Source organism: Microtus oregoni, unplaced genomic scaffold (assembly GCF_018167655.1).
Source record: "Microtus oregoni isolate MIOR12 unplaced genomic scaffold, Mior012 000013F_ref0000133, whole genome shotgun sequence".
NCBI classification, from domain to species: Eukaryota; Metazoa; Chordata; class Mammalia; order Rodentia; family Cricetidae; genus Microtus; species Microtus oregoni.
Genome location: NW_024543072.1, coordinates 35,442,025 through 35,586,203, shown reverse-complemented (window position 1 = coordinate 35,586,203; position 144,179 = coordinate 35,442,025). Strand labels below are relative to the sequence as shown.

The 144,179-nt window shown below is 40.9% G+C and overlaps 1 protein-coding gene across 2 annotated transcripts; it reads right to left on the bottom strand.

Annotated features, from left to right (window-relative positions):
* Positions 1–33,836: 33,836 nt before the first annotated feature.
* Positions 33,837–98,989, bottom strand: Prrx1 (paired related homeobox 1). Of its 2 annotated transcripts, XM_041662288.1 has the most exons (5): positions 98,493–98,989; positions 50,879–51,054; positions 46,577–46,758; positions 42,916–42,987; positions 37,021–37,130 (listed from the first exon to the last, which is right to left on the bottom strand). In XM_041662288.1, exons 1-4 carry the CDS (start codon positions 98,731–98,733, stop codon positions 42,933–42,935), a joined length of 654 nt encoding a protein of 217 aa, XP_041518222.1. In that variant the 5' UTR covers positions 98,734–98,989; the 3' UTR covers positions 37,021–37,130; positions 42,916–42,932. The 2 variants fall into 2 exon arrangements, with proteins under 2 accessions (XP_041518221.1, XP_041518222.1); XM_041662287.1 differs by lacking the exon at positions 42,916–42,987 and having other exon boundaries at positions 33,837–37,130; positions 98,493–98,987.
* Between the last annotated feature and the right edge of the window lie 45,190 nt (positions 98,990–144,179).

The following is a 144,179-nucleotide window of genomic DNA, read 5'->3' as shown; positions in this document are numbered from 1 at the left end:
TGCTTTTACCAGGGAGGCGTTCCTGAGTTCGGCATAAGTGAGGAGAGCTGGGAGATGCACTCTGAAAAGATGAGCCAAACTCAACTAACTGGGACCAGATTTACCATCTCGCTGGAACCAATCAAAAACACATTGGACAATCTATATGGAACAATTTTCAAGGCTTTGGATAGAAGACAACAAGAGATAGTATTTCTCACAACACAGGAAATAAACAGCCTGGATTCTGTGTGCTCAGAGTTTGTTCCCTGAAGAGAGTTTCCAGACCCTGTTTCAGAAGTAGGAGTCCAGGCAGTGAAACCCCAGAGAGAACAAAGCAGACAGTGTCCAGGTCAATGGATCAGGCCACACAGTAGTGAAGCCACACTTTCCCCCTCAGGTCTGGAGCCATGTATGTATGATCACTCTCCAGTGCTGAAGCCACCATCCAGGATAACACATCGAGGGCAGAAAGGAGTGCTTCCTACCACCAGCTAAACTGGAAAATCCTAAGATGCACAGAAAAGACTGGGTCAATCCTAGGACATGTTTCTATCCCATCTAACACGTCTGACAAACAACACTCCACAAGTTGAAGCTTTTTTCCTATGATTCAACTGTATTTCAGAAGAAACTAGACTACTTATAGGGAGCAAACATTTCTAGCACCCAACAAGCTGGCATTCACAAAGTCTGGAATCTCATAATTCAAGAAACTGCCACATACACAAAGAATGAAGAACATATGACTTTTAGAAATGAGTATCTCAACCAGCTGAAAAGACACATACTAAAATTACTAACAGTTGTTATAATATTCATTTATTTAAAATGTTAACCAGAAATACAGGTGTAATATAGATGGTAAGAAAAGTTCTCAAAATGGAAACTAGTCTCCCATGAAAATACATCGAATGGAATAAGACATAGCAAAGATGAGACACAATATAAGAAAAAAAAACAGTGATCTTGAAATCATAACAATAAAAATTCCTATACGAACCACAGGGGAAATAATTACAAAATTAAAGGCCACCAGTGCATTGTGAGAAAAATATTAAGTGACCTACACATTTATAATTGAAATCCTATTTAAATGGGTCACGATAAATATACTTAAAGGAACAATTGCTAATAAGATTCTGAACTGGATAATGACTGAAGACTCACAGACAATAGAACAGCAAAATTACACAGATACACATGAGAAACCATTTGTTCAAATGTGGTGATGCAACAAAGGGCATTAAAGCATCCTAAGAAGAACAAAATATTACAAATGAGACATCAGGCAAGGGTGGCCATAGTGTTCAGGAACAGGAATGGTGGCTCAACAACACCTCCAAAGTACTGTGAGCAAACGGTGGCACACTGGACTGCTGCTTGCAGTAGAATCATTGGCTCATTCAAAATAAGAAAGAAATCCTTAGCTACGCAAAAGCTAGAGAACCTATAGAAAAGCATTGAAGGCACTCTTTCAGACAGAAGGAAAACCATACAAAATGGAAACATATATTGCCAAAAAGAAAGAAGTGCATTGGAAAGTGGTAGCTGTGTGGATAAATCTGGGATCATTTCTACTTTCCAGTTCTCTCAAAATAATTTTAATACAAAATTAAAAATAATAATATATTTCAGGGATTATGCTATCTGAGGATGTAAAATGCATTAAAATGTTAGGAAGGGAGACAGAGACCAATAAACAAAATACTAAGATAAGGACTTCATAGTATCACTATGAGGTGATTAGGACATTTCAAAGTTAGTTGTGGCCATATAAAGATGTATTCTACCATATCTATCACCGTGCACAAAACTCAAGTCCAAATGGATTAAAGACCTCAATATCAGCCCGAACACACTGAACCTGATAGAAGAGAAAGTGGGAAATACCCTACAACAGATGGGCACAGGAGATCGCTTCCTATGTATAACCCCAGAAGCACAGACATTAAGGGCAACATTGAATAAATGGGACCTACTGAAACTGAGAAGCTTCTGTAATTCAAAGGACACTGTCACTAAGACACAAAGGCAACCTACTGACTGGGAGAAGATCTTCACCAACCCCGCAACAGACAAAGGTCTGATCTCCAAAATATATAGAGAACTCAAGAAACTCGACTGTAAAATGCTAATTAACCCAATTAAAAAATGGGGCACTGAACTGAACAGAGAATTCTCAACAGAAGAAGTTCAAATGGCCAAAAGACACTTAAGGTCGTGCTCAACTTCCTTAGCAATCAGGGAAATGCAAATCAAGACAACTTTGAGATATCATCTTACACCTGTCAGAATGGCTAAAATCAAAAACACCAAGGATAGCCTTTGCTGGAAAGGCTGTGGAGGAAGGGGTACCCTCATCCATTGCTGGTGGGAATGCAATCTTGTGCAACCACTGTGGAAGTCAGTGTTTCGGTTTCTCAGGAAATTTGGGATCAACCTACCCCTGGACCCAGCAATACCACTCCTGGGAATATACCCAAGAGATGCTCTATCATATGACAAAAGCATTTGTTCAACTATGTTCATAGCAGTATTATTTGTAATAGCCAGAACCTGGAAACAACCTAGATGCCCTTCAATGGAAGAATGGATGAAGAAAGTATGGAATATATACACACTAGAGTATTACGCTGCGGTAAAAAAAATGACTTCTCGAATTTTGCATGCAAATTGATGGAAATAGAAAACACTATCCTGAGTGAGGTGTCCCAGACCCAAAAAGATGATCATGGGATGTACTCACTCATAATTGGTTTCTAGCCATAAATAAGGGTCACGGAGTCTACAATAGGTGAACCTATAGAAGCTAAGTAAGAAGGTGAACCCAAGGAAAAACATATAGTTATCCTCTTGGCTAAGGGAAGTAGACAAAATTGCCGGGGAGTAAATTGGGATCTTGGGGGTGGGGTGGGATGGGGGTAAGGGGAGATGGGGAGAGAAAAAGTAGAAGGGAAGGAGGGGGGGGACTTGGGGAAAAAGGAGGATTGGGATAAAGGAAGGTTGGATAGGGGAGCACGGAACCACAATTCTTAGTTAAGGGAGCCACTTTAGGGTGGGCAAGAGACTTGACCTTAGAGGGGCTCCCAGGTGCCCAAGCTGAGGTTCCCAGTTAGTTCCTTGGGCAGCTGAGGATAGGGAACCTGAAATGACCCTATCCTATAGCAATACTGATGAATATCTTGCATATCATCATAGAACCTTCATCTGGTGATGGATGGAGATAGAGACAGAGACCCACACTGGAGCACTGGACTGAGCTCCCAAGGTCCCAATGAGGAGCAGAAGGAGGGAGAACATGAGCAAAGAAGTCGGGACCACAAGGGGTGCACCCACCCACTGAGACAGTGGAGCTGATCTACTGGGAGCTCACCAAGGCCAGCTGGACTGTGACTGAAAAAACATGGGATAAAACCGGACTCTCTCAACATGGCGAACAATGAGGGCTGATGAGAAGCCAAGGACAAAGGCACGGGGTTTTGATCCTACTTAATGTGCTGGCTTTGTGGGAGCCTAGCCAGTTTGGATGTTCACCTTCCTAGATATGGATGGAGCGGGGAGGACCTAGGACTTACCACAGGGCAGGGAACCTGGACTGCTCTTTGGACTGGAGAGGGAGGGGGAGAGGAGTGGGGGGAGGGGGAGAAGGGTGGGAGGAGGGGGAGGGAAATGGGAGGCTGGGAGGAGGTGGAAACTTGTTTTTTTTTCTCCTTTTCTCAATAAAAAAAAATCATTCTTAAAAAAAAAAAAAAAGATGTATTCTACCAATCCCAAAGCCGCTACCAGGACAAAAAGTCAAACTGAAGCAAATAAACCAACAGAAGACAGTGCTGAAAATATCAGAGACAGTGCAAGGAGACAGAGGGCAGAGTGGACCATTGCAGATGATCCAGCAGACACCAGGAGGCTGACATCCTTTTTTCTCTGTCTTGATCATGCAGCCTTGTTTTAGGATTTCTCACTGAGGATGAGGCCTTCCAGGAAGACTTAGTGACATCATCTGTGTTCTATCCTTGCAAGGGTCTCACCATGTTATCTTCTTATCTGCCCAGATCTTTCAAGCTTCTGCATTGATCCAGAACTGATTCTTCAGCAACTGGACCATATATTCTCTTAATTTCCTTATGTATAAGTCCTTGAGCTATGATCTATGTAAATTCTCTTAAATCCCATCACTTAGTAGAATGTGCTCACAGACTCAGTTTTAGGCAGCCATGCTTATGTACAGGAGTCTTCCTGTCTTCCTTGCTCTTCCTCATTCTTCATAAATGCATGGTGACCTCCTACCTCATGGCAGCTGTCTCACCAAGAGCAGCGAACCCTTGTTGAACATTTTAGTGAGCACTGTCTCTTACCCCTTCTCTTCCTTGGCATTACTGTACATTCTAATATCTGGGGTATTCCCTGCTCCTTGTAGCCCTTTTCACCCCTCCATGCTTTGGTATAACACTCTCCTCTCTCTTTCCCATCTGTTTGCCACTGCTTGAGCCCTTTTTCTTCCACCTGCATCCAATTTAGCATCCCTTCAAATTGATGTGGGAGTGTCATATATCAATCTGTTGATTTCATTGGTTAAGCAATAAAGAAACTGCTTGGCCCTCATAGGTTAAAGCATAGGTGGGAGGAGTAAACAGAACAGAATGCTGGGAGGAAGAGGAAGTGAGCTCAGTCTCGACAACTCTGCTCTCTGAAGCAGAGACACCATGCTCCCCTCTCCCAGGCAGAAGCACACGATGAAGCAAGCCACCAGGTCAGACATGCTGAATCTTTCCCGGTAAGACCGGGGCTACACAGATTATTAGAGATGGGTTGATCAGGATATCAGAATTAGTCAGTAAGGGCTAGAGCTAAAGGGCCAAGCAGTGTTTAAATGAATACAATTTGTGTGTTGTTATTTCGGGTATAAGCCCTGCCGCTCAGCCCTGCCGCTCCTATTACAACAGAGTGGCGCCCAGCGTGGTAATGAACTCCACGTAAAACCTGAGAGAGCTTAATTTTAATCAGAGAAAAAAAAAACAGAGTTTAACACAGCTTTTGGCTGTTAGTTGGTGGCATGCTGTAGAGAGATTTCCTGATTCGGCATCAGCAGCAGAAAAAAAAACGCTGCGTCATTTTAAAGCTCGGCTTTCTGGGACTGTGCCGCCTGTGTGAACTCTGGCTTTAAAGCATTTCAATGGATTTTATGGGACTGGATGTTTGTGTTCCCGCTTGGGATCGGAAGGAGAGTGCTCTGAGACCATGCTGATGGCTCAGCGCTCCCCGCCTGCACCTGGGCAGACTGCAGAATCAGGCTTAGGCGGGCGGAAGAGCATGGTGGATTCCTGCCGCCATACAGAGAGCACTGCGTGTCAGATTTGGTTGTAACTTGGATAAAAAGAGTTTCTGTGCTGCACACTCAGTCTCAGATTTAAACTGCTGAGTGCGGCTCCAATGTGGACTTGCTGTGTGCCTGGAACTCTGCGCAGCTCAGGGACACCAAATGGATCTGAGGCAGGAGCAGCTGCTCCATGCTGTACTGTGCTGACCTCAGGCAGGAACTACTGTAATTACTGTAATAACAGCGCAGTTAAGGTTTCCACTGGGCAGGACACAGACGGTACCATATTACCTGTACATGGTGCAACTTAAGTTTTTAAGAACTGCTTAACATTTTAAGAAATGCTCCTGGATAGTAAAAATATTACAGATTCACAATAAAACAGATTCAGACATAAAAGACCACACTGTTGGATGAATGTACGTAGGCTTGAGGGAGAGAAGAAAAAGAATATAGAGAATAAAGTTAATGGTTTAAAAAAAAAAGGTAAAGTCTTTAAAGAGACAGAGTACAGATAGTTATAGATTGAGAGAAATAAAGTAAAAATAAGCCACGTAAAAATGGAAAATTCATAGAGAGTCTGGATTATGTACATTGTGTTTTCTTTAAAATTTTTGACTGTAAAGGAGCTAAGTACAGACAGACATTTCATTATATGGGCTGCCAAGTGGAACCAGAATGGATATCATGAGGGTATGACTTCAGAATTTGGGTCTAAGGATATGATGCTTTGGAAAGGGTCTTCTTTTGTTTTCACAGAGGACCAGACCCTGTGGATTGCATCTATCCCGATATGGTATGATAGACCACGACCTCCCGAAAAGTTCCTGTGAACACCCTCAAAAAATTACTTCACTCAACTGCCAACTGAGATAAACCTGGCACACAGGTTACACCCTAAATGATCTGATTAATAGCGCCCCCATTCAGCAGGAAGCAGTTTGGAGGGAAAAAACTACGCCCATGTTCCCAAAATATTGTTTATAAATGTTCTTTTACATTTAAAGGGGGAAATGATATAGGCATGAATAATTTACATTGGTATGGATTTTAAGGTCAATTTTGTTATATGTATATGTATTTCTTGATCTTGATTAAGGTATTGTGATTGTGTAATTCATTTAAAAATGTACTGTATAATTAAGAAATATAGGTTGTTAATGGATAACCATCGATAATAGTAAAGCTTGTAGTCATGTTAGTTAGATTTTCTAGATATATAGAGATATATTTCAGATAGGCATTCTTCATATCTCTCAAAGGCTGCAGAATATGGCATTTAAAATATTTTAATAACTTAGGACTTTTCATGACAATGAGACATGTCTGCTCCTGGCGGCACCAATCTACTTCGAGAGGAAGATGGGCATCAAAGAAGATCCTTATGGAGCTTGATAGCCATTTGGGCAAGAAACTGCTCTTGCCTGGACTGTTGCATAAACTGGACACAGAGAACCCACAGAGAGAGGACTGCTGAACTTGCCAAAAGGTGAGATGGTCTTTCGGGGTTCCCGATTCATGAAAGAGTCTGCAAGACATTCTTCAGGACAAACAGATAGTGACTGCCTTTGAAATTTCCTGCTTTGTGGAAATGTCTGCTGGAAACTATGGGCCTGTAGGCCGAAGATGGATGCCCTAATGGTACAGAGGAACTTTGGGTGACTGTACAGGCAGCTAGTTGTCTCTGTGATTTGTTGCATGTTTTGGAAGTTGTTTTACTGAACTTCCTAATTACTCAGGTAACATTATTTCCCTTCTCAGATCTTCGATGGGGTTGAAGACTATATAAATGTAGTTACTTTTCTCTCATGACTTGGCCAAGTTATTTATTATACAAGACCTAAGCTAGTTAGAATAGGATATTTGTACTTATTGTATATAATTTCGTAGTAGGTTTGGAACTCTCTTACTTAAACAAAAGGGGGAGGTGTTGCGGGAGGTCCTTCCGCTCCTCCAGCCTATAGTCACTGAGATACCAGCCCATTGGGGTGTGGTCTCTCTCCCTTTAAAAAAGCTGCCACTTCACTCTCCTCTTCACTTCCTGCTCCGCCGGCAACTAGACTCCCTTCCTGGTTGTGCAGAGGGCTGTTGTCTGGGACGGTGATCTGTAAGTTTTTTCCCCTTTAAATAAATACCACCCTATTAATCATAATTCCAAACTGGTGTGGCATTGTTTGTGACTTACACCTTCATCAAATGTTGATTTCTCTCTCTCAAAGTATTCCCTTCTAAATTTCTCTTTTCTAAATGTTCCCTCCTTTTTTAATTTCACTTTTCATTTATTATACCAATATTGTCAAAATATTTTCCTGAAATCTTTGTCCAGACCCTAAAGCAGACACCCAGTTGCCTATGGGGCATTCCCATCTTTTATTCCACAAATGCTTCAAAGCCATTATCTTCCAAACTTAATAATCCTATCCACCCTCATAAACATGAGTGATGATGATGGATCGCCAACCATTATGTAAATTAACCTACCCCGAAATCTCATGATAATCCCTGCTCCTTCTTTTCAGTGTCCTTATGATTTTTCTACCATGACATCTGTTGACAGTCTGTTTATTATAATTAGCATTATCATTTTCCAGTTCAAGTCTTATCATCTCTCACTCAGATTATTTGACAGTGTTCCATCTCCCTGAGCACAATTTCCTACAGCCAATCAAAAATTCATACAGCACTAAGAGTAAATATTCTGAATTGTGACTTAATTATTTCTCTCAATTCAGTTGAATGACATAGCATATACTTAGGATAAAGTTGATCCTTAACATGGTTTACGAAGTCGAAATCCATAATTTAACTCCTCTTCACTAACTCAGTGAGGCAAGAGCCTCACTCCTCTTCTACCTCATCATTCACATCCGTCCTGCTGAATTTGTGCAGTTTTTATAGCCAACCCCAGATCTTTATTCATGCTGTCCTTCTTTTCATAAAGTTAACCATGTTAATCTTGGCTCTTTCTTCTTCACCGAAGTCATCTACATTTTTTTTTTTTTTTACATTTAGGGGCATCTCCCTTTGGTTTCATGATACTTGACACTTTTCTCTCATAAGAGTTATGGAGAGATAATGATGGTAATTGTAATTTCATGTTTACAGGTCTGTATTCTATGTTTTAAAAGGCTTTGAGAGGTATGTCTTTTCTAACTTATGAGTGAGTATAAACCTGTTGTATATATATAGTACTTACTGAACAGTTAATGGACTAATAAGTCCACTAGTATAAATGTGAACAAATGCCTTATATTGTATATTCATTCACAGTACTTAAATTCGTCTATCAATAATTCTCTTTGTGGAATCAAAATATTTCTTGATTGCATGATTCTAAGGCTTATAATATCAACCAAAACCCAAAGTTATTTTTCTTATTTTAGGATGGTTTTTAAGATCTCTTAAAATAACAAATATATATTATTTCTAAATGAGGGTGGGACTTCATTGGTTCTTCTCTGGAGGGGATGATAGTTACGGTTATTAATCACTCACTCATTGCCCGTCAGTATGCTGAGAACTTTTTGGATAATGTTGTTGAGTTTTCATAGCAGCCCAGTGCGATTGCTGGTATCCCATTTTACGATGGTAACAGGCACATGAAGGTTTAGTAACTTCCTCTGAGCTACATGATTAGTAAGTGTCACTGAGCTTCAACCCCAACATTCTGTTTGTGGAATTCTAAATTGCTATGATTCACTACCACTTAGTTGTCTTAACCTGAGAGCTTTGGTCTGTAAATGTTTTTTACTACCCTCCTTTGTCTTAATTCTCATTCTTTATTGTATTTGCATGTAAACATGGATTCAGCTTCATTTATGGGTCCAATTACATTCTACAAAACCAACTCAGAATAAACTTTATCCATTGAAGCAAAACCCCAAAATGCTCTTTTCTATTCTTGTCATGAGGCAGAGTGATACCACTTAGGTGCAGTTTCTCTCTCTCTCTCTCTCTCTCTCTCTCTCTCTCTCTCTCTCTCTCTCTTTCCTTAATAAATTTGAGCAAGACTGCATGTAGTGTTGAACTCTTTCCTAAATCTCAGGACTGTCTGATTTCCAGAGTCCAGCATAAAATGGAAATGTAAGATTCTTGCTCAAAAGTTAGTGACAGTAGAACATTAGATCAAACATGAAACCACTAAGCACATATCCCTTTGCCCAGGAAGCATGTCTGTGAAGCTAGTGTGGCTGAGATCCCTCAGAAGCAGCCTTATCAGACAATGATTCCCAGCTCTCACTTTGTCTGCAGCTGATACTACCTTGAGAGCAATACTGCAAAAGTGTATAGGGTTAAAAACTGTATTTTCAATTTTAAAACAATAACTTTATTGTTTAAAAACAGAAGTCCCCACTCACATTATCCTATCACAGAATGTCCATAGTCAAAAAAGAATTTAGCAAATACAAAAGAAAATGTTTAGGGGTAAAGAGATGGCATGCTGGGTTAAATGCCTGCCCTGAAAGCATAGGACCTGGGTCCCCATCAGTTACATAAGATGTTTGATGTGGTGATATATGCCTGTAATGCAGCACTAGGGAAGCAGAAGCAGGAGTGTCCCCAGGGTTTGCTGGCTATTTTAGCTAATGTGTGGAGCTCTTGGTTTGGTGAGAGACTCTGTCTAAAAAAAATAAGGTGTAGATCAATTGAAAAAAAGACACCTATAGTTTCCCTCTGGCTTCCACATACGTATATGCATGTGTGTGTATACCTAAACATATATATGTATTAAGGCAAACACACACACACACACACACACACACACACACACACACTGTTAGTGTGTTTTAGCCACTATGATATCTATTGTTCTGTGTAATAGCAATAAGTGATTTTCTTTTACTGAGGAACAAATAGACTGAGAACTTTTAAGCAACTTCCATAAAACCACTTAGCCAGTAAATTGAGGAGCTACTAGTTAAGCTCAGAGCCACCTGCTGCCAAACACCATGGTTTTTCCATTATGCCACATCACTCCTTTTACAGCAATGGAAAAGCCACAATCAGTCACGGACCAATAAGTCGAATTGTAAGACATTTAATTTTGGCTTTAAAGAATCTAAGGCTTGCTCTCATTTCTTTTGTGCCTTCCCTGTAATCTCTGATTCTCCAAACCTGGGTCTAATCCTGGAAATACAAAGGACACTTCATGATTTCTCTTTTTAAAAGGAACGGGAGCCTCGTCCGAGGCTGGGTGAGCTCCCCAGTGGGGATGCTGTCATGGTCATTCTCAAATATCAGGGCAGATGCAGTCTATTAGGCATTACAATGCCAGCTGTTGTTTTATATCATTAGCCTTGTAACCAACTGGGAAAAAATCTCCTTCTGCCAAGAGGCGATTCTCCAGGCTCTGCAACGAATATCAACTCCAATTTGGTTGAAGTGCTGCAGGGTCATTTTCCCCCCTCTTTTTCATGGTTTCAGAAATGATTCTCTGTACGTTAGTTGGAACCCAACCTGAACTATGTCATATTTTCCATTTAGATTTAAGAAGATGTATACTTACACGGGACCTTAAAACAGAGTCAGACACACATTTTCCGTCAAGACGGAAGACTCTGGGCATCTGTCCTTGTCCTCTGATGTGAATCTGAGCATAAAACTTGCCTGGGACTTTGAGCTAAGAGCAGTACATGATTTACAGAACCAATCATCTTGCCTTGGAAAGGGACAAGAAGAACTGAAATTTTCTGCTCTCTTGGGAACAGTCCCAGTGTCCACTCAACGTTATTGCCAAGCCAGAAATTCACAAGTGGGTCTCTTTGGCAACTTGACCACGAGTCTGACAGCCGTCTGATCATTTCATAGCATTTTAGAATCATGAAGTGTTAGACTTGGAAGGGACCTTAGGTCATATCATCTCAATGCTTCATTTCATATAGACATTCAGGGATGTTCATGGTGGCAGAAGTCAGGAAGCCGGTGAACAAACTGGTTCAGGGTTTGAGTTACAAACCCTTGTCTGCCTCTCTTTCTGCGACACCATACCAGTCTTCTTCACTTGGTTCCTGCAAAATTCCATTTGTTCTTGCTTTGCATACATTTTCCATTTCAACAGGGAAGCTCATTGAATGGGAAAACTTAAATGAAAACAGTTTTAATTAGTATACATTGACCTTTAAAAAATTCAATAAAACATTCAGCATACTATTATCTGCAGAGGGACCCTTGGGTAATTCTTGCATCCATGGATTAAGTCAAGGGTTTGTTGATCATTGATAAAACTTAATGAATCTTTATTTTTAATTTAAGATTGTTTTGCTTATTTCAACTAAAACATAATTCCCCAGCCTAAATGAGATTAAAATCTACAGGAATAGATATAAAATAATAATTATAATAATTATTCAATTTACCTTTTTAAGCATATATTGTGGTAGTTGATATGGACTATCAACTTGACATGGTCTAGACTCACCTAGGAGACAGACTACTGAGTATGTCTGTGAGATAGTTTCTAGAATGGATAGCGGTGGGAAGACTTACCCTAAATGTAAGCAGATCCACCCCCGAACCAGTTGGGGTCCCAAACTGAAGAAAGATAAAGCAGGCTGAGTAGCAGCATCTATTTCTTTGTGCTTCTTCATTGTGGATGCAATGACCAGTTACCTCTCATTAGTTTTGCCATGCCCTCAATCCCATTATTCCATGCCCTCAAACTGTGAGCCAAAGTAAATGCTTCCTTCCCAAAGTTACTTTTCTCAAGTGTTTGTCACATCAATGAGAAAAGCAACTAGTACATATATACATCATAAAAACAGCACAGGAATAAAAACAAAGTTTGGCACAAGGCTTTATAAAATAGGCTACATGGCCAGTTAAGCAGTGTCACCGATTGGTTTATTTCCACAATGATTCCATTGTGAGGGACAGCATCCCAGGCTGTGGCAGGAACTGGAACTCAACAGGATGCAATGGTTGTGCTCTCATCTGAAATCCTTGAAGATGAGCTGCACAGCAGTTAAGCAGGATATAAAGGTAGGAGAACAAGACATCCAGTCTGTAGTAATATGAGCGGCAGGGCTGCATCCCCAGCACCCCGGCAGCCTGGCTAGCTTATGCTCCGAAATAACAACACACAAACTGTATTCATTTAAACACTGCTTGGCCCTTTAGCTCTAGCCCTTACAAGCTAATTCTCACATCCCGATCAACCCATCTCTAATAATCTGTGAGCACTGGTCTTACCAGGAAAGATTCAACATGTCTAACCTGGCGGCTTGCTTCATCGTGTGCGTCTGCCCGGGAGAGCGGAGCATGGCATCTCTCTGAGGTGTCTGCTCCCAAGAGGAGAGCTGTGGAGTCTGAGCTCACTTCCTCTTCCTCCCAGCATTCTGCTCTGTTTACTCCACCCACATATGTTCTAACCTATAAGATGGGCCAAGGCAGTTTCTTTATTAGCCAATGACCTTCCTCCATCACCAGTCAGATCTTAGAATGACAGCAGAGTGTCATCACGTAAATAATCAGAATGTCAGGGATGAATCAACCTGTATGATCTGAGATAGTACAACAATTGTACTGGGGAATCAAGAGAAAAATGCCAATCAGTAATAAAGTTATTTCTGGGCAGGAGAGTTGGCTCGACCATTAAGAGTACTTGTTCTTCTAGAGAACCTGGGTTTGATTCCCAGAATCCACAATGTGGCGCACAACCATGTTACCTCAATCCCAAGGAATCCAGTACCTGCCTCTGACTTCTACAGGCACCAGGTACATACATGATACATACATACATGCATGCATACATTCATGCAGAAAAAACACCCATACACAAAAAATAATAAAATAAAATTTTAAAATAAAACTGTTTCTGCCCATATAAATGAGACAATCCTGTTGTTGTAGGAGACTGCTTGTTCATTTTCTGGTCACCCATACTCTTGAAATAATCACACAGAAATCTGTATTATTTGCAAAACTGTTTGGCCAATAGCTTAAGCATATTTCTGGCTAACTCTTATTTCTTAAATTAATCCATTTCTATTCATCTGTGTACTACTATATGGCTGTGGCTTACCAGCAAGGTTCCAGTGCATCTGTCTCCAGTGGGTGGCTACATAGCTTCTTCCTGACTCTGCCTACTTTCTACCAGCATTCAGTTTAGTTTTTCTGCCTAGCTCCTAATGTGGGATTTCCATCTGTATACTGTGATTACCATTACTGAATAAAGAAACTGCTTTGGAGTTATAGCAGGGCAGAAGGAAGGTAGGCAGGGAAAACTAAACTAAATGCTGGGAGGAAAAAAAAGGCAGGATCAGAGAGAAGCCATGAAGTCCTGCCGGAGACAGATGCCGGAAATTTGCCAGTAAGCCACTGCCATGTGGCAATACACAGATTAAAGATAGAAATGGGTTAAATTAATATGTAAGAGGTAGTCAATTAACTAGAGCTAATAGGCCAAACAATTATTTAATTAATACATTTTCTGTGTGATTATTTAGGTTCTAAGTGGCCAGGAACCAACAAGCAGCCTTCTCCTATAAGCTCTATTTTGTTAAATCATTGGCCAAAAGCAGCTTCTTTATTAACTAATAACAATAAAACATATTCACAGCATGCAGAGGGAAATCCCATATCACCTCCCCTTTTCTATCTAAACAAAAGGAAGGTTTTAACTTTAACATAGTAAATTTACATATAGCAAAACAGGTATCAAGAAAGAATTACAGTTACAATATTTATATCTACTTTATCTTATATCATAACTAAGGAAAACTATAATTATAACTATCTATTCTTCAACTTCATCAAAGACTGCAGAAGGATATAATATTACCTAAATAAACAGGAAGTGCATTGTAAGCAACTTCCAAAACTCTAAAATTGACAGAGACATCTCGCTGCCTGGACAGTCACCCAAAGTTCTTCTGTAATATTGTAGGCACCCATCTTAAGCCTATTGGCCCATAGTATTCACCAGACTTTTCCAAAAAGCAGGAAATTTAAAGACAGTTCTACTTATATTGGCAGTTTGTCAGTCATTTTCCTCTGTGTCCTGCAGAGTGTCTGGCAAACTCTTTCATGAAACAGAAACCCCGAAGGATGGTCTCACCCTTAGGCAAGTTTAGCAGTCATTTTTCTGTGGGTCCTGCATGTCCCGTTCATACAGCATAACATCAAGCAGTCCAGACAAGAGCAGTTTCTTACCCAAATGGCTAGAAAACTCCATAAGGAGACTCTTTGATGTCCATCTACATCTTGAAGTAGATTAGTGCTGCCAGGAGCAGATGTGTCTCATTGTCATAAAAGTTCTAAGTTCTTAAAACATTTTAAATGCTATATTCTGTAGTCTTTGAAAGAGAAGAAGGGCAATCTATCTAACCGAAATATAGCTCTATATATCTAGAAAACCTAAGATGACTACAAGCTTGACTATTATAGATGATTATCTATTAACCTATATTTCTTACTTATATATTACATTTTTAAATGAGCTACACAATCTCTCCAGCTTTCAGATGCTAATTGTTAAATCAATTGTTACCACTAGCAGAGCCACTGAGACCTCTTGACTGAATTGTCTCAGTAGCACAGTAGCCAATAAGATATTCCGCTATTTCTGTTCTTGCCCCTGAGTAGTCTATTCCAAGGACCACCCACTGCAAAGGCATTACAGCATCACCTCCAGCCAAGATACTTAGTAATCTCCAGAGGCTCTTTATTTTCTCAAGTGGTGGAGGTGTGAAGCACAACTAATAAAAACTCAGAAGAGAAATTAAGGTTCAACCTGAAGATCTGAAAAGAAAAACAACCAGCCATTGGTTGTTAATTAGACCTCAGTCTGAAATGGCATCCTGCCTCCAGGAATCTCAGAACAAGACTGTATCTGAGAGCTCTCTCCCCTCCCCCCTCCCTGTTTTATATTCCTTTCTAGGGCTGGGATTAAAGGCATGTACCACTGGGATTAAAGGCATACACCACATGATTTCTATGGCAAATAGTGTGGCACTGCTATTAAAGGTGCATGTCATTGTGGTTACTGGAATATACGGTGTGTGTTACCATAACCTGGTCTGTAAGGCTGACCTGTGGGACTGTTTTACTCTCAGATCTTCAGGCAGTCTTTATTTATTAAAATACAATTGAAATGCCACTACATTTACCCTTTTGTCTAAAATTAAAAAAGAAGGCTCTAATTAATATAAGAAAAGTATATGCAATAAGTACAATGACTATATATAATATATACAAGCAATAAATATATCAACAATATCTAGACAAATTTAGCAAAATATTTCATCTCTATCCTATCTTGGTGAGTCTAAAGTTTTTTGTTTTCTGTTTTGTTTTCTTTTTTAATTGATTTTTATTGAGCTCTACATTTTTCTCTGCTCCCCTCCCTACCTCTCCCCTTCCCTTCAACCCTCTTCCAATGTCCCCATGCTCCCAATTTACTCAGGAGATTTTGTCTTTTTCTACTACCCATGTAGATTAGATATATGTATGACTCTCTTAGGGTCCTCATTGTTGTCTAGGTTCTCTGGGATTATGATTTGTGGGCTGGTTTTCTTTGCTTTATGTTTAAAAACCACTTATGAATCCAAAGTTTTATACCTAATTTACTTTCTATCATAACTTGCTTTCTATGATTGGTAAACTATAACTATAGCTATCTAGTCTTCAACTCCCTCAGAGACCCAAGAAGGAAATAATATGAACTGAGTAAGCAAGAAGTGCAAGCAAGCAACTTCCAAAAGAATGTGAGTAATGACAGAAACAACTGACTATCTGGACAGTCACCCAAAGTTCATCTGTAACATTGGGGCATCCATCTTCAGCCTACAGGCCTGGCATATTTGACAGATTTTTCTGTGAAGCAGGATATTTTGTGTCCTGCTTGTCTAATTTGGACAGCATAATGCCAGCAGTCAAGGCAGGGGCATTTTCTTGCCCAGTGGTTTACTTTTGCCACAAAGAAATTAAACTCTGTGAAATTTCTTTAATACTCGTTATCTTCTCTGAAGTAGATTGGTGCTGCCAGGAGTAGAGATGTCTCATTGTCATAAAAAAGATCCTAGGTTATTAAAACATCTTAAATGCCATATTCTGTAGATCTCTGAAGTATTTGAAGATGACCTATCTATCTGAATTATATCTTTGTTTGGCCTTGAAAACATACCTATAACAAGTTCAATTATACTAGGTGATTAACTACTAACCTATATTTTTTTATTATCCTAAATAGTTGGTAATAATAATTTTCAAGGACTAGAAATTCACATTACATTGTTAAATGAGCTGTATAGGTAAAATATCTTGAACAAAATTAGAAACGTATGTACAATACATTTTCACAAAATTAATCTCAAATTTGTATCAATATACAAAATTCATATACAAAAGTAAAGCCAATGTAAAACATTTAAAACTAATACTTGCTTTTAAAAAGTAGATTCAATAAATTACCTTTTTATATTATCATATCTATATCCTTTCTTTTTCTTTTCAAAGTAGATTCAATAATTTACCTTTTAGCCAGGCAGTGGTGGCCCATGGCTTTAATCTAGCACTCAGGAGGCAGAGGCAGGTGGACCTTTGTAAGTTCAGGGCTAGCCTGGTCTACAAGAGCTAGTTCCAGAACAGGCCCCCAAAGCTACAGAGAAATCCTGTCTTGAAAAACCAAAAACAAACAAACAAAAAAAAACCCACAAAGAAAAACCTAACAATAATCTACCTTTCTATCTTATCATATTTATATCCCCCTTTTCTTTTCCTTTCATTCCCCCCTATCTCTCTTTCTATCTCTAACTCTGTCTGTTTCTTCTGGGTTTTCTAGAAAGAGTTTCTCAGTACCCATGTTGCCTGTCCTGGAACTCACTCTGTAAACCAGGCTGACCTTGAACTCACAGAGATCTTCCTGCCTCTGCCTTCAAAGTGCTGGGATTAAAGGCATGCACCATCTGATTTCTATGGCAACTACTGGGACTAAAGGTGCCTGTCATTGTGGTTACTGGGATTAAAGGCGTGTGTTACCATAACCTGGTCTGTAAACCTGACCAGTGGGACTATTTTACTCTCAGATCTTCAGGCAGTCTTTATTTACTAAAGTACACTTGAAGTGGTACTACAGAGGTGCTGCTGCTAGAATCTGATAAGCAGAGGTTAGGGACAACTCCAGGAAATAGAAACTAAGCAAGCTGTACACGAAAGCAAGGAACTGTCTGCTGTGAAATACTACCAGCGCTGAGTCTGAGAAATCCTGATCTCTTGTCCTTATGATAGCTGCCAAACCTATCCATTTAGGGGAGTAGAAAGCAAAGCTAATTCTGTGTAAGACATTGTATTACATAGGTAATTTTTATACAAGTAAGTATTGTATATTAGGCATATACCCACTCGTGCCTCCCTCTCCTCTCCTTTCTCCACGTCTAGTTCTGTTGGCTACCTTTGTCAACCTAGACAGTTTCACTTCTCTTTTCATGTCATGCATACACACTTGAATGTATTTATTCATATATAATCTAGAAAACCCATGGGAGAGAAGACGTACTACTTAATTTTTCCTGAGACCGGCTTGGTTTATTTAACATGGTCACTTACAATTGCATCCACTTTGCTGCAAATCATAGAACTTCTTACATCTTCATGGCTATGTTGGATATTTAAGTCAACTTGACATAAACTAGAGAGCATTTGCCAAGAGGAAACCTTAATTGAGAAAATGCCATCTGTAGATGCCCTCTTTGCTCATGGGGAAGCCTGTGATTAATTTTCTTAGTTAGTGATTGATATGGGAAGGTCCAGCCTATTATGCATGGTTTCACCCCTGGTAGGTATAAGAAAGCAGGCCGAGCAAGCCTTGATGAACAAAACAGTAAGCAGTGTTCCTCCTTGACCTCTGCTTCAGTTCCTCCCTCCAGGTTCCTGCCCTGAATTCTATAGATGATGGACTGACTGAAAGCTGGAAGATGAAATAAACTCCTTCCTTCCCAAGTTGCTTTGGGTCATGGTATTTTATGACAGCAATAGAAACCCTAACTAAGACCATAGCTTTATATATTTCATTGTATCTGCATATCACATTTCTCTCTATTCTCTGTTGATGAACAGGTAAACTAGCTTCATGCATTCACTACTGGTAGTGTTAAAACAGATTCGATGGGCGAGTGTCTCTGCAATGTACTGACTTGAGGTCCTTTAGGCAAATAATGAGGAGCATACAGATAGGCCATATGGTAGATATACACAATGAAAATTTTTAAATGATGAAAGAAAAGAAACAAAGAGGGAAGATACTCATGAAGTAGAATCAAAGAAAAGATATTAAGAAATAGGGGAAAGAATATGTTAGAACACTTGTTTCATGAAAGCAGAGGGGTATCAAGGGACACAGGAAATGTCAGTGGGAAGAGGATAATAAAGAATAATGACACATCTGTATAAAAATGTTGTAATAAAACCAGTAAATTTGTATACTAACTTACATATTAAAAAATAATTTCAAATGGGAAAAATACCTAATTCTGGGCTTAATCCTGTTAGAGCACTTTAGACATTATCTACCACTCTCTAGTACACTCACTGTGTTCCAGACACTTGGCCTTGGCCTCCTTGCTACCCCATGGATGAGGAGACCAAGGCTGCCATTGGAGGTCTTTCCTCTAATCGGGCACTCAGGATGGGATACTCCCTTGCCAGTACCCACCTCACCAAGTCTCTTGACTGTTTGCATTCTTGTCTATTCTTTTTTTTTCAGTGAGAATTGCAAATTATTCAACCATTGTTTTGACTCTCCTTGTTCTGTTTTCCATCTTTCAGAGTCTTTATTAAATTCTACTATACTCTAAAATTCCCTGTTAGGTACATGTTTTACTGTCTCTGGAACTGGCTCCATATTGGGCTTGCATGTGCATTCGCTCATCAATTTATCTGAGTATTGTGTCCACACAGACACTGACTTAAAATATTTTGACCAAATAATGATGATTTATTGAAGACAAAAGCCTAACAGAAAAAGTAAGTATTTGAATATAAACAGATCCAGATACCATAATAAAAAGCATACCTATGTTGATCCCTGTTTGCCAGATGAGCAAGAAGTTTAAGAGCCTTGTTTAAGGTCCATAAATATAGGTACCAGAACTCACAGGTAGCAAAAATATGGATAAATAAGAATAAATAAACAAGGCTAGAAAAATTCTATTCTAAAAGAATATAGATGAGAAACAACAAAATTGGAGTAAGAGAGGAAAGACCTGATATTTGGAGAAAACCCCAAAGCTGTCAGAAAGTGAGGCCAAACTGTCCTTATTTAATAGACAAGGACATTGAAAACTAGGGGGCCAGCCCAGGTGATTGCTTTCAAAAGTGGTTTCTGGAACTGAGGCTGTTGCTTAGCAATACAGCACAGGGACTGCACACACCCACTTTGTGTGTGTGTGTGTGTGTGTGTGTGTGTGTGTGTGTGTGTGTGTGTGTGAATGGTACCAGGTCATCTTATTGTAATCTAATGCTCACTTTAACACATTCATATCTCCCTCATTTTTCTATAGAAAATGGAGAGACTCCACATATCAGGTTGATTGTTGTGAAAAAGTTAAGAAAACCTTTAGTAATTTCATTTGACTCAAGTGTGAAGTTGACTATTCACAATAATAAGTTTTAGTTAGCAGAGTACTTTTAAATTTACATGAGAAAAAATTAACTTTAAAAAGGTGTGGCTAAATCTTGATGCTTTAGAGCAATCTGCTTTAATCGGAAAACACCTTTAATATGTATTGTTAAAAGATAAATATGCAAGTCAGAAGTTGTTTGGTTAGAAATAGTCTCTTCAAAATAACTGGAAGTTATATTGGCAGTTTAATTTTTATACATTTCCATGGGCTGATTCACAGCTTTAATCTAGCAGCTGGCATTTGTTTATGTGCTTAGAAGCATTATACATGCCGTGTATACACACACTCATGCATTCATTATACATGCCGTGTATACACACACTCATGCATTCATTATACATGCTGTATACACACACTCATGCATTCATTATACATACCATATATACACACTCATGCATTCATTATACATGCTGTGTATACACACACTCATGCATTCATTATACATGCTGTATACACACACTCATGCATTCATTATACATACCATATACACACACGTATGCATTCATTTGTCCCTTGTGCCTGAGCATGCCAGAGCCAGGGCCTCAAGTCCAGGCTGTGATTCCAGTTCCCCACGCACATCGGAAATGAGTGGCCCCCCAAGCCAGAGGGAGAAACGGTTCACAGGCCCAAGACCTCATCCATTTCCCAATAGGAGCACACGTGTAGCACTTGGGATTCCTTCTGGCTGTATGACAGCCGTGACAGCTAGAAAGTGGAGTAGAGACACATTTATCTGGACTCCACAACCTCTGCCCTGAAGTTGTCCTTGAAATTAAATTATAAATGTGTAACTATGAAATCTGAGTACCATCAATTACAGTTCGATGTGATAAATCAGAAATGTTTTCTTAGAAACATCACCGCATCAGGACAAATCACGCAGTTATAAGGAATGTCCCCTGATACCAAAGCAAGGCTACTAGACTCTCTGCCTCCCTGAAACAGAACAACTGCACGTTTGTATTATGTAACAGGTCTAGTTTTAGGCCTCAGTTGGAATTATAGTGGTGTAATGATATATAGATTTTCTATATTTTGTGCCTCCATGATTATGGCTTTCATAGTGTCTCCTAATTATGGATAAAATTCTCCACGTGACAGGTATGGTGATAAACTATTTCCCCACCACAGCTACCATTGCACGGCTTCTGTGCTTTTCCTCCACACAGCTTCTTCCCACCTAGCCCCACCCCCACCTCCCACATTAGTGGATGGGGACAGTTCCTTTAGATGCTGTCACAGCTATCCGTGGTGCTGTGTCCCAAATTCCTCTGTTGTCATAGCCTCAGGATTCCAGCACTCTCTGTATTCTGTAAAAGCATTACCTGTCTTTCTTACAGTTCTGGCAGCTGGTGCCCAGCATCCTCTTACATGGAAAAGTTGTTTTGCTCAGTAAAATACTCTAATAAACAGCCTAGAGTTGGAGTAAGAATTTGCATGTGTGAATGTGACCAGGACAAACTCTTGGATAAATTCTTATGTGTGAGTTTGTTTTGCTTGGAAAAGGAGCGAAGGAGAGGCTTGTAGTTGGTTGGTTTTTATTTTTTACTCTTAGTTCTTTGGGGGCCCACCACCAAGCTCCCAGATAAACACAAGAAGACTCATTATTACGTATAAATGCCCAGTCTTAGCTTGGCTTGTTTCTAGTCAGCTTTTATTAATTAATTATCTTATCTATCTTTTGCTTCTGGGCTCCCTCCCACCCATTTCTGTATATCTTTTCAATCCTTCTTATTCTGTGTCTGGCTGTGTGGCCTGTCATTCTACTCTCCTCCTTTTCTCACTCCTGTTCTCTTTTTCTCCTTCTATTTGTTCTCTCTGCCTGCCAGCCCCACCTACCCCTCTTCTACCTAGCTATTAGCCGTTCAGATTTCCAAGAGGAAATTCACATCTCCGACCTCAAAGAATGCATTCCTCTGACTGACATAAACAGGGAGCAAGTGAGTTGGGAAATTTCCAGTACTCCAAGCTCTTGTCTGTCTGGGGGGACACTGAGAGAAAGCTTCATACAACACCGTTTCAAAGACTTGTTTGAAACACTAATTCTGATGTGCAGAAAATATTCTGTTACTGACCTCACTTGTGTGTGTGAAACTCAAACAGTGTCTTAAAGAAAGCTACAAAAAAAAAAAAAAAAGAAAGAAAGAAAGAAATGTCTCCTTAGAAATCCCAGGCTTTGTGCTCTTCTTCCCAGATCCACCTTGTGGTATTGTTGTGTGGTTAAAACAACTGCTTCCCTTAGAGATCTGGCCTTAACCAGTTCTAATCTAAAGAGGATCTCTCCTGACCCATATTGTGTCAATTCCGTAGTGTGTGCTTGCCTCTCCCTCCTTAAGTGGGTCACTTTCTACATCTCAGATTTCTCCAGCAGCTGAGTGAAACGGCTGGCCAAATACAGCCAAATACAGAAGGGTGCATTTTCCCACGTTCAAGGAAGAGGGACAATTTTGTATTGGAAGAGGGACAATTTTGTATTGGTTGACCACCGCCTGGATCACTGTACTACATGAGAGAGCCAAGTTGAGTCACAGACATCCTTCAGGAGAGTCACTGTATCCTGTGTATGGGATAATATCACCGGAGCGGGTTCTCTGATGCTCTCCAGCTCTTCCATTGTGAAGCTGCTCAGCAAGGTGCCAGGCTCCCCCTAACATACATATTGGTAATACTGAATCAAGAAGCCAAGTCTTGGAGAGTTTCCCTCATATTTCAAGGTGAGGCCTTCTGTTTCTACTGTGCCTCAGTGACCCAAGCTGAGTGTCAAAATAGCACAACTAAGTCCATGTCTGGTGAATGCAGTTTGTGATGAATGACAATGGTATGGCAGAGCAGGACACTAAGGAAAGAAATGTCTTCCATAGAGTAGGTGAAATTTCAATTATCAACATGCGGCACTTGTTTTGAACTCTCCTTAGGTAGAGTTCTTGGAAAACAGCATAACATGCAACCAAAAAGTTGATTCTGTGGCTTAAAATAAAAGCTGCTCTCATCAGCTAATGCTTGTCCTAGTGTCTCTCATTTGAAAATGTGCTTCACACATGTGAATGTCTAATAAATGCTAGTTGATAGCGCCAAGGAGGACTGATAACTGAAATCACCTTCTGCCCTGACGTTGTCAGCTTTCCCGTGAGCAGTACGTGAGGCGGAATGCTGTGTCCCATTAGCAGCTCTCTGAATACTTGAGTCCACGAAAGTCACTTTTTGAACCCACTGTGATGGGGGGTCCGAGGGTTGATAACACAAGGCCATGTACACACAATGCCAATCATTCCAATGAAAACTGAAAAATTCAGTCAATCATCTGGGGATTTATCCACATGACACCGAACATCTGGATGACTGAGTGTTTCCAGTCCTCACTGGGATGGTGTCATGCAGAGTCAGACATCTGCCATTTAAAATCAGCAATATTGCAAGGGACATACAGTTTTACATAGCAGGCTGCAAAAGGGAACACAAGAACATATTTCACTCATTTCTTCTCTGGGTGACGTTTGTAAAAGGAGGTACATGTGACTGCTCACTCTTTTTATATAAGAAACTGAACATGCACCAAGAACTCACAGCCTAGTGGGAAAAGTACAGCAGATCCTGATGGAAGCCCAAACAAGTGGACAAGGGATTCAATGCAAAGATGAACTCCAAGAGTTTTCAAAGCTTCTGAGATGAGGTAACATTTGACCAAGACTCCGTACTTAAATGGAGTAGGGTTAAATGTTCTCAGTGGAAGGGGAAGCCAGAGGGTGTGATTTCTGTAAAGACAAGAGATCCTCGGACACTCCAAAAGCAAAAGGAGTACTTGGGAGAGAACAGAGCACAGGTGCACTGCCAGTCTGTCTGCAGCCTGTATGTTGGAAGGTCGGGTTTCACTCTCCCTTAGCTGCATGCCTTCCAAGAAACAAAACCATCGTAGGCAAAAAAAACAGCAGCCTCTGCCCTGAGCCAACCCCCAGCTTTGCAGACCACAACCTGGTTCCTAGGCTCCAGCATTTCCTTCTCACCTTGCCCTCCTTGAGTATCTGCAGAGGCCGTTTCTCAAATCTCTGCTCCCAAAGGAAGAGATTGCTGCTGATATTGCTGCTGCAGCTGGGCACACCAATGGGCAGCTGTTTGTGGGCTGTGAATGAGGATGGGTGTGTGGGCTTGAGGCCCCTCTCCGCCATAGACTGAACAGGTAACAGGGAGAGAGGGCTGGCAGACCACAGGACTGGCATAAGGAACCGGACATCTCCACTCCACTCCTGGAACCCATGGTTTATAAATTGGAACATAGCCTTGCCAGTTAATCGTAGAGTTAGATATGATGCATTTATTTCAGCCTGCTCCTTTGTTTTACAGCGTACCTGTATCTAAATGAAAGTGAACAGGCCTCCGTTGATATCCTTTACCAGGTTCTGTAAATGTTAGGAGCAGTTCCAGAGGCTGGACAGAGGTGGAGTAGGAGAAACTGGGATGAGATTCTGGAGGGTCTCATATAGGCTTGGCAGATAGGTTCCTAAAGAGATACATGAGCTGTTTAATGGCTGAAGTTCTTCCTTTTCCCACCTTCCCCAGCTATTCCTGCCCTTAGAGAGATCTCCCTTTTCCAAACTGTTATTCCAGTTACTACCCACTATATGAAACTGAACTCTTACGTGTGGATTATATCTAATTATTTTATGGCTAATGCTTATATCCCTCAACTTAGTAAGCTCTAGTATCAGCTAACAAATATCTAGAACTTTCATTTGTTTGTTTGCTCTTCCATGGTTTTCTTGGATAGTGTTTGGGCAGAAGTTTCCCCCAGGGCCTTTTTAATAGCTCATTGTAAAGGAGCTCTTGAAAAAAAATCTCAGTGTCAGGAGCACACTGAGTTGTGCTCGCTGCCAGACTTTCATGTTCTTGTAGCCTCTCAGGACTGGCTGTACAGTTTGCAAAACCTGATGAAAAAGGAAAATGTGGAAACACTTGCTCAAAACTTCTTCAGAATTTCAGGAAGGTGACAGCTGAGTCTTAAGGCAAGCCTGGGCCCTCTGCGCATGGGGCCGTGTGTGGCTGCACAGGTCTGTTTGCCTTTACTCATCGGAGGCAAGATGCCTTTCCTCCAGGCTTAGTGAGTGAACTCAGTGCCAGGAGCCTTTTCACAGTTTCAAAAAGTGTGGTCCAGAAGTAAATGAGATGACGCTGGATGGCCCGCAGATGGGCGTGTGTTCAGTGTCACAGCTACGTACCAATGTGTTATGATACATGTAATAGCTATGTAAATGTGCCTTAGGGAAATATAATTTGCACATCAATCAATAATTTCATGTTTGTTATTGTTTAGGACAAGGCTAAGTTACAAAATAGGCCAAATTAAAGAAAATATTAAGTAAATAAGAGCCCAGGTGGTAGGCAGATGTTGCACAAAGTACAAAATGGTCCTTAAATGACTGAAGTTTGGAAACACTGGGAATGCTGGGTGGTTACGGTGTCCTGAGAACCTTCAGTATTTGGGAGTATCCTTGGGCACACCTGGCCTCTCCTTTTGGGTGCTAGCTGATCCCCTTTCCACCTTTTGCCATTTAGTGAGTAGGACTTTGATTTGAACAAAGAAAGGTCACCAGATCTGGAGCCCAGTTTAAAGCAGACCTGGAAAGTCTCTCAGGTCTAAAACTCTACCCTCTTGCCAGCACAGATCTTATTCTGTAGACGAGAGAGACCCCTTAGCCTAGACTGAATGCTTGTAACCAACCACAAAGATGATCACAGGCAGCCTTAGGTGCTTCCAATATTCTTTATGCTCTTTACTGTTGCAGGTATTTGACATTGATTGTTTGATAAATCTTATTTACTGTTTACCCCCATTACTATTCTTCTCAAAATTATACACAGTCACACAAAATTTGATAAATAATATTTATGATTAGTCTCTGGGTTTGTGTTCCTTATTTATTGAGAGTCTATTAAATGGTATAAATGGTTCTTCTATCATATGGTGGCATAAGTGGGGGGCAGGATGGGGAGCTGGCCCTGAAGTCATAAGGACAGGAGAGGTGTCCCTGTTTCCCACCAGCTGCTACACTTGGGCAAGCAGCCCCTGTGCCTCACTTGGGCAACTCAACAGAGCCAATCCTGTTGGAAGTGGTGTGGGTGAGCCAGCCCCATAGTTGTTAGTGTGGGAAGTCTGTCCCCATTACTCATCTGTCATGAGTTGGCATGGGCAGGGGAAAGAAGCCTGACTCCCATATCAACACCTAAGGCAGGTAGGAAAGCCAGCTCTGCCCTTCATCAGCTGCAGCACTCAGGACAGTGGCCCCTATGCTGCTCCTGGGTAACACAGTAGAGCTGCTCTTGAAGGTATAGGTGTGGGCCATCTGACCCTGAGGATATGAAAGCAGGAGAATTGGCCCAACCCATGCTCATTGATGCAAGGGTGAATTCACCAGGACAATACAGAAGAGCTCACCCTGGTGGTGAGGACAAGGGAGAGCTGGCAGGCTCACCAATCCTGCAACCACTCAGGCCCAGAACCAGGGTTTTGTGTCAGCCTACCCCAACATCCACCCCATCTGTGATTTCCTGGGACAAGTGAGGGGACTGGACTGGTGCTGCAGACCCAAAGCTGCAGGATCTCCACAACACAGGGCAATGGTAGGGTATCCAAGAGGAGTTTCAGTGAAGGGCCAGCAATGATCCTGTGGCAGAAACCAGAGGCCTCAAACCAGACCGATGACTCTCTGCAGTGAACACTTGCAAGTAAAGATGTATAAACAGAAGGGTTTACTGCGTGACTCACTGTGTGGCACAGCTTCCATGACAAGGTTAATTTTTTCTTTTCTTTTTTTTTTAAATTTTATTTTATTTGGGAGAGAGGTAGATTCCAAGGGAAGAGAGTAAGTATGAAGGGATGGGGAAATGAATGGGATGGAGAGGCATGACATGCAAGACACAAATGATTTTTAAAAGTCATGTGAATGGTATAAAGGCTAACCTTAATTTGATCTTCTCAGTAATCCTGTAAGTGTTAGCATTTCTACCTTGTGAAGGAGTCTCAAGAACCCAAGTGGCTTCTCCAGGATGACCTGGGAGGCCTGTCTCTAACTCCTCTGATTTCAAAGTTCAAGATACCTTCACACTTCTTTGCTTGTGCACTTAACATCTGGGTCCTAGCGTTCCATTCTAGAATGGTGTTTCTCTCTAAATTCACCCAGGACTACTGCTGCTTCAGATCAAAAGGTGTTAATCTTAGGGATTTAGAGAACAAGACATCAGAACTTCTGGGAACTCTTGGGAAATTTGATGTCTTAATTCTTAATTAAGTAATTCTTAATGTACTTCAGGCCTGCTTACTGTTGGCTTGTTATTATAAGTGCCTAAAATATTTAATTAATAAGCTATATTTATTATTAATATTCATTATCAATAATGTGAATATGTCTTGTGTATCATAATAAACCTGCAGTCCATAATTAATGTACAAGCACCAGAGAACATTATCGATATTTTGAAGGACTCTGAAATTCATATCATCTGACATGAATAGCAACAGTACAGATAATTATATGCTGGTATAAACAATTTAAGGATTAGTTTTACTTCCAAATTGATATTTCTTGAAACACTACTCAGAGAACATGACACAATATGTGATTAGTCTTACTAGTATTTACCTTATTCACAAGAATGACTCATGAGCCTTGCGTGGGGCCATGGACACACATTGGGACCATGGCAGCAGCTACAAACAGGGTTAACACTGATCCCTTCTTACTGTACACCCTCCAGGTCTAGTACCCCAGGGGCCAGTTCCAAACTCTCCAATGTGATCATTTCCTGACAGCCTTTAACTTAGCAACTTCTCTTTATTGAGTTTAGTTCTCTCTAAAGATTTTACTTGGGATTCAATAGAAAAAAATCAGAATAACTTTTTTTTTTTTTTAATGCTCAAAAGAAAAACCCACAGGGAAACATTCCCCAAAATGGACGGCACTGTGCGCTCATGGGCATTTGGGTGGAGCGGTTAGGTCAAATTATTTGTGTTCCAAGAAAGAGGAAAGCAACAATGAAATAAGGTTTTGAAGAGCCCTCCCTTCTTCTCAAACTGAAGAACACTTGAAAGCTTGTTCTAGATAATGAGCGTTTTATGTAGAATTAGAATTCATCCTGACCCTGGAAGGAATTATTACTAGGAGTTAATTGCAAGTTGCTTGTTTAGACTTTCTGTGGCTGTTAGGTTATTGCTGAGTGAAGGCCTCATAAACAAGAAGCTTCCTAACGTAGCCCCCTCCAGACCAAACGGACATGTGTTTCCCATTTCGATGTTTCATTGCCCCAACTGAAAACAAATCAGCTGTGTCCTTGGGATCTTAAGGAGAGAAGGTTAGGATTTATTCCTGGATGAGCCTGAGGAAAACATTACCCTAATGGATGAAATGTGTTCCCACTAAAGACTTCTTAAAAGTGTTGAACTAGCCTTTCCCAGCATAAGCTCCTCTGTCCTGAAAAGAATGGAAATGCAAGAGAGTCCATTGGTGTTAGGCTGGCTTTGTCTTTCTGTAAGGAACGACAGGTAAACCTTGCTTTGATTTAGATAAGCATCAAATGTAGTCACTGTCTCCAGGGATTACACACCCACCCACACACCTCCACCAACGTGGCCATCTAGAAATGCCATCCTTTCTTGGCTCTACACAGCGATCGAAACCCACTTCCTGTTTTTGTGGGCCAAATTCCTCAATCACTTCTATTTTATTTCCCCAAGAAAATGTTCTCTGATTTCTCAGTGCTCAGCAGGGTCACCAAAAACATCGATTCTAGAAAGATTGTTTGCTTTTCTGCACTGGAAGTAATGGTCTCCTTAGGTCTGTGAGCCTACTGTGGAGGAATTCTGGCTTCTTTCTTATGGCTTTTACCCTGACAGGGCACAGGAAATAAGAAAATAGATTTATTTTCCTTGGCAAAATCAGGGGATGCTTGTTTTATCAGTCTGAAGGTTTTTAAGAGTTCAAGTGGGGCGGCACAACATGAAGCCACTCTGATTCAGATTCAGATTCTCCAGGATAGTAAGGGAAATTCGCCTCCCTTATTTGTCTCATTCTCAGTTCTGTGTGAAAGGCTAGCCAGCGAGCAGGGCAGTTGACTTTTCCTCTTTTCTTCTCTCCTTTTTTGTCTTTTCCAAATTTGATTTCTTTATGAAAAGATTTAAAAATTTAAGGGAATTTAAAGTTCCAAAGTCCACAGTGTACCCACTCTACTAAGATGACAAAGGAGCTGGTGACCAGCTTGTGCTGGCGTGATGTCTCCCTGGTTTTGAGAAAAACAAAAGACTACCATAAAGGGAAAATTTGAAATTTCTCCTTGTATGTATGGGTGATTGGTACAAATTCAGAATGAAACGTAGAAGTCACTATTTCGTCATTCAGGTTTGTGACACTCCACCTGGAGAGAATCCAATCGCTAATTCTTATTTTTGGCCTCCAACCAATCAGACTTGGATTTTTTTAGTAAAGTCCATTTTAGTAGCATCATCTGAGGTTAGTGTGTGGTTGTATCTTCTGGCTTTCATAGTTTATAGTAAGAGGTATATCTTGACATTTTCAAATCTTCAGGTTTTCTTTATAATCACCATTTTGAAATGCAGTGTAAGGATCTTATTTGACAAGATGATTCACATACATATGAAATATAACCATATTATATCATACTGTGAAATCATACCATCTGCAATCAATACCAGCATTACTGGTATCCAGAAAGAGATTGTGTTTCACTTTCAGGAAATATCAAAATGAACATATAAGCAAATTCACCAAGATAGGCATAAATACACATCAATTACATATCCTATATTGTTTTTATATTAAAAAAAATCTAGATTCCGTATTGTGAAAGAATGGTCCTGGGATGAAGTCGTGTGAGGGGAATTCTGAGTTCTTCTGAGAGTACTCAGGAAAACAAGAGCCTTGTGACCTCAGTTTCTCCAAAACACGGAATTGTTCTTGGAATGTGTTTTCATGCTCCTCCCAGGTGAAGCAGCTAGGAGTGAGCTTACTTTAGATTACTCATTATCGCTTGCTGCTGTTACTCAATTAAATGTTGAAATGATCCTTTCTATGCCTCTATGGAAAAAAACATGATTTTACCAATTGCAGCTTGTCCTTGTGACTGTGTACAGCTTGAACTCATGAGAACTTCCCTCATATGCCCTTTCTTAACTCTCGGAGTATAACCTGTGTGGGGCTCTGAATAAAGTTGACTATTGCATGAGACTTTAGTGCACCTCATTGATTGGCTCCTTTCTCCCAGGTCCTAGGATGGTGACACATAGTATTAACACACACACACACACACACACACACACACACACACACACACACAATATTATTTTGTTTAAAATGGTCACCAGCTCCACCTCATTTCCTGCAAATAACATAATTTCACCCTTTCTTATAGAAGAGTAAACTCTAGTACACACAGATCACTTTTTGTTGTTGTTGTTGTTGTTGTTGTTGTTTTATTTTGTTTTTCGAGACAGGATTCCTCTGTGTAGCTTTGAAGCCTGTCCTGAACTTGCTTTCTAGACAAGGCTGGCCTTGAACTCACAGAGATCCGCCTGCCTCTGCCTCCCGAGTGCTGGGATTAAGGACGTGCGCCACCAGCCACATATCACATTTTTAAAATGCATTATTCTATTGGGGAGCATCCAGGCTGATTCCATATCTTGCTCACTGTAAATCACACGTTTAGAGTTGATAAAAAAGTTCTCTCTTTAGTTCTATAAGGAACCTCCATACTGACTTCCACCTCCCCACCAAGGATTCTCATCAGAAATTGTCACTTGTTTTCTTGTTGCTGAGAGGAGAGGACACCTCCACGTAGTTTTCATGTGTCTTCCTGTTTGGTCAAGGACTCAAACATGCCTTGCTTTAACTCTGAGATAATAAACAGGCTCTTGATTCTCAGAGTCTTCGAAGGAGCCCTCACCATAGCCCTTTTCCTGACTGCAGCTGTTCTTCAGGGCACAATACTTATTCCTGTGTTGAAGTTACATCCAAACGCCAGTTATTAAAGTTATTCCTGTGTTACAGGGCAGTTTTTCTTCTTGAAAAGCACAATCATATTTGCATCCCACATTGTCATCTTAAACTTTGGTCTATGCCCCTGACCTTGATACTCAGTCCTGCTTTTCATGCCCTTACTTACCAGGAGCTTCCATTTGGAGGTGGCAGCCTCCACAGTAGATCTGAGACTGCATCATCCTTCCCAGGGACTGAGTGGCTATTGATTTTGATGAGGTTATCAGTGATTTACTCTCTGAGTCACCAGGGTCCTGTCGCCTTCACCTCTCCTCCCTTCTTGCTAGGCAGTCCTATGGATTCTTTTCTTGGAAGATTCTCCTCACCCCCCATATGCCACCTCTTTCTTCCAGAACTTCTCTGCTCTAGTCCATCTTTGCCCTTTTGTAAGAAGTGTCTGCTTCCAATTTCCAGGAGGATCTATATATGTTTTTCTTTGGGTTCACCTTGTTATTTGGCTTCTCTAGACTTGTGAACTATAGGCCTAATGTCCTTGGTTTATGGCTAGAGTCCACTAATGAGTGAGTACATCCCATGTTCATCTTTTTGGGTCTGGGTTATCTCACTCAGGATAGCGTTTTCTGTTTCCATCCATTTGCATGCAAAATTCAAGATGTCATTATTTTTTACTACTGAATAGAACTCTAAAGTAAATATGTGCCACACCTTCTTTTTCCATTCTTCTATTGAGGGGCACCTAGGTTGTTTCCAGGTTCTAGCTGTTACAAATAGTGCTGCTATGAACATAGTTGTAGTATGATTGGGCATCTCTTGGGTATATTCCCAAAAGTAGTATTGCTGGATCCTGAGGTGGGTTGATTTCCAATTTCCTGAGAAACCGACACACTGATTTCCAAAGTGGTTGCACAAGTTTGCATTCCCACCAGCAATGGATGAGTGTTCCCCTTACTCCACATCCTTTCCAGCATAGGCTATCATTGGTGTTTTTGATTTTAGCCATTCTGACAGGTGTAAGATGGCATCTCAAAGTAGTTTTGATTTGCATTTCCCTGATTGCTAAGGAAATTGAACATGACCTTAAATGTCTTTTGGCCATTTGAACTTCTTCTGTTGAGGATTCTCTGTTCAGTGCCCCATTTTTTTAAATTGGGTTAATTAGAATTTTAAAGTCTAGTTTCTTGTGATCCTCCTGGAATTTTTAAGTAAACAAGTTTACCAGGCAAAAGTTGGGAGCATGAGGGTGGGGTAGGGGTGGGAGTGAGGTTGGGGGAAGGGGAGAGGAGTAGAGGGAAGGGAGAAGGGAAAGACTAGCGAGAGCTTGGGGGAGAGGGAGGGTGGAGATGGAGGAAGGGAGGATATAGGAGCAGGTAAGAAGATGTCTACATTAAGGGAGCCATTTTAGGGTTGGCAAGAGACTTGGCTCTAGAGGGGATCCCAGGTGTCCATGGGGATGTCCCCAGCTAGGTCCTTGGACAGCAGAGCAGAGGGTACTTGAATAATCCTTGCCCCACTATCACGCTGATGATTATCTCGAATATCACCATAGAATCTTCATCCGGCAATGGATGGAGATAGAGACAGAGACCCTCATCAGAGCAACGGACTGAGCTCCCAAGGTCCAGTTGAAGGGCAGAAGGAGGGAGAAGACGAGCAAGGAAGACAGGACCATGAGGGGTTGGTCCACCAAGTGAGGCAGTGTGTCTAATCAGAGCTCACCAAATCCAGTTGCACCCGGACTGAACGAGCATGTGATCAAACCTGACTCTCTGATTGTGTCTGACAATGGGGGCTGAGTGAGAAGCCATTGATAAAGGCACTGGGACTTGTTTTCACGGCATGTTCTGGCTTTTTGGGACCCTAGTCTATGTGGATGCACAGCTTCCCAGGCCTGGATGTAGCTGGGAGGGCCTTGGACTTCCCACAGGGCAGGGTTCCCTGCCATCTCTAAAGCCAGAAGAGGGAGGGAGGAGGGTGAGTGGAGGAGCAGGAGGGTATTGGGAGAAGGGGTGGAAGTGTAAATTTTTGAATGGAAAAATAAAATAATAAATAAATAAAGAAGTGTCTGCCAAAATGGCAAGTTTTGGGACTGTTTTCTTCTCTTGCTTATAAACCATCCTTGCTTAAAACCTTTTCCTGCATCTCCATGGCCTGAAAAAAAGTTCATGTCTTTGGTTTGAAAGTTAAATTTCAGTGTTTTTTTCTACTTCGTTTAAAAATAGATTCCCCATCTTCCCATTTTTCCTGGGTCCAGATTCCTCAAGGCTGCCTCCCTGTCTCGTCCCTTTTTGTCTCCCATCGCCACCTCTCCTTCCTCTCTCCTCTTGGCCCACTCTAGCTCAATGATTTCTTTCTTCTTCTTCTGAAGTTATTCTATGCACTCTGTTAACAACTGTTAACAAGTGTCTTAAATTGGGGCATAAACTTGTTTATTCTCAGTTTGCTTTTTGGCCAGATTTTAAATGGTAAGGAAAAAAAACCTATTCCTCACAATGTGTTGTTTTTTTTTTATTTCCTTATTGTCACACCCCCACACGGGACACAGCGATTGCTTAAAATGCTTCATTTTGATATTATTAAATAAAAGCTTTGCCCTGTATGAAGACTGTCGTATCGTAGGTAGTACTGTGGATGCTAAAGGCATTAATAAAACTGCTAAATTTCCAGTACCGCCCTCATCTTCCCACGGTGCTTACAGATATTCCTTCTTTCTCCCACTACTAGTTTTGCTTTTGAAGTATAATAGATTATTTTCCTTTGATAGGATATAATATCGTACTTTGATGAAAATTTCTCTGGCTTATAAACCATTCTTACCTTCACTTTTCCCAGTGTCATCTTGAGTCCAAGCGGTTGTGCAGTTTGGAAGTTCAAAGAAAAAACAATCACCAAGTCCAGTGTATTATAACAAAAGGCTTTGTAGTATCTGTCTTTCATTTTATTGAAAAGAAATCATTTCTATTCTAGCACAAACAATGTATATTTTACATCATAAAGCAAGATATAATTTACATATTACATTTCTTATGAGATCTTTATTACCATATGTCATTTAAGTAGGTCATTACTTCTGGTTTAATTTAACCTGCCAAGTACTCTACTAATTAGCCCCTTGTTTGGGAAGGGATTGTGCACAGTGATAGTTCCATGCCTTCATCTGGGTATATTGATGGAGAGCTACAGGTGTATGCCTTGAGTCTGTGGCACTGAGACACTCCTCTTGCAATTGACTTACAGGCTAGAAATCTAATCCTCCAAATCACTTGTTAAAACATATGTCTATTGAAAAAATGGATCATAAATGAACAAAACTCGTGCTGGTGTTTCAGGGATATAGCTAGGTAAGTGCTCAGATAAAAATGTTGTGGTGTGTGTCCACCAGCAACAGGCATTCCTGTGACTGACTAGCATAGATTATTCTAAGAAATTCCTAGAAACTGCTGATTTGAACCATCAGATAAAGCCTCCCTCTTTCTCCTTTGAGTTTATAGGATCAGACTCTCTTGATCGCCACGGGAAATGGAGTCAGGACAAAGGCATCGAATCACATCATTTTTCTTATATGACTCTCTGCCAAGATTCCGCCCTCCTTAGCAAAACCTTTTCGTTTCTAATTTCTGTTCCTTGCCTATAATCCAATTCTTTTAGCTTTTCTCTGCAAACTCTAAATCCCCAATGTTTATCAGTCTATTGGACTTGTACTTGCTTTTCAAATCAAAAGAGGTTTTTACAGTAAGGATGTATTGTTCCTTTGAAACTTGTTAATACACAGCAATCAATGGGATGAATACATGAATGGAAAGATTCCTTAAAAACAAGTAATGTGTGTTCAGCCAGAGCACATGAACTATTCTGAAAGAAATGTTTAATTGTAGTTATTGAAAAGGATTCACTTCATGAGATCAAAGTACACAAAATGGTCTTCCTCCTTATTATTAAACAAAGTACAAAATCACTCCAAGTATTGTTTAGAGCCGTGGTTGTTAGACTGAAAATATGTCACTATTAACTCAGATATGCCAAGGGAAACACAAACATGAGCTCAAAGTGCATCTTATGCCCCAGATACTTTGCCTGTCACTCATATTACAAAGGTGATATATTTGGCCAAAATCAATCTGAAGCATTTTATTCACTGAGAGCTATGGTTATTAGAACTAAGCTGTTGATGAGAATATAAGTTAAAAAATATTTCTATACTTTGTGCCTTAAATTATTCTTTGGTCAAATTATATGATTGTTGAGATATCTGAAAATATAAACCTATTTATCATTTCCAAATACAGGGCTATATGTATGTACAGCCAGATATCATTTCTTGCTAGAAAACAAAGCTTCCAGATACTATTTTAATCCTTGAACACTGTATGCTCGTAAAGTCCCTTTCCTCCCATGGTTACAAAGTGCTGAACAAAGAACAAGCAAGCAAGCAAGCAAGCAAGCAAGGAAGGAAGGGAGGGAGGGAGGGCAGGAGGGCGAACAAACAAACATAGTCTTGCCACATACCCATGAGGTACGTAAGAACTGGTAAACCCATTTTATAAACGGGTAAACTAGACACAGCATGGTAACATGGTTTGGTCAAGTCCTCCAGGAAAGTTGACAAAGCATAACCAGGAACAATGAGAAACAAAGAAATACCTGCCCTGCCTGCCTTTCACCCTACATACTAAACCTCATTTCAAAAATACTAAAACGTAAAAGTATAATTGTCCTTAATTTGGGGGGAGGGAATTTAGAGAAAGCTTTAAGCACTTTACTAAAACATGCTACTTGTCTTCCATGTTTCTGTGGCGAGGAGAAAGAGCAGATAGCTAACTATCCCTCCTCCTTTCTGGGTATATTTTCCATGATAAGTCAGATGATATAGAATTTCCACCTGAGCTTAGGCTCTAAACTCAAAATTATTTCTTATATCATCATATAGTTCTGAATCCCACTAAAGCCCTGATGGGAGCAAGACAGCTGTTCTCAGACACTTTCCTAGCAAACTGCTCTCTGACCTCAGTGAGAATTTTTTGTTGAGTATAGAAAAGAGCAAGAGGCCACGTTAATGTATCATTACTGTGTAGATAAGGACGGCTATGATGGTGTAAAGTTGGCTTTTGTAGTGTTTGAGAAACTGTAAACTCAAGCTTGCAATATTTTATATATATATAATATATATATAAATATACACAGAATATATATGCATCTGACCACCCCTAAGGCACCAAAGAGATAAAGGCTATGCCTTTCACAATTCAGTATTTGTTTTCCTTTAAAAAAAAAATTCTCCAAAATTTCCTACAAAAAATTTATTCCATCTCTAAAGCTAAAAAAGAGCGAGTGACAGCAATTGTTCAAAAACAACAAATATCTTTAACTTAGGATGGTTTATTGTTTGTTCAGAGGAAGGACGGTGTTGATGGTGACGCTGTAACCTAGAACTTCGTGCTTGAATCCACAGATTAGCTCTAGATCTTAGAGCTTAGCGTTCACCAGACATGGCTAACCACATCAATCAGACAGGTCAGACACAAGAACATGTGTACATTTCTTTTTCCTGAAACTGATAGAAAAACCTTACCATGACCAAGAGACATCGAGACAACAATACTGATTCTTTAGAAATACTTTGGGTTTTCAAAGTCTCCTAGAGAGACGCAGAAGGGAGCAGAGTAAGGCACCGAGGTCAAACAGGCTACTGAGAATAATCCTTCACACACATATACATAGATATGTATCTATCTTTGGCTGCTGCAGAATATTTTATTTTCATACAATTATAGGAATGGGTGGGCTGAAGAAGCCTAACTGAGGAAGCCCGGAGTATAATTAGCAAAGCACGGATAGAAGGGAAAAAAAATAAACACACACAGAAGCAAATGGTGATGGTATCCGAGAGGAAGAAGGAACCACTGTTAACTAATTCTCATTTTGTTCCTCTCCTGCTTTTCTCTGCCATGGTCCCAATATTTTAGTCCTGGCTTTGTTTGTTTGTTTGCTTTTATTTTTTCCAGCAGATGAAGAAATGACAGAACAGGATAGGTTTCTTATGGTTTTTGATTTCTTCTTAGGCCTGTTTAATATTTTTTTCCTCAGTTGACTGTTGGCACCTGGTTCCTCTGTAAACTATATTCCTTGGCCTTCAGTCTCAGGTTGGCAATGCTGTTGGCCATGTTGATACCCTGTGCAGGGCTATTGTTGGCACATGTGGCAGAATAAGTAGCCATGGCGCTGTAGGGACAAAGGAGAGAGCAGGGAGAACAACAGGCATTAGTTTCATAATTAGTTCCTTGCAGGGCTGCAAGACCATGCCCTGGGTGGATAACCTCTCAGGACAGGGGCAGGCATTAGGGCAGACAGAGGACCTCTGCGATATTTTATAGCCCCAGCTTTCAATTAGCCTACGGTCCGTGGAGAAGGGTGGCCATCTTTTACAGGGCGTTGGGAAAGCAAAGGAGAATGAGACAGGGTAGGGAGAGGTATTTGCTGCGTTGGACACAGTGAGCAATGATCTGTTTCTGAGGGAAGAGGAGATTGTGCTCAAGTCAAATAGCAGCAGTTTTATCCTCTACTTAGAATGTAAGCTTTCCTACCTATCCCAAACAGCCTGCGGGATGAGTGGAGGGAGACAGCAAGCAAGTGGCACTAGATGAAAGAATTCTGTTTCTTCACTCTAGGGAACAGACCTCCATTTCAATACATTTGGGATAATTAATAACACCATAAGAAATAATGTGCTTGTAGAATCGGTTAAACAACCCAACAACACTACTCCTCTGGCATTGTGATTCGTGATTCGCTGGACAATAGTAACAAACATGGTCTAATCAAGACTTTACTATCAATGGGTCTTTATTTTTACACCTTTGTAACCTTTGTAAAAATATTTGACTAGCACACACCACTTTTGGGGTGAGTCACTTTGGAAAAGCTTAAAACTTCAAAATAAACTTCCCAAGTTATAATTTTACCATTCTCGATCTCAGACGTCGCTATTTCTCACTGTCTTCATTGTTGAGAAAAACATGACACTGGATTTGATTGTCATAGACTATAATTAAGACCTAGGCAAGAACTCATCAGTGGTGGGTTTCTATTCATTGTGTCTGCAGATCTCTTTTAAAGGAAAAGAAAATAGTATTTTGATGTGGATGCAAATGATCTTTTCTCTGTGTGAAATAGTTAACGTGAGGCTTTCTGGATTAAGTAGAACGCTGCCAGCTGTTTCTAATATGAGTGAAATCCCTTTCAACAGAGAGCTGAGATGAGATTCACAAATGGAATGGCATGTGCTTTTCTGTCACCTGCATTCCAGGGAAATTTTGCCAGCCACACAGGACTTTGCGGTTCTGGGATGAGATGACAAGATCAGAAAGAAGGAAAACTAAAGCTAGAGGGACTCGATCGTTGGTATTTATCTGGGACAGCACAGAGTCGGGATTGAGACTCATAGAAGTCTATTTCACCTCAGATTCTAACATTCGCCAAGAAAAAAAATATTTCGCTAAAGAAATATACTGAGTTTTAGATCACTTACTCATTCTATAAAACGAATCTTTTAAAAAAAATGATTTCATGGGTATAAGTGAGAATAAAGTCTGAATCACAGCAAAGTGGAGAAGACTCAGGATTACAAAAAGAATTCTACATTCTTACATTCCATTTTTCCAGCTTTCCCTCTTACTGACATTTTCTGGGTAGATGGTCTTAAGCCTCCCTACCCAGACAAGGCTGGGCTCTCCTGTAGCACCCTGCATTTTTGTTTTACTCACTTATTTCATGCTTAATTAAATATTTATTTGGTATCTAGCCCTGTCATCTACAAGCTGCATAGACCACCCAATCTGCTTTCATCATCACTGTGTCTTCAAGCTGAGCCTGATACCACACCCAGCACGGTGCCCAATACACCCAATAAACCATTTTCCGGGGGGGGGGGAAGCCATAGCTAGATATAGAATGATTAAACAGACCTGTGCTCCGTGACCCTGACATCTATTATGCTACTGGAGTGATCTCTAAAAAACAATCCATTTATTCTTGAGAACTTGTCCTTTCTGTAAAATCTGTTTTCTTAATGGAAGCAAAGAGTCAGAAGAGTGTGGCATAAGAGGGCATCATCATTGCATAGTCTAGATCTATAAAGAGATCTTTTCATATTAAAAATACATTAATAAAAACTTAATAAAAGAGACTGTTTTATCATTGTTCGTTCAAGAGGCAGGAGAGTCCTCAGGTAAAGCAGGCTTAAATTATGAAGGCATAAAGGACAAGAACAATCCTCTGAGACAGGACAAAAGTCAAGTAGATATCATTCAGTTTCTAGATGAATTACATTCTGCTATCTAATATCCTACCAGAAATCAATGCAAACCCAAAATTTATAGTTTAAAAATTTCCAGGATATACCAAATATTCAAAGATTTAGTTGCTGCTAGATGCGGTAGCACACACATCTAATCCCAGCACTAGGAAAACAGAGGCAGGTAGATAACTGAGTTTGAGGCCAGCCTGGTCACAAAATGAGATTCAGGACAGTCAGGGCTACACAGAGAAACCCTGTCTCAACAAAAACCAAACCAAACAAAAAATAAAATAAATCAAAAATAATAATTAAGAAAAGTGATAACTGGATTTAGGGGATGTTCCTAAATTATGAATTATTCATAATACAATTAGCCTTTCTCAACCATGTTTCTGCAAAAATATCAAGTCCTAAAGACAGTCTACAGTTATTAATGTTTTAAACATATGGGGCAGAGGCTGACATTACAGGATGTCTGTTAAATACAAGTTCTCTTTTAAATACTGGGAAGAAAATTGAATGACTTCTGAATATACAAGGCTAAAACTTCATGAGAAAAAAATGACCAGTGTAAATTATAGATTGTTATGGAATGATTTTGCTTCTAGATACTTGACCCAAGTTTCTACAAGACCTGTTACCCATCCTTTGAGACTCCGGGCAACAAGATCCTACTTGTCCTTTTCTTTGGTAACTGAAAGTATTCCATTTCCTCACTGGAAGAAGGGATTAGAACTTTGGGGAGCATGTGTTAATTTTCTGAAGTTGTTGTTACTATTTTTCTGCACTGTTTACTATAGTGTTGGTATCAATCCTGCTATATCACAACATTTGGCTGCAATTATTTTATAGTCTACTATCTATATCACATCTGATGTTCTAGCCTGGGTACTCTCTATGGTAACACATCTCTGAGAAGTCCAGAGTTTCTCTCTTAGGTAGGTTGACAGTCAGTGATATGAATTGATCCACTTTTTCACAGAAACCAATGAAAAAGAGTTAGGATAGTATCTTGCACAAGAGAGTGACTTTCCCACCATGACATTCAAGCGGCAGCCTGCACTTGCACAGCAGAAACAGAGTCCTTTTGCATTCTGTAGTCCTGCAACGGTGAGAGTGACTTCTAGCAGTGATTCCGTGGCTATATTCTATGAAGTACCTCAGGTTACAGGGCCAGAAGTTGAGAAAGCATTTGATATTAGCAAATGACACTTGCATTCCCTTGGAAGTTTGGTGATAGCAGTTTCACTTGATAAATGCTTAAGAAAGTCACTAATTTTCAAAGACTGAACAAACTTAGTATTGCAGCATTTGTGAGTTGAATATGTTGACTATAAAGAACAGACACCATCTCCACTCTACCTCTTAACAAGTGCCTATGATATATAATTTCACAAATTGGAATTTCAGTCATACTTTATATATTTCACTCTGGTGCTGGACATGGGTCTATTTTTACAGCTCAAGCTAAATGTGCAGTATCGGCAAGCAATAGGTAGCGTTTTGACTTAACTCATGAAAAACAAGGCTCATTATCAGTCAGAAAAGAGAGAATTAACTACTAGTGTCCCAAGAGATGCTTAGTCATGCTTTAAACAGCATTGGAAGGTGGAAGGCTTGCTTGCTTAAGTGACTGCAGATGCAGGAGAGCCCTGAATGGCTGCCAAGCTGAGAGAGAGAGAGAGAGAGAGAGAGAGAGAGAGAGAGAGAGAGAGAGAGACCTTAAATATCTTCCCACCAGAAAGGCACTAGGATAGTTAATTGATTTCAACCAATGAATGGGACATCCAGTCCATGTAAAATTACCACCTGTTCCTACACAGAACGAAACTTCCTGGAATTAACAAAAAATAAAAGCAAAGCCGGGCGATGGTGGCGCACGCCTTTAATCCCAGCACTCGGGAGGTAGAGGCAGGCGGATCTCTGTGAGTTCGAGACCAGCCTGGTCTACAGAGCTAGTTCCAGGACGGGCTCCAAAGCCACAGAGAAACCCTGTCTCGAAAAACCAAAAAAAAAAAAAAAAAAAAAAAGCAAAAACAGAAAACAAACAAAACAAAGGACACGAACTCAGGAAGGTGTATCAGGACAACCACCAAGAGCTCTGTCAACTGACAGACATCCAAGTGCTTAGTCTCCCGCTGGGTAAAAATCCCTCATTCCTGTAAGCAGGGAGCACATAGAAGTTTAGAGTTCTGGACCGAATTTGAAAAGGTTGGCTAATGTACCATTTCTGATGAAGTTTTAACAGAGCTTCTTGTATCAGTTACCAAGAAACTGCATTGCCAAATAAAGCCCATGGAGACCTTAGGGATGAGAAAGAAATGCTTGCCTTCCATCTGCTGACTCATCGAGTCTGCAGTGGGGCTTCACAGAGCTGACACATTTTGGGATGCATGAGGCTTTCCACTTCCTTATTTGGAGATTCCAAACAGATGCGACCCAGGAGCATGCTAACCCCACTAGCAAGGTTAGATAATTGTTTCCTCTGGAGACAGTTCTCTTAGGACCATTTCTACTCGCTCTGAAAGGTGGATTTTAAAGAAGACTGAGTGGAAATAAGGGTCACTACCAAGGACATCTAGCAAATACTCTGAAGGATTTGACATCTAATCACCCAGTCCTATAAATCACAAAACAAGTGAGGAGAAACTTTAATGCTTGGCTTGATCTTTAATGCTCTCTCTGGCCAGCCTTTTTGAATAAGGGATGACAAACTGCTCAAAACATCACCCTAACAATGATTATGACAGTCGAAGAACCATGTGAATGGTCCTTAGCATCCAGGTTTCCTCCCACTCTAGACAGTCCTTCACAAGCTCCAGTTAGTAGTTTTCTGAACCCTAAAATACAGACGTTGGAGGCTCTCTCTTTGACTTGTTCTTTTGCGAAGGCAAGAACAGTATAAGTTTTTCGTATAAGACAAGTAACTTTCAGTTTCCCTAGGGAAATTCGCTTCTAAAGTAAGATCCCCTGCATCCTCTGGAGTTGCCCCTATGTAACTGAAATCACCAATCCTGCTTCTGCTTGAAATTTAGAGTTTGAGTTTTAAAATACATTCTCAGTTTCTCCAATTGGACACGAGGGACCACATTTCATCGGTAAGGCTTTAGATTCCATTGTACATTCTGTGATCCCTCTGCAATGCTCAACTTCTCTTTCTAGCAACATCTTCCTACCGCCTCCAGAACTTCTGCTCTTCCCCCTTTCAATATTGAATATGCCATATTGTGTATTCCTAGATTCTCAACTCCCTTGTGAGACATACGATTGGAAAATCCTGTCTAGTTCAAGTTTTCAATATGAAGTTACATAATAAATCAGCTACAGCACTGGCCAGAAGCAGGACAGTGTAGTCTGACCCCTGGCTCATACTCTGGGTAACTAAAGCCTCCCTCGTCAAAGTCCGTCAGATATGACCATCATGGGAATTACTTTAGAGCAGAACAACGGAGAGATGTAGCATCTCATCCCACTCTAGACTTGCTGGATTAGGGTCTTCACAGGCACTGATCCCAGAACATAACCATAGCTCTAAACTGTCATGCTCCCTTAGAGGCATGCTTTCTTATAGTTCCGTCTCCTATTTTCCCACTTGGGGAAGCTCCACTGTTCATATTTCTAAGACATCAGCCCCCAGTTTCTTAAAAAAAACCTAATTCCCCCTTAATTCCTACCCCAATAAGCCACCCTCATGCCCATCTGACAAGTTACCTTTTCAGTGTCTTCCGTTAGAATCCGTTATGAAGCCCCTCGTGTAAACAACATCTTGGGAGGGACGAGGATCTATTTTTGAAAGTGTGAAAGGGGAGAAATGAGCCAAATGCGTTGAGCAGAAGTCCGCAGCACCATGACCAAGACAACTGAGGGGAGGGGCACTGTACAAGAGTCATCGGCCTTGCTCTTCCTTGCCACTAGGTTCACATCCAACCCTCCCTCTGTAAATGGTACTGCAGACCAGTACTACAGAGCCAAGCCCTTCTCAAGCTACCTCTCAGGGGAACAAAGGTGTCTGGGGAAGGGTTTCTTGGCTACTTCGTCTCAAAGAATTGCATAGGATTTGGTTGATTTTTACTACCCAAAAGGCGTACCCAGGAGAACTGTAAGGTTAGTGAGTCTTGATGATTTTTGTGCTTGTGTGCATTCTTATAATTTGCTTAAAGAAAATAATTCTTTGCTAAGAAGTGGGTTTATGTCCCAAAGACAAGCTTGCTTCAGTGAGCTACAGGTAAATAAATGACAACTGCTACCAGGAAAGTAGTCTCCATGTTAGGAAATCCTTTGCTCCCTCTGGTACCTCGGTTGCCTGTCTGACATCATCACCTAGTGTACTCAAGAGAATGAGTGAGGTCATACTGAGCTATAATTAGAGTGGACCTCATGTCTTTGTTTGCCAGGGACAGTCCTGGTTCGTGCCCTTTGTCCTAATGTAATTATTAATATTCAAAAACCTTCCCAGTCCATATGATATGTTATATGATCTTTACACTCAACAGCAGCGATATCAGCAAAAACAGGGGGAAGGGGTTTGGTTATTTTCCAGCCTGTGATTCTGACTGTAGGCAAAAAGCTGTTTCTATGGTTTGGTTTCCTGTTCTTCTTCCAGAGATGAGCTGTGGGAGTCGAAAAACCATTCTCTCTACTCACTGTCCCCGTGTTTCATGATCTAACCACATAGGCCACCCCACTGGAATGCCCACACCCCAGATAGAGACCCCAGCTGCAGACACGCTTTGATGATCAAGAAAGAGTCATGAACCAAGAAGGACCACTGAGATGGTTTTCCAGTCTTACACTTTGTAGCACTTCCAATACAATGCATGTGAAATTTGAATAGAATAGACTGTCCAGACATCTCTATGTGCTAGACAGAAACAGGGCCGATAAGTACTGTTCTAACTCTTCTTACTTAAAACTAGCGAGGTGTTCAGTTTCCTCTTGTTTTGTACCAAGGCAAGGACAGAGCTATCACACAGGAGTGCGCTAAAGGTTAACCAAGAGAAAACGCCTTTTAATGAGGATCACATGTAAGGCAACTAGCTTGACATAAAGGTACTAATAGCAACAACAACTATCATTTCCTTTGCTTTCCATTATTTGTTTTTCTTTTATATTTCCTTAAGAACAATTACGTTTCCTAGCAAGGTTCAAAATGTAAAATCATAATATATTTGATTCTAAACATAGTCAAAAATCCCCATGTAACAGAATAGCCTTTGCTACTTCCAGAAATTAACCAAATTTTAAACACTTCAGTCAACATTAAGTCAAAGAAACATATCATTCAATAAACTGTTGCCTTAAACCTTTGCTTTCTACTTATAATGGATATTAATTTATTCTTCACACAAAATATGAACAATCAGCTTCTGCATCACTTCGCTTAGTTGTTTTTTTACAAACACTGTATGTAGAGAAATAAATGCAATACCATGAAATGAGTAAGAGGAACTAGGTTATACAGTCTTAAGTCAAAAAGAGCACAATACAAAAAATATGTACACTAAGATTATCTCTATATAAAATATTGAACTCTAGTCATAAAATGAACTGATTATGTCAAGATGTTGAAATTATGGGTTGATTTTGGAAATGTAGCTAGAATTTCTATAACTTCTCAACTAAAATAGAACATTTCCCAAAAGGCACACGCAAATTGCCATGTTACTAGCTTTGTGTTAGATACAGACACTGGGTCTTGTCTCTCTTTGGTCTAATGTGATGCTAGTTCAGGACGGATTTCATCTGTGTAGTGTGCTGCGTTCAGCTCCATGGGAAGGGACCACATGGCAGCCATGTGGATTTTTGATAGCTGGGGGTAAAAATCCCGAGGAAGACATAGGCAGAAAGAGGAACAATGCTTCCTGGTTGCAACCAAATTCAAATCAGAGATCTCAATGCAGCAGACCCCTAACTTAACCCAGATTCCAAGCCGCTTACTGAATCTGTAGACTATTGGTAGTTGTAGAGAGAATAGGCCTTTCATTTATTTAAAATATTAAAGAATATTTAAGCTATCTTAAAAATGTGTTTTTAGTAAGTTCCATGGGAGAAGCATCTAAATTTTAAGTAAAAAGCATAGACATGGCAAACCTTTCAAAGTCAGTCAGGGTGGGGGCGGGGAAGAGCCAGGACAGGAAAAGTCCCTCTTATTCTTCTGGACATGGGATATTTATCATTGAGATCAGAGCTACTTCAGGATAATAAATGTCCCAAAACTCCCAAATACTTTTATGGCATTTTTCTGAAGAAATTATTTGAACTGGAAAGACCATTTAGGTGAGGCTTTGGGATTTAAGGACATCTACCAACTGTGGGAAAGTTCTCGTGTTTGCCCAGTGTGCATTTCCCATTTTTAGCTGGGCCCCATCTCCTGTAACCAGTTTCAAACCCCTCTTTAGGTCACGAATTAGCTTGAAGAACAAAAAGATAAACAAGTGTCATTTAATAGAAAAACAAACGTGCATAGCTCCATAGACATCAGCCAGACAAAACAGATAGCCTTGGCCTGGTGGTGTCTCCCACAAGCCTGATCATATGCTAAGGATAGGAACCCTCGGTGTGACTGCATCAGCCTGTGCTTTCTGAATAGCACACTGGATGGAGGGTAGAAGTCTCCAAACAGAGATTGAAACAGCCCTCTCTTATTTTCTGCTTCAAACAAGTAATTCTTTTTTAATAAAAAAGTTTAGTGTGTTGTTTTTTTTTCTGAGAGAGAGAGAGAGAGAGAGATAGAGAGAGAGAGAGAGCCATATCATGGGGGGGAGAAAGCCAGATAAACAGTGGAATACATAAGAATAACAAATAAAATAGGAAGGTATTTGTGGATCGTAAGAAAGCCTTACCCACTAACAAAGAACTAGGGTCCCTCTCCTCTCTCTTCTCCCTCCCTCCTTCTGTTGCTCCCTCTGTCCCTCCATCCTTCCTTTCCTTTTAACTCAAAATCAGTTTTATTGTGGAGTGCCTTTAGTCCTACACTTGGAACATTAGATACTGATTCCCTGCGTGACCGTAATACGGTGAATGTGTCTTAAATGGATTCATTTTTTTCCAGAATGGTTCCAAGAGGGGCACTGGATACAGTTTACAAAGGATCTGTTCTTTAATATTCTTTCCCAGTTTTGCAACCTTGGCAAGAATTCCTGAGTCCAAGAGGAGATTGCTGATGGCCGCCCCTCTCTCTTCTGCCCCAAACCCTGCTCCTGGGGCAACTAGCAATCTCCTTTAAAAAATGTAGGGATGCCAGCAAGTTGAATGTCTCTGAAGAGGTTAACCCAGTAAGGAATGTCATCTGGCTGCCAAAGCAGCCTTGAGAGTGGTGGATGACTGAGAAGCATGTGGAATTGGAGCAAGGGAGAGTGGGCCAGTCATTCACCTGTACGGAGAGGCTGTTCCCCAGGAGAGATAATCGGTGGGTCTAGGAGCAGGACGAGGTACGATGGGCTGCTCCACCGCGGTCACATCTCCTGAGTAGGACTTGAGGAGAGAAGCGTTTTTATTGGCCAGCATGGCTCTCTCATTCCGGCGGAACTTGGCCCTTCGGTTCTGAAACCACACCTGGAAGATGGTTGGGAGGGGAGAAAGATATAAGGAGGGAGAGGAAGAACAAAGACAAATAGGTTATATGAGTGCAATTTTGGCTGATTTTTGCTATGTAATGCCATCCCAAGAAAGACACAGGATGGGTCTGGAACCTTTCCTAAAAGAACAGAAATACTGCAGTGTAATCCTCCCCATGGGTTGTGTATTCAGAGTTAAACCTCTGTCTGTGGAGCACTTCAGGGGTAGAGCTTAACATGGATAAAGCCCCATTTTAATGCCTCCCACTATAGGACCATGAAATACCTCTGATAATTAAGAATCCAGAGATGGGATCTATGAATAATAGACAAGACCACAAAATGTAGGCTCTAAACTCTGCGATAGTCATAATCAATAAAATGAGGATTTCAGTAGATGCTGGCAATGGCTACAATAGCTTTTTCTAAGGACATTTTTTAAATTCTTCAAAATAGAATTTTTCATCTGCCTCCACTGTTTTTATAATTTAAAGAAAACCATTTATCTCCCCACACCTTCTGGCAAGGATTAAGAAGGAACTCATTCATATAAGAAGTGAAGGAAAACCCATCAGAGAGTAAGGCTGCAAGAGGAGAAAAAGAACCACTAGAGAGTGCTCAGTAGATTGGTGACCTTTATGGGAGTCAAATGGTGACCCCAGAGACCAAGACTAATGGAGGACAGATGTTCTGGGGTTTCCCTCTCCCTTCAAGGGTGATTTCTACATTGACTCCTGGCTATAAGGTTCTAGCACTTCTAAAATATTGAACCAAACAGGAAAAACCTATTTACATTCTATAAGGAAATTCCCAGAAGCAAAGCACAGCCACTAGCCCTGAGGATTCAATCGGAGGACATTTATTTGTACATCTCAAGGAACGCAGGCGGCCCTGACAACTTGTGCGATAGCTAATAATAAACACATTGCTTATTAAACTGCTGCCAGAACTAGTAACTTACACTGGGCCTACTACACTGCTTCTACTTAGCATGACCGTTCTCCGTGTTGGGTTTTTATCATTGCTACTTTAAAGTTAAGGAACGTGTCCAGTGAGATTTCAATTCTGAAGGTCACGCAAATAATAACTGGCTGATCATTTTACTTAAGGATGTCTGACCTATGACCACAAAACTCTCTTATACTGCAATAGAATTTTATCCTTCGTTGATATTCATTCAAGGACTCTGTAGGGAGTGCTCACTGGAGTGCAGTCCTTGTACCCAATAATGGGAAGAAAGAGATGAAGAGGACTACTTTCAAGCAGCCCAAAATTTATTAAAGGAGGATGTGGAAGTGTATCTGAAATAATGCAAAACAAATGTTTTAGTCAAGTTATAGAAAGTGTGACAGTGTATTGGAACAAACCACTCTAGGGGGTGGCATTTACCAAAAATACCATGTGACTATTGCCCCCACAATGGAAGTGTGTAGCATGTGGGACCTGAGTGGAAATCAGCGAAGGTGAGATTAGGCATCTTCTCCATACCTTCCCAGTCCTCGGATCTTTCATTTTAATATGAGTAACACATCGCTGTCAGAGTTAGCACTCTAAATGTAAAGATAAATGTGCCTGGCTTGAAACCTTCTACTGCCTTCCGACTGAAGAACAGAATAAAAATTTCTTGACAAACACTATTCAAGAATTACCACTTTGATTATCATAAAGCCACGTTATTTCTAGTGGGTCTTAGGCTCAGGGCTACCAGAGGACTCCCAAATGCAGTGGGTGACTGTCCACTTACACACAGCTACACAAGACATTTCCTCTATTGGCAGCATTCTTTGTCTTCATCCAGTATGAAATGTAAGATCTGATTGTAACATTGCTTCCTCCATGAAGTGTAGAGAAAGGCATAGACTTTAAGGTCTAAGAGAACTGGATAGAAATACAAGCTATTTGAGACTAAGGATTTACCATTGAGCTGCTATTTAATGTGTCTATTACTTCGTTTCATAGTTGATTAGAAACGACTGACTTGTTACAAATAGTTATGAGCTGGGGCTCAGTGTAAAGTTAATAAGGGCATAGTCCCTCCATTTTCCTTGGGTAGAGTAGATTATTCTTTCTTCTACTCTATCAACAATTCTTGCAGAAAACTTTACTGTGGGGATTATATCATGATGGCATCGTTTGAAGGTCTGATCATCTTTTCCCTCTGGTTCAGACTGTGGCATCCTTAAGAAGAGGACAAGGGTCTTATTTATCACCAACAAAACAAATCAGGTCAAAAAGTCCACCGTTACTCCAAAAGCATTTGAGGAAAGGGAGGAAAATAAATTTTGCAAAGCTGAATAAAGCTTATCCCTACACAAGAGGACTCTATCACCCAGTGAGGTGAGTTGACTCACAGATACCTCAATACAGTACCTGCCATGTTATGACAAATGCCCCGAATAGAGAGTCCCAGAGTTAGGAGACTGGTTTGACCTGGGAAAGCCTACAGCTTTATGGAGAAATAGTGAAGTCACAGAGGAACAACTCTGTGCCACTCGCCTAGGAAGCATTCATAGCAGTGGAAGGCATCAGTTTGCAGTCCAGTGGGAAGGGAAGGGGAAGAGTTAGATGGTAGACATTCAGGAGGTACACGGATGACATTCCCCTCTCTCCACGATGTGTGTGTATATGTGTGCATATACGTATGGATATGCATGGTATTCAACTCTTGCACCTGGACAAGATAATCTCCCAACGCAAAAGTTACCCTTTCGCATTTTTAAAACAATTTTCACCATTGTACTGTCTATGGTTCTTTTTCATATTTGAAACACTATCACAAAATGATGCTCTAAGATACTAGGGGCTCATAATTGATTTAATTTTTTACATACAACATATTTCGATGATATTCTTTCTCATCTCCCAGCTCCTCCCAGGTCCTCCCTACCTCCTTACCTTCCCAACCTTGTGCTCTCTGTTTCTCTGTCCCTCTGTCTCTTTCTCTCAAATAAATAAATAAATAAAACAAAAACAAAGGTCAAAACAAAAATATAAGAAAAAAGCCAAAACAAAGAGAAGAGCATGTTTTGAGTGTGCATGTAAATGCGTGTGTGTGTGAATGTGTATGTGCGAATGCATGTGTGTGTGTGTGTGTGTGTGTGTGTGCATATGAATGTGTGTGAATGTGTATGTGTGTTTGTGAATGCGTGTGTGTGCATGTGGATGTGTGTATGTTGCTCATTTAAGTTCTTTTATTTCACTGCCAGCTGAGTTTGGGGAAATAGGAGACATAGAGGATTAGGAAAGTGGAGGGAATTCATAGCCATGTGTGAAAAGCAGCCCAGGGTGGGGTAGTTCTGTGAGGATGATGGGATGGAGAGAACAGGACTCTGATGCCACTATGGTATGCTCGTGGGTCCTGACTGCCAACACGGGTGAATCTGCAACATTCTGTTTCAGTTTCCTCAGGACCACAGAAGAAAGATATCTTTCCTTGCATCATTGTGCTGCAATTCTTTCTTGTGTCATGGGGAAAATGTTAAGGTGGAGTGCTTGTCTCCCCGTGTGGAAAATCTTCCCACACCCCTCTTCCAACTGAAGGGGTCACCAATACTCTACCTTCCCATTATTCATTTTATTTCCTAGAGACATTGAAGACTAAAATATAAGCTATCTACGTTGAGTGTGCTTCTAACCTAATTTCTCCATATCCATCTCCACTCTTTATCACCATCCATAAACATGAGTGCTTGGAACAAGGTGCTGGAAGGTTTGTACATTCTCCCATGCTGGAGGGGAAAGCTCAGGTGAGAGAGAGTTCATGTCTCAGGTATGGCCACTCTAGAGCTCAAATTGAAAACCGGGGATGTAGAGGCAAGTGCTTAAGAGGACGGCGTAAAAAATCACTAAAGTATAAGGTTCACAATAATGGGGAAGAGATAACCCTCCATATAGCATATTCTACACTTCCTGAAGGCCTTCTATTTAATTATTAAAACATATCATTCAACCCAAAGAAACATAATAAAGATATGAAGCCTCTTGTCATACTTCATATATACAACTCTTGTCAGTACCAGCTCCAGTCCCAAACCTACAACTTGTATTCATAGGTAGTCTTCAGAGATGGGTCACTATGGAGGGAACACTTGGTGGCTGCCACTCAAAGCATGAGTTACCTGCACTCTGGCCTCAGTGAGGTTCACCCGACGTGCAAGATCTTCTCGTACAAAAGCATCCGGGTAATGTGTCCGCTCAAAGACACGCTCCAAGGCCTGAAGCTGGCTGCTATTGAAGGTTGTTCTGTTTCTCCGTTGCTTTCTCTTCTTCTTCTCCTCTGAGTTAAGTTGATCATCTGGAACGGAATTGATTGGTGATAAGGAATGGATACCGCTCCAGAGGTCCCAGACCCCTATATTTACCATCATCTCTAACGAGAGATGCTTCTTCTGCTCACATTCCTAGCAAAGTGCTAGAGCCAAATGCTATTTTTATTATCCAAATCCTGGCAAGGACCAAGAGTCTTCCTCAGTTCTGGTGTCTCATTGCATCTATATGTAAGATTCTACCTAAAATGGTTGCCCAAAGAATATTACTCGCATGCTCTTCAAAGCCTGTTATGTAAAAGAGGGCTAAAGAAAAACTCTCACGCTTGTCTCCTTATTTCACTAGAGATGGAGAAATAAAAGTCGATTACATGATACCTTATTTCTTTACCCAAAATGATGCTCATTCATACAGTTTCATCGCCAGTTACACCAGCCCCCTCCTGGCTCCTCTCTGAAGCACAGACCTAAGGTCAAAAGTGCACATTTATAGCAAAGAAACTGTCCAAACACAACCAGAGCGATTTCCATTTTAACATGATTTCTCTTGGAAGCAGTGATTCAAAACATTATTTATTAAAACTCCATGCTCTTTCCCGGGAAGGTGTCAGCTTAGATCAAGTTTAGTGTCAGGCACAATACCAGGAACCTAAGCAACCATTAACTTGGGGCTCACCCTGAGAAAATACAAGAATAGGGTGTCATTCCCTGAAACATTCTGCCCTGAGTAATAGAGTCCTGAGGACTGGGGGAATCTTTTGATAATTATATCCCTGAATTTTTACCTACTGGGATCTGTCTGGGGTTTGCTCTGAATTATCCCAAAGCCATCTTGGTTTGCTAATCATTCCGAGAGTAGCATGCTCCCATTAGAGAATAACTTGGGCTTTGGCCTGAACCCCTACCCAGCCCCAGAATAAGAATGATTGACTGTGGAAGCCGAGTGGTTGACCAACTGTGCTAATACCACCATCAACTCATTGCTCAGACACTTGAACTTCCCAGAGCCTCTGTGGCGCATCTCATACACATTCCTCTACAGCCCACGTTGTCCACTAGCTTCTCACCCAGAGAGGCTCAGCCTAAAGAACAGTACAAGGAGTAAAGATGATGGGAAAGGCGAAGTTGTGCATTTGCTCCAACCTCAACAAAAAAAAAAGGAGGTCTCAGTTCTTTGTTTCGAGCACATCTAATCTTGATTTTCTGTGACTAAACGCATAGCACTCCCAACAGAGCTGCGAGCAAGACTCAAGATGTCTTATTGACATTCAGCTCAGCTGTGATATTATTGTTACCACAAACTAACACATTAGAGCCTGTTTCTAGATTCATGTTTGGGTTCAAAGTGCAGGTTAGACTGAAGATTCCTGCAGGGCAGGCATCTAGGTCCCTGATGGATGAGATGGCTACTTCACACTCTGAGACTCCTTCCCCCTCACACTCCTTCAGGACTTGGAATAGACACTGTATATTGTCCTTGGTAATTAAAGACCTGGATACAATAAACATTGGCTGAATTTTTTTCCGTGGCAAACATGAAACTTCTCTTGTCTTCAAAAGTGTTTCTATAGAAAAAAATGTGGAAGGTCTTGCTCAGTTTCTCTAAGAGATTGCCGGCCGCACTTCCCTGACTGGTCTGTGAGCTCCATTAATCCTGTTTCTGATACTTCTGGCTCCTTGATGGAGCTCCTGTCACACTCTACTGAGACTCTCAAGTTGGCCATATTTTGATGATGCCTTATTTGAGTCCTAATTGCTAAGGTCTTTCCAGGCCTAGAACATGCAGTTAACATGGCTGGCACTGTTTACCTAGTTGGTAAATGTAGCCCATGATAGCATTACGACTGTGATTCAAACACATAGGGCAGAACGTTTTGTAGCCATTCTCTTGCATGTACAATCTCTTCCCTGCTCAACTGTTTGAAAATATTTGTATTGTTCTTATTGTGTCCCACCCCCACTCCCATCTCTTGTCCACAGTTCCATATGCCTAGCTCTTCGGTGTCTCTAGGTCTTCAGGGACTTTGAGAAAGTACCTTGTCATGAAATTTCACGTTTCCATTCAACATGACTCTGCAGAAAGTCCTCAGCTTCTATTCTCTTCTAAATCTGAGACCAATCAGACCTCAAGTTAATATTTTTTGTTGTATAAAGAAAACTCCAGATTAAGTAAATACTCTGATTTTTCTTCACTGAAGGAAATTCTTTCTCCTGTATAAACACGAGCTCCAAATCCTTTGTTCTGTTTTGCAATCCTGTTTCTCCTTGTACCGCCAAGCTCTGATCAAGATCAAGAGTATTTTCCGTCTTATTCCTAGTGCCGCAACCTGCCACATAATCACTCGGTAGTTCTTTGAAATCTCCCACCGTTCATTGACATTCTACTGACTGTCCACTATAAAACCACCAACTCCCCTGCTGTGGGAGTAAGGGAAATGGAGGATTACAGTTTATGACAGGGAATAAATAGCTCCATGATCTGAAGGGATTCCAGCAAGAGTTTCCCAGTGAATGTTCTTGTTGTTTTAACAAATGAAAACATGGGTTCAGATCATGTTGAAGGTGAGAAAAGACATGCAAATAACAAGGGTCCCGGGAGGCCGGCTCTGGCAAATGTCCTTCAAAGCCCCAGTCAAATGGAAAGAGACAATGACTGGGCAGCAGAGGCAGCATGCGCAGCAGCTTTTGGGCTCATCTGTCTTTGCTCACTATTCACAGCCCGAGGGGTTCCCCTACCATGGAAGAACAGGCCCTCACACAATATCTTCAACAGCAGGAGAGGATAAATAAACACCGGTGAAGTTTACAAATTCAGGGCACTTGAAAAAACATGTGATAAATACACTCATCAGACTCGGGGCTCTGGTTGAACACAAGTAACAAAAACGAGTGTTTATCAGAGCAGAGGGTCATCTTTCTGTTAGGACAGCAGCAGGGAAGGGGAACTGCAAACTGAGAGGTCCAGGGGCACCAATACCCAACTGGATGATGGGATAGGCGTCTTTTTTGGGCATCCTGAAGGGATTAGAACCTTACCACATGAATCGTGAATTCATTTTTATTGAAATCTTCTGTAAATCCAAGGGCTTTGTGGATTTTATAGGTTTGGGGTTTGACTACATTGCAAGTATGTAGCTATTGCTACTTTCTTGATGAGATGACTAACTGGCATTATTGACAGGTGTAGTCTTACTTGGAATCATGAATCATAAACGTCAACACCAAATGAAACCCCAGAAATGATCTAATCCATCCCTCTCATTTTGCAGATGAGGTAAGGACCTAGAAGAACTATGTGATTTGCCCAAAATAACAATGAAAATTTGAGATTTCTGGACAAAGCCAGAGGCCAAGACACTGAATTCCACTCCATTCTTCAGTGCAAATGGCAATGTACGTGCGGTGCAAGAGAAAAAACAAGAAAGTATCCACAAGGAAAATAGACTGCTGCCCAGGGAAGTTATTCATGGGAAATGTTTATCATGCTAGCTGTGATAAAGACATTATAAGGAGGGTCTGTGAACAAGAATCAATATGTCATATCCCATTCCTGCCAAGATGCCCATTATAAAACGAAGCCATGTTCATCATTAGCAGCTGTTTAGTTCAGGTATTCTGTACTTTCTCTTTGCGTTGTCTTCCTAAATATCTCCAGTTATTTTATCTTTATTATTATCACCTCTGTCTTCCATCTCTTCCCAGGAAACACATGGGCACATTTCTCTTTCATTTTAAGGGACACATGAAAATTGATGTGTCATAGGAAATACAGCTCACATTTTACTTCCTGTGTTAGGACTTGACCAATAATGCATTCCATATTGACCTATCCCTCTCAATATCCCCATGCATATGTTAATATTTTATCAAATACTATGTGGAAATTATGGTCCAGTTCTTTCCAGGTAGATATTTTCTTGTTGTTGTGCACTCGGTTATTACTGTGGAAGAGCTAGAGGAAGCACAGATGAGCTGGCAATAAAGGTTGGGTGAGTTAGACCTATACCATCATGCAGAAGCAGGACTGAGAGAATTGGCACCCTGGTATCTAAAGGACTTGGTGATACCTGAATTGTGATGATACCTTTTAATAATGCAAAGAAACTAATTAGGTCATGGATGTCTTTGTTTCTGGATAATTTTAAATATCAACCTTTTGTAGTATGTCTTCTTCAGATCTAGACACAGGGAAAACCTTGGGGTATGGTTCCTTTGTAAATGCAGGGTTCAGTCCTTCATTTTCATCTCTTAAGTGAAACGCAATCTTGAGATGAATGAGCGATTTAAATAATCAGGAACACATACAAGACAGAAATGCTAAAGAGTGGGGTTTTCAGTGGATCAAAGTGTTAAGAACAGAGTAAAATTGCTTCATAAGGAAAAGGAGCCAGAAACCCCTGCAAGATAAATTGTGCATCCATACATGGCATAATAGTAATAATAATAATAATAGTGCTCACTCTGGCTGTAGTATAGTTTACTCTGCATTCTGCATGAGATGGCTGTCATTGCATTGGAGGTAAGAGGAAGAAAGCAAAAAACAGTCCCCTCAAGCATCAGGACCGGAAGCTTTAGTAATCCCTACTCACTAAGACCTTGCACGCCCCATGCAGTCTTTGTCCTTCTGCTGTGCTGTGTCCAGTAGAAGAAACCTCTGAGGTCCCAGATCAATGGTCAGCCCCATGTAATTTAAAAGTACAGTAAAATATATTTTAGGAAGAAACTCGCTGTAAAACTGTGTTCCCTATGCCTGAGTCACATCAATTTGGGAAGAAATCTGATGCAAGAAGATAAAATGCCAACTTCAGTAGCAGCAACCAGCCACCACATCAAAGCTTGTCGTCTGTCTCTGGGCTGAAACCCTGGCAGGCAAGCGGATCTCAAGTGCGGACCGCTGATGGCTTTATGGGCATTGAAGAATGTTTTCAAAGCAATTTATATTGCACAACAGCTACTTACTTTAATGGGATTTGTGTGGTTCGGGCCCTGTAACCTTTAGAAAATTGAGAGGAAGTATAATTGCAAAAGCCACTAAAAACTGTTTGGCCTTGATTGCCAGGCCTAGGAAAAGCAGTGAACTGTGGTGTTCATTTGCGTGTCTTTGGGTACACTTAGCTTTTGTTGAAATCAGGACAGCATCCTTCTAACATGTGCCCTGATAAATGGCTCAGGTACCACTGCACTGGAGACACTCGCAATGCCAACGGAGCTTCATCATCCCAACGACCAAAGCCAGCGTTAGCAGCATGCCCATCCTTTCTCAACAACATGGTCCTTGACTGGTCCTTCACCATTGGATCTTGTCCATTGGGCAGAGAGACGAGATCTCTGATAGTACAAATACGCAACTATTCGGTCATTGGAACTGCCAGGTGCATATTGTCTGGTGAAATAAGACACGTGAACTCTTTTCCTGTACCTTCACGTTGGCATGACTTTAGTTTGTTTTTAGTTAGGCATCAGTCTAAGTCTTACAAAAAATATTAAGACATGCAAAATGTGATGATTCTTTCAAGAAAAAAAAAGACTTAAAATATTCTAAAGATATAGGAAAAGGGGGTTGGAGGGATGGTTCTGAGGTTAACAACATGTACTCTTTTGGCACAGGGCCAGAGTTCCCAGCACCCCACATCATAACTACCCGTAACTTGAGCTCCAAAGAATCTGATGCCCTTTACTGGCCTCCACATGTCCACAGGCACCAGCACTCACAATCACAGACACACATGCACACAAACATGTACACACTCACACACACATTTAGTCTTTTAAGAAATTTATTTTTAATGGTGCTGACTGAAAGGGGGAGCCTGTGATTCTGTGTCCAACCTCAAATGGTAGCTTTCTCATTACAGCCAACCTTCCTGGGAAACGGAAAGCACTGAGAACCAGGAGGTACCTTCAAGGGTTGATATTGCTTTAAATCTCTCAGCTTCCTCTACATCCTTTTGGCTCTGTGAGGCAAAAGTATTTCCATAGTGCTGAAAACGTTAAAGCAGTCCATATCACTTGTACATGCTCTAACTCTCAAGACATGTCTCTTAAGACTTCTGATCAGAACTCCTAAGGGAATGCAGTACAAACAGAACTTCCTATGGAGTACCGTATCAGACCTCTAACATTTTCTGGGGCTGTGTAGAATATGTATAAGGTTCTAGATTTAATCTCCAGAACCCCCAAATAATAGCACTACTACTAATAATAATAACAATAATACACTCTAGTTATTGGATCGAGTAGCTACTCTTTGATAGAGACATAAAGATCTGGCTTTAGATACGTCCACTGCCCTCAGTTTCTGAATCTTCGATCAGATTCACCTAATTGCAATAGAGGGGATACAGTGAAACAGAGCAGGAAGGTGACCCAATTAGAAATCAGGATCCCTGTTTCCCAGCAACCCTACCTATCATTATTATCTATGACCTTGGGCTGTGAGCGTCACACCCCTGTGCCTGTTTTCAAAACAACAGAAAAAAAGAGGAAGACTAACTTCTCAAGGTTACCCAGGACGCAGCCTGGGTAGCCAGTGGGGCAAAGGGAAAAGATTTGTAAGTGGTTATAAGGCTTCTCTTGTAGGTGACTTCTCCTTGGAAATGGACTAGTCTGGCCTTTGCGCTGATCCCTTTGCCTACAGATCCCCCTTGGTAGTGAGCCATCCTTTCACAGAATAGCTACAGGGAAAGTTTCAAGACCCTTTAGATATGGTGACCACATCTTGGTCATGTTGGGTGAATATGTAAATGAGGCCGGAAGCTAAAAAGACTCATTCATAAAAACTTTAAAACTCAAGGGGAACAAAGACATGGTGGCAGACCCAGCCAAGCATAGGGAGGTCCATAGCTTGTCCCAGACACTCCACTGGGGAGGTTCTTCTGCTCTCAGTTAATTCCTGGCTTTTTTTTTCTTTTTCTAAGTTTCGCTTTAGAAAGTAAATATTCAAATATCAAGCAGATGCCAGCACTCAAATAGGTAAGGAATTCATAACTTTTATTAGCAACCTTACCAGAAATTAGTATTTTCAAAACACAGGAAAAAGAAGAAGGCCAAAGGCTAAACCCAGGCTATGAAAATTCAATTATTCCCAGCTCATTTGCTTTGTGTTAGCTAATTTGGTTGCCACATGTATAAAAACTAAAAGTCACATTACTCAATATTTATTCAGTGAGTATTATTTTTTTCTGTTTTTATGTCTGAACATTTTGGGAAATTCCAAAAGAATTTTTAAAAGAAAGGGGGAAAAAAAGAAACCACCATGGGAGGCAAAATTTTAAGGAAAGAGTAAATTCTGAATCAGATTTTAGAAGGTTTCTAAACCCTGGATATTGCAGGTGTGTGGTCACCTGAGGTGACTGCCTCCCTCCACAGGCAGCTCTGGGTGAGCTAAGTGCTGCTACTGCTGCTGCTGCCTGGTGAAGTCCTTCCTCTGCAGAAACTGTTTCCACTTTCTAAAGGCCTTAACATCCATCATGACATTGCCGGTAGGAACTGGCAATATCATGAGGATCCCACATGCTCTAGGTCATTTTTAAGATGATTCTTTTATTTGTCACATTTTTAAACTGTTACTTTAAAATCTGGTGAAACAGGCTTCAGAAGAAACACTCCTGGGAGTAGACTGCAATGATAAGATGCCCACAGCTAATGGATGAACTCAGCTCTCGGAAGGACCGGGCTAATGAAGCGGAGAGGGCTCTTCTCCTTGGGTTAAAAAAAGTGATTAAAAGGTGTGTGAGCTCTTTGAGTAGACTGTGACTTCTACTGCCTTACATGCTCTTACTTAGGTTGAAAGGACAAGATGCTTCTAGCAGAGAGGCCATAAAGAACAGAGTGCTAGGTTCCCCTCACAGTGAAACACAGGGGCAAGGGCATCTTAGTCTCTGCCAGTAAACAAGGAAGTATGAAGAGATTACTTCCTTCGGGTGGTTACTCTGGTCTTGGGTTCCAAAATAATCAGACGACAGGAGGATGCCAATGTGCCCAACACAAAGAGTCTGACATTTAAAAATAGTGTAGTAAAGAAAATGAAAATTCTCCTTAGAGAACGAGGAAAGGGAAAGGATGGTGCTCACAGATCAGAATTTTTATTTTTGCAGGGGTGGTGAGTGGATACTATTCTGTAACATCTCTGGGCTTCAATAGTTTCATATGCAAACTCCGCTGCTGTCTCAGTCAGTTCAGGCTGCCGTCATCAAACACCATAGACTGTGTGAGCTACAGAACAGAGATGCATCTCTCATGGCCTGGAAACTGGGGAGCTCTAGAGCCTGAGAGTGGGCCTACGCAGGTCCTTAAAAATAACAGAGTGGGGAGTGTTTTCCTGGGGTAACAAGGATCAAACTCTATCTTGAGGACTCCACCCTCATGACATCATCTGAACCTAATTACTTCGTCAAGACCTGACCTTTCAACAGGCCGCACTGAATGTTGTAGCTACGATACCCAAACTGGTGGTGGGGTGGAGGTGAGCATTACTCCATGAGAACTGCTTTGAGACAGAGAATTCCCAGGCTTTCAGAGGAGCCCAGTTACACCAACTAGTTACACACCATTGCCTTTTGCTTTAAAGCGTACTGTGTCTTAGTAATTATTATTAGTAATACTGGAAATGAATACGGGAGAATTGGATTCTAATTCAAGGAGTTACTGGCCAACTCTGCATCAGCCTGCAGTGCCAGCTAGGTCTCTCTGTGGCATCGTGGGGTTGTTTTTATATGTCAAGGACCTAACCATACAGAAAGCATTCAGTGGTTGTTTGTTTTAGATAATCACTAAATTATGCTCTTTTGATGGCTATGTGTTCCTTTTTTTTTCTTTTTAAAGAAAATTATTGCCTGGATTATAAATTATATGAAGGCTGTGCTATAATTAGCATGCCTGGAGAAACCCTGGGTGAGTGACAAAAACCCGATTGCCCAAAAGAATCTTATAGGGATAAATCTCCAGATTGAAAATGATATGAGCCGGGCAGTGGTGGCGCACACCTTTAATCCCGGCACTCAGGAGACAGAGGCAGGCGGATCTCTTTGAGTTCGAGGCCAGCCTGGTCTACAAGAGCTAGTTCCAGGACAGGCTCCAAAGGAACACAGAGAAGCCCTCTCTCGACAAACCAAAAGAAAAAAGAAAATGTGATACGAATGTTATTTAGAAATAACTCATGTTTAATGACTGTCTAGACCAGGAAGAAGCCTAGCAGTCAGTTACCCTGTCCTCTAGCTGAACTAACAGGAAGCAGTACTAACTATATAGCACTTGCCTGTCTTCCATCTTTGACCTTTCCGTGAGTTAGGGCATTCTCCTTACTGCAAACACTGTTTTTATCCACGGCTGGAGAGCAATTCTGAAATTACCGACTCTGACTGCAGTCAGAACCAATCATGATCTTCACATCCTCTTACTATCACCCCAAATATCTACCAATTTCTTGTTGCCAATCTCTCTGGATGCAGAGAAGTGAGACACACAGTCTGCTCTCGGCCGATTTGATGCTGCTTTGAGAAGCAAAATTGCAAGAATGTGAATGGAAACATAGAAGCAGAGAAAATATATGCATTAGACTCAGTGGCCACCAGAGCCAACAAAGGCAAAGGAGGAGGGCTGGGATCCCACATGCGTGCTGGGGTGGAGACACATCCTGAGTGGGCTTCCTTCTCTCCCGTTGGAAGCTCCGCATCCTTTCTCAGTTCCAACAGTGATTTGGCTCCATTCTCTCTACTCCAGTAGTAGCACTGATGGTACCAATATCTTTGGGGTTTTGTTGTTGTTGTTTGTTTGTTGTTTACTTCTATTGTGTCCCTTGTGACCTAAGAAACATCGTTGACCCTACCCTTAGTCATGTACTTTACTCCTCTTCGAAGTCTCTGTTTCCTGACAGCTCTTGGCGGGAACTTCTTCTAAGCAGACCCTTTCCATTGTTCCCTGATTCCCAACATTTTAGCCCACTTAGTAACCCATGTGAACTCTTACGGCTTTCTGGAATGTCTTAAGTCTGTTGCCGACCCAGTAGACTGTTAGATCTTGAAAGCAGGCACTTTGTCTGACTTGCTCAGTGTGACACTCTTGCATTCAGTAATGGTACCCAGGACAGTTTAAGAACTTTCCTTGGAATAACTAAAGGAAAAAACTAAACTGCTTAGTGAAGATGCCTTGAATGACCTAGCCAGTTCACACTTAGCTTGAGCCTGGCAACTCTTTCAGACATTGGTTTCTATAAAACAACAACAAAAAAAAAAACCCGACAAAAGCACCTTGGCACACAAATATTTGAACGACTAAGGTTGCCTGTAGTCTCGATAAAGGACATAATGTCCAGGGTTAGCATTATTCAGATTTTTGATACACTCTCTCCATCAGTGACTTTGCATCAGAAATTATCCAGTAGATCAATCAATCTTCTCAGTTGAAAAGGGAACCCTTGAAGGTAGATGAAGCCTTTAATAAATGTTAGTCCCTGATAAGGGCAGCACATACGGAATTATTGATTGGTTTGGTCTTGTGAAGGCGAAGGAAATCTTGAAAGAGGGTTCAATTCAGCTATGTCTGTGCTCCAAAAGACATCTGTACTTTAGATTGCTTTTCTTCTACTCGTTGTCTCCAGGCACTGTGTTTGCTGCTCCCTTTCCATGGCAAGAAAGCTTGGGTAAAAGCCTGGCTAATTCACTCTCTAACATACGGGAACATGACTGCTTGTCAACCACACCTAACCTTAATTATATGACGATTTCGTGCCCAGGGAGTTGTGTTTTAACTAGCAAGGAAGTTGAAGCATTGAGGTCAGATGAAAAAAAAGAAAGTCAAATTTGGGCAAGCTTCATGTGGGATAATCTTATTCCACTGAGTCATGCACCCTGGTTTTATGTATCCTCAAGAGGTCCTTGTTAGTCGATGGTCCTGTCTGCCTGGAGTGGAGACTGTGAGTGACCTGTGTGTCACTCTGACTCACATCATGACCACGCTTCCACACCCCAGCTTATGAACACTGGTGGGAGGAAGTCATGCTGTCCCAGTTCACAGCAGGAAGAAGTCAGGGTGAAAGACAGCCGTAATAAAAGGCTTTGTTTATTGAAAAGAAAATGGTAAGCAGAAGAGGGTGACAGTATTTCTGTGACCACTGGGTCACTCCCTCAGCATTGGTTTCCAGTGTGCCTCCCATGCCAGGCATTCTCCTTTCTGTAGCCACAGGTCACTTCTCAGCTTTGGTATACCTTCAAAACTTTCTGACTTTCCAGTTACTTTTAAGGAAGGCTATTCTCCCCCTCACACCATTTTGATTTTTGAGACAGGGTCTGTCTATGCTCTTATGGCTGTCCTGGGACTCACTCTGTAGATCAACCTGGCCTAGAACTCACAGAGATCCATCTGCCTCTCTCTCCTAAGTGTTGGGGCTAATGGAGTGTGCTTCCACTGCCCAGATGAGGAAGGACTTTTTAAAATTACATGTTGTGTGAGAGTGCATGTACCTACAGAGTTCAGGGGTGTCAGAATTCCCCCCTTGGGACTAGATTTATAGACTGTAATGAGCTCTCCAATGTGCATGTTGAACTTGGGTTCCCTGCAAGAACTGTAAGATATCTTAGCCACTGAGCCCCTCTGTAGGTGATCTAAGCCCAAATTGTCATTACTACACACGTAGACATATGAGCAACACCAAATGGACCCAGCAATATATGTAATATGTATGTGAATGAGTGTGGGATGTGTGTGCACTCAGGAAATCCACAGCTGAACTAGTAACACCAATGCTATAAATACAAGAACTCAAAGCAGATCCAACTGCCTGTGGGAAAAAAAAAAGCCCAGACTCTTGCACTGTGAAAGATTTACTTCTCTGGACTGTCTGCCGAGCCCACTAAAGCTGCTGAGGTCTATCATCGTTACCTGGTGGGGTACTAACTATATCTGGTAACTCACTTTGACATATTAGTTGCTGGTGGGAGTTCCCAGATAATGGATCATATGTCACTGCCGGCTGGGCTTCACTTCAAAACAGAAGAAAATTTAAATAGATATTTCAGACATTTGAAATTTAAATAAAGTGTGACAGAGCCTGTAAGGTGCCACCTGGCACATTGCCCTGGTTGGTATGACCTAGCACCACATCAATGGGCTCTTAAATCTTTGTACAATTCACACATGGAAAAAATGGAAGGTAATGGAGACATTGAAGAAAATCGCAAAGAGAAAAAAAAAACTTCCATTAAAATCTGAGTGTTTATATGTTGATAATGAGACAGTCCTAGTCCCACTAGAACCCAAATGATATATGTACCTTTGGAGACATTTGAGGTGTGTATTTCAAAGTTTTGAGCTAAGCTACTATGTAAGTTTTATGGGTCCCTCTAGAAAAAGAGGGTATTTTTTGTCAGAACTGGAAAAATAATGGCATAAAACATCCAGTCCCAACAGCATTGAGGCCTGTTAGTTAGATTTCTCTTCCAAGAGAATTCAACTTGAGTGTCTAATACTTAACATTAGAAAACTTTTGTTCACCGAAAATGACCCATGTGGAGACCAACTGAGGAAACCCTGCTCATCATTTAAGTTGTTCCAGTTGTGACTCTCAGGAAGGTGAGCTTCTCCAAGACTGTCACATGGAGGGGTGAGGAACATGAGCAACATGTATGTCGCTGGCTTTCTGAGGGACACCCTGCTTATCAAGATTCCCCAGAGAACATGAGACAACGGAGAAGGAGAGTCTGCACACCGCCCCAGACCATCGCTGCAGTGACCCAGAGTCAGTAAATCAGCTACACCTTAGGCAACCAGCTACACCTATGGATACAATGACTGTTTGGAATGTGTTTTTTATGGTCTCCAGCCCAAAGCTAACCACAACCTCAAGATTTTTGAATCTCAGAAAAGCAAGTGGAGATCCACACCCCCACGCTCTATTCCTAGCGTGGTTAGAATAGAATTCCACCAGCAAAGCATAACGGAATTGTATTCTCAACTTCTGAACATTTAACAGGTCAGGTTTCTGTAGGTCCTTTCTTCCAAAGACCATAAAACACCTCACATATGTTATTTCATTTATATTCCAAATGTTTCTGGTATAACAAAGGAGCACTTAGTACAATTTTAAGCAAAAATGGATAATTTAACAAATTAAAACACAACTTAGTGAAGTCTCATCCATCTAATTAATTGCAGAAACAGCAGCACCTAGTAACATTTTGGAAAAAAATAGCCAATCAGTAGGTTTTTTTATTTCTACCTTTTAATTAAAATTTGTCTGGGAACAGTGGTGCCACTGGAGTGATGGGTCAACAGTTAAGAGCATTGTCTGCTCTCCCAGAGGACCCAGGTTTGATTCCTAACACACACATGGTGACTCACAACTGCCTGTAACTCCAGCGCCAGGAAATCTGATGCCCTCTTCTGGTCTCTGTGGGCACTGCACACATGTGGCCAGAGACTCTCATGCAGACAAAAAAAATTCATACTACACTACTACTATTAGTACTACTACTACTACTACTACTACTACTACTACTACTGATACTGATAATGATAGTAATAATAATATTAAATTTTCTTTTTCTGTTTCCAACCTCTAGGCCACATTAATTTAATATTTCTTCCTTAACTCTGAATCGGTATTTGATTCAAACAATTTATCACATTGTAGCATATTTCTTGATAGTTGGAAGACAGGGTCCTCAGAACCAGACTGAATCTGTCACTTACTTAAGCAAATGCAGCCTTCCCGAACCCAAGTTCCTTAATTGACAAATGAAAAAAAAAAACTGTAAATATTTTCAAGGCTAATTTTGTGAGGTCCAGGTAAGTGTTCTAAAACCACATGTGCACACGTACACACATCACAGGGGCACACATGTGAGACATTATTACACATTCTATGAAGGCAGAGAATATTTTTACCTTCTTATATTCTTTCAAAAATCTAACGTAATGTTGGGTGGATATGATTTTCCAGGTAAGCACTTAATAAATATATCTTAATGTTAAACAATTATTGATCACTTGTTATTTGCTTACAGCCACTATTAATGTGATTTACATGCTCGTTATGACTTTATTTCACTGTTACTACTATGTCTGTTGTATATATGAAGACACTAAAACATGGAGACCTGAGCATCCTGGCTGAGGCCATGCAGATGACATCTAGTAGTTTCGCTAAAGAATCCAAGTTCTGAAAAGCTTTGCTGTGTTTGACATTCAAGGACTCAATGATCTTGGAAGAACTCGGAGCCTATAAAGTGTCATTCCTAAGAACTAATAAGCAAGGGAAGATGTTGGGTGTGGCGGGATATGCCTCTGTTGCCAGCACATGGGGAGTAGACACGAGAGGGTTGCAGAGTCAAGAGCAGCCTGGGCTGCACCGTGAAACCAGGTCTCAAAACAACAGAGGAAGCAAAAGAGGAGGAGGAAAGAGAGTGATGGAAGGAAAGAAGGAAATTCTTTAGCAGACAGGAATTTTTCCAAATATATTGGATACTATTTTAGCTCAGAAAGTGGAATAGATGAACGAGCCTTCCTCTACATCTGATCAGGGTGTGATCAGATGATTTTCATAAGACATATATTTCATACTTATTGTGTTTTCCTTTGAGAAATGAAGCTCTGGCCTGCATTGCGATTGCTCTCCCAATTCACATCACAGACCGTTCTTGGCTTCATGGGAGCATAAATCTGCCAGTGCATGAAGACAACAGGAAAGCATCTCACTCAGATCTATCACTGTTTTATTGCACTTAACTTTATAAATCATATGCTATAGCCTCAGCTCTCTGAAATCCCCAGGTTATTGGAAATACTCTCTTATGGCCATGTATGGGAGAGACATATTGGACTGTCTTCATCTCAATTATAAAAGTAAAAAATAAATAATAATAATAATAATAGCAATTGGAGTGTTCACGTTCATAGAGGGGTTAGCTGGAAACAAATCAAGGTGTGGCATCTTACATCAACATAGACAGTAGCCTTGATTTTAGGACCAGTTAGCTCCATGCTTATGAAATTAGACTGGACAGTTCCATGCTTAGTCTTTTTGTATAAAAAATTATATTTATTGAGCAAAGTGCAGGTCTGCTTTCTCCTAACACACCCATTACACAGTACCAACTCCATATGGAAAGTCTAATAAATCTACTTCTTAGGTGGTTCTTTCAAATTCTTCTACCTCTTTGATGTTTAGAATAAAGATTTTATGCCCTCTGAAATGATAATGCCTGAGAAATGCAAGCAAAGCTTCTGGCGTGGATCGAGATGAAACAATCAAATGCCCACAGGTTAAACTGAGTTTACCTCCAAGCTCTATGTAAGCTTGCAACTCATGGAATTCAAATTAAGCAGCAATAAAAAAAAGTCACAATTCGTATTTCCTATCCTTTGCTTTCTTTCTGGTTATTGTAACTTATGTTTAATGAACAGCAATTGGTCAGTAATTATGAAATATGAGTCCCCTCCAACAAGGGGTTCATGGTTTAGCAGAGGGGGGGGGAGGAGAAACCATGTCAGCAAGTGACTTCAACAAATGAGTGAAGTCAATTAAGTGAGGGTGTGCACTTCTAAAGTTGGGGCACAGACCAACCGCATCTGACAGATGAGATTAAATGATAGAAAAGAGTCATAGAATAAAAGGAAGTGATTACATTGTACTTTCAAAGAAAGAAAAAGTATATATTTTGACCAACTGGGAAGGAAAACAAAATTTTTGTAATGAGTAGAGCATGGTGATAAAAATGCATGTTTATCTCATTTGTTCCCTAAGAGAGTGTTATTGTGACTTTAGGGTTCAGAGAAGAAAGCTTGTCAAAAACGCAGCATCAGTCAGAGACAAGATGGTGGCGTTCCAGTGTTGCAGACACTGGGAGTTTGGGAGCTGTGAGCCAGAAGAGAGGTGGAGCTGAGATGGAGAAGGTGGAAGGCAGTGGCCCTTACAGCATTCCCTGGCCTTCGACCGTTAGTGCAGGGAAGTTAGCAATGTGGTTCTGGCAGAGCGGTAGGCACCCAAGCACTTTTGCCTTCCCCACTAAGTCTTGGTGACTGTGCAGAGTCCAGGTTTCTCTGAGCACGAGACAAACCCCCCTGTTCTGAGACTCGGAAGAGGTTCGTTCCTAAGAATACTCTTTGTCCTGCTGCTTTAGTGGATGGTATGCCTCTCTGATTCCCAAATGTCTACCTTGTCCCTGCCCATCACCACGCACTTTCTCCTCTGTCCTGTTCTCTTTCTAAATCTCCAAACTCATATTGTTTCTCAGCCTGTGAAGTGTCTGTGTATATGTATTATGTATATATATAATCTGAAAGATTTTTCCAAATGGCCCAGATATTTCTCCTAAAGGCCTGTGTTCACTTCTATAAGCAACAAATGATCATCAATGGCTCTAACCCAGCTGGCCATGCCTTGCCCTCTAATATTTCACCTGAGCCCTACTTCCTGGGCCCCTGGAGCACCTCATTGTATGCAATCTGAGTCATAAAAAATAATAATAATTTCCAAAACCATAAAATCAGATATGGCAATTCACTTCCTTTTTAAAAAATGACCACAGGATGTTTTTTTTTTTTTTTTTTGGTTTTTCGAGACAGGGTTTCTCTGTGGTTTTGGAGCCTGTCCTGGAACTAGCTCTTGTAGACCAGGCTGGTCTCGAACTCACAGAGATCCGCCTGCCTCTGCCTCCCGAGTGCTGGGATTAAAGGCGTGCGCCACCACCGCCCGGCCCACAGGATGTTTTTTAAGCTGCCAGCTCCACTGACATTCAAATATCACTGCAGACATGTGTGTAAAAGTCCTTAAAATCCATCTGTTTGTGTTGTAAGGCAAGTTGGCACGTCCCAGAATATGGGGGAGTAGTAATATCAATTTAATTCTAAGCAAGCCCTTTCTTTTGAGCCAGAGGGAGCCTGACCCTATCATTTATTTACTAGACACAGTTCCTCGTCACTTTCTATTCCATCTGGAGGTGACAGACCCTTGGGGAAATCTTTCCCTAGTTCTATACTCCATGACACACCAGATTTCTGTGAACTGACTATGGCGTTGTCTTCTTGGCCTCTATGTGGAGGAGCTTTGTACAAACCAGACCTCTGCAGCGAAGAGGGAATGGAGAGAAGTGCGCGTCAATGCTCAACGTAGCCTCACTTCAAGCAACTAAAGCCTTTACTTCTAAAAGGGTTTTGTTAAAGGGTAAAAGTATAAGTGGGAAGAAACTTTATTACTCTTTTCTGGAGAAACAAAACTGTCTTTTCCTTCCACAAGAAAAGTCCTTTCTGGGCTGCAATTGGCAACCAGTCGGCCTGGCATTTATCTCCCGCGTAGAAAGTGCTCTGTCAGGCGCTCTGTGACCTAACAATAAGCTGAAAAACACACCACAGACGTCCACTGTATTTTATTTGGCATGGGGGAATTATTTCTCAGTACAAAGTATTTGCAACTGGCATTGGTTAAACAAGAAATTACAACCTTGAAAAGCCCTATTTATCATTAGCTGCAAAAGTGCAGACTTCACTGTCAATTACCCTGACAAAGGATTACGGACCATCAACACAGCACAAGGAATTGCACAGTCTTGGCAGCCTGGGCCTCGCTGAAGGGAGGATTGGAAAGGGTCCCCTCCTCTAGAGACCCCTTGGCCCTTCCATTACACTCTCCCCCTACAGCTGTGAGGGACTCTCCCATTCTCTCTCTTCCTTTACCTGGAACTAGCTGCTGGGAAACTGAGAAGAACGCTGGGCTCCAACAGCATCTTATAACCCACTGGCTGAACCCAGTCCCCAGCCATCTTCCTTGGGTTCTGCTCTGAATGGATTCTGATGGTGTCACTAAAACGTACAAGATGGATTTCTGAAAGCTACAGAAATAATAGGGTGCTAATTCTCTCAACTGCTCCAGGAGGCTGAGTAGAGAGAATAGCTGATTCGAATAAACAAAGGGTCTCTACTGTGATTGGTTCTAATTAACATCTCAGTTCCTGAGTGGTGCCTATGTATTAGTCCAAGGTCTAACCTACCTCAAAATGACTCCAGGCCCTCAGGATAGAAAAGTCAATGAAAAAGCATGGGATAAATCCGGACTAGCTGAACATAGCAGACAATGAGGAATACTGAGAATTCAAGAACAATTGCAGTGGGTTTTTGACCCTACTGCACGTACTGGCTTTGTGGGAGCCTAGGCAGTTTGAATGCACACCTTACGAGACCTGGATAGAGGTGGGCAGTCCTTGGGCTTCCCACAGGTCAGGGAACCCTGATTGCTCTTCGAGCAGATGAGGGAGGGGGACTTGATCGGGGGAGGGGGAGGGAAATGGGAAGCGGTTGTGGGGACGAGGCAGAAATCCTTAATAAATAAATAAATTAAAAAAAAATAAATAAAAATAAAAAAAAATAGAAAAGTCAAGAAATGTTTTGCTTTCCAGCCATTCAGCTTTTTGAACAATATCTTTTTCCTCAAGTGGTTACATAATAGTAATGGATTTCTCTCAAGGAACAGAGATAAACCATAGACAGAGACATGGAGATCCCTACTAAGCTTCAGCTTTCCTGAGGAGCCCGAGCTAATGAGCAGGGTTTCTGACACACACACTGCCGCCTCTGACACACACACACTGCCGCAAGAGCAACTTCTCAAATGGCCCCCAAGGGTTTCTCGCAGCAATGAGGCTGACATATGAACAACACTTCTCTTTAGTGTTCTTGCTCATTTTGATCATATTTCTCTAAGCACACCAACATTAATAATGCCCAAGGACGAAGTGAAGGAGCACAGTGTATATAAATCACTTCTACACAGTTGGACACAGTATTCAAGGGATGCTGGGGACATAATAATGCAGATAATAGAGAGAAAGTCAAGGGCAGCATGACATGCAGGGGGTATGTAGTGCTAAAAGTTACTACATGAATGCTTTTAATTTTAATATGATGAAGGGACATTGTGATAGATATGTATATATAGATAGGTAACTTGGAATATATAACTTACACACACACACACACACACATATATATATATATACATTCCAAGTTTCATGTATGTATAATCTTAACTACATAAAACAATATTCAGCCAGACTAATGCATTAGCTTTGTACGATGGGTTTTTGGAAAGCTTTAACACATGCTAATAGGCTCAGACTCAATCACAACCTTTCAGAGAAGACCATTTCCATTGCAGCAAACTGACTGAGGCTCAAAGATATGAAGTGGCTAGCTCGGGAGAGAGCAGCTCTGCTCCACAGCCAAAGCTAAGGCACAGCTGCTCCGGGTGGTGGCTGTATCGTTCCCTCTGCCCTTTCTGTCTCTTCCGACTGTGTGTGTGTGTGTGTGTGTGTGTGTGTGTGTGTGTGTGTGTGAGGGGCTCTTGAATCTGCGGGCCCCTTGCATTCCTATCTTTTCCAGTTAATGTATGTTTAAGCAGTGGGTCTATTCATGTGCATGGCCCCGAATTTCTCCCTTTCATTTTACTCTTCTGTGGACATACCAACTATCACAGGGATATCCTGTGTGGATGACCTCCTCCAAAAATCACGCGAGTTTGCATAGCTTTATTTAGCTCTATTAAGTTCAAAGAATGTGCCAGGCAGATTCGCAGTCCAAAAATAATCTCCTTTTATTGGCACTCTAAATTACCTCATGGAGCAGTGAGCTGAGCTAAATTAAAGCTTTCATACAGCAAGACCCAGGGATTTTTACTGAGTGGTAACCGCTTTCTCTCTGTGTGAGAACTTTACTGTTTCCTTCCTCTGAGAGAGACTGTGCTTAGAGGCAAAGCGGCTCAAAGCAGATCTGTGAGAACTCATTTTATGTGACAAAGACTCTTAGTGTAAGGCCCTGGTGTGGAATATTTAAATCTTTATAGGTTTTCCTAGCTTTTAGGCTCATTTGCATATAAATGAAGGGACACGAACCTCTAGCACAAATGGCTGAATAAATTCATCGTTTTCCTCCTAATAAGAAAGTCGGGTCCCTAAGAGTCATTGAGGGAGGGATTTTTACTTATAAACGTCTTTAAAAAGCTTGACGAGCCTTAACCACATCCTTTCTGGACCTCCCCCTGCACCTTATGTTGTGTTTTTCATAACTGCTGGAAAACTGTGGTACATTCCTCTCTGAGACCTGCGCGTCAGAGAACAGCCCATCTAAAACAGAAAATAGGAAATTAATGCAGTCACAGCTACCCTTTTTCTCCAATTCAGAATGCCCGCGCTGGTCTCAGCTGACAGTGGGGTTACCACTGTTCTCTCAATGTCTGGGTGATAAGCGCTGGATTTTTGAACAGCTAAGACCAGCATGCCTGGGACTTCTTGGTGTCACCCTCTGTTGAACGCGTGACCTGGACAAGTGTGAGGCCTGTGTGTGTCCCCTATGCCCCTGCTTCTTTACTGGGTCTTGGACACATGCACTACTATATACACCAAAGCAGCTAAAGTGCCATAGTCTTCATGTAGTTTGAAGAAAAGTCTGTCCGCTTGTATTTTATTTCTCCCCCACTGAGCATCTAGACCATGTAGGAAAAGCCACCCACTGTTTCTCTGGTCATGTACTTTGACTTCAACAGAGGGTCCAGTGAAGTTCCTAGAGAACCAAGCAAAAGAATTTACCCAAGAAAAACCAAGAAGAGAAAGTAGAGGTCAAGGCACGTGGGAGAGGAATGCAAAGCTTTGTCTCTCTTGTGCAAGAGATTCCATGTGAGTAAGTGAGCTGCATGTGGGGTTCCTATTGAGGGGAAGATGTACGAAACATAACCAACGTAGTGTTCTTATGTCCAAGTGAAAAGGTCCCAGTGCGGGTGACATAATGCTGATACTCCTGACTCTAAAGCAGAAAACACTCTCCTCCAACTACTGCTGAGAATCTCATAGCCCCCCAAACACAAAAAATAAATGGCCCAACCTTCTACCAGCTCAACGTGAGTTCCACTGTGGTTCTGATAGAAGGAGGAGAAAAAAGGAATCTATAATCACATTGAATATTTAGCTGTGTAGTATCGAGAATTTAGCGTCAAATGGATCAAAAACACAGTTGTGGAAAAGCCATTGATGAAACACGATGGGCAATAAATAAGAACACAGACTCCAGTACCTGTTTTGCAAGCTGGCTCTATGCACCCACTCTCTTTTGCTTTGTCTGTAAGTGGTTTGGAGGGGCACCATCTCTGGCTCCTTTTCCCTCTAGTAGTCCATGGCTAAAGTTACTGCTTCTGGTCACACTAACACCCACTATCTCCCATCTCAGACCTCCAAAGACATTCAGTGAACTCCTCCCACCATTACCAGGGAGTGGGGCTTGACCACAGCAAGTTCCGTGAGAGCAAACCACATCGGAGAACCTTGGCATTCTCATCTATAACAAATTTCATGGAGAAGCTAAATGACAAATTAGCAGAATTGATGCCTCTAGCCTACTCCTAATTCCTGAGTCTGTTCTTATTCTAACAACAACAACAAAAGCAAACAAACAAACAAAAAAAAAGCAAAATCCTAAGATGCTAACATACTTTTGATTTTTATCTGTGGGACCCTTTCGAGCACAGCTGTTACTTGTTAGACTCCAGTGGCTTAAAGCATTTGGTTGCTACAAGAAAAAAAAGAAAAGAAAAAGAAAACCAGTAAAGTTTTATTTATAATCTACTCTCACTGTAAAATGGTAGACATTCTGAATCCATAAAAAGATGTGCTTGGTACTAACAGCATAAGTATGTCTCCTTAAAGCAGCAGTAAAGGCTGTGGGCCTGCTTCCCAGGTTTAAGCATTATCTCACTAGGGTCTTATTTTCCCCAGATGGACGGCTGTGTTTCTCAGCCCCGGGACCAGGCTTTGAGTAAGAAACCACGGCTTTGCAGGACTGTGCCTTCCTAGCTGAGCACACGGTTTATACGCTTGCATACCCGGAATTCTCATAGTTTTCCAACAAGAGCTTGCCCCCTCCGTAAGCTAGAGAACCCTGTGAAAATCTTTACACGAACCTGGATTGTGTCTGCCAGGAACGTGAGCAAAGGAATTCCGGCTTCCAGAATAGCTTTTGGTTGGTTACTGACAAGGTTCCCTTTTGACGTTAACAGTTCTGTAAGTCACAAGTGTTTCCTAATTTCATTTTAAGAACGAACCCGGCCTTTCTCCCGCTTTCCCTGTGGTGGCAGGTACTACAGAAAATGCAAGTGAGAAAATGAAAACTTATGGTGTTGAAATTCCGATATCCTTGCACCTGGGGTCTGCTCCCACTTGCACCTGGAAACCAGAGTGCGCGGTAATAAAGTCCCTCTGGGCAGCAGCTCTCCTCCAGGAACTACAAAGGCTTCCAAAAATTAAAACTCTATTTGTTCCTTGGCATCTCCGTGTGGTGGAAAATAATGCGCTCACTTCCTTCGGGCAGGTAGCATGAAAAGTAGGACTCCGATGGGTATAAATAGGACCAAAGTATTGTCCCCGACCATTGTTGCCTTGTGAGCACAAACACACCTGAATGTCACAGGCTGCAGCTGCTTTGTAGCTCACTGCATCTCCCCGCTCCCCCTCGGATCAGATTTCTCAGAAAATATATTTCCTTTATCTTTCATCCCATCTTGTAAACTTTGGCTGATTCAAGGCCTAACTAAGCCTTTCATCTTTTTTATTTAAATTTCTGAGGGAAACAATAAGTAATAAAGTACCATACTAAATGGGTTACCCACCTCCCATAACGCTATCTGCACTAGGAAATCTGTATTGCTAAATGTTTTCTTTTAGGAGGCTGGCTGAGCGGATTTTACTTATCACACATAGTTTGACATTTTTGCATGATGGTTTTAGTAGCAAGAAAGCAGAGGATTGTTCTTCTCTCGACCCCTCCGAATGCAGGGTAGTACTTCCACGTCGAATAGCCTGCTTTCCGAAGCCTGCTTCTGAGAATGGTACGTGCAAGAATTACATCATAGTGGAATTCGGTCACCCTGACCCTAAGAGCACCGTATTCCAGCACTCATCTTATGACCCCGTCTCCCTAATCACATTTGCACGCTGTCTCTGCTCTTTATAGTAGACTTAAAACCTTTATACAGCATATTCTATTTTGCAAATCATTTATCAATGCTTATTCATTTCTCCTTGCCTTCATTCCTTTAAGGTAGGACCCTGTGATTAGTTATGATGACAAAGCCATGTTGTGTAGCTTTTCTGGAGCTTCTGTCCCCTGAGAACTCTCCAAATATTACAGCACACACCGAGGTCTCCTGAAATGGCTTAGGTCACAGACAGAGCGGGGAAAATGCTATGACTAGCTTAAGTGGAATAAATTGAAGGTTGGGTTGGAACTGGCTCAAGACGCGAGTGTTAACATGCCTGACTATTTAGGAAAAGTTCCAGGATCACTTAATGATGAAAAGCAATAAGCCTGTCAAAATTTGCCTGGAATATATATAGGATTAGGCCAGCTCCTAAAATTTCCCAAGGTACCTCTGGGTCAAGGACTTTCTGCAGAAGGTACACATTCTTGATGTTATAAAAATTCCAAAAGTCTTAGTTACAGAAAAAATGTAGTAGTGGCAGTAGGGGGAGGGGGGAGAAGGAGAGAGAGCGAGAGAATGAACGGGAACAAAGGCTTTCTTTCTCTTGTTTCCATGAATGTTATTCAGGGAACCTGTATTAATTGCCAATACTTGTCATAGATTATCACTTCTAGGGGAAAAAAAAAATAAGATCCTGCAGCTAGGATCAATCCAACTGTTAAAAAGTAAGAGAACCCCAGTGGTCTGAAATAAAATACAGCTTCAACTGGTCTTCAAACACACCTGGGTGATTTAATAATAATGTAAGATGATCCTTTCCAAGGGAAAGTTAGCTACATTCTAAAATAAAATACAAGAATGAATCTAAGAAAGTTATCCCTATTTATGGAGAAAGGAAGGTAAGGAGGGAAAGAAAGGGTAGAAGACCTTTTTCTCAATGATGTCAAAATTCATGTAAGGGGCAAGTCTATAAAAGCAAGTTCATTTCCACTATCTGTGATTCTCTATCAGTGGTCCCTGAAAGTGAATACTTTATATTTGACCCTTAGATTCCTAGTAAATACTTTTTGTCCAATTAATGTTGGCTTCTTGGCCACTAACACATCTTCTATATGTCATATCATACATTCATTCAAGGCAAATAAATACTTGGTAAGCAACAGTTTCCGGTCCTGTGAAGAGCACGAGAGGACCAGGAGCGAGGGAAGGATGGACTTTGCTTGAAAGCTTCACCCTGCTCTCTCTGCTGTTCCTAGATTCTGACTGGAAATACTTTACATGCCTGAATTTTACTAAGTAGCTTTTCCCTGGAACAAAACTATTCTGAAGGGACTACTGACAAACAGGTCCCCATGTCCTTGTCCTGATCCCTGACACTGCCTGAATCAAGCTCTCTCCCTGTTTTCTCTTTAACCTCTTACTTTATGGAATGTCCATCCCTCTGAGCAAGTAGCTTCCAATTTTCATTTTATGTTCTTTCCATACTCACAATTGCAATACCATTCTGGCACATTGTCCAGACTCCAAAATTTAATCTCTCTGACCCAGTAAAATATTTGAATATTAAAGCTCAATTTACATCATAATTGGAGCTGTCACACGAACTCTCAAATACGAAGATAAATGAGGAAATTAAGTTTCATCAAGTCTGTGTTTGTTCAAGTTCTCACATGCAGACCCTACACTGCTGCTAGACATGGTGACGTAAGTTTGTAATTCTAGCATTTGGGGGACTGTGGAGGGAGTGTGAGATCTGCCTGGGCTACATAGTAAATTCAAGGCTAGCCTGGGCTACTATAATGAGAGTTGGTTTCAAACAAAACAAAACCCAAACAAGCAAACAAAAAGCATGTAAGCAAATTAACAAATAACTATACTATTAATGTTACCTACAAGATTGATGATGTATAAATGCTTAGAACCAACCAGCTTTTCTTCTACATACTACACATGCTTGATGCTTGAACAGCCGTAGGGCACAAAGCCATGTATTAAAATAATTTCCTTAATGCACTTTTTCCTGTGTTCAGCTTCACGTGCATGTCTATCCTGGTATTTGTTTCTTCACTCATTAGATTGACAGCTCCCTTCTGTAAGCCTTGCTTTGACTTTAGCTTCATTTTTGATTCCATAAAATACGGCCAATTCAAGGATTAAAAATCTAATTGCCAGGCAGCAGGGACCAGAGAGGGAGAATCTGCAATGGTATTGCCAGAGCTTACTTCACTGTGTGGGTCATTGTAAGTGGGAGCAGAGGAGTTGAGGCCTTCCATATAACAAGATGCTAGTCCAAATGGCTATCATGATCTGCAAGTGCAGTAGTATCTATATCTTACAAATATATATGTGGGTGTATACACACACACACACACACACACACACACACACACACACACACACACGTTTGTTCTCCAAATCTCAGGGGTCCTCCTTAATTTACGCCATAATCTAAACTGCCAACCCCCACGCATCTCCCAGCTAGCCTCACATCGCCACCTGGTGCCCAAACGCAAGAAAAATACCTAAAAAAAAAAATGAAACAAAAATAATTTTTCTTTCTTTTTTTTTTAGATCATTTTTTATTTGGTCTATGCTCTCCTTAACCTTGCTAAGTAACCAAGGATGGCTTTGAACTCCTGAACTCCCTGTCTCTATCCCTCAGAATACAGGAATTGCAAGTGTGGGCTACCATGCGTGGCTGAAAATGACTTTTCAAGGTGTTAAGTATCTGGACCGTGGAGCCACGTGCTGACATTGCTTCTGAAAAGTCCTGTTTTCTGACATAGACATTCCGTCACAACCAAGACCCGAATATAAACCTGCTTCGGAAGCCAACCTCGTTTCCTTCCATTCACGTCTTTACATAACATGAACATTCTTCAGTTCCTGTGCTTCCTTCCCCAACACACCCCAGGCCTCAAAGCCTTGCTTATCAAGTAAACTGTACCAGTGGTTTATATTTCCTAACCTCAGGCCATGTAGCCTGTGATTTAAAAAAGAAATATTTATTTTATTTTGAAATTAAATTTCCTATTATGTTGGTGCTCTAGAGACATTTGTTTCATAAAATAGCAGATTGTAGATTTATTTAAACAGTCTCACAAATCTACATAAGCAGTAAGTGCCCTGTTTCAAAAATATAAAACTTTACTGGTACGTAGATTTCTAAATTCTTAGTAAACTTAAGCGTGAATCTAAAACAAATTTTCAAGGAAAATTAGAAGTTGGAAAGCATTGAAAATATCTGACTTAAAGCAATCTTTAGAAGCAAGTATGAAACATCCAGTTGATTTTTTCAAAAGAATTGGTGAAATAAAAGCATTTTTAAACGAAAAGTTGAGGGGGAATCACCAAATTTAATTTCAGTCCAGGGTGGTCCAGTTCCAGAAAAGAATAATAACATTATATAAATCACAGTTTTTCAACCCCAAATTCTACTTTGAGTGGTCTAAGTTCCTCTTTTACTTTGTGGTTTCAAAGTTTAGGAAGCTCTAGGATTTATTTTCCTTCCAAAGATCTCTAGGTTAGTGAAAAAATAATAATTATGGCAACAACTGATGGGAACTTTAACAATGAATTCAAAGGTCACACAGTGGATGGGTGTGGTGTCCACATGCCTGGACTTCTGTTTACCGGAGAGCAGCAAGTTCTCATCCAACTGTGGGGCTTAACTTTGTGCAAAATCCGTGTCAAGTCCCTTCCTTTCTCCTTTCTTTTTTTCTTTTCTCTCACCGCAGAGCTTCTTGGACTGAGTAGAAATATTTGGTCACTTGCTCTTTGACCTCAGAGTCTTCTGAGACTATATATTCATCTGAGAATGAGTCCCTTTAGTTACCTAAAGTGTCCTCACACTAAATTGATTCCAGATGTTTACAAATATTTCAAGGAAATATCCACATAGCTTTTATGGCTGAGTGATAAAGGACTCCACAGTGTCTGTTCCATTGTAAAATGAGCTCCAAGCACTTATTATTTTAAAATAATCTTTGATTTGACAAGGACCCAAGACGTGGCAGACACTGCAGCCACCATACTAAAACATTATCTTATTCGGTGTTCACCAAAGAAAACACTGTATGGGTGGGGTTATAACGATCTCCTTTTTAGAGAAAAGGAAAGGAGGCTCAGGGAGTATCTCAGAGCAAACAAGACAGGAAAAAAAGGTGCTTCCAGGTTTTCAGTCTGCATCTGTGGGCTGCAACTTTCTGAGAGAACTCTCAACTGTTGGTTTAATACAGGACAGACTTAAGAGTATTCACAAGAGTTCTGAGGCATCCCTAAGTGTCCAAAGAGTCTGTCACAGAGAGCAGAGAAGACAAAATTCCTATAGTTTCAACTAGTGACCAAATACACATTGGAAGGCTGTGAAGGCCTGAGATTAGTGTGCTTTTATTGTTTGAAAAACAGCTGTTACATTTGAGGTCCTGAAATTTTCCTGTCAAATGTTTATATTGTTCTTCAGTCATATTATTCTGACTTCTTCTGAAAAAAAAATATCAAATGGTCAAGATGATCTTTTACTTTATTAAACTTTTTTCATAGAAACGATGCTTTTTACTTAACATTTTGACATTGAAAAGAGGCAATTATTAGTAAGAAAACTCTAATGATTTGCTTTTGAGATGAGGCAGGACACTGCCCCGTGGATATTTCATTACTCTACTTAGGCAAAGACACAAAGCATGATGATTGCTGAGCTCAGTGAGTGCTGGCTCCATTACCCAAAATAAACAATGGTCCAAAACGTTCTGTATTTGTACTTGGAAAGCATTCTAGTTTCTTCACTTTAATTCATTGTATTTATCTGGGACATTTACACGTCTGATTAGTCTTGCCTTGGTGTGTTTACATGAGATTTTGAATTATCAAAACATAAACTGATGGTGAGATAAAGAAATTATAAACCATGCACGTGAGGGAGAGGTGTCTACTACTGTAGATTAGCCAAACAGTTCATAAGGTGGGCAATCCATATGCAGGCGATTAAGAGGTAAACATGCTGAAATGTCTCTCAAGGAAGCCACTGCATACGCTGCCGCAGCTTGCTCTCTTCCACCCATGGTAAATGTCACCCATACCTGCCACTGTGTCCCCTGACCCCATCAAATAGCTCCCCCAACCCCACAAGGCTAAAATTTAAATAAGTGTCAAGAATGTCTAACCACCTTTGCTGGCCCACTCCCCAAGGCACTGTAGGACTCTCAGACTTTTGGCCTTGCTGAAACCACAGGATTATCTGAAGGAGGGGTTTTTTCCTCGTGGTTCATTGTGCCTTCCTGTTCCTTCTTCTCCTCAAACCCCCATGGCTCCTTTTAAAGAAAAGGTGAATTATAAAACAGCAGCCTGCTTTTCCTTTCTTGGGTTCTCTTAGGTCAAAAGTTTTCTAAGCTTTCTTTAAAAAAACAAAAACGAAAAACAAACAAAACAAAACAAAAAACCCAGAACATTTAAAAAATAGCTTGTGATTTTTTTTCACATGTGTTTTTAACTAAAAATGTGCTTCTTTCCTTTTTTGGTTTTTCGAGACACAGTTTCTCTGTGTAACAGTCCAGGCTGTTCTAAAACTCACTCTGTAGACCAGGCTGGCCTCAAACTCCCTAAGATCCACCTGCCTCTGCCTCCCAAATACTAGGATTAAGGGTGTGCAGCACCACCGTCCAACATCAATATTTATTACTGAGTTTTCAATCTTTTAAAAATATTTTTTTTGTGTGTGTTATTTTATTTTATTTTTTTTATTTAAATTTATTTATTTATTAAGGATTTCTGCCTTTTTAATTATACATATGGGTTTGTGTGTGTACACATATGTGTGTATGTGTGTGTGTATATGTCCGTGTGAGTGCAGATCTCATAGAGACCAGAAACATCAGATCTCCTTGAAGCTAGAGATACAGATGGTTGTAGGCTGCCCCCTGTAGGTGCTGGGAACTGAAATTAGTTATAACTGTTAAGTCACCCCTCCAGACTTAACTTCAAATCATTTTTAAGTGAGTTAACACTGGTGAAAAGAGTCAGACTCAAAGCCTCCTAGGCAAAAGGTCTACATTTTTAGTTTGACAAAACAGCATGTCAACTACTAAGGAGATCCATGAAAAACCACTCATGCCCAGAAGAGTTCTCATGGGATTGAATAGGCATCTGACCATCTAAATTTGCTTGTTTCGTGTTTTTAATATTCTTAACTCACAATATTTGGACTTGTAAAAGGAAACACTATTTTGCTACACAGCAGCCCCATTCAAATACCACCTCCTCCCAAAAGTCTTCCTACTGGGAGATGTCAAAGAGTTCCCATCTCGGTATATGAGGGTTTATTATTTATACAGAAATTTCCATCAGACCTCATACCACACATAGGCTTCCTGGTTTAAACAAACTCAAGCAAGCATTATCATTTTTCATTTTCTTAATCAGCAGGAGAGACCAGCAGCGGTATATTTAGGCAGAAATGCAAGTGGAACTCAATGTCTGACTCCAAATCCTAAACTCTTTAGTCTCTATCAAAATGAATGCTTTTCAAATTACCAAGAGTGGGTGAAGAGGCTTTCATTTCTAACTCGTACTCTCTACGTTTGTCCTGCAGAATGCCTGGCTTCCAGTCAGCCTTCTGCCCCAGCCAGCTGCTGGTCCAGACTGGAGTTGCCGTTTGACGGTACATCCCAAGCTCAGGCTACAAACTTGACCCTGTCGTCCCCCCCCAACCCCCCCACATCACCCCATGTTCTCTGGTGTCGGGAGATGAGCAGGGTTAGTTGGGTCAGCCACAGTAGGTGTAAACTAGCTTACCTGACCCAATTTCCCAGTTTGTTTTTCATTAATGAAGCCATCTGCGAAGGCTCAGAGTTTGAAGACATGAACCTCAAATAAACAAGACCTGATGAAGAAGCTGATCTTTCAGCCTTAAGCAAAGTACAGATTAAATTTCCTGTGCTGAGCAGCAAATACATTTTAAAAGTCATGGAGTATGTTAGAAGATTCAGAATCTGAAAGAGAGCCCAACCTCCCTAGCATACAGGTCCCTGACATCTTGCTGGCATATGCATCTCACCTTGTCTTCTCTAAAGTTCCTACCACTCACTGTCTTCTGGACACATTGACCTTCCTTCTGGGTCCTGGATGCTCATGTTTGGCTCAACTTCAGAGCCTTCCTATCTGTCCCTTCCCTCCTCTCATGGTTATCTCCTATTTTTCATTCATATTCTTCATCAAATAAGCCTGTTTCATTTTTTTTTAAATAGAACTCACCTGTAACTAAATTATTGACCTGGGTGTTTGCTCCTTTACGTATTTATCACTTTCCTTCCCAGGAGCACATCAAGTTTGTGAAAAAGGCAGTTTTTGTTTACTGCTGAAGTCCCAACACCTTGGATAATGACTGGGATGGCCAGTACTCGGCACATATGTGTCAACGATGTGAAAAATACGAGAGAAAGGAAGAAAGATTGGAGCGGGACTCTGCAGTTCCTACCGAGTTGATTCCACCTCCAACTTGATTGTGTCAGCAAATGTTACAAACCTGGATGCCCACAGTTATGGACATCTGTCTAAATGTTGATGGTTCAATACATTGTTTGTCACTTAGTTACTCTTCTGTGTTCTTATTTTTCTCCCAGAGACCAAGGCACTGTACTCTACCACATGCTTCGAGAGACCACGTGTGTGGCAATTCTGTAAAGGATGCTATGAGCATGTGCAGGAGATATGGAAGACAGACCATTGAATAAGCCATCCCAGATACTAAATTCACTGTGTTCTAAATTAGGCCTAGCATGGGTTCTACACCAAAGAGGAGGAAAAACTTACCCACTTCGTCATCACTATAGTGTCACAAAATCACTTCCGTCCAAGATGGCAGCACTCTGGCTGCCCCCACCAACTCTAGAGCTCAACTACCTCATACATTTGCTAATCTTTTTAGGTTTCCTGGGAAACTAATCCCTACTTAGAACATCACATTTGAACAAATGAATCTCCAAATCTAAAGAGTCAAGTTAGAGGTCACTGTGAGAATCTTGCAGGTAAAATCCAGTCTACAACTTTAAAAACCTTGTTGCTACCTCAAAAGAGGTCATACCTAGAAATTTTGAATGTGTTTTTTTTTTTCTAATTCAACATTAGACCTGACACAAATGAAGAGATTGTTTCCATATCTCTGTGATAGGTAGGTCCATGGGCATCTTGTTTAACCTCCAATAGACTGCGAAGAAGATATGTCAGTCCTCTTTCATAGACCTAGAAACAGTCCAAAGGGGCTTGACGGAACATGTAAAATCATGTGGATGCCAAGATTCATGGACAAAGTCTCATCTCTCGGGCTCACTCAGCTTCTCTAAAACTCACCTCCAGCTCAACACCTTCATTTAAGTTACTTAGCCCTGTAGTTAACCTCAGCGTATCTAGTTAACTAACAAAAGTCTCTGTAATCATTAGGGGATTTTCTTGGCAAAGTCATTCGTTTTCAAAGGATTCTTCAAAATTTTAAATGTCTAATCCCAGGATATAACCTGCTCTTACACTTTCCAGCTCAATAGTCTACTGAATAAATGCCACAAAGAACATGGGCCCTGCTCTACTAGAAGATACTGGGGAGAGTATTGGAGAATAATGGAATATAATGTACCTGAGGGGTCAAGACTAGTTCTAGTCTTTGTCAATAACTAGCTTCAAGGCTCCAGGCAAGAAGATTAGCCTCTACCAAGTATGGCACAACATATAATATATGTACATATATATTATAAATATATATTATATGCATTATATATTAGGTATAACAATAGCTACCATTTAGCCTTGTTATGAAAATGTAATGAACTCAATTAGTAAAAAAGTCACCCAGCAAACTGTCTGTTTCATGATGAGTGCTCAAAAAAATCTCAGTTTCTTTTCTTTAGTTCTCTTATCCCAGTGAGAAATTCAAAGACACTACATAAGTAGAATCATTTCTAAACTTCAGGGACAAACACAAAAGACATAAGCAGGCAAATCCAGAGTCCCTTTGCTTACCCAGAAGCCCTCTTTGCTGTCTCACTGATATCACTTATGCACTCGTGAATTAACAGTAATAGAATCTTGTTTCTCAGTTGTGTTGTAGAAGTTGGGATCCAATTATTTGTCTATGGGAACATACTTGTTCCTCGGCAAACTGCCTTCAAGCCAGGAGTCATCTTTCATAACTACCCACCCCAAAAAGGAAGATTCATTGAGAAGGTGAGTCAGCCAAGATAACTTCAGGACAGTCGTAAATAAGATCAGTATCTGCAAGGCCTGCGACTTGGGATGTCATGACACTTGCCGAATGCCTTCTGATGTACTCGATTATGAAACAAGGAGATTTGCAGAAGCATAACCACATAGCTCCCCTGGGTAGGCAGCCAGTATGCTCACAAATGATTCAATGTAAAATAAACAAGAGTGAGCTGTGAATTATGGAGTTGTAATTCCACCAACGGGGTTCCAGTGATGTCATAGACCACCAGAGCAAAGTTTGTGTCACCAAAGGATCCCAGATGGCTTAGAGGCCTATAACTCTGTAGTGTAGTCTGTTACAGACCCGGATCCAGGAAGGCTTCTGTCCTTGGTTTAAACTCATCTCACATCTGCAAGGATCTACCTTTCTTGTCCCTTCTCTAAGTTTACTCAAGTCAAACTCATTCTGCTTTTCTAAAAGTAGTTCCTTCTAATCAATCCAATATTTTATCAGTTGTCATAAGCCAACAAAAAGACCATATGGAGACCAGTCTACTCTGACATACACTTCATCAGAAAGCATGCTTTGCTATTAATAAAACTTCCATTCAGGGAAACATCCTTGAAGCATACTTAAAGAGGAACATTGGAGATGTATGTAGCCCCAATACATGTCAAGTCCAAGAATGTCACTAATGCGATAAATCCAGTTGCCACTAAACGAGCTATGTTTGGGAAAGTTATAGTGAAATCTTATCTACTGCCTTCTCATAAATATAATCCAAAAGGGGATAATTTAGGCCAAATTTAATTTAAACCAAATAAGAGTGACCAAATTTCAAAGCGTTGCAAAATCTGTGCTTGTCAACTACCTGAAAGTGAGGAAATACTTTATTTTTTAAAGAAGAAGGGGAAGAGAATGAATGTCAGCTTCCCAAGGGCAGGACACTTTTATGTGAGAATTACTTAGACTTGAAACTGAATTGCAAATGCAACTGTCTGTGTGACAGGGTGCCACTTTTCAAATGTACGCTTAACAGCTAAGTGCTGAGACAACAGTCACCTAAGCCTATACTCAGGGGTTGTGTATTTCTGCATAATGTATTTCCTGTCCTGCCAGAACAGTGCAATGTGTCCATAAGCATGGTGTGCATGCTTTTTATCTCTTGTTGGTTTGTACGGACATTCATATATTCAATACCAGCTTTAAAGCAACCTGCACTAGGAAAAGTACCGTGACAGCTGTTCTGAGGTCTAAACCATCTGCCTCTCTTCCTTTGTTTTCCAAACTGGATGAACCTAGATAAATATGTAAGTTGGCACTTAGAGTTTAAGTGACAATGAAACACAAAATATTCAGCCTCTGTCACAAGGAAATGCCTTAGTCTGTGACTCACTACCAATTGCTATGGATCAAACTGGTTTAAGTTAGGGCTTTCAAACATGGTATCACATAAAAGTTCATCATCTGTGCATGGAGACCTTGGGGGAGAGTTGAAGAGGAGGGGAGAGGCAGGGAGGGGAGCAGAGAAACATATAGAGCTCAATAAAAATCAATAAAAAAGTTCATCTGCTTTTTGGAAAGCCTCATTCACTGGGTACGATGGAATAATAAATGTAACCCTTGGATCATTTTGATGCCAGTGAACCAGGTTTACACAGGAAGGAGTGTGAGTGTGTTGGAAAAGAAGCAGATGATCTTGTGTATCTCTATTTCTTTCTCTGCAAGTCAGTAAAAGTTAGCAGCTTTGCAATATTGTATATAGCACATCGATTATGAGAACAAGGGCCAACAGAAGGTCTTTCTAGACTCCATGCCCTCTGAAAGAGAATGGTAACCCAGAATTATCTGTGTACCCTACCACAGCCTGCATAGATCATAAAATAAAGACTGTCTTTTAGCAAACATGTACAAATGTTTCTCAGCCTATAAGACTGCCATTTATTTTCAGCAGATCTGTCTAGTCTTTGCCTCATATTCACTGAGACTGTTTGGGGGCATAATCCGCCTCACTCCCCAAAAAAGCAAATGGCAAGCTGCTTCCTTGGACCACACTGGGGAAGGCACACCAGTCTGGAAATATGCTCTTCTCAGAGTGCCTCACCCATAGAGACTGGTGTTCTCCACATGTGCCACAGCTGTGAGCAACACAAATCCACTGCTTGCAAATGCCAGGGAGATCTGATTGTTAGTGGCTTGGCAAAGAAAAAAAACAAAGTCTTAGATACTTTGTGATAAATGCGGTCTGTACATATTCTTATTAGATTTCAAAGAGGAATGTGAGAAAACAGGTCACATATCAGAGGGAGGGCATAATGTTTATATTATGCAACTCATTAGGAAATTGAAGCCGGAGACTAGAAGGGCAAATTTATGTGTAGCCATAGTTAACATGGTATTATGACTGTACAAAACCTTAATAAGCCCCAGAGAAATCTCAATGAAGTAGCCAGTGCTGCCGTAGAAACATGACAACTTGGGAGAATGCTTCATGGGGGGTCCCTGGGAACTCATTAAGTCAGGCCTTGGTTTAACAGTCTCAATACTTTGTATCCTAAATGTGTATCATAATCTATGGAACGTTCAGAAGCTCAATAGAAAACAAGAGGGATTTGCCTCCCAGTCTGTAAAGCCCATGGTGATGGCCGAAGCAGATGGGGATTAAGGATGTTCCTGCCCCCTTCTGAAGCACTTCAGGTTCAGCATGTCTATTCCTCATGGAGAGAGGAAGAAGCAGGGCCTGAAAAGGGGGCTCTTACTCAGAAAGTTCTAGGACAGACACACGCCTAGCATTCATGGTGGCATTTGTGGTGGAGTCTTGTGAGCGTCACAGAAAATCATGAGGCATCAGTTTCTAACTGTGAATTAAAAACGGATGTCTGCTTAGTCACTCAGCAAATGACATGCAGGAAGAGTTTGACTTTCAGAGTATGGGAATATTCTAATTTCAGTAGTACGAAATGGCCTCCAGCACTGACTGGGAAACCACATTGAATATATAAGCAAGCTGGGGAGAAACAATACTTGTCAGGGATGTTTGGGGAAGTGCAGAAAAAGAAAAAGGCCAGCATTTATTTATGCCTATGACAGGAAGTGTGCTGGAGGACTGGTCACTCTGTGATTATTACTCTCTCTAAGCAGTGAAACTCAGTCATCCATATTAATACATATAGACGAAGCTTGAGACCTAGAGATTTCTACCAAATCAAGTTATAAGTGGGATCATAATTTGAATAGAGAATTCTCTGAAATCACAATAAATACATACAAATTGCTAATATCCCTAAAACCCAGATAAAATATTTCTCACTTTTGTGTGTATAGTTTCTAGGCTTAGGGAATGAATTCAAGTTCTCACACATATTAATAAGCACATGCTCTCCTAATCACCTATGTTGCTAGTCCCAAAGATTCCTCACATTTTGAGAACTTGGCATAAATCTAATGAACTGTATGTCTATTTTTTTAATCTTTTCTTGATAACTTAATTTTGAAAGTTCTGTATTCTACCCCTTATGGTTTATCAATGCACATATGCCATATGCTTAGCCCTTTTTATTTTGTTTTATTTTTGTTGTTGTTTGTTGAGGCAGGGTGTCACTATATAGCTCTGACTCTTCTGGAACTCATTATGTAGACAAGGCTGGCATTGAACTCACAGAGAACTTCTTGCCTCTGCCTTCTGAGTGCTGAGAGTAAAGGCATTAGCCACTGTGCCCAGTTGATTTTTCATTTAGTTTTAGAAGGTACAAGTTTTTTTCTACTGCATCTCCATGAAAGAGATAGGCAGAGCAATGGCTTTATCCTAAAGAATGGGATTACTTTTTAAAATATTTATACACCTTGGTGACATTGCTGTAAAGTAGCTGGCTTGATGCCTCCATTCCTAATTTACCCTGTTTTCTAAGAGAGTGATGCAAGCAAACTAATTTGGTTGATGTCAAGGGTGAAGGAGTAGAATTTAAAAATACGAAAATGGAATCAGGAGAGTGAGTCACTTCACAGTACCAATGCAGCTGAGATTCTATACACAAGCAGAACTCCTATCTATAAACCGAAAACAATTACCCTAGTTCCATCTGCTTCTTGGAATTAGCTTAAGAGAATTACTAGAATAGCAAGTATGTGTTTTTAATGTTTGTGAAGTGGGTTTATACTTTATATGGCTTTACCTTCCATGTATTAATGCTTTCAATACTTCATGACAAAGCAAGTAAGCCCATGCAAGTAATTAAGGACACGAATGAAATAAGCCAGCAGGGTAAGTAAATTAGGTCAGTTGAAATAATGCCCCTTCCAGACCTAAACCAACACAGGCTAAATTTCCTCTCTGCTCGAAGTAGAGTTGGACCTTCAAAACAAACAAACAAACCTCAAACAGGGCAGAAAACACATATTTGCCCCAACTCAAGGAAGCAGAAAAATGGAGGCAAAGGAAGTGGGGAAGAGAGAGATAAACATTTCAACAAAGATCCTAAAAAGAATCACACTCAGGAAAATTGCTCCTTCCCTGAGGGTGGCGGAGAACAGACTGTAAGAGTCGGGTGTGCAGAGATATTATTTTCTGTTTCTCTTGTCAGAAGGGATTCAGTCTTTGAAATATGTCTAGTGAACTTCAGAATTCAGCTCCATGATTAATGAACAAAATTACGTTTTATTTCTTAAATGTGTTGGGGATTCATCCTGTGGTCTTCCCCCGGTCTTGAGGATTAGAGCGGCTGGAAGGCACATCTGGTTACAGGCAGCCAGCTCTCTGGGTGTTCTTTCTTCCCTCCTTTAGAAGAAGAAGGCAATGTGGGGAACTGCAGAAACTTTTATTGGGTAAGTGTGGTTTTTTAATTCTCAAAAATGGTGCTGACTCTATTCCCTCTAATGAGAAAGAGAAAAGTAATTATTAAGATCTATAAAAATATATCTAATTTTAAAACGAAAAGCTTTTTTTTATTTAGCATAGCATTATACCCCTTGTTAATTTCCCCCCTTAATACAATGTTTGTATTCATAGGGAAAGTATTTTAATGGCAATCTGCCTTGGAATGATTTTTAAATAGACTTTAAAATAACAATTTCATATCTTCCTTATAATTATCACTTTAAACAAAAACTCATGTCTGGATAAAATTCAGTATCTTTGTTTTGTTTTTGTCTTTTTTTAATGCTTCTTACTTTGTCAAAATGTTTCACTGGGTCCTGAATCTGCCACTGTGTCTATCATTCTACAAAGCACAAAAGAATGTATAACGTCCAATATTTAATAAAAAGAAATGCAAGATCCAAGAACCTACAAAACAAACAAACAAACAAACAAACAAAAAAAACCAAGAAACCATGTTGGACTCCACTTTGTGTCCACTTGGTGAGCACGCTTTACCACTTATCTCAAAAAATAATCCTGTGGAAAATCCCCTTTCAGTGTGGTCTAGAAGCATCCTTTATATAGATATGAGGCGGTCTTTTCCAACTTCAGAATATGTGTGCTCATGTCTAGAGAAGGTTCTCTAGAACAGGCAAAAGGAAAAAGAAACCATTTCTTCTGAAAGCCTTTGGGCTGGAGATGCCTCCAGTGGAAGCTGAGAAGGCTGAGATTTGACTGCCATGGAGGGCCAAGGTTTGCATAACCTTGGGGAGACATTGTTTGCATGTTTATTTGTTTAACTTTCCTGATGAGAATAAGCGGGATAAATGTTTATGTGTTTTCTTGTTTAAAGGAAACCGGATATTTGACAATGGGCTTAAAAACTCCTCTGCTGATTAAAGAACCACCAGTCATCCAGGATGCTAATACCACATAATCAAAAATTGTTTAAACAAGACTAAAAAGAAATCACTTCAATGTCAAAATATTAACTGCATTTTCCTCAGGGTAGTGAAATAATGGAAACTTCACTTTTTCATTTGAAATTTTAATGTAAATAAATATAGTTATCTAAAATACATACGTGCCACTCTTGGTTTTTACCTTATAACAGAACAAACGATCAAAAACTTTGCAGGTAGAAAGCAGTGGGTAGAAGGCCTCCAGGCAGATGTGTCTACATAGTATTTGAGGAAATATGCCCCACCCCACAGTCTCTAGTCTTAAGAAAATGCTTAAGGCACATTCACAATCCTAAAATATTTTTAAAATAAGTAAACAATACATGTGGAAGCGCTGAGTGTTTCTAGAATGTGCGCTGAGGAAAGGAATTTACAGGAAGGGGTTTGCAGGGACCAGGATTAAGCAGGGGCATCCCAAAGCGTTGTGGAAATAGAACCTTGGAAGGTAACACGCGTGGTGTGAGCCCTTCCATATAGAAGCCAAGAGACAGAAATGAGGCTCTTGCATAGGAATCCACTTGCCTGCCTAGCATCCGAGGGCAGAGCAGCAAGACAGCTTCTGTTGGGATTTCAGCTTATGAACAGGGCAAGTTGCCAGGGCGGGATGGAAAGAAAGATTGTAGAGAATGGGCCTAAGAGAAAATCAAAATCAGGGTAAGCCATCCATCCTTGATGCTGAAAAGGTAGCAAAGCAATTGTGCGTTCTAATGAAGGGTGCGAGCTGGGATTTTTAAACGATGTATTTGGGGGGAGAAGCCATCACCAGAACTCTCCAGTTGTGTATTAAGGATTTGGTCCACACCGTTCTCATTTCAACACCTGAGCATAGGGGAAGACAAGGATGCACTGTGGGGAAACTGACAGGAAAGGAGGAGGAGGAGGTGGTGCAGGTAGACCTGCTAGTGGTTTAAAGGAGGGGGGTTTGGGTAGATTTTAAAGGTAAACTCGCAGGGAATTAGAGATGGAGTCGTCAAAGGCCTCAGGGATGACTGTGACACCCTTCGGGTTTGCCATGTGTTGCCACCTAGAGAAACAGGAAAATCTATCTGAGGAACAAAGGAAGGGAGTCCCACGCTTTGCTGTTTCTGAGGCCAAAACACTTTAGTGACATTGGAACAGCAACGTCAAGTAGGTGGCCGCATCCCTAGCTCAGCCTCTTCCATAGAATCCTAAAGCTGTGAGAGAGGGAAGAATAATCTACAAATGGCTGCCCACATGAAGATGGGCGCAGGCAAAAAGCAGGAAGTGGGAAGGAGAAACTCGCGCGCAGAGTACTTCCGCCATAAGAATGGCTTTTATTTGGAAGTGCTTACTTAGCACTAGCGAGCACAGACAACTAGTTGACAGCTGTCTACAAGTCACGGCTGCCATGAGCTATGGCAGCATTTGTTGAAGAAACGCTGTTAGGAAGTGAAAGGGAGTGTAAGCATGCAAATAATTATTTAATGCTGCCTGGTCTGGATTAATTGTGACGCATGAAAATGGCAAGGTGCAAAGATTTAGAATCAGTATGTTTTCCATTAGGACCTTCAGTTCTGTGGAACTAATCAATGACCCCGAAAAGAAACCGAATACAATAAACAATCTCCCAAACTCCAATCACTAACAAGTTCCTCACTGAGGAGAGGCTGGGTATGGTAGTGCGTGCCTATGATTCTAACTTACAGGAGTCAGAGGCAGGAGGATTACTGTAAGTTCAAAGCTAGTCAAGTCTGTGTAAGAGTTCCCAGATACCCAGGGCTGCATGGTGAGACCCTGTCCTAAGAACCCCCAAATTAAAAATGAAATAATAAACTGAGTTAGCAAAGAGGAAGAATGCAGGTAGCTATCTGATATAGTATATCTACTTGAGCTTGACCCCCCCCCCTCTTTCAGAAGATGCCAGAACATAATATTTAAGGGATGCTTTAAGTTCCAGCACCGAACTTGTTGAGGCAGAGGATACACAAAGAAAAGAAAGTAAAAGGGACAGGGTGCTGGAACACGATGCTCTCACCACCCACAGGGCCCAAGCAATCCTACTGACCTCTTGGCAGCCCGGCACTGGATCTGTAGAAAGATTGCAAGGAAACATTAAGAAAACGTGTTTCTCTGCATGTGCCCACTTCTGGCCAGGACCTCGACTTTGCCCATAGTGAAGAGGATTGACCTTAGCACATTCTGGCACAGGGTTCTGATTGAGTTGTGCCCTTTGGCCTTGAAGTTGTATTTCTGAGTCTCTTTTGAAAAGATTTGGCCTCCTTGTATGTCCTCAGCATATAACTGAGAGAGCACCCATCTGTTTTTATGCTTATTTATAACTACACCTCCTTCCAGCACTGTGAGGTCCTTTAAAATATAACGACATGAGTAATGAGGATAAAATAGCTGAATGGGATGAATGTTCTCGCTCTCTGACACAGGACTGTGGGAAAGTAATCCCCCTCACAATTCTGGCCTCCTGCTTCTACTTCTACTGAACATCTCGGGGCAGATCGTCTGGAAAAGTTCGCATTCGACGCCATTTACGATAAGACAACAGTGTCTTCATTGAGTCATTGTGCTTCCCCCAGAGTTGCCTCTCCTCCCTCTAGCCATCCTTAGGTAAGAAGAGAATTAAAAGAACTGTAAAATTTACCAGGGTGGGGGTGTAAGAATTTGTCCTAAAGTTCTTCAAGTCTGACCATAACGGATCAGATTTAGGGATTGGAAGTCACTTCAAGTGTTCAGATTTCAGTGCCATGCAAGAGTTGGGGCAGTTTTTGCCTTCCTCTCAAGGAAAAGTGTTACCCTTACTCAAGGGGGTCAGATTTCCTGCCCTATTTGAAGACTCTAAGGGTTTCCATTGCAGTCTGAAACATCTTGCTTATACCAGCCAAGATTCTACCTCTTCCTTTAAAACCTCCAGCACATTTGGATACACACACACACACACACACACACACACACAGAGTTACATTCACATTTGCAGGGCCAATCCCCGCCCGCTCCCTAGAATCCACACACCAGTTCTAGAAGCTATAACTGAAGGGCCAGTCTTCTGGCCCCACCTCCTGCTACCTCTTCCTTCTTACCCTGGAATCTTGATAGGAGTCATATCAAAGGAGCTGAGGAAAGTAGCCCTCTTCCCTAGCAGCTATCTCCATGTTTCTGCCGAGCTACAAGTGCATGGAATATATTCATACAGTCCCTGAAGTGTCTTCATGCTATCAAGATTTGCTGTGTTCTCCTGGCCTAGGACTGGAGTCTTTTTTTAAGGCAAAATAACCTCAGCCCTGGAGAACTGCACCCCCTATTGGAAAGAAAAGGCAAGGAGGAACCAGTCAGACTAGGTTGGTGGTCCTACCCTGCAAAATGCAGGGACTTCTGGACCAGCAAGGAGGGGATGTAGGTGGAGTAGGCTGGTTTGCATCTTCGCTTGGGCAGAGACAAAAGCAGTTCAAATCAAGGCACTGAAGACTGTGTTTTGAAATTAAAAATCTTTGTTCAATTAATTCCTCTTTACCTGACACACACACACACACACACCAGCTTACTATTATTTCTCATGAACATTCCAAATTTATTCCTTATTTGAAGTTGAGCCTAATGAAACCAAGAATTCTCAGGAACTGAAACTCTCTCACTCTGCAGAGTAGCAAGGAGTTTTGTGCACTTAGGACCCAAGAATGTATGTGGTCACAACTCAGTCCTTGTCCCTGTATTTGAGGACCCCACAGAGAACAGAAATCTAAGAATTTGACTGTCCCTGGACTCTTCTAAAAGGTCACTGTGAGTTTCATTTGGCATGATTTTTATTTCTTTCACAAGATGTCCATAAGTGGTTACCAAGAGAGGGGTGGCATTATTCCTCTAAACTACCAAGGCTGTCACCCTCTGTAATCAGCTTCTCAGATTTTTTTTTTAATTAAACAATTTCAATGCCAATGAAATTCTGTAATCTTTAAAAAATCTTACTGCAAAACTGATATGTCATAGAGGTCTCTATGAACAACTATTTGAGACTTCTATTTATGGATCCCAAAAACTACTAATCTTCAGTCCCCAGTAGAGACATCTTTCTGTGAAAATAAATTTGCTAGCTTACTTAGAAATGCCCATGACTGTCCTGCTCTCCTTTCCCTGCTGCCTTCATCTATACTGGCCCAACCAGAAGCCACATGTAGAAAAAGGAGGGCACGGTGCTTTGCTGATATTTTCATTACCACTTGAGAATATTGTTTTCACTTGAGCCTTGTTAGCCTGCACACCAAGGTCTTTGATTTTTTTTTCCCAAGAATCCAAATTCCTGTGGATCGATACCATTATCAAAGACATCTACATCTTCTTTCTCTTGTTAAAGAGGAAGTTACAGTATAGGAAACCCGTGGGAGGTGGTACCTCAGCATCAGAGAAAATCGGAGAAAGGAAGGAGAAATGGTCAGTCACAGGGTAATGCTCTGCATGTAGGTAGTTCTCGAATTGTTGGGGCACACAATAGCCATAGAGAGCTGGGCATGTAACAACAATAAAATTCATCATTTTTTTATACATGAGTCTAGCCCTTAAGGTCCCTGTTATTAAATTTACCAAGACTTAGCCAGAGCATGCTGAGACCCATATTTTACTTTTCTTTGGGAAGAAGACTACTGTCCAACTAAAACTCTCTTCTCGTCCACCCCTAACCCAATGCAAAGCCTATCTCCTTTTCTATAAATACCCCATTCCAGGTTCAAAGTGCTTCCTCATGTGGCTCTTCCAAGGGGTTAATAAAAAGAACATTCCACAGCATGCAAAGAGGATGGAGCCTTAAGCTGGAGGCTCCCTGGGGTCACAGTACAAGACCCGAAGGCACAAAAGTTTGCAACAACTGGGTAGCAGCAGCTCTAGCGTCCTCCCCACGGAGGGGTTGGAGTCTGCTTTGGCGGGAGGCTCCCCTGCCGCTGCAGTGGGGCCGGTAAACACCACAGAAGAAGACAAGTGTAAACTCTTCAAAATAAAACGGTTGATCTAGGAACCCTGGTAGCTGAAAATCTACAGCTGTCAGTGGATGCACAGGACTCCATGCCGCCGGCCTGGAGCACCGGACAAAATTCTTCAGAACTCGGTCCTGGGTAGAAGTAACATAAAATCTGGGACTTGAAGTCCGTGCTATCGAAAAGTACCCGCTGCTTTGGAACTGATGCTTCACCTAGGGCACGAGCTGGCATTAGTGATTTAGGGATGATTTATTCACTCCTGTTGTAAAATCTAAAATGATTTTCCTGGGAAAACAAAGGAACCACTGACCAGGGTGCGTGCGATCCACTGCGGAGTCTGCCTTGCTACCCAGCGCCCTGCCTCGAGGGCCTCTTAAGAAAGGTCACCAATTGCGGAGCAAAGGCTATGGCTAGTATAGGATGCTACAGGGTATTGGAAAAGGTTTTACAGAGAATGAGATCCGGGCAATGATGCCTAGAGTTGATTATCTGTAGCCTCAAAGAGTCTGCTCAGCCTGAGCCCTTGACTCCTATGGCGTCCAATTCCCTAACAACTTCAAACCCCAAGTTGTCATTGGTCCCCAAACATCGAAGTTACTAGATTGTCTTTTTCTCTGAAAATTTTAAATGGAGGCCACCAGGCTCTAAGCCCCTGCGCATAAAATAAGCAATTCACCAGCCTTTGCATTAAACTTAATGCTTTGGGGACTCCCTTGCTCCGGAATTTCATCCCCTACTCCCATAAAGAGAAAATTTTCCAGGCCACCCTTAAAATGACTTGCTTTATTATCTCCATCTTGAATTAAGATCTTTGAGGCCTGAATTCAAATTCAAAGTACCAGCGCGGGGCATACATCCCAGGGTGGTGCTGAGAAAGATACTTCTGGCGCCATGACTATTGCGAAATGAGACGCTGCGGGGAGAGAGGGAATTGATATTATTTTGATGCGGATTCCAACTGGGGAGCGCCCTAGACAAAGTTCCCGCTCTCCTGGGCGTTTCTCTGGCATAGAGGAATTGGGGAGCTGGGCCAGCGAGAGTGGGTTGGTGGATCTGGAGGGCGACCGTCTGCCTGGGTTTACACCTCTCCGTTTGAGACAAATCGATTTCCCGCGCCGCTGTTCCGCATTTGCATCCACCAAGGGCCAGGACCCAGCTGTGCCCGGGTGCACACTTAGCGCTGGCTGGTGAATGTGTGCGTGCGCGCGCGCGCGTGTCTAATTGACTTTCCGTCTACCTTTTTATGACTACATGTGTTTCCAACAAAAGGTCTTATTAGGACAATCTGGTTTCACTAATTTAGAGGTTGGGAATGTGGAAGGCAGGCGTGTTTTTTTTTTTTTAAGAGTTTGCAGAAGTTGAAATTAAGAAGTTGACAGCGGAATGAACTGTCCTCCCAAGAGCAGGTCTGCTTGTTTTTATGAGTCCTTACTCTCCCTTCTTACTTATCCCTGCTCTGCCATCACCAGCGTTCATACACCAAACGTCCCTCCACTGGTTTAGCCGCTAAAGGATCCGAAAAGATTGAGAAAATATACACTGGGAAAATAAAAAATAAAATCAGTTCTTCCACTGAAGGGAAAACAAGGTGAGAATAAGCCCCCACTCAGGGGAGAAGCGGGAGAACAAGATAGCTGACTTACTGTAGTAAGGGTCAATAAGAACTCCTTACTTTTTACAACAGAGCTGGCAAGCAGAAGCATCTGTTGGGTGTTCCCATCTCTTTAAAGGGAAGGGTCTATTCCTTTCCCACTCTGAGCACCTGATGCCCTGTGAACTTCCCCATCCTTTGTGACCCCAAGTGTGACCCCTAAATCCCTTACAGCCCGATCTCTGAAGTAGCTCCCCTCTATGCCGGACTCCCCTCTTCTCTGTCTATAATCTGAGCTTTACTGCCAGCCTCCAAGCTAGAGAACCAGTGATCTTGACTTCCAAGTAGCTCACAGTTTCCTCTGCTTTCTACCTGACGTCTAAGGATGGGGTTCCATGGGGCTGCTTGTCTTACCAGACAAGAGTCTCCTGTTATCACCCCCCATGGAGAAGAGGAAGTCAGAGAAAACACCACTACCAAAAGCAATAGTTTCTTAGTACAGCCCTGCGGCTCATCTCCCAGCAAAGGCAAAGTCAGCCTGTGCCTATGTGGAGTTTCCCCGAATTCTCTCTCAGTTTTAGGTGCTTGTCACTTATACCCCTTACCACAGCCAGCATCTGTTGAGTAGTGACTGTCCTGTTTAGTGCATCCTTTCCCTAGGCTAACCTTAAGAGGCTCGGTTTCCTCTCTGGGTCCTCTCTTCATCTGCCTCTCTATTCGTTACAAGTATGAATGAAATAAGGCTGGGTTTGATGCAGGCAGATTCACAGAGTCCTGTCCCTCTCTCTGTGGGCAAAAGATTCCCCAACCCAGCTGGATATGTCCAGGAGATTCCTAAGCATGATGTGACCTTGGTGGTTCTAGGCCCAAGTCTCATAAAAACCATTCTCCAGTTTCAACCAGCCTCAGGGCAGCCCCTTCAAATCAGCTCCACAGTGGCCTCGTTGGCCTAGGTTTTCTGTATCCCTACTGTAAGACCCCAACTCCCTTCTCCTGTGGTTTCCTTAAAGGAGAAAAACAAAGCAAGGCAAACAAAATCACTACTTTCTGTCTGCTTCCAGCCCCACAGTTTTTGATACTGACTGCCTCTCCCTCCGTGGCTTTTGCTGGCTGAGGCCAGCCTTGGTCCTGCTTTTCCTATGCTCCAGCCTTCTCTTGGAGCAAAGCAATACTGGCCTCCTCTCTCCTGCCCACGTTGGTCTTCTCCACAGCAGTTTTCTTACAGCTTGTTTTCTGTGGGGTAGTGTGTATGTGCATGGTGGTGTGAGGTTCCAACATCCAGGTCTTCAAACAGTGCTAACTGCTGGGACAGATCATAAGTCGTAGAGAAACTGTCCTGACTGTCACAGAGCAGCTACAACTGGGTTCCAGGTACTAGTGTCCTTGTCTTTGTTTTACATTTTCCCTAATGAAAGGTTTTTTTTTAAAAAAAAAATAATAACAGTGAATTTCATAGCCCATTTTGTTGGTGCTTCAGATACCCCATCCACGAGATACCAGCTTCCCCCAAATACTTCCCAGAATAACTATAGATCCAAACCTAGTCCTTACCCAGGGTTTGGGGACTCTGATTCTTCCTGACTGTGGTAATTCAAATAGCTACTTCAAACTTTGTCATCCAGGTTTGGGGCAGTCGGTGGGCCCGATCCAGAGCTGACTGTCCCCCAGGTTACTGCCCGCTGAACTAGTTCAATCCCAGCAGACTGCAGAATTTAAGGCAGAACTAGGGACCAGCGCCCTGACCTGATTAGGGCTCTCCAGTGGCCTGCTTCAGGGAGCCTGGCCCTCACCACTGTGCCTAGGTACCATTCCCAGCTGTTTCCGACGCCAACTTGCTTCAAATGTCTTTTTAAAATTATTATTTGGAAGCTAAGAAAGCCAGTGTCTTGAGAGAATCATAGACTGTCCAGGGGCGGCCAAACTACAAAGTTCACGAAAGAGCCATCAGCATAAGAAGATAAGGAAAGAGTCATTTTCGAACTTTCTACCGAAGGGAAATAGTATCTATCTGTATGCATCTGACTGGAAGCCACTTGGGATGAACCAGGTGGCGAGTGTGTTATATACTCGGGGACCACCACGACACATGCTTGTGGCAAGTCTTTTTGTAAGGGCAAAGTTAATAAGTCTGAGATGAACATTTCGTGGAGAGGAGGTGGGCAGTGAGCGAGGGTGGGTAAGGTAGCTTGTACACTGACGTTTTCTAGAAATCTAGGTGCCAAAAGGCCGCGCTACACTAGGATTTAGGCCTGCAACCCGCGATTCCCGGTGCCCCTTTGGTGCTAGATCAAGTTGGGCAGAGTTTTGGATTTTGCTACTAAAGAACATTCTTCTGGCTTCACCAGGGTTTGCCCTAACAGATGGGCTTTTGGCTCCAGCTCAAAACTGATTCGCGGGTAGAAGTGACAGCAGGGGGCAGAGAGCAAGGCTAGGCTACTAGGGCTGGGCATTCCCGTGCTGCCCTTGGCCTTTTCCAGGCCTGGGTCACAGACACTGGAGTGTGCAACCTGAGTGGCTTCTGCCGGGTTCCCTTGAACACAGTGCTTTTCCTTCAGCCCCACAGAAGAAGCGCTCCCAAGGCCCACCCAGCATCTTTGTTGGCTGTTTTCTCTAACGGAGGTGGCTGTGCAGTCTGCGCTCTGGCCAGACCGCTCCTACCCTGGCGCGGACCCCTGCGAGATTTCTGGCCGCTGCTCCTGCCCGAAACCGTGATGCAGCCTAGGCGGCTGGAGACAGTCGTGGCCGCAGAGTCCCTGCCTGGGATCGCCTGGCCTCCCAGCATCCGCTAGGCTTACACCCTTGGCGGAGCCCTCTTTTTCTCAGCCGTCTTTCTGCGATCAGACACTTTTCCCAGGACTCTTAACTTCCTCATCTTCACCTCTTCCAGAAACCTAAGTCTAGAACATGGTCCCGCCGCCCTTCCCGGGCCTCCACCCGCTGTCCCCAGTACACCCTTCCCGGAGCACGCGCCCCTCACTCACTGTCCTGCTGAGGGGTGTCGCTGCCACTGGTCAGTCCCGGTGACTCCAGCAGGCTCCGGCCCGCCTCGCCCACACTTTCGTCCGCCTGTGCCGCCACCATGTCCCCGGCTTCCTCCAGGTCTAGCAGGTGACTGACGGAGAAGTTCTTTTTCGCCTGCAGGGTGTCGAGGTTGCCCGGGCTGTCCAAGCGGCCGCCCAGCGCCGGTTGCCGCTCCAGAACGTGCCCGTAGCTGGAGGTCATGGTCTCCCCTCCAATCCCACCCACCCCCCTCTTCCCGCTCGAATCAACACCAAACGCTGTGGGCGCGAGGGGGGAGAGGAGCCGAATGGGGAAGAAAGAGGGGGGAGTGGAGGGAGAGAGAGAGAGAGAGAGAGAGAGAGAGAGAGAGAGAGAGAGAACCCCCTTCTGAAAAGCAGAACTTTCGGCACCAGTAACTTTCCCGCAGCTTCGGTTGGTTCCCTGAAGCCAAGTCCGGCGCGGTCCAAAGAGACAATCCACACCAAAAAGTTTAAAAAAAAAAAAGTTACCCTGTGCTTAAATCAGCGAGAAAAAAGTATCCCTTCGAACTCTCAAAAAGCGTCCACACACAGACACTAAAAATAATAATAAGGGGGAGAGAGGAAAGGGGAGGCCAGCAGGGCGGGGGAGTTAGGCAAACAGAAGAGAGAAGAAGGGGTGGAGAGAAGAATCAAAGTGGGTTAAAAAAAAAAAAGGTTAAAAAAGTTATTCCCCGGCAAGAGTTCAAGCACCAACAGAAGGAGGCTTGTTCCAGCTTTAAAATGTCTTCAAGAAAGCGCGTTCCCCTCTCTGCACTCCTGTGGATTCTCGGGAGTGACTAGGATTTCAGGAGAGTGATGTCTTGCAGATGTATTAGAGGGCAGGATTCTCACTTTACTTTTCGTAAGGAGAAAAAAAAATAAGAAATAAAGAAGTAGGGCTTCAAGAGTCAGCAGAGGGCGGCGGGTCCCCCTTCCCTTCTCTCTCCCCTCTCAGTTGAGTTCCTCTCCCCTTCTCAGTCGGATCAAGAAGCTCTCTGGCACTTCAAAAGGCACAGACTGGCATGGAGAGGAGGCTTTGTAGGGAATACAAGAAAATTGGAGACCCCTGGGAGGGCAGATCTCCACTTAATGGGAGCCTGTAATTACGTGGCAAAGCCTTTGTGCGGCGCCTGACGTTTTACAGACCCCCTTTCTCCATCTCCATCTCCTTCCTCCTTTCCCTCGGACCGAAAAAAAAAACTGTCTGATTAAGAAAACCCCCTTTGCGAGAAAGAGAGAGGGAGGGAGCAAGAGAGAGGGCGAGAGGGAGGGAGGAGGGTCAAAGAGGGAGGGAAGCAGAGAGAGCCCCTTTGGATTTTTAAAATAAAGGTCTAATTATCATCTCCTCGCAGTAGTATCACGGAGACGGAGAAAAAGGAGCCGAAACCCACAGTCACTTTAAACGGGCTGATTATTTTGTTTGGGCATTAACTCCTCCGGATTTGTTTGAAATTCTGTTGGAAAATCTCATTTGCATGCTTTGATAACAGCTGAGGGCAAACTTGTTAGGAAAAAAAGAAGAATGCACATCTATAATAATCAAATCTTCTGCTGCCCCGCCCCCGGCAACTTTTCCTGTAGATTTGTTTTGGCGGAGAGCGCAGGGAGAGACTGAGACAGAAAAGCAAAAGAGCAAGCCTATTAAAGCTCCTTTGGCTCTGTAGAGACAGCCTATTAAATAATGTAATAAAATAACAAGAGCGATAATAACTGGAGGCTCTCTACGTTCTAAAGGCGGCTTGGAGAGTCATCAGCTTCGAATGGATTCGAGACTTTCGCTGCCACCAGAAACCTCGAGGCTTCCGACAGTAGAAAATTTACATATTTATTAAACAGGAGGAAAGTCCATCCTGGATCGGTCTCCTACCCTTCCAAAGGGTGTAATTTCTTAGGTGTGGCCATAGTCGCTTTCCCAGGCTAGGATGTGTTAGCATGGAGGCTGCCCAAATTGGACCAGACAAGAGCACCCTGACTGAGGGAGCTGAGAGAGCTGAGGGAACTGGGGAGCTGGGGGTAGGCTCTTTGCTAATCTGTGTTCAGCGGGGTGCGGTCCTGGCAGACACCGAGTCAGAGGACATTGGGGTTGAGGTCTATGGACCAGGCTTGACAGAGGACAGAGAGGTGCTGGCGGTGTTTTCATGACCTGTTGGAATCTGGTAACAGCTTTAATAGTCTCATTAGGAATGAGTTACTATATGGCCAGTAAGTAAAATAGTAAGTGCTTATTTGTGGGGTTTTATGTTCTTTAAACACACACATACATAACGTTTTCCCTCACTCCCTTGATTGCTAGATTTTCCCCTCCTCCTGTAGCTATGAGGTTGAATTGAAAAGGAGGAAGGGTCCCAGTGTGTGTAAATGGTTTCTGGGCTCCAAACGGCCATAGTTAGCCCAGAACTTCCAGCCCTGATCTGGGAAAAGAACATTTGATGCCATCAAAGGGTTGCAGATTGAAACCAGATGTGCGCGCCTCGGTTCTTTCCATGCATTTAATTAAGGAGCCAGGATGGAGGAGACTTTTTCATCATTAGTCCACCCGCTGCCCCTCCTTTTTCCACCCCTTGCCTCTCTCCAGCCACTCGTGCCCCCGACCGGCAGCCCCCCAGCCCCCGCCAGAGACTGCTGGCCACTCAAGCTCCGCAGCCCAGGCTCCGAGCTGCGAGTATTTGTCTGCCAGTGCCTGAACCAGGGAAGCTAGTTAGTTCTTGCGCTGGGAACTTGCGCGTGGGTGGGCTAGGCAGAGTGGGAGCGTGGGTCTCCCGGCTGTCTTCGGAGATGCTAACGATGAGGCCTTCAGAGCCTAAGACATCTGTGCCATTCCTTGGTGTGGAAGCAACTTAACAGACAGGTTAAAGTGGAAAGTTCTCACCGCCATCTCCAGAGCTCTCTCAACTCTCTTGGATAAAAGGAGTCACCCTTTCTTCCTTCTCTAAGACCAGCTTAGGCTCCCACAGCACCAGTCTCCCTCTGTCATTCCAGAACTGGAGTCTCACAGTCTCCAACTTTATTTATATAGTTGGATTTCTTTTTCTTTCAGATTCGAGAATTGTCATTTGTGACCACACCCTGCCATCGTACCATAGAAGTAGTTTTGTTTCCGTGTGTAGCCAGTATGGTTGATGACCCCGGAATATTGACAAAGACAAGAGATCATAGCCCATGCCCAGAAATATCATCAGATGCTTTCCCTTGCTCTCAGATGCCCTTTTTTTCTCTTTGGATAGGAGACAGGTTTTGAAAATCTCCTTAGGGTTACCCATGCATATATCAGCCACTTGCAACACTATCAGCTAGGGCGCTAATGGTTTCTACAGGAGCTTTGTAGATATACCTAACATTTGTGCACCACATTTGTTTATGTAGTAACAAACAACAGCACCGAGCATACAGCAAATTCAAACGTGATATTTTTCTAAGGTTCAAATGCAAACCAACTTTGGTGCTTGCCGGTCTCCCCCATAGCTTCCATCTCTTCCCTAGAAACCAGAAGGAAGGGTCCTTTGAAATCGGTGGGCACAGAGTGTACTCAGGTCCTCTAAACTGGAACTCAGGAGCAGAGTCCCAGAGAAACTTGTATCCTTTAGTACCTGGGGAGGGCAAGGCAGGCGGCTGGGCTACCTCCCAAGAGGGTTAGAATCCTTAGAGGCTGTGCTAGCTCAAAAGGCCCCTGGGACCATGTACTCTTCCTAGAAAGCCTTATCGGCTTCAGCTGTGCGTGTTTAAGTTCTTTCCTCTGATCAGGAAACTTAGGCTATGACCCCTGCAGTCAGGGGGAAGGCTTGGCTGCCCTGGGAGAATTCTCTCTGAAGCAAGTCCTCGGGGAAACCTGCACCCTGCTGAACTGTCCCCCATTCCATCCCAGGCTTTTTCAAGAGCCTGTGAGTCCCCCCCCCTCGCATCTCCTTTTCTATTAGCAATTACAAACGGATTGGGTCTACATCCTGATTGTGTTTACATATGGCGTTTGTGATTTGTTGAGATTCTGGATTGCAATTAAAAACTGTGGAATAGCCCTAAGGAGGAAATTCAAGACTTGGCAAACAGCACTGACATCAGAGCCCATGCTTGGACAGGAGAAGGTGTTCCCAGATCCCATGGAATCAGCCCTGTTGCTGCTCTACCAAGACACTCAGCTCAGGGCTGGGGAGGTTTTTGTCTATCTCCTCTCTGTCCAGGCTCTGGGATGGCTTTTTGGGTGGAGCAAGGAGAAAAATGTTGAACCAAGTTCTCTGGGCTCAAGTTGCAATTACCAGAAGAGCCAAGAACTTTCAGAATTCTGGAAGAGAATGGCCATCTGGCATAAATACACCAGGAGAGGCTGTTCAGGGGAGCTCTGGCTACCAGCACTCAGTCATCTTTCAGGCAGGGCGCTGGACTAGCCTGAGCAATTAGAAAGCCCTAGAGGAAAGTGGCCCGGCTTCGCCTTTGCTGTCCTTTAATTTCCATTTCATTTTCCAAAGTGGCTTCCTTGGAGGAAGGTTTGAACACCTGTAGGTTTTTCCTTGCCTTTAGCTTTGACTCCTATCAATCAATCATTATTTATTACTGAAGTCTGTAACTTTGGATGATGTAACTTACCCAGCACCCGACACTGCAATATCAACAAAAAATAATCACCATATATATAAACTGAAATGGAGGAAGATAGAGCAATAATAGAGTGGGAGAGTAATAAAAGCTACATGAAAATATGTAGGTATGATATTTGGATGTGTTTATATTGTATAAACATGATACAGTCTGTAGTTAGGGTTCCTGGCCAAATATCCTCAGAAAAGTATGTGTGTAGATGCCTCCTTGAAGGCACCCAAGGCTTACTCGTCATGTCATTTCAGACGGACCCCATGTGGCTCTTGGGAAGATTAAGACAAAAATCAAAGAGGAATTGTCTTACTGTGGTCACATCTAACAGGTATTAATCCTCTTTTCATCTCTTCCCTCATATCTGAATGGCCCAGGTCACATGTTCTTTGGGGCTGCACTGAATAGTAAGTGGCTCAATTCTTGTTACCTCTGCAGTTTTTAAAAAATCCTTTCAAGATGGCAAATACGTGCAAATACAGCGTTAGCATTAAGACTAATAGGCAAGTCACAGCACATAGAGCTACTGAGAAAGCCTCTATTAACGCTTCAATCCCTAGTGGGGAGAGAACTAACGCTTGGTGGGGAGGGGAGGGAGACCCATTATGAGGATTCAAGAATCTGCATGTTCGTTGGATTCTTGGCCTTACACAAGACATATGTACCAAGACTTGGGGTTTCTACAAGATCCCTAACTTTTGGGCCACAGGTTGTGGCCCAGGCCCAGATGACTACAGATCTTTATTGGAGAATACAAAATGCTTTGTTCCTGGGTGAATTTTGGATAATCAGAAACCAGTAAATCTCTTCAAGTGACTTCAGGGTTGATTCACACAATGTTCACAGGTATGCTGTGGATAACTTCCCTGGTCTTGTTGTCCCAGAAATCTGGAGCCAACCCTAGGCCTCCTCTTTAACTGTTTTCTTCTCCCTGAGGGTTTGCACAAATTCCTAATTATTTTAGCCCCCTCTCCTCCTTTTCCCTGGCTCTCCACTTTTCCTTTAATGCTGGATGGTTGAGATTTCTCTTCTAATTTCATATGCTAGAATAAGTATATATTTTTATCATCACCTTTTAATGTCTTTCTTCTGTTAAACATAATTGGATCTGTCTTACTTCAAGCTCTGCCACAGATTAAATAGTGGTAACAAAAATTCGAGACTTTTTTTTTTCCTTGCCTGGCTCCAACAGATGCTGAGGGCAATGTGTGTGTAACTTGGGCTAGAAGTCACAGCTGTGTCTAAGGCCAGCTGAGTTACCATCACTATCTGTTATCTTTTCCTAACATTCTGCCTTACCCTTTTCCCCACAAATTAGCAGGAATCTTTAAAAGGTGAAACTGAGGCACCTGACTTTAAAAAATCTGAATATTGTGTTATCTTAATACGTAGAGCTCCCAGGAAAACCATTGCTTTTCCAAATTCCCATGTCCACACATGTTGTACTGAGGGTCACACTTTCATCATAAGAATGTTTGGTGACATTCCAGATTGTAACTGTGACACCAGGTATGATGGTGGATGCCTGCCACCTAAAAACTTGAACAACGCAGGCCAGAACGTCCTGAATTTCTGGCCGGCTTGTGCTATGCAGAGACATTTTTGTCTTAAATAACAAAAACAAAAAAACAAAACAAAAGAAAAATGCCAAACATAAAATTTGAATGTGAGATTTAGTGATGTCTCTAATATTCGTTATTCTCATTCTCTATCAAATTATTGTCTTAAGGCTTTAGATGTTAAAATCTTTTATCTGTTTTATACCAAATGATATAAAGTGCAAGCTAACCATTCATTTTTATAATCACTACTAGACATCTTGCTCTGGTCACATAGAGCCCAGGTTGGAGGAGAGAAAATAGCTTTAGATATTTTTGGTTCTGTCTTCTTAAAGCAACTCTCAATACGTTAGTCCCTCTCAACCTCCAATTCTGAGCTTCAGTATTCAAGCTACTACAGAAATGGTAAAGTAATAGATGGAGCATTTAAAACGGTGCCTGGAAAATGGGTAAATAGTCAATAAAGTTTAGTTCAGACTCTACATTTGGCTATGATGTAGTTGTTTGGACCAGACCAGCAATGCTCTCTCCAAGAGCAAACAGAATACCCGAAATATTTGTGTCCTTTTCATCTCCTCAAATATCAAGAGGAAGCCAAGAGTTGGGCAACAGTATTCCAGAAAAAGATACTCTGAGGTTAACTAAATTCCCTTCCTCCTCTTTGAAAGGAGAATAACTCTCCCACCAGTTTCCCCTACAGGATTTCCCAATATAGAAGCACAGGTAAGAGGTACAGATTATTAAGGAGATAAAAATTAGAGCAGAGATTTTGACAGCTTGATAGATCCAGAAAGATCATTGATGTTTACGATTTGCTTAGGAAGAAAATTCACAAAACACACTCTAGTATATGTCAAGATTTCTAGAAAGCTGAGCTTTTAATCAAGTCTCAAAATTATTGAAAACACTGAAACAAGCCAGTTAAATCTTCCAGCTAGAAAGATTTCAAATGAGATTAGCCTATTCGTCAAGAAAAAAGATAACCAAAAGATCTCTGGATGCTTAGAAGTTAAGCGGTTCAATTTTACAGACTGTTCATCAAGGAAAAATTAAAATGCAAATTACAAACAATGTGGATCATACATCATATACTTACATCTATAGAAGGTGTTCGAGGCATGATTAATGAGGATTTTTACACCATTAAGATATATTTTTTTTAAAAAGGTACTAAAATCTATGAGTCACATAACTTTATCAGAGAAGACATTTGTCTTCAGTTTAATGACTAATTGTAGCATGATTTCTAATTGGTCTTAATAATAAAAGCCCAGAGTCAGATATTAGGGAGTGAAAGCTGAAAGATCAGAGAAGCAGAGCAGTCAGCCACTAGTTCTTACCTCTCTGAATGCTCAGAACGAAAGGGATAGCTTGTCCCTATAAGTCCTCAGACTGAATGCACAAGATCCTGTCTCCTCCCACCTTAGATTCCTCTCTCCATTCCGCCATATCCCTTCCTGTCTCCACCTCCCTATTGCTGGAATTAAAGGCACAAGACTTCCAAGTACTGGGATGTTGTAGCATTTCATTTATTTGTATTTTAACAAATAAAGCTTGCCTGAAGATCAGAGAGTACAACAGCCCCAGTGGCCAGCATTACAAACCAGGCGGTGGTAACACACACCTCTAATCCCAGTAACTACACTAGTTGCCAGAGAAACTGCGTGGTGCATGCCTTTAATGCCAATTGTGCACAGCTTTAATCCAAGCCCGAGACAGGATTATAAAACGGGAGGAGACAGCTCTCAGGCACAGGATTGCCATTTCGGACTGAGGTCCAGGTAAAAGCTACTTTGTTTTTCATTTGTTTTTCAGATCTTCAAACTGAACTCGGGTTTCTCTCTCTGAGTTTTTATTAATTGTGCTTCACTGGAATTAAAGGTGTGTGCCACAACCACCTGACTCTGTTTATCCTTGAGACTCCACCAAGCTAGTGTAGCCCAGTGTGGCCTTGAACTCACAGAGATCCCTTTGTCTCTGCCTCTCAAGTGCTGGGATTAAAGGTGTGTGCCACCGCTGTCTGGCTTCTCTGGCTAACTAGTGGCTCACTCCACACTCTGATCCTCAGGCAAGCTCTATTTGTTAAAACACAAACAAAATATCACCACAACTAACAGACAAAACAATAGAGGTAAAAATTGGAATTTTTATAAAGTAAGTTTGGGAGTGAGAGAACACACTTACAATCCCAGTACTCTGAAGACAGTGGCAAGTGGATCTTCGTGAGCTTGAGGCCTGCCTCACCTACATGAGTTTCAGGACAGTCAGTGCTTTGTAAAGAGAGTGTGTCTCCAAAAAAATCCACAAAGATAAAAGCAAATACTCTAAATAGGCTAAGAAAAAGCATGAACTCATAGCAAGGCCAAGAAAGAAGGGCAAAGAAGGAGAAATTGCTGCTGCTGGAAATGCTGTTATGAATCCTTATGGCAAACGTTAAAAGAATGCAGTGATGATGAAAGTCACAACCTTGGCTCGTATATGACAGGCAAGCATTGCACCATTGAACCGAATCTCTGCTGTCTGAATGGAACATTATAAAAGTTTTATTATGATGAAATTGAAAACTGAAAGGATATAAAATCCCATAAAAGGCATAATTTACCAAATTGACATAAACATAAATAGAAAGTATGAATAATTTTGCACCTTTTAAAGAAAATGCGTGTAGAATTCTCTCCACAAAGAGATCTTCAGGCTCAGCTGTCATTAAAAGTGAAGTCTTCCAACAATGTGTAAAACAAACAACAGACCATCATAAAACTAAGTGAAGAATAAAGAGAGAAAATTTTAACGTTGTATGAGAACAGTGTCATCCTATCAACATCACCAAATAGGAGAAGAAAAATAATCACAAACAGGAAAAGTTACAGGCTCATCTTCATAAGTAGACAAAATTTTAGAAAAGTCAAGTAAGTGAGTGAGATATAAAAAGTAGAACACTTCACAATAATAAACCCATTTCAAGCTGGGTTTATTGCAGGAATGTAAGATTGGGTTAATATTATAAAATGAACCAATACAAGTTTAATTTAATGAAAGAGAAACATGTTTATCACCTGATGAAGAGAAAGCATTTGATAAAATTCACTAAGTATAATTCAATTCCTTTTTATATTTGTGGTTAAATTTAATTATAACTTTTAAAACTCTTGTAGTTGGTCAGTGGGTAAAGTACTTGCTATACAGCATGAGGACCTAAGTTCGGATCCCAGCACCTGTACAACTGAAATGTGTGGACTTAAAAACAACAGTATATGCCTGTAATCTAAGCAGTAGGAAGACCAAGACAGAAGGATGATGAGTAGCTAGCCTGGGTTCCAGAATAAGAACCTATCTTAAAACAAAACAAAACAAATACCCAAAATCCCTAAATGCCCCAAATTAGTATTAAAGATAAAAAGTTTGTATGCTAATTTAATACTAGCAATAACATGGATGATTTTCTCAAAGACAATATTTGAAAAACATCAGACACAAACAGCATAAAGTTTATATATCATTTTATTTAGAGTGAAAAAGCCGGTTTTGCACATAACTTTTCCAAAACCGAAAAGATCTCATGTCACATCTCAGAAATGGTAATTAAAACAGGAAATCAAAGGCCCAGTTTTGCTATAAATATATCATTTATCTACCATAAAAGATTTCCATATGAGTTAATTGGAGGATTAATAAAATGTTTATACCATAATGCTAACTGGTCTGATGAATAGCAAATGTTGTTTTTTTTTTTTTTTTTTTAAGTTGCAGTCCAATACTGAATAGGACTTTAGCCATGCTTCTCTGTGTCCGGTGAAATGATACCTTGTGCTGGTTGACCCTTGTCAACTTGACACAAACCTAGACCTATCTGGGAAGAGAGAATACCGCCTGAGAAAATGCCTCCATAAGACCAGCTTGTAGGACAGTCTGCGGGGCTACCTGTCTTAATTAATAGAAGATATGGAAGGGCACAGCTCATTGTGAGCAGCAATGCCACCCCTGCGTGTTTTCCTGTGGTATATGAAATCAGGCGGAGTAAGCTACAGGGAGCAAGTATCCATGGCTTTTGCTTTAGTTCCTGCCTTCAGGTTCCTGCTTTGAATTTCTGTCCTGACTTCTCTCAGGAATGAGCTAAGACCCGAAAGTTTTCGTTTCCTTTCCTCCCCGAGTTGCTTTTGGTCATGTAGTTTTATCGTAGCAATAGAGACCTTAACTAGGGTACATGTCAAGAAGATAGCTGTAGACGATTACAATAAAGTCGTCCCACAATAGCTCAGAATGGAGTGTAAGAAACGGTTCTTTATTTAGGGATAGATGCACAGATTCTCAGTCCTCTGCACAAGCAGGGAACAAGAACCAAATCCAACAACAAAGAGGGGCTGTGCAGGTTTCTACATCTGTTTATATAGTACAGGTGGCCACGCCCAGAGTGAGCCAGTATCTCAAAGGCTATTGGCTGAAAGAGTCCCCCCCACCCCCGCAGATAGCATAGTTGTCTAAAATACATGTGCTCAGAATAATTTTCTACCAGCTGTGCAGTCATGCCCTGGTGCAGGAGAATTATCTGTATTCTGTCAATCATGTATTTTAATAAAACACTAATTGGCCAGGCAGGAAGTATAGGTGGGTCAACCAGACAGGAAGTAGAGGCAGGGCGATGAGAACTGGAGAATACTGGAAAGGAGGAAGCCCATTCCTCCCATTCCAGCTCAGACCACCGAAGAAGCAACATGTGACATGCCCAGCTGAAAAAGGTACTGAGCCACATGGCTAACATAGATAAGAATAATGGGTTAATATAAGCTATAAGAGCTAATAAGAAGCCTGAGCTAATGGGCCAATCAGTTTTATAACTTATGGAGATCTCTGTGTGATTTTCTCTGGGGCTTGCTGGCTGTGGAGTACCTGGCGGGACGGAAACCCCAACGAGCAGGCTCCTTCGTGTTACAGTGCACATTGTTCTCAATTTCATAACCAAATAATTGCACTTTGTCATCTTTAGATGAGTGTGAACAGTGTGTCAAATACCATAGTAGGTGCCTTTTATCTACTCTTTTACATGCTGTTCACAGCAGCCACATAATGGAAGTTGTACCCCCTTTTACAGATTTCAAAATAAAATCAAGCAGATTCCCCAGGGGAGTCATCAAGCCATGATTAAAATCTGTTCCTCACTGATGGTCAATCCCAAGGTCTGGAATACCAGTTGAAGTGTTAGCTGGAATGAAGGCATTTACAATGTAAAAAAGAACTAATCCAGGGACATGAAACTGTTAGTGGAAGATCTGAATACATTTATCCTTGAAAGATACTGTTTTCCTTCCTTAGCCCATGCCTATTGAGTCCCACTGCTCTAGGAAACACACACACTCTCTCTCTTCTCTCTCTCTCTCTCTCTCTCTCTCTCTCTCTCTCTCTCTCACACACACACACACACACACACACATACACACAAACAAAAACAAAACAGAAATACCAAGATCAAAAGAGCCTGCATTTATTTCGCCAAAGGATCCAGATCTCAGGATAACTTGAGAACTGGTCTAATCTGGTTCCTTCTCTTGCAGTCAGAGTGAAGGAGGAGAGGCCAGCATTCAGATTTGCTCGGAAGTTTTGGGTACAACATAGGTTTAAGGGATTGCGAAATGTACACTGAGCTGTAAGTCAGAGGTCACCTGACCGTGCTCCCCCATCCTTTTCTTTACCTTCTGATTGAAAGCCATTGGTCCTGAGGTTGTTACACAGGGGTGCACACCTCAGGCAGGAGCCTCAGCATCCAGGAGGCAGCTGCCTCTTCTTGCTCAGATGGGAGACCTGTTCTCACGATTGCCTCTGCCCTGGCCTGGTGAAATGTGTTCTTTTGGAGACAATAGTTACAACTGAGAAATAAATCTGTACTTCCACAAGTTGAAGAAGAATCTGAGCTACTGTTCCCTGCTTGCAGCACGGGAGCTAATAAAAACCTTGAACCCATTATTCATGCCCCAGAACAAAGAGGGCTCTATTGAAGATCAAATAGAAAGTATAACGACCGAGTCAGGCAGCACTTGAAGTGAGGAATCCAGAATCCTTTATTGCCCATATTGCTTTTAATGATATTTGAGATTAAAGCTCAGAAAGAACCGGCTTGCACAAAATGACAGGCTTGATTTCTCTGCGTTTGCTCCGTCTGGGTAGCCATAGCTTCAGTCTGAACAAGATACCTGCCCTCTCCTCAGTGCACTTCTCACGTCTGTCTTTCTGGAACCACCAAAAGGTGTGCTTTGAAAACAACTCCTCAGACCTTTTGACATGCAGTATGCATGCCCACTATCCCTAGAAATTCAGGAAATCTGATTTGCCCACCGTGGGCTCACTGCTAAGAGAGAAAAACAAACTTGTATTTGTAAAATGATTTGTGTTGTAGGATTGACAATTGAATACTTAATTTAATTCTCAAATATTAAGAAAAAGAGAAGCAATTTCTATAACTGACTTATCTCTCCTAACTTTTCTGTGTGCAAGACCAAAAGAAAGTTTAAGCTGATATTTCGTGCTACCTCAAATGCCTAGACACTGAAGTCTTTTGAAGCTAACTTCATGTCATGTCTGTTGTCTCCTGGCAGTTTCTTCTTTGCTTACTTCCTTCTGACTTCCTCTAGGATGGCATTTTAGGATATCATGGAGGGTATCTTAAGTCTCACAGGGACTGGGAGAATAAACCTAAGATTCACATATGAAAGTTCTATATTGACTTTTGAATCCTCTGTGACAATGGGGGCCTTTTGGGGGACTCAATTTCTAACTGCTCTCTGACAATGTTATTGGTAAAGGTGCATCTCTATGCTCTCTTAAGGTTCAGGCTAGTTGATGAAGCTTATCCAGCACTGCCCAGTCTCAGGCAGCTGGGTTCTGCTTCCCCACATCCAGAACTTTCCTGCTCTCCTAACTCTTCCCACAAACATACTATGCAGGTTTAACAGCTCATCCCAGTTACCTTCCATATCCCTAACCTCATTCTGCACCACAGAGGTTGCAAACTTCTGGATGTTTCCAGAGGCGATGAGGAAGCCATTCAAGGGATAACCCAGGACTCATAAACAAGCCAGCTCTTTCCACCACTTTATTTCTGATTCAGGATAGAATTCCATGAGCCCACTGCTTTCCAAAGATCTGAATGGAAAGTGGGTTTTTGAAAAGACCTTGGAATTGGCAGGACACCCTGTAAAGAGAAAGTCTGAGGCACTGAGGCTAACCGTTCACCCGTTCTCTCTCTCCCTTTTTTCAACCCAGTTGGCCGACAGGATAGTCTCACCCTCGTCTATGAAGTTTCTCTACCATTGGAAATCCGATACTGAAGTAGTATGCCCTAATTCTTAATGATTTACAGGAGTTTAAAAATTAGAAATGTGTTTTGTCTTTCCCAGTGCTTGCCTTCTAAGATCGTTATTATATCAATGATTAAAAGTCCATCCCACGTTTGGTCAATTGTTGAGGGATCAGCTGCTTTCTTTTCTGGCTCCACCCTCCACCTTCATGCAGATGTCTGTTTCTAAATAGTTCAGAGTTACACAGACATAAGTTATTTTAAAAGTGTGCATTTTTAAGATTCACTGTATTTTGACCTGTTTATCATATCTTATACTTAAAAATGCATGTGTAGATTTATATTTTATTCACCATTGCTTTTGCATGTTTATGTATGTGTATGTGCACATTGTACGCATGCAGGTCATGTGTACATGGAGTCCAGAGGACAAACTTAGCTGTCTCCCTTAGGAATGTCATTCACTTCCTTTGAGACAGGGTCTATTATTAACTCAGTGCTCACCAGTTTAGCTAACCTGGCTGGTCAGCTGTTTCCAGGAATTCTCTGGTCTCTGATCTCTGCCACCCCAGGATGCCATTATGCCCAATATCTTCATGTGAGTTCTGATGGTCACTGTCAGGTTCTCATGCTTGCAAGATGAGCACTTTGCAGACTGAGCAGTTCTCCCTGCTTCTATTGCATTTTAAAAATACATCATCTCATTGTAAGCTTATAAACTACAATGGAAACAGCAAAAACGAAGCATACACCACAGCATGGCCAACCAGAAGTAGAGCTAATTGAATCGCTGGGATTGTTTTCTTTTTGATAATTTGGTGCAAGACACACAAATAAGTCCTTTCCTGTTGGGATTTCTTAGAGCTTTCAGTGACAGAACACAGGTTTTCCACGCGAATGCCTGAGATGTGCGCTCTATTTTAAGAAGTCATGAAGATGTAAGCCAGGCATAGTGACGCAGCTACCCGGTGACTGAGGGAGAAGGATCACAAATTCAAAGACTGTCTAGATTACAGAGTGAATCATAGGCCAGACTGGGCAACTTAGTAAGACTCTGTCTCAAATAAAAGTTAGAGATAGCTATACAGCTTAGTGATGGAATGTTTACCTAACCTTCATGAGGTCCTGAGTTCAATCCCTAGCAACACACACACACACACACACACACACACAGAGAGAGAGAGAGAGAGAGAGAGAGAGAGAGAGAGAGAGAGAGAGAGAGATGAGGTGGTAAATGACAGTAAAATTTGTCAACTGTTGAAGAGCCCTTAAACATTGCAGGAAAAGAAAAATAATAAAAATAAAAAGCAAAAAAGCAGTTGCTCTATCATCCTAAAGTAAATAGAAATGAAATAATGTTACCATCACTGAATATTTTAGAGCATATTTGGGAGTACAACAATAACAAATAAACAGCCTAGGAACTAAGCGCTATACGCTGACATTCCAGGTAATGAGCCTCGGTGATTCATTTCTGGTACGTACATCTTCCTATGCCCAGATAACACTATTTTGCTTTTTCTCATAGGAACATCATGTCAACTCAATTCACCTATAGGCTTCTGAAAGAAGTGACTCATGAAATTGAACAGTAAAATATTGTTGAATTAGTAAAGGTTACAGCCCTAACTTCTCTTCAACGCTAGTGGTAATGTCTAGGTATAGAAAAGAGAATCAATATTGCTAAAGCTTACAGAATATATACAGACAACAAGCACCATAGTGTTATTTGTTTTGAGTTTGACTGCCTTTGCTTTTCAGGCAAGTGTGGATGCCTTACTAATGAATGGGTAGCATTGTATTAACGAAAGATAGATAGTTCACACACTGTCCAAAGTATCCAATATGCTTCTGTGATTGGTTAATTACTGGATGACCGTCCTTCACATCTCCTAAATGTCCATTATATGCTCTATTTATATACCACTCTTCATGGTGTTTTGGATGACTTTCTAACTCAATTATCTCTTTAGCAGGACCTAATCTTTTGTTTAATTCACCTAGCCAACTATTTTCTGCCAATGACCATATATACTGATTCTTTTTAAGACCCCACCTTTACATAATGATTTACAATGCATATTTTATTTTTAATATTTTGAATGTATTTATTTAATATCTTTAAAATGGACATTATCATTTTTTAAGGTAAAAGTTTTACTATGTGTATAGTCACTTTCTCTAAAGATTATTTAATTGTGACTTTTGTGATTTTTAATGATTAACTGTAAAAATAATCATGAAAATTAAAAAAATAAAGGCTAAAATTTTAGTGTTTATTGATACAGAAAATGGAGTGTGAATTTAAATAATTTTAAGATCTTTGTGTTAATTTCTGTGGGACAAAGATAGCAAAATGTTTAATCTTTACGTTTTTAATAAAGTTAAATTAAATTCATGTATTATAAATTTGAGGATAATCACTAAAAAGTATAAACTGAATATACAATCTTAAAACCACTAGAAGAAAATAAAACATTAAGAAAAAAACAACAAAATTGGTAGAGTTATGGGAATAAAGCCATAGAGAGATGCATGGTAAATATAAAACACAAAACCAGATATGTCAATACTCACAGCACTCACTACACACAAACTGAGACCATCAATAAACGTCAAAGTTGGTTAGAAAATGTTTGAAAGAAAGATACAGTATTGTAAAATCAACAAATGATCATACAAAGCAAAACAATACCAACAGACTAAAAAATAAGAGGGCAGACTATTAATAATGGAAGGGATTAAACCGCTTTAGTCAGCTACTGGATGTAAGTCAGTTGGTAGAATGCTTGCCTTGCATGTACAGAGCTCTGCTCAGTCTACAGCAGCACGTACACTAAGCCTGCTGGACATACCTCGAATCCCAGGACTAGTGAGAAGAATGAGGAGAAGGGTTCAAAGTCATCTTCAGCTGCAAAGTGAGTTCAATGCCAGCCTGTCACACATGAGACTGTCTTGACAAATGAACAAACCAGCTTTACTCATATGATAGAATCTAATATGGCAGCTAAGATGCTAGAAACAAATGATCTTTCTCAACTATGTCTACATACCTATACTGATTTATATAGAGCTTCACCAGTCAACAGATCTTTTCAAAATAATACTAAATATAAAAGATACAGAGGAATCTATCAGCATGGAAGTATCTGCAGGTTCTTAAAATACATGTAAAGCATTACTAAGTGTTGTTCAAGGGTATAGACTTAAAAAAAACTTATAATACAAAACTTGACAGATTCATAGATAATTTAGTGTAATGATTGACTTGTTTTATTCTGCCAAAAAAGAATGAAAGAGTGAAGAATACAACAACAAATAAAGCAGTTAATAATAGTTAATAACAATAGGTACATTTAAATAACACATCCTATGTGCCAAACAGATATATATTATATGTATATATATATTATATATGTATATATAATAGATGACATACGTGTATATATGATAGCTAAATAGACAATATCTAGCTAGACTGATAATGACAGATAAGTAGATTATAAATAGACAGATGATAGATAGTTAGACCAATAGATACTTTTCTCCCTAGAAATTCAACCCAAACTGTATTTACAACAAATTCATAGTCTTATTGCTTTTACCACTAGGCAAGGAAGAACAGAAATCTACTTCTTCCAAATAGCTAGAAAACTTTAAACCAAAAGGAGATAAAATACAAAAGAATTAGAGGTCTACAAAAACAGAATTTGAGAATTTATAAGAAGAAATAAGTAAACCCAATTTAGTTTCATTAAAGAACACCAAATAAAACACTAACCTGTTATTTTTATGTTTTTTTTGTTTTTTTTTATTGAAAGAAAAGAAATTCCCGCCTCCTCCCAGCCTCCCATTTCCCTCCCCCTCCTCCCACTCTTCTCCTCCCCCCCCTCCTCTCCTTCTCTCCAGTCCGATTTATTTATGTATAGTTTTTGTGTATGGCTATTTTGTCTGAGTGTATGTGCGCCACATGTTGCCTGGTATCTGTGGAGGACAGAAGGGGGCATTGGATCCACTGGAGCTAGAAGTGGTTGGGAGTGGGGTGTGGGTGCTGAGAACTGAAACTCTGTCCTCTGCAAGGGCAACAAGTGTTCCTAACCAGGATGCTTCTCTGCAGCCCTAACTTGCATTATTTCATATTATTTGTGTAAGAAGGAACAATCAAAAGACTAAGTTCACTGACATCTCTAACCTAAGATAGAGACCCTACTGCATGTCAACTGCACGACCAACTGAAATGGTTTAAGTTGTGTGTGGTCTTTCCTTTAGAGTTCATTAAAACTAAGAAACACACTGATGGTCTCTGCCCACCACCTCTGAACCAGAGACATCATTGGCTTTTATAGGACTCCATCTGGGGAGATTGGCCCATCTGCGGTAGAAGTTCAGGGAGCAGCGCGCCTTCGTTCTCCCCTGTCACGATGGTACTTCCTCCCCTCCCTACTCTACAGTTATGGAAGGACAGTGTCCAGCATGCAGGGCAGCTTGTTGCAGGTGTACACCATCGCATTCATGCTGAGAGCCTAGCCACAGCTGTTTGTCACTGCTCAGCGATTGGGGGATGTCTGGAGCACAGCTGCCCTTCTACGCAGCAGAAAGCAAGTGCTATAGCAGCTGTGTATATGTTTGTTTACTTTGGGGCTGAAAGAAGCTGGGAAAAAAAAACAGAAAAAAGTCTGAATCACAGTTTTCTTCCCTTACGTAAGGGGTACAAAGGCGGGTGCACACCATTTTCTTTTACATACAAAATAAAGCTCTGCATTTTCATATCAGTAGTTCCTATTTAATCACTCATATTTCATTAAAAATAAACTGTATTGATATATTACTCTGCTTACCTCTTCTGATTTGGAAGCACTGGGAATTCAAACTCAGATCCTCATGCCCACAGAACAAGCCCTCTGCTCAACTGAAATTATCCTTCGAACTGAGGGAATTCACAGTCAGCAGATCTGTTCTGCAAGAAATGTTATAAATAGTAATGGCTAATTTTTCTGGGTTTTTTTTTTTGAGACAAGGTTTCTCTGTATAACCTTGACTGTTCTGAAACTTGTACTATAGGCCAGGCTGGCCTAGAACTCACAGAGATCTGCTTGCTTCTGCATTCTGAGTGCTAGGGTTAAAGGTGTTCATCACCACTGTCTGACTAATTTGCTATTCTTTTTTAAAAAATTATATTTTTTATTTTTACATATATGTATATGATGTGTGTGTTTCTATGTACACATACAAGTGCAAGAGCCAGTGGAGGCCAGAAGAGACTGTCAGGACTTCCGGAGACAGAGTTATAGGAGGCTGTGAGCTGTGGTATGTGCTGGAAACTGAACTGAATTTGGGTCATCTACAAGAGAAGTACATGAGCTACTAACTGCTGAGCCATTCCTCTGGATTTTTCTTATTTAAAATACTATTCTGTTATCAATAACAATTCCTAGTGTTTTAATATAAATAACTAAATTTATTTATTCAACTAGTAATTATTAATCATAGGCACTAAATATCAAACCTAAGTAGTATAAAGAAAAGGTGATAAAATTACCATTTTCCCCAAGTTTCCCCCACATAGTTTAATTAATATAAGGAAACACTACTTTAAAATCAACAGTAGAGTAAGGTAAGAAGAGGCATGTGTATAGTTAAGTGGTGCTTTCAAGGAAGCACATGGATTTTTCTAGAGATGCCAAGAAAGACTGAAGGGCACAGCAGTAGACACACAAAGGAGTGGAAGAGCTCACAAAGTGATTTCATCAGTATCTTCAAATGTATAGGGAGGCGTTTCTGAGGATGTTTCGCATCTCTAGAACTCAGTGTGAAGAGGAGTGGCAATGGGGCTCACACAGCAGTATCAAGAGGGAAGGTCTTGGATGCTTAGCAGAGTGATTGTTCTGGGTTGGTTTGCTTTTGGTTTTCTATAGGTAAAAGATTCATTGACTAATATTTAGACATAATGAAAACTTAGACAATATTTATTGACTGTCACTGCACCTAAGGGTCTCTTCTAGATGATTCTCATATAGTAGCTCATTTAAACTACCAAAGTCACAGTAAGACACGGTATGGTTAAGATTCTTGCTCAGGTCACACAGCTCAGTGATCAAACTGGGCAGAATATGGCATCATAGAACTCGTGGGTGGAATTATTCCTGTTATCTATGTAGAAAATGAAGTGTCCCGTGATAAACTAAGTCAATGGTCGTGGTGTTGGAAGAACAGAGTATACACTCAGGAGGTAGAATTAACAAAACTGATGACTGATTGGCTATGCTAAGGCTAGGAACGCGAAATCTAGAATGATTGTGAGATCACTCATGAGATTTCATGAGAAAATGAAAGAGTATAATGACGGTCTAAAAACATTGCGCACTGGGAGGGAAATTCTTCTAAGATGTCTTTATTCATTCATTCTTTCTTTCACTCATTCATTCAGTCAGTACTGACTACATGCCATGATTGAAATAGTCTGTTAAGTGTTGGACAGCCTGTGCTCAACCAATCAGACTAAAATCCCAATTCAAAATCTAAAAGCAAATTCAGTTTTGAAAATGTTTAAGGAATCTATTACTCATCAAGAGAGACATTTCTTTTTATGTTTTAATTAGCATGTATGTATGTTTTATTTGTACATGGCATCGGGCTTCATTATGACATTTTTGTTGGTGGACATAATGAATTTTGATCATATTCATGCCAATTATTCTCTGGCAGATCTCTGCCCTTTTCCCAGTAATTCTTTCTTCTTTTATGCCTTTTGTGCATATGGATCAATGAATTGCATTAGGATTGGCCGAAAGGCCATGAGTGAGAGTTTATATATGGAATCATGGGTCCCTCACCAGTGACTATCCCACTGCAGAAGACGTCTCTTCTTCCCTCAGCAAACACTAAAGCATCCTAGATCCCCAGGGAGAAGTGAAGCCTTGCTCTTCCCCTCTCACTAACATTAACTATCTATTGAGACATTTCTAACAGAAGTTTAAATAAGAAATTAAAGGTCAAAGAAATGTAAACCTCCCCCAGCCCAATGATGACTTAACATTGACTGGATACTGACCCTTTCTCTAGATCTTCACGTTGTCCAGTCCAGAATCAGATTATGAAATAGGCCTTGGACTTGATTCACCGTCTAGGAAGGTTAACTTTTGTGGAAAATGACAGGATTACTACCAAACCCTGACCAGCAAGCTTCCCTTGTACAGAAAGAAAATTCTATTCTCCACATGAAGACTATGTATCTAGTTTCAAAACAAATAGGAATTAGAGGTAGACACAGGAAAGGCAACAGCACATGGGAGACAGAATAACCCACTTACATGAAGGATACTGAGAAGACCAGAAGGCTGGGATCACTTATTTAAGGTACTTAAATGGGGTACTTATTTAAGGTACCATCAATAAGAAACATCCTATAAGAGACAGAAAGGAAATCAGACAGTTGTCATGCAAAGATCCAAAGGATAATATCACGGGTTTCCAAGAAGAGAATCATATATATAGAAAATTAATACTAATTTTAAAATTAAATAAAGCTGGGCTAATAATTTCACACTAGTTTTAGAGGCTGACTTAACGATAAACAAAAAATGTCATTAATATTGGCTCATTTGTGTTGACCCTCTATTGGTTTATAGATAAAGGGTCTTTGCTGGGAATTCTGATGTTGATAGACAATAGGTCCTATGATTATAATAATGAATTTGTTATACAGTACTTGAGGCCTAATGGGTATCATTTGTTGGTCAAATTGATAAAGTGTTCTTTGGGATAAACTGTTAAAATTTGAAGTCTTAGAAACACACCCACTGAAGTCTTCTGCTTGTGGGCTTTTCTTCTATCTCTCTTGAGCTGTGTGAACAGCTGAAAAAATAAGAAAGTTCTCCTTCTTTAGATACTCCAAACATTGGGGTGGAGTTTAACCTATGGTAGATTGACCTACTCATCAACTTGGTACTAATCCTGAAGGTATGATTTAATCAGTCTTTGATTTGTCATGCCCATTGTCCAGGCGTCTTTTGACATTCAGCAGAGCTGTCTCTGCTTTACTATGTGTGGGGCTCCGATGAAAGATTCTAGAGTGAAATGAACTGCTAAAGGACACAATCATTTATAGGCTTGCTACATACCTGCCAATTAGCCATGCATAAAAGGAAGGCAGGAACCGGGGATCTATCTGCGAGAAGTACACGTGACTATGTGACCTACATGCAGCCATGGGGCCTTCCCGTATGACTTGCCTTAGATCATGTTGGTCTCTGGGTAGCTGGGCCTTCACATCTGATGATTCAGGACACCACCGATAAATGCTCTCAGGAAATAAAATGAACTTAGCCTCAGCAATAACTCAGCATCGTAAATTATCTGTCACAATTAGAGTTTCTAATGCTCTGATAGAAATCATGACCAAAAATAATTTGGGGAGGACAAGGTTTATTTCACTTTACAGCTGACAAGTCCATCCCTTAAGGAAGTCAGGGCAAGAACCGGGTAGAAACCTGGAGGCAGAAACTGGAGCAGCCATGGGAGGATGCTGCTTATTGAGATGCTAAACCTACCTTCTTCTACCATCCAGAACCACCTGCCCAGAGGTAGGACCACCTACAGTGTGTCGGGCTCTCCAATATCAATCATGAACCTTGCCCACAAGCTAACATAGTGGGGTCATTTTCTCAACTGATGTTACCTCTTTGCAAATGACTCTGCTAGGATCAAGTTCAAATACAATTAGCTACCATGCTACCTCAACCAAGGGACAAAGCAGAAATCTGATCTATTGATGAGAGGATCATGTTTTAAAAGAGAACTACATGTATTAGTGGCATGGTAAAAGTGAAATCACTAAAAGTTCACTAAGATTGGTTCGCTGTATATTGCCACTTAAAAAAAGAAGAGAAATGCAGTGGAAACAAACTGTACTTGACTCAGATTTCCGAAGACTGGAGGTTCTACAGAGAGCATCATCTGGGCCTATTCATGCATTAAAAACAAAACAACAATGAGGCTTTTAAAAGGCGTTTTGTGAAGTTTGAGTTCTGGCAGGATGATAGAGGAGAGGGAAGAGTGATGGAGAAGCGATGGAAAACACAGACGGAATGATTAAGAACAGAGATAGACACACAGAGAAAGCAGCTCAGATTGGTGAGGTTTTGCACTTGATGGAAACTGCAATAGCAGAACAAAAGATACAACTTGCCAGAAGTGTGAAAGCCCGGGAAGCAGGTCACATGCTGTCCAAAAGCACCATGAAGAAGAAGATAGAAAGGGCGATGACATTTACTGCTGGACAACGTTTTTGGGAGTCACAGGATATCAAAACTGTAAAATCCAAATTAAAATATTATATAAATGCTTGGAATTGAGGGCATAAAGAAAGAAATAGAGCCAAATATCAAAAGCAATGTAGAACTGGCGTTAAGCAAGAATGGAGTTTGAAGGCTGGAGAGATGATTCAGTTGGTAGAAGCACTATTTTTCCAGAGGTCCCTGGTTCAATTCTCAGCACCCATATGACTGCTCACAATTGTCTGTACCTCTAGTTCCAGGGGATATGGCAACCTCTTCTGACATTTGCAAGAATGTGTGTGTGTGTGTGTGTGTGTGTGTATTGCAAAAAAGAATGAACTTGAAAAAAAAGTAAAGTGAAGGAGCTGACATGCATATTTCTTCTTGCTGCTGTGTGGTGGGTAAGACTGGTGTGTGTGTGTGTGTTTGTGTGTGTGTGTGTACTCAAAATACAAAGAAAAATTTCCTTGCAGCTCCTTCCTTCTCTCATCTGAGTTTTCATCTTACCCTCTCCTACATTGTGTTGGCAGATGGTTTATTACTATGATTATTTTGTTTGATAGAGAAACAATAGTCTGGGTAAGATCAGAGAAAATGGTTCAGTTGTTGTACAGATCTCGGAAATTAGGAACTTTGTGATGTTTCGAAGTATTTAAGGTATAATTCAGACTGCTCATAAGTGTCCTAGAATATAAGTTATTAGTTCATCACACAGCCATGCAGACAACACAAGGGCGCTGGAACAAGGCTCTCTGGAGACTCTGAGGAAACCTGGGTTACTATACCACCTTGGCAGAGAATATGCTGTCAGCTGAGAATATATTGTGTGGCTACTTAAACACTGAGTCAGCTCCCACAGTGTGAACGAACAATCCATCCTTTCCCTGTCGTATTTCTCAAGCTTCATCACAAGACTAGCGGTAATTGGGGCATATCTTCTAGAAAGGTATTGTTCAAGATATTGCTACCAAAGTTTGTTTTCTTCTTGGCAACAGCATAGACCAAGCGTGACTCTGAATAAGCCCCATGCTTTGGCTGGGCACCCTGAGCTCTGTTTCCACCATGCACACTGGAATCTACACTGGCAATGGTTTCCAGATTATATATATATAAGTTCCCTTCCTGTCTTGGACACTGCATTGCCACATGACCTTTGCCAAGTCACTCCCTTCGGCTCCACTATAACATAAGGTTGTAATTACAATGATTTCCCCCCTCAGAAATGCGATGAGAAGCTATTCATAACAAAGATTGTCAAAATTGCAAACATCATGAGAAGCAGATATTAAATGTTTAAAAAAAGTTCTAAATTGAATATTCATTTCCTCTTTGGCTCCACAAATTCTTAAAATTTATATGTAAAGACAAGAGTAGAAAGAATGTCTGATTAGGCCCTTCTGTTAATGCTATTCATGAATTAAACATGTATTTGGCCCCAAATATGACCTTGATTTTCATATAAATAAATTTTGCACAGGGGAACATTATCTTTTCACTGTTCTCTCACAAGGCACGTGTCTTTCTTCTGTCCCGAGAAAACTGAGGTCACTTATTTGATTTTAAATTGGCAGTGCAATCTTGCTCAGTGCCAGACACATGACATGTCCTAGTAGCTGTCTGGACTTGGATCTGGGATCATATTCCTTTCAACTCCCAATCTATGTTCCAAACACTTGAGTGCAGGAGGGCAGAATACTTGAAGAGGTGAACTCAGGCCAGGCTGGCATCCACTCTGTAGGATTCAGGGATAGAGTCATACTTCAAAGTGGTACAAGGGAGTGATTGACAGTCCACTAGGATTGCTCATGGTAGGTGGAAGGACAACAGGAGAGAAAGAAATTAGTACATTTTTTTCAAGTCTCTGTTTCTCTTCCATCTGTAGACTCTTTAAACTGCCTTCATATTTGGATGTGGACATTGAAGTATTGCTGACCAATGCCAGAGTCACAGGAATACCCTGCTGTGCTTTTGATCTTCCCATATGACTGAATTTCCTGGATCATCATGTTACTCTCCGTGTGTGCACATATGCACACGTGAATCTTCTGGCACATCTCCCAGAAGTGCTAGTTCTAGGACAAAGGGTCCATTGGTGCTTTCAGAATGTAATATTGATCACTTTGGCTTTCCTTGGCTCGGGGCCAGACACTTCGTCTTTCAGCGTGCAAGATGGCTGCCAAGTCCCTTGGTTTGTCTCATTGTGACAGCCTTCGACACTACTTCCTGAAGAGCAGGGTAATTTTTTAAGAACCTTGTTTAAAAATGGAACTGCGTGTTTTACCAACTATGGGCAGGAATTTGCTTCTTTAACCCTTATAGGCTGTGGTACATTCTATAGTCATTTACACAGTACTCCTCATTGTTCGGAGAGCAGGAAGTCAATAATTCATGGAGTTCTCCCTTCCTTTTGTACAGTATCTGTCTAGTACCAGTCTTAGCTATATTCTTAATTTATACTTCAAACTTCATGCTAACTCAAAGGATAAATATAAGAAAAAGAAGAAACCTCCAAAGTGCATTTTTCATGCATTGAATTATCAAGACGAAAGTATATAATTCAGAATGGACCCTGGTACCAAAACTTGATCTTTAAAATGATAAAAAAAATATATAACCATTGTCAACTTCATAGGGCAAAAATATCATGGTTATCTTCAGACAGACATCAAAAACAGGGCTATGAACTTCAGACCCATTGCAAGTGTCTAGACTCGAAGGCGAGGGAGGCCAGCAAAGTTTCCCTTTCTCCTTTTCCCTCAAATGCTATGTCTAGGGTCTGAACTAAGCAGAGTGTAAAGTAGAGGATTCTTTTGCTTTCTTACTGGAGCTCCTTTCTGCTTCCAAGCATCATCACCTGCTGCACACAGCTGCCTTTCTTCTCAGAAGAAAGAATATTCGAGTAGTCATAAAACACTTGAGTGTTCATTTATACCATATGCAAGTTTCTCATCTTCCAGACAGTAGTTTTTGTTATTGTTTTTAAAGACTGGCACAGGGATAAACACATTGACAGACTTGGGGATTCTGTGATCTAAAAGAAGGATTGGCGGAGGACAGAACTTTCAATACTGCCACGGTGGGTACCCCAATAGTGAGACCTGGTTCCTTGTTTTGTTAGGAGATAAACCAACTGCTTTCATTATCTTCCATTTTATTTGGCTTCTGAGAGATCCCCAGAGCAGATCTTTAATGTGGGACTAAAAGGAACTTAATCTGAATTCCAGGCATTCCAGATGGAACAGGAAGAACACTTGCTTCTGAACCAGAGTCCTAGGTGAGCCTCCTTCTGCCCTTGCCAGTCAGGTCATCTTGGGGAAGGTATTGAACCTTTCCAAGTCTCATTGTTAATTTACAGAATAAAGAAAATATTAGTTTGGGGGAAGTGGGATAATGACCAAAATATATTGTATGAAAGATATTTTAAAGAAAAAGAAAATATTACGCCCATCTCATGAGACTGAGGTAATGAGTATTGAAGCCTAAAAACACACAGTATGTGACAGGGGACCCTTGACATCAATCCCCTCCTTTGTGTGCCCTTATGTGTGAGCAGTCTAAGGCGGACCCTGTGGAGTGCCTTTCCTAAGGGCAGCTTACACAATCTAAAAACTCAGCTGTGATATTTTTAAAAAGTTCTATTCCATGGTTATGATATCACTAGTGTCAAGTTTAAACTTGTGGTGGCAGAACAGCTGTGAGCTCTGTGGGCGCCAGGTCCTTTGGAAGCAGAATGCTGTGACAGTCCTGGAGAAAATGCCATGTTTGGCATTCTGTGAGCATGCTTGCTAGAGCCTTGAATTTCCAGACAAAAAGAGCTGATTCGATCTTGTTGGCTCACTCTGAGTGGTGCACTTCAAGTCCTTTCTTTGACAGCACACAGATTGCAAACAAACACGTAGTGTTACTGTATTCTCCTACGACTATCTTTGGTAAGTAGACCCAGTAATATTCATGGGGGTTCATAATAATCTGTTTTGGAACCCATCTTTCAAATTAAACATCTAAATCGATACGAATTTTAATTAGGGAGTAAAATACTTTGCGTTCAATGTTAGGCACATGACGTCATAGAATAACGAGTTTGTTTTCAGAATAATAATAGCAGCCTTGAAAATCTAGACACTAATATTTTGACCCAGGAAATCATTCTCTCCTACTCTTGAGGAAACAGTGTTTGCCATAATTGTTACACAGTGTGCCTGGCACTGTCTGCTTAATCCCACACATCTTGATGTCATCTAGGAAAACTAAAAGCAGGTTGTAATTAGGAGCCCTATTGAAACAGCAGTAGGGAGAGGAATCCATCAGAGTCTAGTTAACCACTAAGTAGGTTTGCAATTCAAAACCTGATTTGGGCCCTCGTCGCTCTGACTTTGAAATCACATTTTAGTTCTCAATGTAGGCAATTATTTCTTCAGCATTATAATATTTAGACTGTTTGTAAAGAACAGGACAATGAATTCATTGTTTCCCTTCTCTGCAAGATTCTCTTAGAGAAGCACTGAAAATAAGGGGGAAATGAAAAAAATCAATGTTTTCAATTTGTCCTCAGACTTTAGTAAACAATGCTTTACATTTATGAAATCCTCACATTAACATCCTTGGGACAAAACTAAGATCCACAATCTGGTTAATCATTGCCCGTAGAAAAGTTGCACAGCTGAGATCTCAGAATGCGAACAAATGCACATTTTACTACTTGCACTGAAATCAATTTTAAGGGTCTGTTTTTTAAAGACACCATGCCTTATCCCTCACACCTTTTAAATATTAAAAATAGATTTTTTTCTCATATAATATATCCTGATTACTGTTTCCCCTCCCTCTACTCCTCCCAGTTCCTCCTCCCCTCTTCTCCCCTCATGATCCATTCATTTTCACTTACTAGATCATCTGCGTCCTTTATTGAAGTACTGTAAACATTCACAAGGGCTGTCTTTATTTCATAAAATATACATTAAATGTCTTGTGTGTACTCTCTGGAATATATGGAGCTTTGGATGTCACAAAACTAAGTGGAGGACATGCTTGCGCCTTCATGGAGCTTGTCCAACAGCAAAGATGAAGGTCGCCTACCACGATGCAGAATGCCCTAGTCAGCGATGGTCCTTCATCAATCATCCGAAGAATCAGACACTCCATAAATTCCAAACCCAGGAACCCTCCAGCTGCATTCTTCCCTTGGACATATTTGGTTTGGTTCATACAGTACTGTCAAGCAGAATTTGGAAAATCATCAGTATTCTGAAGTGAAAATATATTTCTTATAGGTGTAGATTTAAGATATTCTTTCTGAAAAATGGAGAAAAGTGGGCAACATTTGAATCGAGAGTCCTGATTCTTCACAATCATTCACAATCATTACCGCTCTTCTACTCTAGTCTCCCAGATACAAAGGAATTTTCCTTTAAAAAAAAATGTTAACTTAAATATAGCCTGTCTTCTCTCCTTTTAATTTACCTCTCTTCTGCTTACCAAAGCTCACAGACTCACACTCACGTGTGAAGCTTTAAGCTCACTGATGCACATGCGTGCGTGAGGTTTTACTAAAGCTCACTGTTGTACGTGTGTGTGAAACATTACTTTAGCTCACGGACACACACTCACGTGCGAGACTTTACTTAAGCTCACCGATGCACACGCACGTGTGAGGCTTTACTAACATTCGTTGATGTATACACATGTGTGAAGCTTTCCTTAAGCTCACGGACACACAATGTGTGAAGCTTCACTGAAGCTCACTGGTGCACACTCGTGTGAGAGCAATGTTCAATTACATGGCAACCAGAGAAGAAACCGTGGGGAGCTGTGTTCTGTGTGGTCTGGGAGAGCCTGAGATCAGAAGATCTTCTAAATAAAGACTGAAAAACAGGATCCTTGAAGGAAAATTACCCATTCCAAAATGGCATGGATCCTTGGAAGAAATTCAGGGTTGGTACCAATGTAAACACCCGGTGCTCTAGTCTTTAACACTTAAGGAAGAGCAAAGCAGACTGGGTTCTCACTGGCCCAGGAGGAAAAGACACGGATTTCAGAGACTGAGAGGACTTCACCTTCTTCCTCAGAAGCAAAGGTCTGTTGTCATCCCTTCACTTCCCCCAAACCAAGGACTTTGACTATTGTAGAGAGAGAGAGAGGGCCTACTTGTTCACCCCGGCAGCCCAGCTAGCTTAGCCCCAAAATAACCACACAAAAAATGTATTCGAATTCTTTCAAAAACCTTTTTCTGTCAAAGAAGAAGTGTGAACATTATAATGATCAGGAACCATCAGACATATTAACAAACAATGTTAAAAACTGGCTTATCTAATCACACAGAATACATAGCTGTGATTGTCCTTTTACTATTTTAAGCCATGGGAAAAAATGAAGGGCTTGTGTATGAAAGACTTCTCCAACTGTTGACAGTACTGAGAGGTGATGGAATCCTGGGGACACTAACCTTGCAGCCTGATGAGTTCCTAGCAGAATAGGCTAATAGAAGAAGGTGGGACCTTGTTGGCAGCATCCAGACCAGTGCTTGCCTGCCTTGTCCCTGGTCTCTTCTCCCTTCTGCCTTCCTCCCGCCACAGTAGCCAAGATGCTTCCATTTTCCTTATTCTGCTGTTTCGAGTTTGATAGAATCCCATTTGCTTGGTTTGGGCTTTGTTGTCTGTCTTGGGTTGTATGGTGTGGACTGGAGTGGTGATGGGTATGCATTGTGTGCATCTTTACTTGACTCTGCTGCGAGCATTCCAGCATCTCTGTTTCCTTCCCACTCTTCTCAGTAATTGTCTCCAAATGTTCCAGCGAAGTGGTAGTGTTTATTCTTTTCCCTTTCTCCTCTGCAGGAGTGGGGTTACACCAGGTACTTGTAGTCAGCCCCCTCTTGCCCAAAGTGACCCTTTCATGCTATTGGTAATTTGTATCTTGTATTAGTTTCTCTATAGAGCTTTTATTAGCTCTATTGATCTTGGATTAGCCTTTGGCTTCACTAATTGTTTTGTGCTTCATAGATCACTGCTCTAATTTTCATTGTTTCTTTCTTCTGCTAGTTTAGGTCTCTTTGGTTCTTCCTGATATAGCATCTTAAGGTAGGGAGGGGTCATTGTGTTGAGAACTTTCTCTCCTGCTTTGATATGGGACTATAAACTTGTACATCCCCTCCTCGGGTACTGTTTTAGCCATACCTCATGTATGTGATAATTCATCAGCTGTTTTAGCCTCCGGAATGATTGCAGGGATTAAAGCATGTGCCTCCACACCTATAATGAATTGTCTTTTAAAAAATGAGAAAAAATTAAATTCTTATAGAAAATATAAAACTGACTAGTAGTTACTTGTGTTTGGTGATATTAGCTATATTCATATTCTTATACAACCTTCTCCACTATCCTTCTCCATAATTCTTTTATGTTGTTGATGCTGCTGCTTTGCTGTTGTTGAGGCAATCTCTAAGCCAGGATGGTCTCAAACTCCCTAAGTAGCTGAGGTAGGCCTTTAAACTTCCCATCCCCCTGCCTCTACTTAGGTGCTAAGTGCTGGGATTATAGGCACATGCCACTGTGCTGGGGAATGCATGGTAGGCAAGCAACCCTGCCAGCTCCTGAACTCTTTGTCATAACTATCTCTCCATTAAATTGCAACTCTTAATTCTCTCCCTCAGATTCTACCCACTACTAGTTTCTGTCTCATGATTTTATTCATCATAAATACTTCATATAGGAGGAACCATACACCATTTTCATGGCTGACTTATTTTACCTACAAAATGTTCTTGTCACACGTCTTTCTCCTTCATGAATTTATTCATGATACTACTTGAGCTATGTTCACTTTTTTTGTTTGTTTATTTCTTTTGTTTTATTTGTACTGAATGTTTCTATGAGACTCTGGTTTGGGGTTCTAAAATTATTTGAGACTTTGTTTTCTTAGACAAGTTCTCACTGTCTTGTCCAGGCTGGACTAGAATTTGAGTCTCCTCATCAATCTCCCAAATACTAGGATTACAGGCCTGTGATACTCCACCTAGCAAGACCATGATCTTAATTCTTCGAGGCCATGCCATGTAATTATTTGTAGACACATTCGTGCTATGATGTTCAAGCTGAACTAGAACTTGGAAACATTCTTGTGCATCCTCCCGAATGCTGTAATTACAGACATGTGCTTCCATACTTGGAAAGATACTGATCTTAATTCTTTGGGGACATACCCAAGAAATAGAATTGTTGGATCATGTGGTAATTGTAAGATTTTTGTATTTTTTTAAGTACCATACTGTTTTCCTTAGTGCTATTCCATTTTACTTTTTTCATGAGTAGTGAATCAAGTTTCTAATTTCTCTACATACTCTAAAACTGTGCTTCTCAGCCTTCCTGATGATGCTGGGACCCTTTAATACAGCTTTTCATGTTGTGATTTCCAACCTTAAAGTTTGTTGGTTTCTTTGTTTTTGTATTTTGTTTTGTTTTCTTTTTTATGAGACAGGGTTTCTCTGAAGCTATGGAGCCTATCCTGGAACTAGCTCTATATAACAGGCTGGCCTTAAACTCATAGAGATCCTCCTGCCTCTGCCTCCCAAGTGCTGCGATTAAAGATGTATGCCACTACCACCTAGCTTAAAGTTAATTTTGTTGTTACTTTATTACAACAATTGTATTGTTATGAATAGTATGAATATTTGGGAGACAGAGGTTTGCCAAAGGGGTCGTGACCCACAGGTTGAGAACCATTGTTCAAACATTTGTCATTTTTTCCACTTTTCTTTCTTGTTGTTCTGTTTAGTATATTATCCACTCAGATGAGTGAGGTGGTATCTCCAATTTTCTTTGGGATTAGATGTTGCCATGCTTATGTTCTCACTTTCTCACTTGACATTTGCATATATATATATATATATATATATATATATATATATATATATATAAATTAATGTCCCAACCGTTTTTCTGCATGGTTTTGAAATGAGCTGTCAGTTTTGCTGTTGAGTTTCAGAAGTTCACTGTAGACTCTGTAATTAATTTTCTGTCACATATGATTTACAAATATGTCCTCTTATTAGGTAGGTTGCCTCTTTGCTATCAATTGTTTCTTTAGATACATACAATTTAATGAAGTCCATTTTGACTACCTAAGTTGTTGTCTGTGTCTTGGTGTCATAGGTAAGAAATCATTACCAAATTCAACATTAGGGAAGTCCCCATCCTGTGATTTCTTCTAAAAGTTTGTTTTACATTTTAGATTTAGGTTACTGAACTGGTTTGGGTTAATTTTGCCATATGGAATTACGTTAGGGTCCAATTCTATTATTTTGTATGTGGATATCTAGCTATCCCAAGCACTCTTTGCTGAGAAGACTTTCTTTTGCTTATTGAATGATCCCAGTAAGTCACTTGAAAAATCTTGTGTGTAAGGTATTATTTCTGAACTCTATTTTATTTCAATATGTCTGCCTCATGCCAATTTTGAAGTTTGGGACTTTGACTACATATCTGAATTTTAATTTATTTCTGCAAAGAGTAACATTGGGACTTTTGATAAAGATGTTATTAAAATAGCCGATCATTTGGGTAGAATTGTCACTCTTGATGGTACTGAATCTTCCGACCCAGGAGCATGGGTGTCTCTACTCTCTCCTTTATTGGTTAGTTCATCCCTATGTCTTTTCTTCTTTTTTGCAGAACTGCAAGTGGAATTACTGTTTTGACATTCTACTTGAATTGCTCATGTCACTGTGTTGAGGGATATTTGATTTTCTGGTTATTTCGTGTACTTCTTTCATGTCTTAACACTTGGCTGAACTTGTCAGTTCTATTAGTTTTATTTTTGTGCAGTGTTTAGGATTCTTAGAATACATAATCATGCCACTTACAAACAGAGATAATCTTACTTATTTTGTTCTAATTGGATTTTTTCCTTTGCTCTGACTAGAACTTCCAATGATTTGCTGAACAGAAATAACAAAAGTGAGTTTTCCTGCTTCATGTTAAAAAAAAAAATTAGTCTTTTGTTCACTGTGGGTTTTTAATATACATGATTTTTGTTTGTTGTTTTTGGTTTTGGATTTTTTTTTCTGAGTATTATTTGCTGGTTTATTTGGCCATGGAGACAGGGTTTCACTATACAGCCAAGGTTGGCCTCAAGCTCTGAGACTCCTGCCTCAGACTCTAGAAATGTATGTTACCCTACCTAAACTTTGTTGACTTTTTGGTATACAAAACTTCATTTTTATGAAACCTCAACAATATAGCTAACTAAACGTGACCTGAATAATGACAGCACCAGTTGATATGCCAGTGTAGATGTGGGAAGTCTCTCGAGGCCCCACTCCTAGACGGAGAGCTAGAGGAAGTTACCACTGTGATGGAGACTCAGTCTTCCCCAGGGATGAGCTCCTTAACTGGTTATTCAGTATCAAGGAATCAGCTCTAAAAGCATATGTACAAACAACAGTAATAAAATCATCAGGCTATCTATACATATATACTACTATTATATATAATAATTATATATAAACCAGCTATAACTACAGAAAAAGAAGTCATGAATTTGAAAGGGAATGGGGCAAGGGATATAGCAGCCATTAGGAAGTGGAGCGGGAGTGGGAAATGATGTTGGTACAATACTCATGAAATTAAAAAAAAAGTATAAATAAAAATTTTACAAATCCTAAAGTCCCACACATGTTAAGGAAACTTTGAAAGTTTCTAGGCATTACTTTTCAGGTTAATTTACTTGACAACATATTTCATCTAAATTGATTAATAGTGTAAAGACATTGTTATAATTTATTTACTTGACATGTTGCTAACAGTTAAATGCCTTTAATGGGAAATACTTAGAACCAGAAGTTTTACAATTTTGGTGATGTTTTTATTGTGGAATATCTGTAAAGATTATTACTAATTGAGCATCCCACATCTGAAAATTCAAGATCCAAAATTTAAAATTTTTCAAATATTTAAGCATTGTGTTAGATTTTAGATCTTTGATTAAGGCTACTCAAATCACATCATATGAACATTTTGCAGTGTGTAAAAGTCACCATTTATGCATTCATTTTCCTAATTTTGGATGTACCTATTGTTTCCAAATCTTTGCTGTCATGAATATCTTCCTGCATATAACTGTCTACTTACTACTTTTCCAGACTATATAAAAAGGTTTATTGGGTTGATTTATGCTTTAGTGATCCTAGCTCTCTCACATCAGCTTACCTAGTCATTATTTTATTTAACAAAATCCATAAAACCTCCCTTTTTAAATTTTAGCCCATGCACCTTCTCTGTTTCCCTGCTTCAAATGGATTCCCAGGACATCCAATGGACCAGGCACTCACTCCTAGCTTACAGACTGCCTGAAGACAGGAGACAAGTTTAAATGCTTAGCAGGGCAGAACTCAGAATATCCTAAGATCTAGAACAAGATTCTACTGCTGTCAACACTTTAATTCAGCATAACACAAAAAGTTCTCTCCAGAGCAATCAGGCAAGAGTAAGAAATAAGTGGTATATTAACGGACGAAGGGAAGTCAAATTGGTACTGTGTATAGGTGGTATGATCTTATAGGAAGAGACTCTTGAACCTAGCGGTGGCGGCATACACCTTTAATCCCAGCATTCAGAAGGCAGAGGCAAGTGGATCTCTGTGAGTTTGAAGTCAGCCTGGTCTACAGAGTTCCAGGACAGCCAGGCTACACAGAGAAACTCTGTCTCAAAAAGCAAACAAATAAACAACAAACAAACAAAAGACCCAAGAACTTTTGTATAAGTAAAGGAAATGTTTCAAGCATACATCAGACAAAACAATATTCAGAGTACTTAGAAACTCAATAAATCCAATAGCAAAAATAAATAATATAATTTTAAACAACTGGCAATGGACCTAAACAGATTCATCTCTGAAAAAGACACACAAAAGGCCACTAGAAGGATAAGAAACATATTCAGGATCCCTAGTCACCAGGGAACTGCAAACTAGAGCTGCAGTGGGGAGGCTGTCATCCTTGGAAGTTTAAATGACTATTATAAAAGAGACTAAGGATGGAAGTACTGGGTGAGAAGGGAAGAGAATTTTTGCATCGTGTCGGTGGGGATGTAACTATGTGTAGTAATTAGAGAAAACCATAATAGAGAGTCTTCAAACATTAGAACTCAAACTGCCCTATGAGCCAGCCATCCCACTCCTGGGAATTTATCCAAAGGAAATAAAACCAGTATGTTAAAGAGATAGCTGCCCTTTGATGTTTATTATAGTACTACTCCCAACAGCCAAGAACTGAACACAACCAAAATATCTCTCAGCTGATGAGGGAATAAAAAAAAAGCGATGTATTTATATGTAATGGAATGTTACTGGGTTATGAAAAGAAAGAAAGGTTTTCATTTGTGACATCATGGATCGAACCAAGACGATGATGTTAAACGAAATAAGCCAGGCACTAAAGGATGAGTAATGCCCGATTTGGCTTATATGAAGAGTGCATTTCAGAAGAAACCCCACAGAGGTCTAGAGTAGGGTGGAGTTTTGGATCCTAGGAAGATCAAGTGGATGCAAAGATAGGAAAGTAGATCGAGGCATACGAAGTCAAAAATGCAGACACAGTTTCTGCTCTTTCATAGTGTAGTAACACAACTGTGAAGGATGGCGGAAAATTGTGTGTTTCAGAAAGCTAGAAGAAAGGATTTCAGTTTTTTTAATCACAAAGAAATATTAAATATTTAAGGACATGAATATCTCTATCTTGATTTAAACATTACTATATACGTATTTAGGCATCTAGCCAGTATGTGTGTATTACTTCATGAAAATGCATGTATACTTGTATAGATTTAAAAAGTCAGATCAGACTTACAAAATGTGTCAAGATACATTGCATGTTATTGAGAAAATGTATGTGTGTATATGTAATCTATAAAATTTAAAAATCTGAAGTACAGTAAATCAAAGAAAATGGGAATAGAAGAATTACATAGAATCAGTTTGCAACATCAAAACTTGCTTGGGTTTTGAATGATCCTTGAAGATCATTGTGTTGAAGGGTTGTTCCCTAGCCCATGGTACTATTGTAAGAAGTTGGAGCATTTGGGACCAGGTCCAGAAGAAAGTTTTGGAAGAGCGAGCCTCCTACTCGCTGATTTCTGTATTCTTTAAGGCGAGCAGGACTTGTCTGCCATATGCTCCTTACATGATGGACTGTGTTGACATAGATCTGAAGTAACATGGCCAACTGACCATGGTCTTTAAAAAGAGCCTAAATAAACCTTTACTAAGTTTCCGTTGTTCGTTTGGTTTGGTTTGTTGTTGTTGTTATAGCAATGGAAAGCTGACTAGCTGACGTATCCAGAAACTCTTCAAGGAAGGAATTACCTTGTGCTGCAGCTTACCAACCATTCTGGGCTCAACGTCCACAATTCCAAGTATACACTTGTTTGTTTTGCCTGTATTTTTTTTCTTGAGTGTTCTCAATGGGATTTCACAAGGATGAGTAAGATATATGGACTCAGGAGGATTTTAGACTCAAAGTACTGCATTGGATCAAATTGTTCAGGATGACACTCTCAACTTGACCACTTGAAAGTCATGTGAACATATAAATGTGAGTACACACTTAACTTCTCCAAGTGCTGGACTCCTTATCTATAAAAATGGAAGAGCTGCATATGTCTAAAGGACGAAATGACATGTTTACACTGTAAAACTACCTAGTTCAGGAAATATTCCAACAGCAGCAGCAAGCTGACAAAGTCCCGACATGAATGAGATGTGTCTTCTTCAGCCCTCAGGGATTTTATGGCCTTTCCTGCATTTCCATCTGAAAATATGTGCTGTCTATAGTCAATAGATAGAGATGTTTAAAAGAGCCATTAAATATCATTGGTTATCAAATTTCATCCACTATTGAAGAGTCGCTAAATGAATTAAATTGCTAAGACTGAAATAAATAAAACCTAAGTTGACAGTTCACTTTAGGGATGCACAAAGAAGACAGCTTTATGAAGTGAAAAAATGAAAAAAGAAAACCATGGAGAGGATCTTTTTACAATTGTTCAAAAAGACAAGATCTCCTGAGTAAAATGGGAGCATAGAGACCATGGAAGAGAGTGGAAGGGGAGAGGAGAAGCAGGGAGGGGAGCAGAGAAAGATGTAGAGCTCAATAAAATCAATTTAAAAAAAAGACTAATTGTTCAAGTCATGTATCACTTCTAAAGACTTTCAAAAGCAAACTTAAAGGCAATTCCTCCAAGAATAACTACCACGATTGTTTTAATTTAATGTCATGGTTCACTCGATGACCTGAAATCCTTTATTCAGAATTCCAGCATGTAAGAATGATCAAGGCTATGGACTAAAATAGTAAGGAAAAATTGCTAAACTCTCTGAGACTCTGTTATTGTAGAGATGAGAGATGCCAAAGGTTATGGAAGGGTATGAATTGCGTTAACTTGACAGTCGTGGAAATAGGGGCTTGACCACGGGAAAGTACTGAAGGTGAACCCTTCTCATGTCTGTGGATCTGAGTTGGGAATGTCCAGACATATTCCAGGGGATATTTCAGTGTCCATGATCATTTCCTGTGGCCTGTGAGGCAATGAGCCGGCCATATCATGCCATCAGAGCCTAATGGCTGGGCATCGCTCAGCAAATATGCAGCCTATATTCTAGTCTAGCTCAGGATCAAAATCTACCCAGTTGAATTATTTTCATACTTTGCAAATGAAAATTGAACTTTAAATACCTTTTCTTCCAAGTGTTAAACTAGATTTAATACGCATACATACATTTGGTCTTTGTCCCCAGGACAATCCAGGATTGAATACTTTTTGATCACCAATAGCATCCTTTTCCTTTTAAACACTGCCTCCTTTGGTCCTCCCTGTGAGCATTACCATCCTTTATGCTACCTAAGAAAATCCATTCACAAAGTACTGTAAATATAATGGAATTTGTCTCCTTCAGCAAATGGCAGACCAGGAAAATGAACAGCAAAACCGAGGCTAACTGTACATTGGTTTCATCTTCTGTGTAAATTGGCATTTTCCGTGTGTGTGTGTGTGTGTGTGTGTGTGTGTGTGTGTGTGTTAACTTCTTATTGCCCTGGAGGCTAAGTAAATATTTTCCTTGAGTTCATCTTGGGAGCATGTTCAGAGATATCCTGTACTAACTTGAGCTGACTATTTCTTACTTTTACCATGTATTTTAGTCTCATCAGCTGTCTATCACTATTAACAAAACACTCAAGGAGATCAAAGGAAAACGTCCACTGGTCTCAGAATTTTGTAGATTTCAGCCATCATCAGTTGGTCCAGTTGTTTTGGGCAAGCAGTGCTACAGCACATCACTGCAGGAACACAGGACAGAGCAAATCAATTCACCACGATCAGGAAACAAAACCAGTAGTGGAATCCAGTGAGAGATTCCACGGGAAAGGAGACTTTCTGTACCATCTGGAGACCTGAGTTCAACCCCTGGAACCTCTGAAAAGGTGGAGAGAACCAACTTCACCAAGTTTTCCTCTGACCTCTGGACAGTGTGGTATGTATACCCACACATATGCGTCACATACATACAGTAATAACTAATTCTTAATTTTTTAAAATAGGTGATAGTGAGTATGGGATAGGGACTTAATCATCTTCAAAGGCAAACATTCAATAACATAAAGACCCTCCCCCAAGGACCCACCTTCCAATATCACCACCCTGAGGATGCAGCCTTCATTTAGCATCGAGCCTTCCGGAAATATTCTAAGTTCAAATCATGGTACCTTGTAACTTATTTCAATATTGTAGCTTCCTTTTGGGGAAACTTGAAGGACAACAAAGAGTATCAGTTCTCTTGTTTCCCCCGTTTCCTCTCACCTAAGCTGTTTAAAAGCCGTCTCTTCACCACTCGCAAGTGTCTGCCTTCCTTCTGTATTATCATTCGGCCCATGTGCTGGGAAGCTCTCTGGCGTTGGCAAAGACTTTTTCAGACTTCTCGGCCCTTCTTTGGTTTGCTTGTTTGTATTTTTCCTGTCTGAGGTTAGACTGACGATGGGCTTTGCACAAGAGAAGCAGGAGTTTGGATAAGCTAGCAATTCAAGCAGGTTTTATGAGCAACCATGTAATAAAATGCATCCAGGGGTCACACTGGAAACTTTAATCAGCACCAGGGGTCATTGGATAGCACTTCGAGCCAGGAGAGGAAGAAATGGGGAGCAGAGGTTCAAAGGGAAGGAAAAAGAATTGGGGGAGGGGGACAATTTTTTTTAAAGGTTCTCAAGTTATCAGAAATAACTTAAAAAAAAAAACGAAGTGTTTTGCAATCAGAAATGGTAAAAAGAGCCTTAATTGCCCAGCGGAAACAGGTAGAGATCCGCTGTAAATTAGATGAGAATTTTACCCAAAGATTTAACTTTTTTCCCCCTTGCACAGTTTTGCTTGAAAGTATGGCCTTATGACTGGTCTCAGGATGGATATCAGGTAACTCACCCTGAAGGGAGAAACATTTCCACCAAATCCTTCTCTGGGAAAAAAAAAAATTTCTCCATCCAAAAATCAGAGTCTGGGCAGACAAATTGGCACCAGTGTTTTTCTCTCTTCCTAGCCTTCCTTTTATATTCTGTAAGAAGACTTCAGACTTGAATCACAATGCACAAATATTTAGTAGTATTATGTTGGGGAAAAAAAAACTGGGAGGGAAAAACCAGAAGAAGGTAATTCTTAAAAGCTTTGCCTTCACTCATGCAGACAAATTTTATGCTTCTCAATAAATCTCCTGTTTTGTAAGTGGCCATTAAAATAACAGATCATTTGATTAAAATTCTGTTTTCTTTTCACAACAGTCATTTGGGGTTTTGGGGACCTCCAAATGTGGTCTTGGCCATGATGTCATTAGCATTTTATTAATGCATCCAAAAGGTTAAAAGCTCTGAGGTTTTATAGGGCTTTTAAAAGCAAATGTGATTGTCTCTTGCATAAACGGAGTCTGAACCCATTAAAATGTGACAACAGCTTCAATATTGACCCTGTTTAAAGGTTAAAAAAAATTGATCAAGGATTTGCCACATTTTTAATTGCTTTGAATTAAATGAAAGCTGAACAGAGTCCAATATTTGGGAATGGAAAGAATTAAATGAAGTCCAACACCTTTCAATACATTATTTTTTTTTTAAATTGAGTTTCACCCCCACGTCTTTTGCAGTTGAATGATCCTTTATAGCCCAAAAATAGTTTATAGTTTGAAAAATTTGTTTTTCTCTCTCTGGAGCAGTCACAATACAGTCAGATGGAAAATATAATCTATATAAAATCTTATATATAAACATATATTCAGACGTCCTGACTTTAAAAACAATGCCTAGAGCAGTAACTGTCATTTCTTCTGTGTTGTTTATTTGGGCATAAATGGAATCCAAGTACAGTCCCGGGATGGTCCTATCAAAGTTCTAGGACTCAAACTATTTTCTGGGAATAGCCTGGAACTCACTCTGTAACCCAGGCTGATAGCAAATTTAGGCGATCCTCCTGTCTCAACCTCCCAAGTGCTGGGATTACAAGCACATACCACCACACTTGGCTTTAGAATCTCTTGCAAGGGTATTTTTGAGAATTACAAAATAAAACCACAATAAAATAAGAAAACCAGAGTGTCTGGGACATACATAGTCACGCATTATTATTCATTTTTTTCTATTTTGTCTTCATATACATTTTCAGATTAAATTGTGGCACCCTGTTGAATGCTCTTGTGTACACCTAGAAAACAAAACAAAACTCTCCCCTCCCATCTCCTGATTTTTTTTACACTAAAAATGAAATTATTTGAGTTGATTCTAATTTTTCCCTATTCTTAAATTACTGACCATGGAATGTTCTATTTACCCTTCTTGCTTTATTAGTTAGCTCTCATTTAACCTCATTTGTCATCCTAGTGTATTCTGTGCCTTCGGGGAATGTTAGCACTTTTTCTTTTCTTTTCTTTTTTAGCCTTCACAAACAAACTCCTTGTTTAATTGCTTCTGTGGTCTGAGGGAGCCTTAACTAGCAGAAGCCGATGGGCAGATAAGCTTGCGCAACATGCGCTTAATTATGCCGTCTTTCTGGAGAAAGTCTTCAGACAATTACCTCCCGAAATAAATAGACCCCAGCGACTGTCAATAGCAATAAAACCCACACAATCATTCCTTAAAGCTTTTATTGTTTGCCTGTAATTAGCATGTTGATGTGATTAAAGCTACATTTGACTTCTGATAAACCCCAGACTCCGATAGATAACATTTCCAGCGGTTCAAAGCTGCTTTCATTAGAAGCGATATTTATCTGATTTGTAACCAATCAATTGGAAATAAAACTTTGCTGTGGCATGCCGTGAAAACAGCCAGCAGCAGTCCTAGCTTCCCCAAGCCCCTCCAGCAGGCTAGGTCCTTGAAGGAGATGGATTCCATATGGCTAGGAGGAGGAACCTGCAGGGACTGAAGAGGTAGAGAGCTCAGACCTGCGCCTTCTCTGCACTCCTGCCACGGAAGGCGTAACTGCTGCAACCAATTTTCTTGAAAAATATACTTCGTGTGGCAGCAGAAAAGCCTGCAGAAATGGGGTTCGATGAGGCCATCATTTGTAATGTTTACTCTGCTTCCATATTTTAAGTTTGTATTTTATTATTTTATCACATTCTTTGAATTTGCTTTTTAACTTTCTATATACTCTGCCTTTCTCCCAGTTAGTTCTTTCCGTTTTCCCTTTTTCTTCTCCTCCTCTCCTCTCCTCTCCTCTCCTCTCCTTTCTCTTTTCTGTCTCTTCTCTCTCTCCCCCTTCTCTCTCTCTCTCTCTCTCTCTCTCTCTCTCTCTCTCTCTCCTTCCTTCCTTCCTTTCTTCCTGACTTTTGGATGCATATGGTTGTTGTTTTTTTCTATAAAAATATTTCTTTTGCAATCACTTTAATTTTGCTCATTCAAAATTACAAAGCCTAAATGTTGGGGTTCTGACAACTAGATTTGTCAAAAGTTTATTTGATCTAGCAAATATGCTGAGAATGCCATAATGGAGGAGGGCTGAGCAAAGAGCATCCTTACAATGTAGAAACACTGTATCCTACATCTTGTTTTCTATGTAGTTTAACCTCTGCACCAATGTATTTATTTTTGTTCTTAATAGGGTTATAGAAAAAAGAAGAAAGAAAGCAAGTTACCCTCGATATCCTTAGGCAGCATTCAGAGCACTTCTTTCTCACTCTCCGCCCTCTTCAAATAGTTCATATTTTTAGAAATGAAGTGGAGGAAGAAAAATATTTTCTAGAGTGGAAGAGTGTTGACATGCGAACCTTTATGTATTTCTAGCCATGCCTCATTTGAATCGGTCTTTAAATATGTGGTAAATATGTACATAAACCCGATGTGTGCCATGTTTTTTAAATCGAGTTTTAAAGTGAATGTACATAAACTAAATAGTTTGTTGCTATTAAAACTAAAACATAAAATCTATGTCTGAGAAGCTTTATATTAATCTGGGCATGTTCAAGCTTTTCCATTTTTTCTTTGATTGTATGGCTGCTCAGTTCAGAAGCTTTTTTTCTCCTCCAAACTCTGTGATTTATAACTTGATAGATATCATCCCAACCCTATTTATACATGCGTAGGTCTTTACACAGACAATTTTAGAGCAGTGTCTTGAAATGCTGATCTAAAAACGGCCACAATTACGGCATTTAATATCTTGGAAATGAATGTTGTCTCCTGTACATATGACCTACAGGTATTTGTACACACACACACACACACACACACACACACACACCAAGGAAACAAGAGCAATGTGCCAGCAAAACGAACTTTTGAAATGAGAAGATTGGGTATGACAAGTCTGTTCCCACGGGTCTGGGTTTATGAATGTATCTCTTAGCAGGAGCATTTCTGGGGGTGTTGGGCTCAAGGGATAGGTCAATCTGAAGTATACCACGTACCTGTAAAAAAAAAAATCAACTTTCATCAAACAATTTAAACATTTTCTTTTCCACAATTTAGAAACATTTCAGAAGTCAGTAAAAAATCCATTTTAAAACACCAACCACGCGCTGTTCTTCACTGTAAATACATTCCCTCGTCCCTCCATTCCCTAATTAATATAAATTAGGATAACTCCTTTGCCAAATGGATTATACTATCAAAACGCAAAATATTTATCCTCATCACCTTGATTTTAGAGTCATTCATTTAAGATTATTAAAAACATATTTTGGGTAACATTTTCATTTTTGCTAAAATGTTAAGTATAGGTTAGACATTACAGCTGGACTGCCTATTCTGTAGCATCTACGTGACTAATAAGAGAGCAGAGCAAAGATTCTGGACCAGAACAATGCCTTTACTCTGCACATATCTAAAGCCACCATGACAGTAGCTCTAGTAACAGAAGGAAAATGATCTGGAGCCACAAAGAGAAATCGTGTATATTTTTATACTTTTATTCTTGAAGGAGCTATTTGCTTTAGTGACGAGTACGTTGAATAACTCATGGCAGAAGGGGAAGTCTGGCCTAACTGGGTTTTTGTTGGTTTTTAAGTGTGTGTGTGCGTACATGGGCGCACTGAGATCACGTTACTACAACACAATTTAACTCTTCATTTTGTGTAAATTTTTGTTTTAAACTTTCTTACCTAAAAGCTTGCAAGCAAATAAAAGTTCAAAAGAACAGGCATTGATCACAAAAAGGAAAGATAGAAGAAGAAAAAAAAATCAATGTCTAGCAACAGTTATTATGTATTCAACTTTTTTTTTCTTTCTTGCTCGGGAGAACAGGAATGATGAAGCCACCACAAAGTAACAAATACTTGAATGAAAGTGGATGAATGCACCAACTCTCTGAACTGTTTCCTTTTACAGTCTTTAAATGTCTGAAAATTGAAACACTGGTTTCATATTTTATTCAGATGTTAGGTGTCTCATAGACACAGCCATCAGCTCTGCTCATCTTTGCTAAGGTTGCCTGCCTGTTAACGATGTGATACAAGACATCTAAAAGTCCTCAGTAGGACAACTATGAGCGATTTAAACGACATTCCCCAGACTTCAAACTCCAGAGAAGGTTTGGACAATTTTTCCTGCAAGCAGTCAAACCAAGTAATTCCAGTTCCCAGCTCTCATCTTTGACCCCAGAGAGGTTTTTCTCCCCGATCAGTCTTTGCACTTGTGTGTGTTAATCCCTTTGAGTTTCTATGGAACTTTGGGGTGTTTTGGGAGAGGGTAGGGTGGGAGGGTGGGAAGGTAGCTAGGAACAGATCACAGGACATCAGGCAAACTCACAGTACTACTGAGCCACACCTCCCAAATTCCCTTAACATTTTTAGAAAATTTTATGCACAGCCAAGTGGAGATATTGGTTTTGCTTGTAAGTCCAGTCACACCACCAGCATAAGGCTGTTTCCCGGGGTCTGAAAAACTCCAGCATAACCCACAGGAAGAAGTGAAAGAAAGACTCTCTCACGTGAAGAGTTATCTGAAGATAGGGTGGGCTTCCGGCCTCACTGGCAAGTCTTTCAAAAGAGCACAATGTGTCTGAACTAGACAAGAAGAAACAGCTCACTTTCGACTGTACCGTTAAACCGTGAGGCTAGTTCTAGTTTAACTAACTGTCAATTTATTAGAGGGAGTGACTTTGCCACAAGCACCCCCACAAGTTAATCTGAAGCACGCGCCGTTCTGAGGCTAAGCGGCCCTTCCAAAAGGTGATCACACATTGATGGAAAATTTTCCAACTGAAATCCATAGCGAAAGCCCAGACCGCAAAAGATGAGGACAATGGCACAATGCTCTTTGGAACATATTCCATATATGTACAAAACTTGTTTGCTTAAATTCAGGAGGGAAAACATCTCTTCTTTTTAAGTCTCTCTGTGGCCACGTGACAGGATGATCTTTCCACGACTTGAAAGTTCCAACAAAAGACAGCAATTCTAAAAATAAATGAATACAATAACTTCAACCCCTTGGGTTTCAAATGGCTGATTCTGAAAAGCAGGGGGGAAGGGTTGTCCTGAAGGAAGCTCTCTGCACAAAATGGCAGTGCAGGACTGGGGTGAGGACGGGGGTCTGTTCCTGAAGGAAGGCTGGAGGAGGTCCTACGGATTCTTGCAGGGGAGTGGACCAGAGCGCTGCTCATTTGCGCCCCAGAACCGTCTGGGGGCTGTTCCTGGGAGCCTGCTTTTTTACATTTTGTGCGAATATCTGATGGGGACGGACTGTGGGCGGGGGAGGCTATTTAATCTTATTTCGCTCCCTTTCTATGCTCTCAGAGTCATTATGGGACCCAGGAGAAAGAAGAGCAGAAGAGAAGTTTTAAAAGGAAAGAAAAGAAAAAGAAGAGGGATGAGAAAGCGGGGGAGGAAGGAGCAGAAGCCCTCAGCTCCAGCGGAAGCAATGCCAAGAAGCAGCTAACCAAAACCAGATAGAAGCGAGGAAAGCCTAGGACGGCTTAGACTCAGGCAGGCAAACCAACAAGGGAAAACTTCACATGGCTTCAGAGAAGGACTTGGCATCTGGCTCAGAAGTTCATGTGGATATATGCACGTAGTTTTTATTTCTGGAACCATATTTTGCAACTTCTTTCTGAAAAAAAAAAAGATGTGTTATTTTTTCTTCATTAAAATAATGGAAAGACCACCCCCAGTCCCCCTAACCCACCCCCCAAATCCTACCTCCCCTAACTTACTGCAGCTTAAAAGAAAATACTTTCTTCTAGCTCACTCACTTCCTAGGGGTTCTAGCCAAATAAAATACTATAGCCCTGAATGTCTGTACCTAATGACTTTTTGCTAAGTTCCCTAACGCTACTTTGAGGAGGCAGGGGACCACTTTGCTTTTTAATTCAGTCTATTGTACAACAACAGCAGCAACCAACGGAGCTGGAAAGAAGTCAGAGTGTGACCAGGACCAGGGACAGTTTTGATTCTGAATTACTTTGCATAGTCTAAGCAGCCTGTGGCCTCG

Excerpts from the sequence above, each read along its gene's own strand:
- Prrx1 (XM_041662287.1), bottom strand. The coding sequence starts at position 98,733 with ATGACCTCCAGCTACGGGCACGTTCTGGAGCGGCAACCGGCGCTGGGC. Across the intron at positions 51,055-98,492 it reads CGACACCCCTCAGCAGGACA|ATGATCAACTTAACTCAGAG; the intron begins GTGAGTGAGGGG and ends ATTCCGTTCCAG. Across the intron at positions 46,759-50,878 it reads TCACTGAGGCCAGAGTGCAG|GTGTGGTTTCAGAACCGAAG; the intron begins GTAACTCATGCT and ends ACCATCTTCCAG.